The 110,418-nt window shown below is 45.7% G+C and overlaps 1 protein-coding gene across 2 annotated transcripts; it reads right to left on the bottom strand.

Annotated features, from left to right (window-relative positions):
* Positions 1 to 3,111: 3,111 nt before the first annotated feature.
* On the bottom strand, positions 3,112 to 64,530 carry LOC141165894 (solute carrier family 46 member 2-like). Of its 2 annotated transcripts, XR_012251219.1 has the most exons (6): positions 64,417 to 64,530; positions 14,205 to 15,267; positions 13,343 to 13,426; positions 12,392 to 12,548; positions 9,413 to 9,744; positions 3,112 to 3,486 (listed from the first exon to the last, which is right to left on the bottom strand). XR_012251219.1 is itself a non-coding variant. In XM_073651936.1 (5 exons), the coding sequence occupies exons 2-5, from the start codon at positions 15,229 to 15,231 to the stop codon at positions 9,675 to 9,677; spliced, it is 1,338 nt and encodes a 445-aa protein (XP_073508037.1). In that variant the 5' UTR covers positions 15,232 to 15,267; positions 64,417 to 64,530; the 3' UTR covers positions 8,183 to 9,674. The 2 variants fall into 2 exon arrangements, 1 of the variants encoding a protein (XP_073508037.1); XM_073651936.1 differs by lacking the exon at positions 3,112 to 3,486 and having other exon boundaries at positions 8,183 to 9,744.
* Between the last annotated feature and the right edge of the window lie 45,888 nt (positions 64,531 to 110,418).

The raw sequence follows: 110,418 nt of genomic DNA, 5'->3' as shown, positions 1-110,418 counted from the left end.
TTCGATCGCAGCATCGCGGGGGTTAATGTGCTGGGAGCGGTGCGTGACCGCTCCCTGCACATAGTACCGGGTGTCAGCTGTGACAATCAGCTGACACCCGGCGGCGATCGCGCCCGCACAGCCTGTGTGCGCGCGCGATCGCCATGACGTACTAATACGGGTCTGGCTCTTAAGTCCCAGGGCACAGACGCGTATTAGTACGTCAGATGTTATTAAGGGGTTAATCACCTCAATAATAAATAAGCATAGAGGTCAGTGTCAAATATAATAAGAGATGCTTTTTGGACAGGAGAAATGCACAGGTAACATGATTATTTACCAAACACGCAGCAAATCATAGTGTTGGGGTCTTCCCAATGTTAGCCCTCCTTCACGGTTTGATACTCAATTTGCATAAACAAACCAATAGGCAGGGAATTAACCCATATCCTTAATAACCCTACAACAATTATCCCGTTAATTAGACATGGGTAAAATAGTAGGGAAACAGTTTATCTAAGTAAACGGAACGATCTCACCCATATTTCTGGAAATGTCTATCGTCAAATCTCCATTGTGGTGAGCATCACCTTATACGAACCACCCCGGCGCGTTTCTTCATATTGATTCTTCAGGGGGGGATAGGGTTCATAAATTTCCATCCATGCAGGGGTGAAAAAAATTCTTCCCCTAATCTGCACTGCTACAGCACATGTGAGGATCCCTCCTTAAATGTTGAGCGCTGCACTTGGATTGGTTACAGCGTGTCCCATGCTGCCATCCTCATCCTGAGTACAAACCACTTCCTCCAGTGTGGAACGCTGCCTGGCACGCACGCGTCATTTCCGGGGGTGTGGCTATGACGCACTTCCGGATTTCCGTGGAGCGCATACTAATTGCCAGATAAGATGCTCAGATCCTTTTACATCGCGCTCCCCCTATTGCCAGGGAGACGACCAGCTCATTAACAAGCGTCTGTGCTCTCTCATTATTAAGAAGGATATGGGTCAATTCCCTGCCTATTGGTTTGTTTATACAAATTGAGAAGACCCCAACACTATGAATTGGGAAGACCCCAACACTATGGTTTGCTGCGTGTTTGGTAAATAATCATGTTACCTGTGTATTTCTCCTGTCCAAAAAGCATCTCTTATTATATTTGACACTGACCTCTATGCTTATTTATTGTTGAGGTGATTAAGGTTCCGTATGATCATTGCTATGTATCATCAGGTGCTTTTTGTTGAGTGACTATTGACTCTTGTATGCAGGACTATCCTACTTAATACATACACAAATTTCCGTATTTACAGGAGAGTATTTTGGATGACCAGTAACACATGAGAGGTCACTTGAACATTTGATGTCTCTATATCAGGTGTGGCATTTGAGAAAAGGAGTGTATGAGTGGACCATTCTCCTATTTTTTGCATTCATGTTAGTTTGTGAGCACTTGCACTTTAATAATTTTATAAATAATTAATAAAAGTTTTATATTTTAATTGATACACGGCTATTTCAATTCTTCTGGATCAACAGATTAAGGTATAGGGATTTTAGTAATACCATAACAGTAATACAAAAATAAAACTAACTAAAAAATTATAAACTGGTTTATTCGTAATTGTAATAGTGCAGTAATGATAAAAATAAAAAGGGTAATTCATTTGTGAGGCCTAGTTCCAGTAAGTTAGTGTACTGTTGGTATGGGGAGTACAATTGGGGGAGAAAGGTTGAACTTGATGGACCTAGGTCTTTACCCAACCTACGTTACTGTGTTACTATTTTACTCACTTATATAGTGCCATTAATACCACAGCACTTCACAGACAATATCGGCACTGTCTCCATTGCGGCTCACAATCTAAATATCTATCAGTATGTCTATGGAGTATGCATAACTCCGCCAGTCCTGGCTCATCTGTCCCCAAAACAACCCGAAAACATCATTGAACCGCCACCATATTTGACTGTATGTACTGTGTTCTTTTCTTTGTAGGCCTCTTTCCATTTCCAGTAAACAGTAGAATGATGTGCTTAACCAAAAACCTCTATCTTGGTCTCATCTGTCCACAAGATGCTTTCCCAGAAGGATTTTGGCAAACTGCTTTCTAGCTTTTTTTGATGTCTGTGTCAGCAGTGGGGTCCTTCTGGGTCTCCTGCCATAGTGTTTCGTTCAAATGTTGAAGGATAGTTCCCGTTGACACTGATGCACCCTGAGCCTGCAGGACAGCATTAATTTCTTTGGAACTTGATTGGGGCTGCTTATCCACCATTTGGACTCTCCTGCATTGTAATATTTCATCAATTTCTCTGTCTTCCACATCCAGGGAGATTAGTTACATTGCCATGGGTTGTAAACTTCTAGATTTATGTGGGCACCATGGACAAAGGAACATCAAGATCTCTGGAGATGGGCTTGTAACCTTCAGATTGTTGATGTTTTTTCAACATTTTTGGTTCTCAAGTCCTCAGACAGTTCTCTACTCTTCTGTTCTCCATGCTTAGTGTGGCACACACAATGGAAAGTTTGAGACAACTTCTCCCCTTTTATCTGGTTTCAGGTGTGATTTTCGTTTTGCCTATGCCTGTTACTTGCCACAGGTCAGTTTGAACGAGCATCACATGCTTGAAACAAAGTTGTTTTCCCACAATTTTGGAAAGGTGCCAACAATTTTGTCCGGCCCATTTTGGGGGTTTTGTGTGAAATGATGTCCAATTTGCCTTTTTTCTGTGTATTGAAACAAAACAAAATAAACAAAGGAAATAAACGTGTATAACAAAACGTGTAATTGAAATACTTTTCTGGGAGAAATACTTCATTTTCTGGAACGATTTCAAGGGTGCCAACACTTTTGGCCATGATTTTCTCTTATTACTGAGGAAAAGCTCGAGGAATAACCTAGAACACTGTAGACTTGTAAGCCTGAATTCACATACAAGATTATGTGGTAATGTTTGCTTTTTAAATAAAGTGAGTGAAGAGAAACATTTTAATGATTCTTCACTTGAACTTGACACTGAAGTGTAGAAACTTAAAATTCCTTATTGTGAATTCTGAGTATGTGAAGTGTCTCTGTGCATGCAATGTATACTTGAATGGCAAAGTATTCAGACAACATTTCTTTCATAACAGCTTTATTCTGAGTTTTGTTTCTAGCAATTGTATACACAGTATGATGAAGCGAAATAAATTATTCCAAATGTATTTAGACTAGAAAGGGGAAATCATAACATTTACATAGGTAAACAGTGCCTTTAGCTTGGTAGCATTTTCATTGATTACAGCCTTGACTGTTCTTGGTATTATGATGCGAGCTCGGCATACTTGTAATTAAGGACTTTCTCTCATTCTTTTGCCTATGCTCATCTCTTCTTGGTATTGCAGATGTTCTATCAGGTTTAGATCCAGAGTATATCGGAGCTACTCATGTGCATTGTCTTGGTTGTTTGCCTTGGGTCATTCTGTTGGAAGGAGAATCTTGTCCCAGTGTGATGTCCAGAGCACTGTGGAGCAAATTTTCATAAAATACTCAATCCTTTATCTTGACTGCTTTTCCAGTTCCTATAGTTAAAAATGACCAACCGTAACAGACTGCTTCTGTCATACTGGCAAGATGATTTTCGCCTGAAATTACGCTTGGTCAACAGTACAATCTTTGTACAATCTTGATTTCCTTTGACAGTTCTTCAAGTCAAACTCTGTGTCATGTACTGGATACGTAGGCTTCTGTCTGGTCATTCTAGTAAAGGTCTAATTGATTAAATGCTGCAGTGTTGATGTTTCTGAGAAGGTTTTCTCTTCATTGTGGAACTTGGGAACTTGGTCTTGATTGTGAACCCAGTGACCACTGTGACAGAGGCCTTTGTATTCAGAGGTTTTGGAGGAGTCTTAATTATGTACTTCTTTAAAGGGGTATTTCCATCTCCAAGATCCTATCCCAATATGTAGTAGGTGTAGTAGTAATAATAATATTAGCAAATACCTCCAATTAGAAATGTAGTTAGTTTTTCTGATTCACTTTTTCTTTCCTCATGTGCAGGTACTGCAGGACCTTAGATATCCATTGTTGAGACCACTAGGAACTAGCTAACTAACGGTCACTATATCAGTGGACATAACCATGGATACCTAAGGTCCTGCAGTGCCTGCACATGAGGAAAGAGACATAGTCAATCAGAAAAACTATACTACATTTCTAATTGGAGGTATTTGCTAATAATATTATTATTATTATTATTATTAATATTATTATTATTATTACACCTACTACATATTGGGATAAGATCTTGGAGATGGAAATACCCCTTTAATTTAAAATTGATTTTTGTTATGATCTTTTAAGACTTTTCAATGCTACAAATTTTCAATGTACACTGTAACATCAACATAGGTGACCATTACCTAGACGGGGGCGGAAAGTGTGTCCTTTCGGCTTCTCGCGCTGGCCGGTATGCAACAGCATACCTTTTTTTATTTTTAAACTGTATCGGAAAGCACAGCAGACTACACTTTCTTATTCAGAGGGCCACTGCACACATTTTATTTTATTTTGTGGTGATTAGAATACATCACTCGCATATCACAAAGAAGAAATCATTGGTAAAGTGCTACCACGAAAACTAGAACTTTCCAATAGACTTAAATTATTCAATCTACTGTAGTACATTATTTCCAGGATCACTGCAAGAAAACCAAATATGTTTATCGGTCGTCCATGACAGCACCCAACGAGAGAGGGATCCGCCCTCCAAGGACAGGGAACAATCAGGCTTCAAAGGGGCAGTTCCTCTCCCCACGTCAGTTGGTTCTCTGTCCTTGAATGTGGAGCCTCAGGAACGGCGGTTCCAGAAGATTGTTTTTTTTTGTTTGTTTGTTTTTTCCCCTTTGAATGTACCTGCTTGGCGCAAGGTAGGCCGGATCGGCCACATGACTCCAGACACCAGGGTTGTGGCTCCCGGCCAGAGGAGGCTGTCGGTCCCTCTTGGTGAAGTTACCTGGCGGCGCCATGCTGTGGTGGGCGTCCGCTGGGTGTCCCGGGCTGCGCACGCGCCTGGCCAGCCGGAAGAGGCTGGTCAGGTGACATGTGCGCCGGACTTTCAGGGGCGGACCCACGACATCACGCGTGGCGGCGGCCATAATTGGGGCCGCCGTGTCCCGGGCATGCGCACGTCAGGGGGCGGTCCTGATGACGAGTGCTCCGGTCAGGTGACTCACCCGGACTTCCGGGTTCAATCTGGGAGGCTGGCTGCAGGGAGCACTTCCTGATAAAAGTTTGGAAGAGAGAATGGAGCGTTGCCTTAGTGCTCCATCCAACTGCTGCTGTATTATTGCTCCAGACAACGGCGCTCCTTTTCCTCAGCAATGAGCGGCACGGAGGCCCCAGTAGAGACTGGGTCCCAGAAGAAGACACACCGCAGTGGCAGTCATTCTTCCCGCGAGACCTTCAGAGGGGATTTGTCCCAGGACAAGAGTCCTCCTCCAGCTCCGGTACCTCTTCTTCACATCTGATGGGTGAGAGAACTCCGAGAATGTAATTTTATTAATTGTTTTTTTCCCTGCTTTTTTCTTTCGTCCTTAGACTCAGAAAAAATCTGGGAAATCATCGGCTAAATCTCTCCGCTGGTGGTTTGATGTTGTAGTACTGTTCACGGGAGTTTCCTGCTGGTCCCCAGCTACAAGGATAGTTACAACCGATGCCAGTCCTTCGGGATGGGGGGCTCACTTAGATTGGCACATACTTCAGGGGAGTTGGTCTGGTCCTTTAAAAACCAGTTCCTCCAATGTGAAGGAGTTAGTAGCTGTGGAGAAAGCTATAGAGGGGTTTCTGCCGGCATTACAGGGCCAACACGTCAAAATTCTGTCCTACAACCAAGTATCGGTAGCATATATAAATCACCAAGGAGGTACTCGGTCTAGGACACTGATGAGGGTAACAGAACATATTTTTCTCCTGGCAGAGACACATTTAGTCTCTATCTCCGCAGTACAAATAAGAGGGGAAGACAATAGAAAAGCGGATTTCCTCAGCCCAGTACACCTTCACCAGGGCGAATGGGTCTTGAATCAGGCAGTGTTCCTCCAAATTACGCTCATGTGGGGAGTCCCCTCCATAGATCTCTTTGCAACCAGATCCAACCGGAAGGTGGATCACTTTTGCTCCCTGAATCCCAGAGATTATCCTCTTGCTATAGATTCCCTTCTGATCAACTGGAGATTCAGACTGGGTTATGCCTTTCCCCCTCTAATTCTGATACCGACAGTTCTTCGCAAAATTTGAGAAGACAGGGCTCGGGTAATATTGATAGCCCCATTTTGGCCAAGAAGACCGTGTTTTTTTTGGCTCCAGCAGATGTCAGTCTCCGATACCTAGGTTCTCCTGGATCTTCCAGACCTCCTCTCTCAGGGACCAGTCCATCACCCGCAGGAAGGCAGATTGCATCTGACTGCCTGGAATTTGAAAGGAAGCTGCTGAGGAGTAGGGGGTTCTCAGCTGAGGTATCTTCTACTCTCCTTAAATCCAGAAAGCCTGTAACTTCCCGGATTTATCACAGGACTTGGAAAAAATTCCTGTCAGTATCCTGGGCAGATCTGAAGAGGGAGGTCCCAATTAATTTAGTTTTGGAGTTTCTACAGAAGGGGGTGGAGATGGGACTCTCAGTTAGTACCCACAAAGTCCAGATATCTGCCCTTGGAGCTCTCTATAACTTTAACCTAGCAAGGGACACTTCAGTTTCACGGTTCATAAAGGCATACACCAGATCCAAACCTGTTCGGTCCATTAGCTCAGCCCCTTGTGATCTTAACCTAGTACTCTCGGCCTTAAAAGCCCCTCTCTTTGAACCTTTACAGGGGGTTCCTATTAAAGTCCTTTCCCTTAAAATGGTTCTCTAGGTAGCCTTGACCTCCGCTCGGTGGATAGGAGACATTCAGGCCCTCTCAGCAGACCCTCCTTTTACCCTGTTTCGGGATGATGGAGTAATCTTAAAACCTGACCCGGCATACCTCCCGAAAGTAGTCTCTACGTTTCACCGATCACAAGAAGTTGTCCTACCCACTTTTTGTAGTAACCCCACTAACGATAAAGAGCAAAAATTACATTCCTCACATGTCAAACTCTGTTTAGAGAGGTACCTAGAATCCACTAGTTCCTGGAGGAAGGATAGGTCCCTTTTTGTCTGCTTTCAGGGACAGATGAAGGGATATAAGGCCTCTAAAGCCACGCTAGCCCGGTGGGTCAGGGAGGCTATTAGTATGGCCTATTCTGCAAGCGGCAGAGAGGTGGAGAAGAATATCAGAGCTCATTCCACGAGGGCCGTTGCTACTACCTGGGCAGAAAGGTCACGTGTGTCTATCGACCAAATATGTAGAGCGGCAACGTGGTCTTCGCCTACTACTTTTTATAAGCACTATAGATTGGATCTTTCTGGTGCTGATATCACCTTTTGGGAGTAGGGTTCTGCAGGCTGTGGTCCCTCCCTAATTCTACGCTTCTATGTAATTCTCTCATTGGGTGCTATCATGGACGACCGATAAACACGTAATTACTTACCGGTAATGTGTTTTTTCGGAGCCCATGACAGCACCCTCATATTCCCTCCCATCGTTGAGGGTTTGTCCCTTTTTGTGCTTCTCCTCTTGATGTTTTACACGGGGTGCTCGGGGTTGTGGTGATCTAACGATATCCAGAGATCCAGTTTTTCAGACTCTGTAACCATCTGACATGGGGAGAGGAACCGCCCCTTTTAAGCCTGATGGTTCCCTGTCCTTGGAGGGCGGATCCCTCTCTCGTTGGGTGCTGTCATGGACTCCGAAAAAACACATTACCGGTAAATAATTATGTGTTTTATAAACATTTTAAGGGAACCTTTCACTGGATTCCTGCTTTCCAAACCATGGATATTAAATCAGAGACAGGCTCCCTCATTATAAACTTAAAGGGGTTTTCCCTCAAACAAAAGTTCATCTTAAAAATTGTCTGTGTCTGACCGTGTACGGAACATACCACATCTCCTGGGCAGGGGAGGACGCAAAAGATAATACAGACATTACAGCAGGGGATCGCAGAGGATTCATTTTGTGAGGTAAAATATAGTGAAATGTTTTACCTCAAAATGAATCCTCTGCGATCCCGATCTGTAATGTCTGTATACTCTTTTGCTTCCTCCCCCGCCCAGGAGATGTGGTATGTTCCATACATGGCCAGACACAGACAATTATTAAAATGAACTTTTGTTTGTGGGAAAACCCCTTTAAGTTTAACTTTGAAATACTGGGGGCATTTGAGAAAAAATATAGTTAAAAACACGGCCAGGGACAAGGTGACTAGTCTCACAGATACGTCCCTGCCAGCTTCTACACGCCTTTTCATCAAGACTGACAGGTCTATTCCTGTGTGTGTATAGGGGGAAGCCGGTCATTCTAGCTGAGTGAGTGGGAGTAGCTGATGGGGAAATACCTTTTTGAAACTAGTCACCTTGTCTTTGGCCCTGTTTTTGACTTTCTCTTTGAATGGCTGTAGCGTTTCAGGCATAAATGTTTGCAATGAAGGAGCCAGTCTCTTCCTCATGCTGTCTGTGGTTAGGACAGCTGGAGTCATGTGACAGTCACCCTTTAATATTCTTCCAATAACCAACAGGCAGACAGTCTAAACAGAAAAAAAAATCTGAGCCAATTACTTCTTGCCACATTCCTCATGATTATGTCCTGTCTGAAGCCGTAAAGGGGTTGTCAGGTCTGAAACTACTTGTCTGTAGTTACTCAATGTGACTGCAGACTTGTGAATCCTCACATTGTACACAGAGCGTGCTGTGAGGATTCTCCAATTCCAGAAGTAGGCGATCATGTGACTGCAAGTATGTAATGTTCATACTCTGGGCCACATTCCTACTAGACTGTTTTTGGCCTCACTCAATACACTTGCATTGTGCCAGGCAGCACCTATCTATTCGGAATGTGGCCAGGAGTTTACATATTCCATAATTGTGGTCACATGACCGCCTCTGCTAGCACCAAAGAATCCACAAAGTGAGTGCAATGTGAAGAATCACAAGTCTGCAGTTACATTGCAGACTTGTAGTTTTTGACCGGACAACCCATTTAATAGGGAACCTATAACAGTCTATGGGCCTTGTTGTACTAATGAAATCCAAGACATAAAGAGGCATGATGAGGTTATTTACTGCCTTTTTGGGAACTGCTAAAACGCTCATTAACATTTGTAATTCAGTGTGAAATATGGAACTGCATTGTGTGCCATATTTCAGTCAATCCTGTTCTGTATAATACACTGTATTACATCCCAGAGGCACTGGCCCTGGGAGAAGGGGCATCTCCTTGGAGAATTGGTTGCATTGTTTTGTATTTAATAGAATATGATTCATACTATAAAATATGCAATGCGTTCAGAAAGAAGTCATTGCATAATATTACCTCCATACTCTTCTGTATCCTGCACCTTACTCCATCCAAACAGAATACAGCGGCATCGCAGAAATGTCAATGAGGTGTACGACCATCTGTGATAGAGTTAGAAATTAAATCGCTGTGCATTTCTCATTGCTTCCATGGTGATGGCACATTTGGTGTGTGTTTAATAACTAATTTATAGTTGGGAACAATCTGTAGTTGTGCATAGTGTTTAGACTGCTGGTTTCAATGATGATGGAAGAGGTTTCCTCATTCTTCAGGAACTTCATTGTGGGTCTGTAACCACTACATTATTCTGTTGATTTCTTCTGGACCAATTATGGCAGGCTACAATACTGGGAAAAAAAAACAAGAAAGACTATTGTCAATTAAAGAAAAATTCTATAAACATTCCTGATGATTTAAAAAAATCTGTTTAAATCAAATTGATAAAAACCTGTCAAATCGCATACTTGCGGTCACATGACCGCCTGCTCCCGGTACCGGGGAATCCTAACAGTGCGTGTGATGTGAGGATTCACAACTCTGCAGTTATAAAGTCACTGCAGACTTGCACTCTAAGGCCGGATAACCCCTTTAATAGACATGTCTGGAATCTATGGTCTGCTTGAAAGATTGCTACGTTTAAATTGACCGAGAAAAAGCTGAATCCTCATAATAGCATTTATTTCCATATACACATGGGCACTGGGAGCTGCACATTCAACTCCAAATGAAAATATGAACAAAGCATAAATTTTTAAACTGAAAATGAAAAAGGAATAATAGTCTGATCAAATAAGTGTCTGCATTTTCATTTACAAACTCTGATATTTACAGTATAAATTGAAATTTGTTTCCAGACTTAGATTTTCTCTTAATCACTGAACTAATACTTAGTTGTATAACTTTTATTTCTGACAACTGCTTTACATCTGTGTGGCATGGAGACAACTAATAAGATATTCCAGCCCAAGCTGATTGGACTACATTCCACAGTTCTTTTGCATTCTTTGGTTTTATACCAAAACAGCATTTTTGATGTCCCTCCACAAATGCTCAATCTGATTGAGGTCAGGGGATTGGGCTGGCGACTTCATTACATCAATCTTGTTGGGCTGGAACCATGATGTTGACCCCGCTTACTGTTTGGGGTCATTGTTTCAGCAGGACACAATTTCGCAAGGGGATTTCTTCTTCAGCATAAGCAACATGACCTATTCCAGTATTTTGATATATTCAAACTAGTTCATGGTGGCTGATATGCGATAAATGGGCCAAACTCCATAATATGAGAAACCTCCCCAAACCATTATGCTTGCTCCTCCATGTTTACAGTCTTCACATTGTACTGTGGCTTTAATTCAGTGTTTATGGGTCATCTCTCAAACTGTCTGTGGCCTTTAGATCCAATAAGAACAATCTTGCTCTCATCTGTCTATAGAATGTTGTGCCACTTCTCTTCAGGTTACTCAGTGTTCTTTGGCAAACAATAACCTTTTCAACACGTCTTTTTTTTCAGCAGTGGTACTTTACGAGGGTTTCTTGCAAATTAGTTTGGTTTCAAGTAGATGTCTTCTGATGGTTGCAGGACTCACAGGTAACTGAACAACTCCCTGGAGCTGATCATTGGATGCTTCTATGCCGTTCTTGTGATTCCATGAGGAGGGTAGTATTTGTTTTCCTACCACGTGTTTCGGGTTTTGTTTGCCAATTTAAAGCATTGGAAATCTTTTTAACTGAGCATACAATTATTTTTTTGCACTTTTTTTTTCAACCTCTTGATCAAAGTTCTTTCTCTTTCGGTACAATGTCTGGAACGACCCATTTTACTCACTGAGCAAGGGCTAAAACCAGCAGGTGCAACATTTGCTCTCCTTCTTTAAATAAGGGCAATAATTGACTCCTGTTTCTTCACAGAATGAGAAAGAAAAGGGGTTTGGTACCGTGTTAGCCAGTAGAAAAAAGATTGCTCTCAGTGGGAAAAACAAGATAATCTTGTAGCTATGATACCTTTTAATGGCTAACAAAAATAAAATAAATGATGTTACAAGGCAAGCTTTTGAGACAACTTAGGTCTCTCCATCAGGCATATTATGACAAGGTATATGAAGAAACACAAATATATGCACACAAATAAAGAAAAAAAAAAGCAGATGCATGGCATAATTGACATTTAAATAAGCAAACAAAGTGAGCTCAGAGAGGGAATCCTTAATTGGATTAGATTAGTGGTGTGAAAGTTTTATGGTCCCAATATCCATGTAAGATCAGAGGCCTGGTGCCTTCACTGTTTCTGGAGCAGATTCCTCAGATTTTGTAGTGAGTCATAAATCCTCCTGACAGATTTATTCCTGTGTGGAGGGTGTGAAAGACCCTAGTCAGTTTGCATTCCCAAACTCGTCCGTGTTTTTGTGATTTAAAGTTGCCTTTTAATATGACAACTTTCATATTTATTATGCCATGCATCTGCTTTCTCTCTTTTTTTTTTTCTTTCTTTGTGTGCATATATTTGTGTTTCTTCATATACCTTACCATAATGTGCCTGATGGAGAGACCTAAGTTGTCTCGAAAGCTTGCCTTGTAACATCATTTATTTTATTTTTGTTAGCCATTAAAAGGTATCATAACTACAAGATTATCTCGTTTTTCTCACTGAGAGCAATCTTCACAGAATGAATGACCTCACTAATTAAAAACCACACTGCTGTTAATTAGAACATCTGCCTTTCATTAAATGAGTAAATTACACCCAATTAGCATATCATGACTGTTAATTCTGTTGGTTGCCCATTACTCGCATACACCTAGTCATGATTTTTTTCCCATGTTGTATGATCTTTTCAGCCAAAAACAAAATGAAACACATTTGTGATGTTATTTTGCACATAGCGGTCTGTCTGTTTCTATACTTTTCATAAATGTTACCCTTAAATATTTAAAAATGTTTTAAATAAACAGATATCATGACTATATGGAGAATTATATGTGTCATATACATACCCAATGGGAATAACACTGGTGAATGCCAAGGCACCAAACACAATAAAACAGAATCCACTGTACCAGTCTAATGTGGCTTGATAGAGCTTGTTGAATCCTGCAGAAGAGCTCACTGCCACAAGTTCTATCGCTAGCTGTAGTGCAACAAACACTTTGCCTGAAAAAAAAAGTTTTGAGATCTTAGGTGTACAGGAATCCATGATAGCAATTTTAAAGAAAATTTATCTTCATCCTCTGTCATGTAGTCACACTCCTACTCTGCCGTGACTAAAGCATAGAATGAGAAGGAGGTTGGCTTAGATATTTAAATAAGCAGTCAGTCAGCCCACTACACACACAGTACCGATGTGGTGCAGAGACGGCAGAACCAGGACTGAAGACCAGGGGACATGATAATTGAAGTGTATTACTGAATTTTGTAAACTCATTTAATATATAATTTTATTTAACTGAACACTCCCTTTAATGACCTTTAGGCCACAGCCCCACTATCAGTATTTGGTCAGTGATTCCTCTCAGGAGTGAGAGCCAAAACCAGGAGTGGGTGATAAATGCAGAATTGGTGACTTGTTTCTATTCTACCTTTTCTCTGATTGTTCCTCACCTGGTTTTGGCTCCCACTCCTGAGAAAAAATACTGACCAAATACTGATAGTGGGGATGTGGCCTTACAAAGACACCTAGTACTAGACAATTAAGAGTAATTAGTATTTATTTGTGAAATAACATATCACCTATAGCTACTAACCGCTTTCTAGATTTTATGCCTAACCTCTATTCTCTATGAACAACTCTGCATAATAAAAGTGTAGGTGCTAAATAAAAATAATGAACGTACCCACAAAAAAAACAACACATAGTGTATTTTGCAATGTGTACTGCCTGCATATAGTGTAAATATATGGTAGATTTACAATCATTTTTATTCATGTTTAGCACTGTAACATCTTACCATATGAGGAACCCTGAATTTGCTTCGATATCATTGATCTGATGGTTGGTGTAGGGATTAATGAAAATATCATCACAACTCGAGCTGAAAAGTGTATTAATAAATATATCAATGCAAAAATATTTCATAAGGATAGTGCAGCATGTAATTTCCTAACTTTCAGCAGAGCAAAAATGTAATTATTCAAGTTCTTATTAAATATTAAAGGAAAATACAGTAAACACTTGTCAATGAATAATTTGGGATATAAAGTCAATTGTTGTGCATGGAAAGTAACATCTTGCTAACTAGAAAAAAAAATGCAAAAGTCCAGGTAAGGCTATGTTCACACATTGAGTTTTTGCTTCATTTTCTTGCAGCTTGTTATGCAAATTAAGAGCAGCTTTTTACAGTACCAGCAAAAGCTATGAGATTTCAGAAATGTTATGTTTGTGGGTTTTTTTCTTGACCGAATTGGAAATTACAGCGTTTATGAAATCTGCAGCATGTCAAGTCTTTCATCGTTTTTGCAGCTTATTTTCATCCACCGAAAGTAATAAGTGCAAAAAACTTATTTAAGCTTTTTTGCTGCGTTTTTTGTGAATAAAACTAATGTTATTAAACATGTACTGAAGACAAACACACAAATATTCCACACCAAAAAGACACAGCAAAAAATGTTGCAAAAATACTATGAAAACGCAGAAAAACAGGCGTTTTCAATGTTTTTACTGCCAAGGGAACCGTTTTTAGAGGCTGCAAAAATGCAACATGCAACTAAAATTTCAAAAACTTCTATGCAGGTCCTCTTATTACTATAGTTTACATCTGAACACTAGTGTATGTGAATTGTTACACTACTTGTTCAACGATATGTACTTACCAATATAATACATATATGTTGAGCGCACAAAGGCCATTATCAGAAGTCCAGAACCAAATGAAATGATTCCAATAGTAATCAATCCCAAATCACCTGTAAATCTAGAAAAAATAAAAACTCCTAGAAAGCTGGTGATGCAGGTCATGTAAGCAGCGGCATTGCCATAGCCAACATCTACAGGACCCCAATTCAGAGGCTTCTTTAGTACAAACACATTGAGTACATCATCACTTGCCGTAAAAGCAACATTAAAAAGTATAGCACTGACAAACAATGAAATAAGAATGAGCTTCGATGGTGCTTCAAGAACAGAATTTTCAGTCTTGTCCTCTTGTATAGTTGTATTTCTAGAGTCTTTTAAAAGTCTGGTTGTCTCTGAATTATCATCTTCTTCTGGTGTCCTCAGAACAAAAATGCAATATAGGACACAAAATGCGTAGCCACCAATGCTGCAAAACATAAGGATAGTTCCTTGATGGCTCGTTATATGTAAAAACACAAATAAATGTCCTGATACCAAACTGCCTACAAATCCTGCTAATCCATACACCATTTCAATAATAATAAGTTGAAGAGATCGTCTTCTTTCAGAAGAACGTAAGGAAGCCCAAGCCATAACACCGGCCCAGTAGGTTGTGAACCAGCCAGTTAAACCATTCAGTGCTGCAGAGCCAAACATTACTTCCACTGGCCATTCCCACGTGATGACAAACAACAAAATCATTCTTGATAGGAGGTATCCGAGCAATGGCACACATATAGTGACTTTCCTGCTGGTCCTGTCTCCAATTTTTGCTAAGGCGTAGGCAGAAAGAAGAGGTGTTAATCCCATGATGACATTATAAATGATGTAGAAGTTCGAGATGGCTTTCTGTAACATGTCATCTCTACTACAGTTGGATGGAACCTCTAGGCTGTTGATGGATGTGTTGTAATGATTCCTTACCACCATAAGGAGTGCCGTGTCATAGAAGGAGCTCGCAATCTGAGCCCCTGCAACTACTGGCTCAATCCACTTCCTAGACATCTCTGTAGTATTGCAGAGAATTAGCCTAAAGAGGACCTATCAGTTGTGAGGAAAACAAAAAAATGGCAACATAAATGATAAGAAGTATTCCAAATACATATCATTAACATAACTGAGGAATTCCCTCGGTATGGCAGGGATGGAGGTATTTCTTTTTACTTTAACAGGATTTTTAGCAGATCAATTTACCTGCTTTGCCATTATATCAAGTCACAGTTCTATTGAATATAATGGCAAAATCAATTAACCAATTTTTTTCCCATAAATTTGTCTAAAACCAATCACAAACCTAGTGACTTAATTTGCCAGTGCATACTCATCAAATCCAAAAAATATCACAGAAAAAGCAGCCTTACTTACCGATACTTGCTCACAATACCAATATACTGCAGGGTGCAGCAGATCCTCATGATAAAAGATGGAGGCACCACAGGAGCAAAATACTAATGGACAACCATATGCCTACCATCCATGGGGGGTTGCTTATATTATAGATGCACATACATAAGGTTGTATAAGGTGCCATTAACATAGATACCGTGGGGAAAAAAGTATTTAGTCAGCCACCAATTGTTCTCCCACTTAAAAAGATGAGAGAGGCCTGTAATTCACATCATAGGTAGACCTCAACTATGAGAGACAAAATGAGAAAACAAATCCTGAAAATCACATTGTCTGATTTGGAAAGAAATTTTTTTCAAATTTTGGTGGAAAATAAGTATTTGGTCACCTACAAACAAGCAAGATTTCTGGCTCTCACAGACCTGTAACTTCTCCTTTAAGAGGCTCCTCTGTCCTTCACTCATTACCTGTAGTACTGGCACCTGTTTGAACTTGCTATCAGTATAAAAGACACCTGTCCACAAACTCAAACAGTCACACTCCAAACTCCACTATGGTGAAGACCAAAGAGCTGTCGAAGGACACCAGAAACAAAATTGTAGCCCTGCACCAGGCTGGGAAGACTGAATCTGCAATAGGCAAGAAGCTTGGTGTGAAGAAATCAACTGTGGGAGCAATAATTAGAAAATGGAAGACATACAAGACCACTGATAATCTCCCTCGATCTGGGGCTCCACACAAGATCTCACCCCGTGGGGTCAAAATGATCTCAAGAACAGTGAGAAAAAATCCCAGAACCACAAGGGGGGACCTAGTGAATGACCTGCAGAGAGCTTGGATCAACGTTACAGAGGCTACCATCAGTAACACACTACGCCACCAGGGACTCAGATCCTGCAGTGCCAGACGTGTCCCCCTGCTTAAGCCATTACATGTTAGGGCCTGTCTGAAGTTTGCTAGAGAGCTTTTGGATGCTCGTCGTGTTTGGAGGAGAAAGAATGCTGAGTTGCATCCAAAGAACACCATGCCTACTGTGAAGCATGGAGGTGGCAACATCATGCTTTGGGGCTGTTTCTCTGCCAAGGGACTAGAACGACTGATCCGTGTACATGAAAGAATGAATGGGGCCATTGAAGATGAAACGTGGCTGGGTCTTTCAGCATGACAATGATCCCAAGCACACCGCTAGGGCAATGAAGGAGTGGCTTCTTTAGAAGCATTTCAAGGTCCTGGAGTGGCCTAGCCAGTCTCCAGATCTAAACCCTATAGAAAACCTTTGGAGGGAGTTGAAAGTCCATGTTGCCCAGCGACAGCCCCAAAACATCACTGCTCTAGAGGAGATCTGCATGGAGGAATGGACCAACATACCAGCAACAGTATGTGCCAACCTTGTGAAGAAATAAAGAAAACGTTTGACTTCTGTCATTGTCAACAAATTATATATAACAAAGTATTGAGATGAACTTTTGTAGGTGACCAAAATTTGAAAAATTTTTCCTTCCAAATCAGACCATGTGATTTTCAGGATTTGTTTTCTCTTTTTGTCTCTCATAGTTGAGGTCTACCTATGATGTAAATTACAGGCCTCTCTCATCTTTTTAAGTGGGAGAACTTGCACAATTGGTGGCTGACTAAATACTTTTTTCCCCCAGTGTATGTATTGGGCACCATACCGGCATACAACTTTTTGTAAACCCCCTGAAGGAGGTCACTTCTTTTAATTGATTTACAGCTTTCCAAGCCTGAAGTGGTTAAAAGAAGCTCAAAAGACATATGCAAGCAAGTTGTTTTTACATTACAGTGAATATGTTCATTCTTTTAAAGGGAAGATGCTGTAATTTTAATTTTTGTATTAATAGATATTGATTAATTTCATGTGATGCACCACTTCTGGGGCGGCTGTGGGCTGGTATTTTTAGGCTGGGAAGGGCCCAATTACCAGGTACCTTCCCAGCCTGATAATATCAGTATCCTGCTGTCTGCTTTACCTTGGCTGGTTACCAACAATAGGGGGGACTCCATGTTGTTTTTTCATTTATTAGGGTAAACACCCTTAAGTGCCAAATGTAAGGCACTAAAGGGTGCAAGTTTATTATATGTAGGGGGCTTGTGAAATTATATATTTACAGAACATTTATCCATTCTTTTACACCACTGCTCCCATAAAAGTGGACAGATCAAAGCTACACATTTCTAAGGGAGCAGTAGTGTGATGTGTGACCCTGATCCGTCCACTATATTACTGCTCCCATAGAAGTAGACAGAGCGGGGTCACACTTTACACCACTGCTCCTATAGAAGTGGACGGAGAGGGATAACACATTCTACCACTGTTCACATGGACGGAGTTGGGTCACATATTACACCACTGCTCCTATAGAAGTGGATGGAGTGGGGTTGCACATTACACCACTTCTCCTATAGAAGTGGACGGAGTGGGATCACACATTACACCACTGCTCATATAGAAGTGGACGGAGTGGGGTCACACATTTCTAAGGGAGCAGTGGTGTAATGCGTGACCCTGCTCAGTCCACTTCTATGGGAGCAGGGTCATATATCTAATCCCAGTTTATAATACATCAAGCAGCACCAACTAACACAATCGGTGCTGCCGGCCATCCTCGGTGATACTGTCTACTTGTCAGTATCACTGGCAGTCACCAACAAAATGTGTCATACGCCCCAGACTGGTGTATATAATCGCATCATGCACGATGTGCCCGAGACCAGTGTATCTAATTCCATTATGCGCGACACACCCCAGATTGGTGTATCTAATCCCATCATGCGCGATACGTCCCAGACCGGTGTATCTGATCCCATCATGCGCGTTACGTGCCAGAGCAGTGTATCTAATCCCATCATACGCGATATTCCCCAGAGCGGTGTATCCAATCCCATCATGCTCAATACGCCCAAAGCGGTGAGTCTAATCCCATCATGCGCGATACGCCCCAGACCGGTGTATCTAATCCCATCATGCGGGATATGCGCCATAGAGGTGTATCTAATCCCATCATGAGCAATATGCCCCAGACGGGTGTATCTAATACCATCATGAGCAATATGCCCCAGACGGGTGTATCTTATCCCATCATGTGATACACTACACTAAGCGCTATATCTAGATACGCATAGTGTATCACATGCTGTGAATAATCTCAGTGTGTGATACACTCCACAACATATTTAACCCCAGTTTATGATACAGCGAACAGCACCAATGCTCGGTGACGCTGTCTACTTGACAGTATCACTGGCAGTCACCAACAAAATGGCTCCGCACTGTGATCCTAAACTTCATCCTTTCTTATCTTTTTACAAACACCCAGAAGGGGAGGAGAGGAGCGATGTCACACACATGTGAGCAGATCCAGCCCACATTTACTGCAGTCATAATGTGAGATAATTGTACACTAGGTTTTCATGGCAAATTTCAGCAGCTGCTCCCTCTAGTGTTTAAAAGAGGAAATACGAAACATTTTTAAATTATTTTTCATATTTTACTTCTTTAAAACAAATGATAATATTTAAAAAAAAAAATCAAAACATTAATACTTTACATTTTTTTAATTGTTGAAAAAAGTTATTTTTGATGGCACCTTTTGTTTATTTAGCACTTTTTCAGTGTAGTTACAGAGCGGACCCTTCTGCTAAAAAATGGTGTATGCACTTTGGCTTAGAGGTCCAGAGCAAACCAAATTATAATATTTTTTAATAAAACCTAAAAAGTTTTCAATTGGTAAATATAAAGAGAGATATTAAAGAGGTATTCCAGTTCCTGAACATACAGTTGCGCTTGCAAGTTTGTGAACCGTTCAAAACTTTCCATATTTCTGCATTTATTTGACCTAAAACTATATCCGACTTTCACACAAAATATTAGACTTTGTCATTTTTTATTGAGGAAAATTATTCAATTTCACATGTCTGTTAGTGGCAAAAGTATGTGAACCATTAGGATTAGCAGATTATTTAAAGGTCCAATTAGAGTTTGGTGTTTTCAATCAATGGGATGACAATCAGGTGTGAGTAAGAAACCTTTTTATATGATAAGAACAGGGAAAGTTTGATTTTTACAACACATATTTATGGAAGTGTATTAAAACTATCTTTAAAGAATTTGGACTCCACTAATCCATGGTCAGACAGAATGTGTACAAACGGAAGAAACCCAAGATAATTATTACCCTGTCCAGGTATCGTCAACCAACAAAGATTACTCCATGTCAGGATTCCTGCTATCCTTCTACAGTTTGACCACTAGTGGCTGCTATTGTTCACCTTGCAATAATTGTGCTGCAATCCCACTCCTTACCACTGGAGGCTTCTGCTATGTTCTGCAATTGCCCTTTACTAAGATGTTTCCTACAACTCCTTTGCTAACTCCAAGAACTTCTATTACCGCTTGTGCTCTTTCGGCCACTGGATTTTAGCAGTACTACTCTAGTATTGTAACACTCCAAGAGCAAGGCATAAATAGTCTGGTTGGTCAGAAAGGAACTCAAAGTGACCTTTAAGCAACTAAAGGCCCCTCTCACGTTAGGTCATGTTAATATTTATGAGTCCACCATCAGAAGGACACTGAACAACACTGGTGTGCATGGCAGGATTGTAAGGAGAAAGATACTTCTCTCCAAAAAGAATGTTGCCACAACTGCAGTTTGCTAAAAATCCCCTGGATAAGCCAAAAGGCTAATGGAACAATGTTTTGTGGACAGATGAGCCAAATATAATTTTTTTTATTTAAATGAGATGTGTTATGTTTGGAGAAAGAAAACCACTACATTACAGCAAAAAAACAAAACTCATACATATGTGAAACTTGGTAGTGGTAGTAACATGGATTGGGCCTGTTTTACTGTATCCGCACTAGGACAGCTTGCCGTCATTGATGAAATAATGAATTCTGACAGAAAATTCTAAAGAAAAATGTCAGCACATATGTTCATGAGCTGAATTTCAATGGAAATTAGGTCATTAACAATGACCCAAAACACACGTCATTCTACAAAAGAAGGGTTAAACAAGAATAATGTTAATGTTTCGGAATGGCCAAGTAAAAGTCCTAACCGTCGTCTGATAAAAGTTATGGATGAACCTGAAGCGAGCAGCGTTTTCTTTATTAACTTTCAGTTCTCTTAAATCTGATGTAGCTTTAGGCGAAATTTATCCAAAAACATGGAAAATTCTGAAGGGTTCACAAACTTTCCAGCACCACTGTAAATGGGTTTAATTGTATAATTGAAACTTTCCAATTCTCTGATTTACTTTCTGTATTCTCAGTCTTCAAAATGTTTGTACAGATTTATTAGAAACTGTCACTGGATAATGGGTTGGACGCACAGGGTTACAACCTATTAAACCCTCACCCACCAAGCCGGGTTTCACCTTCATGACCAGGCCAAATGTTACAATTCTGACCACTGTCACTTTATGAGGTAATAACTCTGGAACGCTTGAACGGCTCCCACTGATTCTAGGATTGCTATTTCGTGACATATTGTACTTCATTTTTCCAACAAAATTTACAAAACCATTTTTTAGGGACCACATCATATTTGAAGTAACTTTGAGGGGTCTGTATAACAGAAAATACTCAAAATTGACAACATTCTAAAAACTGCACCCCTACAAGGTGCTCAAAAATCCACATTCAAAAAGTTTATTAACCCTTCAGGTGCTTCACAGGAACTGAAGCAATGTGGAAAGAAAAAAAAATTCACAAAAATTTTACTTGAGATCCAATTTTTTTTATTTTCACAAGGGCAACTGGAGAAAATGGACCCCAAAATTTGTTGTGCAATTTCTCCTGAGCACGCCGATAACCCATATGTGGAGTAAAACTACTGTTTAGGCGCACAGTAGGACTCGGAAGCAAAGGAGCTCCGCTTGCCTTTTTGAACACAAAATTGGTTGGAATCGAGAGCGGACATCATGTCGTGTTTGGAGAGCCCCTGAGGTGCCTAAACAGTGGAAACGCCTCACAAGTGACCCCATTTTGCAAACTAGACCAGTCAAGGAACTTATCTAGATGTGTCGTGAGCACCTTGAACCCCCAAGTGCTTCACAGAAATTTATAATGTTGAGCTGTAAAAATAAAAAAATCACATTTCTCCCACAAAAATGTTCTTTTAGCCCAAATTTTGCATTTTCACAAAGGTAACAGGAGAAAATGCAGGGTCCAATTTGTTGTGCAATTTCTCCTGAGTACGCCGATGCCCAATATGTGGAGGACAACTACTGTTTGGGTGCACGGCAGGACTCGGAAGGGAAGGAGCACCATTTGACTTTTTGAACGCAAAATTTGCTGGAATCATTAGCGGACGCCATGTCCCGTTTGGAGAGCCCCTGATGTGCCTAAACAGTGGAAACCACCCACAAGCGACCCTATTTTGAAAACTAGTCCCCTCAAGGAATGTATCTAGATGTGTGGTGAGCACCTTGAACCCCCAGGTGCTTCACAGACGTTTTATAACGTTGAGCTGTAAAAATAAAATATCACATTTTTTCCACAAAAATTTTCTTTTTGCCCCATTTTTTTCATTTTCACAAGGGTAACAGGAGAAATTGCACCATACAATTTGTTGTGCAGTTTCTCCTGAGTACACCGATACCCCATATGTGGTCAAACTACAATGCAAAGTTCAGAAGGGACGAAACGCCATATTGGTGTTCAGATTTTGATGCAATGGTTTGAGGGTGCTATTGGCAGAGCCCCTGAGGTGCCAGAACAGCAGAAACCCCCAATAAGTGACGTAATCTTACAAACTACACGTCTCAATGAATTCATTTAGGGGAGCAATGAGCATATTGACATCACATATGCCTCACAGAAATTTATACCATTGGGCGGTGAAAAAAATAATAATTACATTTTCATTGCTAAAATGTTGTTTTAACCCTAAAATTTTTATTTTCATAAAAGCTAATAGGCAGGAAAAAATGGACCTCTGTTTGCTGTGCGACTTCTCCTGAGTACGCCAACACCCTACATGTAAGCGAGAACTACTATTGAGGCACAGTGCAAAACTCAGAAGGGAAGGAACTCCATAATTTGCTGCAGATTTTACTGTTATCGTTTGCGGGTACAGCAGAGCCCCCCCCATAAGTGACCCCATTTTAGAAACTACACATCTTAATGAATTCATCTAAGGGTGCAGTGATCATATTGACACCACAGGTGTGTCACAGAATTTTATACCATTGGGCAGTGAAGAAAAAGTTATTACATTTTTACCACAAAAATGTTGTTTTAGCCCCAGATTTTACATTTTCACAAGGAAAATGGGTAAACATGGCAGCAAAATTTTTCATACAATTTCTGCTGAACGTGGAAATACCTCATATGTGGCTGTACAGTACTGCTTAGCCAAATGGTGAAATTCGAGAGGGACGGAGCACTATTTGCCTCCTGGAGCACAGATTTTCCTAGAATAGTTTGCAGACTCCATATACAGAGCCCCTAAGTGCTAAAAGAGCAGAATACCCCCTCAAGTGACCCCATTTTTAGAAATTATACCCCTTTTGGAATTTATCTACAAATGTAGTGATGATTTTGACTTCATGGGTGTTTTCCAGAAACAAGCAGCTGTGGATGTTGCAGAGTCAAAATTGCAAATCTGCTATTGTGCTGCTCGTACATTGTAGTGCCCGGTACATTGTAGTGCCGATGGCACTTTTAAGCACGTGTAAAAAGACAGACACCACCGAATCATAGACCCGATGGTGGCCACAGTGCCTCCATCTGCCCCATTATAGGGAATATTCTGCCAGGGGTTCCGTCTGAATCATATATTTCAGAAATTTACACGGAAATCCCGGTGTAAGCGCTCAGCGCAGAGCTCAAGGTAAATGTGCGTCAAGCCTTACTGCGATCTTTGTGAGGTAGAGTGAACAAATCAACAGCAGGTGAAGAATTGGTTTTATTTACTTTTTATGCCATAACTCGTGCAGTATAAGTGATTAGATGACTTTATTCTTCAGGTTGGTGCAATTTCAGCGATACCAGATTTATATAGTTTTTTTCTGTTTGGCTGCTGTCACACACTAAAAGATGCTTTTTTTTGCAAAAACAAATTTTTGCATCGCCATATTTTGACAGCTATATTTTTTTGCCGCTTTTACATAATAAAAACTATTTCATAGAAAAAAGAATTATTTTAACGCTTTACTCTGAGAGCTATAACTTTTTCTGCTGATGGAGCTCTTTGGTGGCTTTTTTTTTGCGGGACAAGATTACGTTTTCAGCGATAGCATTTTTATTTACATTCGTCTTTTTTATCACGTTTTTTACGGTGTTCACTGAAGGCATTAACTAGTGGGACAGTTTTATAGGTTGGGTTGTTCTGGACGTGGCAATATCAAATACGTGTATTTTTTTTATTTTTTTTTTTCATAAAAATATTTATTTATGGGTACAATATATATTTTTTCTTTTTAATATTATTTAGTGATTTTTTAAAAATATTTTTACCCTCTTTTTTTTACTTATTTCACTTAGTCCCACTAAGAGGAGCACTGCTATGCTTTATAACTGTCAGTGCTGCACTGACGCAAGTTAGTTAGATCATACACTGGGCATGATCTAACTAACTTGCTAGCCCTGATGACCTGAATGTCACCATGATGACATCGGGTCACCATGACAACGATTGGCCCCTTGCGATGACGTTGCAGGGGTGCCAATTGGAGGTCAGAGAGAGCCCCCTCCCTCTGCCTGCCTTCTAAATGCTGCGATCGATATATCGATGAGTGTCAGGTGTCATGTCAACTGAACACCCAGCGGTGATCGAGCGCGCACAGCTCCTGAGCGCAAAATCACCTGGTTGTATTCCATATGTCCAAGGTCGGGAAGGGGTTAAAAGATACAGCTCTGATAACTGCATTGTATTAAGATGTGTTATCCTTGGAAGTAGACTGAGAGTTGCAATTGACTTACTGCAAAGAGAGATCTTGAAAATGTGAAAACATTGATATCATATAATAAATGAGCTTTTTCCCCCCATGACTAAGGACTGATATAAGGTCAGAAAGGCTTCAGTTGGATTACATGGGAGTCGGTATGTGGAATATAAAATGCAGAGGAAAGAAAAAAAGGATCTGAAAAGACAGCGCTTCTGCATAGCAATATATCTGGAGGTAGAAATGACTAAGTAGAAATGTGGAACTTACACTCTGTGAGTGGCTTGAAAACCACTCAAACGCAACCAAGCCTTCAATAAATTGTAATCAGCCTGCAGCTTTCACCCGGACGGATACCTTGATGCCGCAAAGAGAGCACTGAAACAGGCATGAAAAAAAGAAGCGCCAGCCAACAATTCATAAAGCATGGAAGGTAATGGTGCAGGTAAGGAAACTCACATGGCAGGGGGGAGGCAGGTAGCCCCTAACCCCTGTATCCTGGTGCAAAGGAATCCCGTCAGTAGTGTCTTCAGTTGTGGTGCTCATGTGAGAGTGTGAACTGTGATAGCAGCAGGAGAGCATTAGGACCCTGTGAGTTTTGCCTGGCTGAATTCAGAGCAGGGTCAGTTTGGGAGACCCTGTGTGTTCTGAGTGTGTCTGTTGTGTGAGATGCTGGACGGGGCATCTGAGGAGAACTGCGAGGACTGAACTGCAACAAGACTCTCTTCTACAAGCTTTCTTGTGGGGGTTGATAACCCTTGGCCCTGGTGAAGCTGTGTCCCTGCTTAAGAACAAGTTCTGATCTGGGGAAAGCTGTGTGGCTCTTTGGAGTTTTGTGGAAGTCCATGCTGAGTGGACTAGAGACTTTGTGCTGAAGGAGCCAAGTGTCGAGTGAGAGGGAAAGAAACGGAGGATATCATCTCTGTGACGGAGCGCGTGGTCTGGAAAACAGTGAGTGACTGCGAGAGGAGAGACTGGGTCCAGTGCCATTCACATAGAGAGGATACTGACAAGCCTTGTGAAGAGTTCTTCCCAGACCTTAGCCTGAGGCTACAGGACTAAAGTCCCCGGGGTGTGGGCTCGGCATCAGCCGACAAGACAAGGAACCTTTGCTGTTTTTGTGAATGTTGCTTTTTATTTGGCGGCAAAGTTTTCCCGGGACTAGCTGCAGCCACCGCGATTCCCAGGCCTGTGATAGACCACATCTGAGGTTAATGGTACCGTAACTTTAAGATACCTGAGTATCCCTATACTAGGGGAATAAGAGCAATTGGTATAGTTTCATGCATTGTTATTGTTAATAGTGGTAGGATTGTACTCAGTGTGCCATCTCAGGGGTCCCTATAGAACACCCTCACTAGATTGACACAGTGTTTAGGTAAAATTGTTCCAGATCTTTAGAAAAATTAACATAAACTGGAAACCTTGAGATTGGCACATTGATTTCAGCTTTTGCTGATTGTGTGTATTTAGTAGAGACAGTGTCCCAGGTAGAACCTGAGACTGATTCATGCCATACTGAATTTTAGTCTAATCCCTTCATTAGTAAAGAAAGTGTTGTTTATTTCTGTCTCTGTCTCAGTTTGTGACTCACTGGATCCCTCTCGGACCTCTGGTCATTAAATTTTTGGCGTAGTCGGCAGGATCCAGTGCTTGTCATGGACGGAGGCGAGGGAAGAAATGACTCTGCCGCACCAGCAGCCCCCACGCTGGTAGCGGAACCCCTGGCAGCCGCGGCGACTTTGGGAGGATATGTGCCGGTAGGAGCTTTACTCCAGCACATGATGAAATACGACGGGCGTAACATGCCGTTGCAGAATTGGGCTGAGAGGGTCCAGAGTGTTCTGCGGATGTGTAATCTGGCCCCCGCGTTACAAGCAGAGTTGGCATTAAATGTACTAGAGGGCGACGCTAGGAGTATGGTGATGGTACATCCAGAGTCAGAGAGGAGCACGTTAGAGAAAATCTTGGAGCTGTTAGAGGGGAGTTCGGGAGGCCGGGCTCGCGTGGCCCAGCTTCGTTCTTTGTTTTTCAATCGGCCCCAAAGGGAATGTGAGACCTTGATGCAGTACTCGAATACCTTACAGGAAACGTTGAATCAGGTGCAGCGACTAGACCCAGGGGCCATGGGGGCATTCCGAGAGGTAGACCGCTTGCTCCGGGATCAGTTCATAACAGGGTTAGCCAATAAACTCCTTCGAGACAAACTGATGGAGATGACCCGAGCAACCCCAGAATTATCCTTCTGGCAGATTTATCGCGCCGCAGTGGAAAGGGAGGAGGAGTCTACTCTGGTGGTCGAGGGGGCAGTGGACAGTGCACAGCTGGAGGGAGGTCGGGAGCCAGTTTCAGGAGGGGGAGGACTGGTAAATGTTGGAGGTGTCTAAGCTGGAGGTGTCTAAACTCAGAGCTGGGCCGGTCCCTACTCCCACGGAAGGGCCACCTGCCGCGTCCTCTGGAATGGTGGTTCCGCAGTCTGCCAGGTCGTCCTCCTTGAATGATTCAAGTTCTCGTCCACGAGGAGCAGTCACCTGCTGGAGGTGTGGGCGTCGGGGACACATATGCCGATTGTAACATCCCTGGCGGCGTGCTTGCATAGTGCACCACCTCCCACCATGCAAGACTGCAATCTTACCTGTCAGTCCATGCTGCACTCTTTGCTCCAGTACCTGCTCTGTCCATGTCTCTTGTCTGATTGCTTAGGGCGTCGGCGTGGCTTTCTGCTTGTTTCTTATAGCTACTGTGTGCACAGTCCTAATCCATCCCCATCCTATTGCTGTGAGTCACTGGATACTTAAACCCCCTCCACCCAGTGGGAGGGGCCTGAGCAACACTTTCTTACAGTCTGTGTTCTGTGCAACTGTTAGTTGCCAGGTCCTGTCCTGACTCTGTTTCCGCCACCCTGGGGGCCGAGTACCCAGGGCCACTACCTGTATCTCTGACTTCTAGTCTGTTTCCGCCACCCTGGGGGCTGAGTTCCCAGGCTCGTTCCTGTATATTATTCCCGGCTCAGTTCCTGTCTGAACAGTGTCCTAGCCCGTTACTTGTTTGTCTCGATGTCCGAATCTTCCCTTTTCCTGCAGTGTCTGAACCTGCACCTAACTCCAACGCGTTGTCTCTGTACTTCTGTTTGTGAGTTTTGTGTCCACTCGCTACTTCATTGTAAGTACCTTGTGTGTATCTGGTTCTGCTTGTCCCCTTTCCCTTCCTCCGTATCTACCTCCTGTGTTCTAACCATCTTCCTGTATTTTCCAGTCTGTTCCATGTGAACAGAGCCCTGTCCTGTCTGCCTTCACTTTCTGCTCTGTTCTGTTCTGCTTGTTTATCGCTCCGGCGGTTCTGCTCTGCTCCGCTTGGTTACCGCACCTGCGGTTCTATTCTGCTCTGCTTGTTCACCGCTCTGGCGGTTCCTCTCTGCTCCGCTTATTTACCGCACCTGCGGTTTTGCTCCGCTCTGCTTGTTCACCGTGCCTGCGGTTTTGCTCCGCTCTGCTTGTTCACTGCGCTTGCGGTTTTGCTCCGCTCTGCTTGTTCTCCGCACCTGTGCTTTTGCTCTGCTCTGCTTGTTCACCGCACTTTCGGTTTTGCGCCGCTCTGCTTGTTCTCCGCACCTTCGGTTTTGCTCTGCTCTGCTTGTCTACCGCATCTGCGGGTTTTGCTCTGCTCAGCTTGTCTACCGCATCTGCGGGTTTTGCTCTGCTCTGCTCGTCTACCGCACCTGCGGCTCCGTTCCTGTGTCCCAGTCTGTACAGGTCCCTATCCTGCCTGTGTTTCTACCTGCCAGTACCCTCCTCTCTGCATGTCAGTTGTGCCTGCCTGTGCCCACCTGTCTGCACGCCAGCCGTGCCTGCCAGTGCCCACCTGTCTGCATACCAGCTGTGCCTGTCAATATCCACCTGTCTGCATACCAGCCGTGTTTACCAGTACCCACCTGTCTACATGCCATTCTAACCTGTCTGTTCCTGCATTCCCCGGTGTGGGTCAACAGCTGTGACCGGGGTCTGACCTGGAGTAGCACCTGGTCCCTCTGCTCGGTTCCTCCTTGGTTCACGTGCGACCTTGGTCGGATCGGGTTGATACTTAGTTACGCCCCTCCAGGCACTCCTCGGTTCATGGTACAGTAGGATCACTAATCACGCTCACTCCAGTCAGTCCGGGCGCGAGCGTAACACTGATACTGCCGGATGTCTGCAGCCCCGGAGCCTCCTTCACCGGCGTTAAACTCCCAGCCGCTGCTATGAGAGGGCGAGCAGCAGCGGCCCACCCCCCACAAAGCCCTCGACGGGAAGAACAAAATTTGTTCGCATGCAGTCCAGTGCTGGAAGCAGAGTTTGAAGGGCGGAAGATGAGATGCTTGGTTAACACAGGATCCGAATGTACCATAATGCCCTTAGAGGTGTACAAAAGGCACTTCAGTCAACTAGTGGTTCCCGAGGATGGCCGAGTGATACGATTTACCGCCGCTAGCAATGGCTAACTGACGGTGAAGGGGATCATGTGGATGCAACTGAAAATGTTTGGTCAAGAGCTGGGTCAGAAAGGGATAGTGCTGGTGGACCACCCTCCTTGAAGAGGGATGGAGGTGATGCTCGGAATGAACGTTCTGCGAGATTTAAATCATCAGATGGTATGCCAGTGAAGGCCACCGAAACTGGGCTTGTGCTACCCACCATTGACCCACACAGAGAATGTTACACCGTCTAGTGCTGAGCTGCGATCTCCTGAAGAGTGCGGTCCCTGGGGGTCGGGTGGGCCTGGTCCAAGTGCCCTCGCGGACCACGATCTCACTAGCGCCACGACAAGAAGAACTCTTAATGCTACCGGTGGGGGCTGCGCAGAGACTGAATGGGCTTGAAGTTCTACTCGAGCCAACCCCAGAGAAGTCCTCGTTCGCCAAGGCGCATGTGGCCCGGTCTCTGGCGATTGTTCTAGATGAGGCTGTTACAATTCCTGCTGGGACCATTCTGGCTGAACTGTTCGTGCCAGCAGGGAAGGTGCCTGACAAGGCAGTGTTCGAACTGCGCCCAGATGAACAGTCTCCCTGGACATACGCGGTCGAAGTAGGCCGGACCGAACCTCCTACCCAAGAATGGAATGGTCGTGTGATCATGGACCAGATGGGATTGGATCGGGAGAAACTGACCCCCGTGCAATTGGAACAGCTGGAGAGGGTCTTGTGGGAACATCAAGAGACTTTTTCGTGACATGCGGAGGATTTCTGTTGTTCCCAGATGATTGAGCATGAGATTCCCACGGGGGATACCCCTCCTATTAGGGAACGTTATCGGCAAATTCCCCCAACGCTCTATCAAGAGGTGAAGCGCATGGTGGCCAGTATGCTTGACAACCAAGTGATTCAAGAGAGCCAGAGCCCCTGGGCGGCCCCTGTGGTCTTGGTGCGGAACAAGGATGGGACCCTTCGGTTTTGTGTGGACAATCGCAAATTGAATGCTCACACGGTGCGGGACGCATATCCATTACCTCGCATAGAAGAGTCTCCGTCGGCATTGGGTCGGGCCAAATATTTCTCGACGTTGGATTTAGCAAGTGGCTATTGGCAGGTACCAATGGCCGAAAAAGATCGGGCCAAGATGGCGTTTGTCCTACCAGTGGGGCTCTATGAATTCAACCGGATGTCCTCCGGGCTCACTAACGCCCCGGGAACCTTCCAACGCCTGATGGAACATTGCTTAGGCGATCTGAATTTTGAATCAGTCCTGATATATCTAGATGACATTGTGGTGTTCGGAACCTCATTTGAAGACCATCTTGAGAAGTTACGTCAATTTCTCCGGCGGCTCAGTTGCTACGGCCTAAAAATAAAACCAAAGAAGTGCCAACTGTTATAGAGTCAGATTGAGTATTTAGGCCACGTGTTGACTCCGGACGGGGTGCTGCCCGCGACCAGTAAGGTCATGGTCGTGCAGGAGTGGCCACCTCCCCATACCCTTCGAGGGGTTCGGGCCTTCTTTGGTTTAGCGGGGTACTATCGGCGATTTGTACCTAAGTTTTCACAAGTAGTGAGTCCCCTGAATGAGCTTTTAAGAGGGATGGCACAAGGCCCCCAAAATCACCCCAGCAGCAAAAGGCATTTGAGAAGGTGAAGGCCGCCCTAACTAGTGCTCCGTTGTTGGCGTATGCCCAGTTTGATTCCCCTTTCCTGTTATACACCGATGGCAATCTGCATGGGCTGGGGGCAGTACTAGCACAAGTGCAGGATGGTCAGGAGCGAGTAATCGCCTATGGCAGCAGGTCTTTAAGAGACACTGAACGCAACCCAGCTAACTACAGCTCGTTTCGCCTAGAGCTACTGGCCCTGGTGTGGGCGATGACAGAATGCTTTGCCGAGTATTTAACAGGAGCTGAGGTGCTAGTCATGACTGATAATAACCCTCTGGCTCACCTAGAAAATGCAAAACTGGGAGCGTTGGAGCAGCGGTGGGTCGCTCGTCTTGCTAAGTTTAACTATCAAATTAAGTTTCGCTCTGGGCGGGAAAACGGAAATGCGGATGCACTCTCAAGGGTGCCCCTTGGGTCCTCGGGGGAAAATGTTGATGACCAGCTTGAGGACACTGAAACCCCTGACTTGGGGCAGGTACCTATCTTCCGAAGTGTGATACATTCAAGTGGGGTGGCGTCAGGGATGCCGTATGTTCTGGGCAAAAGACCAGAATGAGTGCCCTGACATTGCACTAGTGCGCAAGTGGGTACAAAAACGGGTCTGGCCGTGTGCAGAGGAAAAGGCCCAGTTGTCCGCGGAAGGAATGAAACTTCTGCGACAGTGGGATAAGTTGTGTGTGGAACAGGGCCTCTTGTACCATAAGGTGTACCTGCCATCTGAGCTGCAGCACCGGTACAAGCTAGTAATCCATATGGGGATGGGTCCGATGGTCGCTCGCACCATCGAGAACGACACCTTACCATCCCCAAGGTAACGGAGCTTGTGAGCGCTTTAATCGGACTCTGTTGCAGATGTTCAGGACGTTAGAGGGTAAACAGCAGGTACGCTGGCCTGAGTATTTCCCCGCATTGATGTGGGCCTACAATAATAGAGTGCACAGCACTACTGGCTACTCACCACACTTGTTGATGTTCGGGAGGCCAGGGCGGGACATTGAGGATTTGAGCATGCCAGGTCCCTCCTCCAATCCCCCTCGGACCGCATCGGAATGGGTTTGAGAACACCAGCGGCGATTAAGGGTGGTGCATCAGGTGGTGGGTGATCGACTCAGTCAGGTGACCCATAGGGACGCGCGTCCCGTGCAAGCCGACCCTTTCTCCCCGGGGGATAGAGTGTTGGTGTGAATCAAACGACGGTCCGGAAAGCTGAGTGAACGATGGGAGGCGACTCTGTACCTGGTAAAAAAACGGGTGAGCCCTGAGATTCCAGTCTACAAGGTCGAGCCGGTGGGGACAGGGGGAACAACCCGTAATCTTCATTGTAACATGCTACAACGGTGCTGGTTTGAAGATGCGGTCCCCGTTTCCACGGAACCATAGGCCGTGTCCCGAGGGGTGGGCATTCCTAATGCTCTTGAATTTGATGGTGAGTCTGCCTCTACGCCTTACTTGCCCCCTGTGATCAATCTGTCCCCTTGTGGAGAGAGTGTTGAGAATGTGGTATGTCCTTCAGAGAACAGGGAATCAGGTCAGTTACCTGACCCGGATGATGTGGCACAGGGAGCCACACCTCAGGAGGGAGCAGCCTCATTGGCTCCCTCTGATGATACCGCTGAAAAGACTTCTGCCCCCTCGGGGACCGAGCCTGTTGGGGTGGGTCTCAGGAGAACTACTCGAGCTACGGCGGGTATACCCCCACAGCGCTATGCACAAGGCTTTGAGTGGGGAGGTGTGTCGAGGATGCCAACCTCCAGTGGGGTGGCATGTGAGAGTGTGAACTGTGATAGCAGCAGGAGAGCATTAGGACCCTGTGAGTTTTGCCTGGCTGAGCTCAGAGCAGGGGCAGATCAGGAGACACTGTGTGTTCTGAGGGTGTCTGGTGTGTGAGACGCTGGATGGGGCGTCTGAGGAGAACTGCGAGGACTGAACTGCAACAAGACTCTCTTCTACAAGCTTTCCTGTGGGGGTTGATAACCCCTGGCCCTGGTGAAGCTGTATCCCTGCTTAAGAACAAGTGCTGAGCTGGGGAAAGCTGTGTGGCTCTTTGGAGTTTTGTGGAAGTCCATGCTGAGTGACTAGAGATTTTGTGCTGAAGGAGCCAAGTGTCAAGTGAGAGGGAAAGAGACTGAGGATATCATCTCTGTGACGGAGCGCATGGTCAGTGGTCTGGAAAACAGTGAGTTACTGCGAGAGGAGAGAAGGGGTCCAGTGCCATTCACATTCACAAGCCTTGTGAAGAGTTCTTCCCAGACCTTAACATGAGGCTACAGGACTAAAGTCCCCGGCGTGTGGGCTCGGCATCGGCCGACAAGACAAGGAACCTTTGCTGTTTTTGTGAACGTTGCTTTTTATTTGGCGCCAAAGTTTTCCCAGGACTAGCTGCAGCCACCTCGATTCCCAGGCCTGTGATAGACCACATCTGAGGTTAATGGTACCGTAACTTTAAGATACCCAGGTATCCCTATATTAGGGAAATAAGAGCAATTGGTATAGTTTCATGCATTGTTATTGTTAATAGTGGTAGGATTGTACTCAGTGTGCCATCTCAGGGGTCCCTATAGAACACCCTCACTAGATCGACACAGTGTTTAGGTAAAATTGTTCCAGATCTTTAGAATAATTCACATAAACTGGATACCTTGAGATTGGCACATTGATTTCAGCTTTTGCTGATTGTATGTATTTAGTAGTGTCCCAGGTAGAACCTGAGACTGATTCATGCAATACTGAATTTTAGTCTAATCCCTGTATTAGTAAAGAAAGTGTTGTTTATTTCTGCCTCTGTCTCAGTTTGTGACTCACTGGATCCCTCTCGGACCTCCGGTCATTACACTCACACTCCTGAGATCACAATGGTTTCCCCTTCTTTTTAGAGCTCCCCAACACTCTCTCAGAAAGAGAGGCTGACAAATTCCCACTTGGAGTCCAATTTAAAAAGTTCTAGGGGCCTAGAGAAAAATCCATGGACCATAATATCAAAAAATTAGAAAGTGAGACATCTGATAAAGAGTCCGGTGAACGTCACACAGTTTCCCATAAGTGTGGAGAGAAAAAACACCAGGAAAAGAAGGGAAAAACACACCAGTTATAAAAAAAACAAACTAAAGGAATAATGAAGGATTATAGCCTCCCCCTGATGATCATACACTGATCATACACTGAAATGAATAGGAATTTTTAATCTTTCGAAGCACGTTTTATCATAGGAGGAAATGGAAGTACTAGAAAAGTGTTTGTCTTTTTGCCCATAGGCTAAAATGGATCTTTTTGATGTTATTTTTGATCTGAATGAATTGGTAAGAAAAATTACAGTAAGCAGACATTTTGAAATCCAGAAGTGGAAAGGAAAGAATAGATAATTTTTGTCCTAATGAGGACGACTATCAACTCTTGGCGGAGTTTATAGCAAATGGAGCAGATCACACTATGTTAAAGAAAAAGTCCAGTTATTACCCTTTAGAGAGTAAGGGCCTATACATTAGCAATTTTTTTGACAGTGTTTTAAAAGATCTTAGGCGTCTAGATGAAAGAAATGTCCTACCCGAAGAGGGGATGGTTTTCTAGGTTACAACTAGAAAAAAAGCCCTTAGTCTGAAAAGCAATGGTAACATAGTTATAAAAAGTGCAGATAAGGGAGGAGGTATGGTCCTGATGGATGTTGAATATTATATCATGAGGCCAGGAGGATCCTGGACAATGATTCTACGGTACACAAGATTGGACCATGACCCCTTACCATCATTCAAGCCGCAGCTCTTTTCCCTAATAGAAAATGCATACGAGAGAGAGATACTAAATAAACGCCCGAGTTTCTCCCAAAATTGTTAACCATCCCCCTGGTTGACCTATCATTGCTGTGTGCAATAGCCTTACTAGTGGACTAATCATGACTAAGGGCAGTTATGCCAGAAACGCTTAAGAATCACTTTGTCTTTTTTAATCATGGACATCCCTGTTTAAAATGGATGAAATAAACTGTTTTTATGAATTACAAACATATGTTCTTAATTTGCTAGCATACCTGAGGGATTCTGGTCACCTATTGTCCCTATTAGAAGGGCAGGTGTGGGAAGATGATATGTTCTGGGTAACAATGGATGCCAATGCCCTCTATACCAGTATTTGCCTTTTTGAAGGCAGAAATGGCTGGAATCGAGAGGGGATGCCATGTCTGGTTTGGAGAGCCCCTGATGTGCTTAAATAGTGGAAACCCCCCACAAGTGACCCCATTTTGGAATCTAGACCCCTCAAGGTATCTATCTAGATTTGTGGTGAGCACCTTGAACCACTAGGTGCTTCACAGAAGTTTATAACGTAAAGCCATGAAAATAAAAAAATCAATTTTTTTTTTCACAAAAATGTACTTTTAGCCCCAGTTTTTTTATTTTCACAAGGGTAACAGGAGAAAATGGACCCAAAATTTGTTGTGCAATTGCTCCTGAGTTCAGAGATACCCCATAAGTAGGGGAAAACTATTGTTTGGGCGCACGGCAGGGCTTGGAAAGGAAGGAGTGACTTCTGGAACGCAGACTTTGATGCAATGGTCTGCGGGCATCATGTCGCGTTTGGAGAGCCCCTGATGTGCCTAAACAGTGGAAAACCCCAACAAGTTACTCCATTTTGGAAACTGCACCCCTCAAGGATCTTTTCCAGTGGTATAGTGAGCATTTTGAACCCACAGGTATTACACAGAATTTGATAACATTAGATCATCATATTGAAAATTTTCTTATTTTTCACGAAAATGTAGTTTTAGCCCCAAATTTGTAATTTTTACAATGGATAATAGAAGAGAACGGACCCCATAATTTGTTATACTATTTATCCCAAACGTGATAATGCCCCATATGTTATAAGAAATTACTCTTAGATCACCTTTCAGGGCTGAGAAGGAAGGAGCACTATTTGGCCTTTGGAGCATAGATTTTGGTAGAATAGTTTGTGGGCGACATTTGCAAAGCCCTATAGGTGCCTGAACAGCAGAAAATCCCCCAAATTAACCCCATTGTAGAAATTACACATCTCAATGAATTCATCTACTGCTGCAGTGACTATTATGTAACATCCACGTCAGGCTTTATTCTGGAGAATTTCAAATATGCCAGTTTAGTGCCCATACATTGTGCCCCCATAAAATGTAGTACCCCCATATATTGTAGCGCCCCCATACATTACTCCTGGTGACACACACCCTGTAAATTTTACAATAATGCCAAACATGTGCCCGCTTACTGCAGTTTAGGCACAGTAGGGCTCAGAAGCATGGGGGGCATTTGGATTTAGGAGAACAGAATTCACTGGACTTTATTTGAGGGAGTGGGAGCTGTTGCTTTTCCAGAGTCTTTATTCTACCAGTAATGTGGGACCACCTATAGTTCCAGTGACAGATGATGGACCTGAGTGGGGGCTGGTTTTGTGTGGGATAAATTAGAGGTTTTATTTGTAACATTTTGGGGTACATAATTTTCGGTTGCTTCCAGAATAAGACTGGATCGCCAGTCTACGCTAAGCACTTATGTCTGGGTTTCTGTGTAAATCCCACAAAAATGCAATTCAGACGAAATCCCGGACGGAACCACCCACCATAATGAGGCAGATGGAGACACTTTGGAGTCCTTTTGACGTCTGCTCCGGTGGTCTCCATCTTTTAAGGCATACACAGATCTGTGGTTGCCAACATTTGTGCGCTAAAAAAAAGGCTAAAATGATTGGACGCCGCCGGAACACAGACCAGTCCAAAGGGACTCCATTGGCCTCATAAGTGAGTGGTTTTGTCTGAATTGCTGTTTTGGGGAATTTACATGGAAACCCCGATGTAAGCGCTCAGCGGAGAGTGCAGGATATACGTGAGCTGAGCCTTATTCCGTTTTATTGGTGGCAGAATGAACAAATAGACAGCAGTACCAGAATAGTCTTTATTTTTATTTTTGCTCCTTTCACCGTCGTGCAGTACAAGTGATAAGGTGGATTTTTTCTTCGGGTCGGTGTGATTACAGCAATATCAGATTTATATTTTTTTTTACGTTTTGCTGCTATCACATAGTAAAAATACTTTTTTTATAAAAAGTATTTTTTTTTGTCGCCATATTCTGCGAGCTGTATTTTTTTTATTTTTTGGTGAACAGACCTGTATGAGGGCTTATTTGTTGCGGGATGAGTTGCAGATTTTTTTGGTACCATTTTGGGGACATAGTAATTTTTGATCGCTTTTTATTCAGATTTTTCAGACACAGAATGAACAAAAACCAGCAATTCAGTTATTGTTTTTATTTTTTGCGCCGTTCACCATGCGGTAAAAGTGATAAGACCAATTTGTTCGTCGGGTCGATAAGATTACAGTGATAACAGATATATATATATTTTTTATGCTTTGCTATTTTTACACACTAAAACCAGTATTTTACAAAAAAGAATTTGATTTTGCATCGTCATATTCTGAGAACTCTAACTTTCTTATTTTTTTGCTGAATGAGCTTGTTTTTTGAGGGACGGTTTGGCTTTTTTATTTCTAGATTTTTTTTTACATCCGACTTTTTGATCTCTTTTTATTCACTTTTTTGTGAGTCAGTATGATGAAAAAGCGTCATTTTTGGCGTGTTTTTTTTTTACGGAGTTTGCCAAACGGAAAAAATAATAATGTGACAGTTTTATAGAGCCGGTTGTTCCGAACGTGGCAATACCAATTATGCGTACTTTTTTTGTTTATTTTTGTTTTATCACAACCGCTGCATTTTGAGCGGCAAAATGGATTTTAGTAATTTGTGTGCGCTTTTTTTTATGTTTTTTTTTTTTTACTTCTTTACAGATTTTATTACACTTTTTTTTTTATTTTTACTATGTCCCACTGTAAAACGTGTAATTTTCACTTTGATCGCTGGTCTCATACTCCTGTACTACAGTGCATGAGAGCTGTTAGTGAGTCACTGAGTGAGTGAGCCATCACATGATCACAGGGTACCATGGTAACCATCGGGACCAGTGATTCTCATCGCAAGGGTCCAATGGTTACTAATGTCACGATTGACTGCGGTATTTAAGAGGTTAATCGGCCCGAACAGCATCGAAACCGGCCGGTTCTGATACTGCAGGGTGTCAGCTGTGACAGACAGCTGACACCCGTGAAAGAGCGGCGCTGAGGCATAAGTACCCTTAACTGCTGCCGTAAAAATGCGTTACAGCGGTCATTAAGGGGTTAAATACCTTTTTTCACCATACCCGTTGATATCCGTGTGAGTGAATCCATCATTACCCACAGCAAGAGGAGTTAACGGTATGCAGCTGTGTCACAACCCTGCTAACCCGGCATTCTGTTGGCGCAAGCAGAGCTGCACACCACATCCAGCAGAGCGACAGGAGTGTGAGCACCACAACTGAAGACATGACTGACAGGGTTCTTTTGCACCAGGGTACAGGGGTTGGGGGTTACCTGCCTAACCCACGTCATGTGAGTTTCCTCATCTGCACTATTACCTTCCACGCTTTATGAATTGTCCGCTGCCGTTTCTTCTTTTTTCCTGCTTGTTTCAGTGCTTTAAAGGTAATCTGTTAGTAGGATCAACCTTCCTAACCTGTCTATATATGCTGGTAGTTCATAGAAAGTTGAAAAACATGATATCTTGATACAGTGGGAAAAAAAAGTATTTAGTCAGCCATAGTGATGGGCGAGCACTAAAATGCTTTGGTGCTCGATGCTCGGGTCGAGCACATTGGAATACTCGGGTGCTCGATCCTAGCAACGAGCTCAATGTAAGTCTATGGGAAACTCGAGCATTTTTCAGGCGGCTCCCCCTGGCGGTCTGCAGAGGGCCTAAAAATTGCCCAAATAGATGGGAACAGTGCTCAAATGACATGGGAACAGCATGGGGAAGACCCCTGGAAGCATTTCTGACTCCCAGGTCACTTCTGTCAACAACATTGTCAGAGGTGTTACGCCACTTTTACGGACTCACAATAAAACATACAAAAACAAAACCAAAATGGATTTTCCTGGGAAATACTGTATGGTAAGGAACATCCTTTCCAGGGTAATGACTTGTATATAAAGCAAAATAAATAACCAAAAACAAAAATGCTCCTCCACACCTTGGGCTATGTTCACACGTAGCATTTTTGATGCGTTTTTGCACTTTTGCATTGCTTTCAACCGTGACAAATGCATTCACCAGGAAATGTCATTTTACCATTTTACAACCATATCTGGCCATGTGGTGTGTGACATATCATCAGACACATCATGTTTCATTTATGTAGGAGGGACTCTGAAAGTCACAAAGCCTATTTTTATAGGGCCATCAGGTGGCCTTTACTATTCTTAAAGGGTCAGCAATCGGCCCTCACTATTCTTAGAGAGCCATCTGCCGCCTATGTTTTATTGTTCCCATTACTAAAGAGTAGGTCTCCTATACGGTTATTGTGTATGCAGTGAGTGGCAGGGCTGCCCAAAATTTGGACGCACCCCAATACCACTTTGAAAGTTTGGACGTACCCCAAAACCACTTTGAAGAGACTTAGGCTCATAAATCCGCAGCATGTTCATTAATTTTGCGGAAGCGCAGCGGAAGCGCCGCCATTGACTTGCATTGAGACGCATAGAATCCGTGTCTGTACATTTGTACAAGCGGATAACATGCGTCTCAATGTGCGGATGGTACCCAGTTCTGGAGGAGAGAAGACTCTCATCCAGACCTGGGTACCATTGTACCTGTAAAAAAAAGAATAAAATGAAAAATAAAGTTTATATTCACCTGTCCGGCGGCCCCTGCAGCGCTTCTCCTTCCAGGACCTGAGATGACGTCGCGGTCATGTGACCGCAGGCTGTCTCGCGATGTGCCAGCAACCCGGAAGAAGCCAGGACGAGCGCTGCAGCACACGCCGGGGCATCGGGGGTGAGTATAGCTTTATTTTTTTTATTTTTACGGTCACACTGTATAAATCCATGCCGTTTGCATGGATTTATACAGTGTGACCTAGTTGTCAAGCACTTTCCAAGTGATGCTATCGCCTGGAAAGTGCTTGTCAGTCCGCATGCTGAAATACATGCGTTAACACATGTGGATACGCATGTGAATCCGCATGTATTCCGCATGTATTCTGCAGGAAAAACGCATGCACAATCTGCATGCGTTTTTTCTGCCAGGGAGATGCAGAAATGCTGCAGAAATTTTCTGCTTCATTTCTGCATCGTGGGCACATAGCCTTAGAGGAGGGCCTCCTGAAAACAATGTTCCTATTATTATTAAGTGGGTCTCCCATTATGTTTTCCTATGCAGTGAATGCAAGGGTTGCCAAAAATTTGGAGGCACTCCAATGCCCCTTGGAAGAGACGTGGAGGTCAGAGGGCCTCCTGAAAACAATGTTCCCATTATTAGGAAGTGGGTCTCCCATTGCGTTTGCCTATGCAGTGAATGCAAGGGTTGCCAAAAATTTGGAGGCACTCCAATGCCCCTTGGAAGAGACGTAGAGGAGGGCCTCCTGAAAAAAAATGTTCCCATTATTAGGAAGTGGGTCTCCCATTGTGTTTGCCTATGCAGTGAATGCAAGGGCTGCCAAAAATTGGGAGGCACTCCAATGCCCCTTGGAAGAGACGTGGAGGAGGGCCTCATAAAAAAATGTTCCCATTAGAAAGGAGCAGGTCTCCTACACTTGTAATGCCCATGCACTAAGTGTATGGGCTGACAAACATTTACCCCTGGGGGGTATACATGAAGATACTGTATAAAAATTTTTTTTAACAGGCATCATAAACACCCTTTAAAAAAATTATATGGGTGTTGCATCACGGACCACGGTCACCCTGGTGATATGGTGGTGGAGGATGAGGAGAAGGAGGAGGACCAAAGCAAATAGCCAAACTCAGGAACCGAACACCCATGTGTGGGTGTGAAGAGGTGCATGGGAATACACCTCCCAAAAAAAGACACTGGATTTGAGTTTGTTACGCTGCTATCATTCGGTGGTGTTGAGAAGTCTGGCCCAATCCAGCCCTTGTTCATTTTTATAAGAGTCAGCCTGTCAGCATTTTCAGTTGACAGACGGATGCACTTATCAGTTATAATTCCACCAGCGGCACTAAAAACCCGCTCTGATAAAATGCTGGTGGCAGGGCAGGCCAGGACCTCCAAGGCGTAGAGAGCCAGTTCATTCCACATATCCAGCTTGGATACCCAATAATTATAAGGCACAGAGGAATCACGAAGGACGTTGGTACGGTTGGCAAGGTACTCCCTCAGCATCTTCCCAAACTTTGCACTCCTTGTGAGAGTACCCTGCACCTCAGGGCTTGTGCAATGGGAGGGGCTGAGAAAATTCTCCCAGAACTTTGACAGTGTTCTCCTGCCTCTGCTGGATTGAAGTTGTGTCTCTCTCGCCTGTACTCCTTGGTTGTCCAACGAACTGTGACCTCTGCCGTCAGCGTTTTCAGATGGGAATTTTTTTAATAGTTCCGCAACAAGGTGTTAGAACCCTCCTGTTAGTTTTTTCTATCTTGTGTTTTGCGGTCACGTGACCATCTGCCTATATATTCCAGCTCCACCCTTCTGGCTTTGCTGGACTTCAGTGTTGTTTGACTGTCTTGCTAGCCTGGTGCTTCGGTGCCTATCTCTGTCAGTTCGCTTGGTCCTCTGGGACCTCTAGTACTTTTTGTCAGTTTGTCTTTTGTTTTCTACAACAACTTCTGTTTAGGAGGTGTCCCATTTTTGTCCCAGTCCTTAGTTCTTTTAGGGACCCCTCCCTTAATTCTATAGGTCTTCGTTCAGACTAGCCGAGGACGAAGGCGAGTCTGTTCACTAGGAACAGGCAGCCCGCTACATCGTAGGGATTCAGCTTAGTCTTACTGTAGGGACAGCTTTCCCCTATCTTTCCTTAGTTCTTGTTGCAGATCATAACAGTAAGTCCAGCCCAAAAAAAAACTTAAAGGAAAGAAATTAGGGGATCAGTATGGTTTCCGTCCAGGAGCTGGCTCAATGCTTGCAGGGATTGTCTCTGGAGGTGGCCGAGCTCCAGCAACACGTGAGTAGCTGTTCTGGAGTGCATTTTGTCGAACCCAAGGTAGGACTGCCTGATGTTTTTTGTGGTAAACAGCAAGATTTTTTTCCTTTAAAAATGCTTGTTTGTTATATTTTCGTTTGAGACCAAGATCCTCTGGGAATGAATCACAGCGCATTGGTTTTATTATGTCACTTTTGCGCAAGGAACCACAGGGGTGGGCCTTTTCTCTCCAACCTAATGATCCGTGTTTGGGGTCTGTTGAGGAATTTTTTTCTGCTATGGGGCTATTATATGACGATCCTGATCGAATCTCATCTGCTGAATCAGAACTTAGACGTTTGAATCAGGGGTCAGATGATGTTGAAAATTATTGCACACACTTCAGGAGATGGGCCTCAGAAGTTAAATGGAATGATTCTGCGCTGAGATGTTTATTTCTTGCTGGTCTGAGTGAAAAGGTTAAGGATTTGCTAATTGCATTCCCTGCACCTGAGACACTGCAGGAGGCTATGCAGTTAGCTGTGGACAGGAGACTGAGGTCCAGGGTGAATGATATAAAAACTCCTGTAACATCAGGTCCTAGTTCCCAGAAAATCTGCTCTGACAGCGGAGAACCAATGGAGGTGGGGGCAATGTCACTCCGCTCTCAGGAAAGAGACCGGAGATTCGCCGAAGGATTGTGTCTTTATTGTGGTAAAGCTGACCATTTGATTAAGTATTGTGAGCGTCATTTAAGTAAAGAAAAAAAAAAAAGTCAGTTACGCCCGTACAGCTTGTTTACGCTCTGCAGGAGTATTTCTTTCTGGGAGTACTTCTCTGCAGGGAGATTTGATTGAATTTCAGGTATTTGTGGATTGTGGTTCAACACTTAATGTGATTGATAAAGGGTTTTTGGAAAACCTTAAATTGAAATTCAAACCTTTGTCATCACCTATTTCTGTGGTTGCAATTGATAACACTCCTTTGAAATGTATTACTCACAAGACTGCTGCATTTTCCCTCACTATCAATGGAGTTCACCAAGAAATTTTGGACTTGGTTGTTTTGGATAATTTGCCCTCTCCAGTTGTTCTAGGACTGCCTTGGTTAAAACTGCACAATCCTTTATTGGACTGGTCTACTAATGTGATTAACTCTTGGAGTCCGAAATGCTATGATAAATATTGTAATGGTCGCATTGCGGCTGTGGTAAAAGGGGAATTACCTGTACCTATTCAAGATTTTTGGAGGGTTTTTTCGGAGGAGGAGTCGCAAGTTTTACCTCCTCATAGGGATTATGATTACGCCATTGAGCTTGTTCCGGGTGCTACTCTTCCCAAAAGTCGCTTGTTTAATTTGACTATCCCTGAAAGAAAGGCTTTGGAGGAGTACATAGAGACTAGCCTGGCTGCTGGTCACATTAGACCTTCTAAGTCGCCGGTGGCAGTTGGATTCTTCTTTGATAAAAAAAAGGACGGCAGTTTAAGTCCATGTCTGGATTTTCGTGAAATTAATAAGATTACCGTACGCAATTCCTACCCATTGCTGTTAATTCCTGACTTGTTTAACCAGTTAGTGGGAGCCAAGTGGTTCTCCAAAATTGATCTCCGGGGGGCATACAATTTGTTACGAGTGAAGGAGGGTAATGAATGGAAAACTGCTTTTAACACTCCGGTAGGTCATTTTGATAATCTGGTGATGCCTTTTGGTCTTACCAATGCACCTGCATTTTTTCAGAACCTTATAAACGGCGTCCTGAGACCTATGATTGGTAAGAATGTTGTTGTGTATTGGGATGACATTTTGATTTATTCGCCAGATCTGGAGTCCCATTGGCAGAGTGTACGTGAAGTTTTACAGTTATTGAGTGATAGTTCACTCTTTGCTAAGCTGGAAAAATGTGAGTTCGCTGTGCAGAAAATTAGTTTTTTGGGCTACATTGGCTCCACCGAGGGCTTTGAGATGGACCCTGTGAAGGTTCAGGCTGTGCAGGAATGGCCTAGGCCTATTGGCTTGAAATCTATACAGAGATTTATGGGTTTTGCCAATTATTACAGGAAATTCATTAAGAATTTTTCTGTAATTGTTAAGCCTCTAACCGATCTCAGCAAGAAAGGTGCGAATACGGCCCAGTGGACTACTGAGGCCATTGAAGCGTTTGAGTATCTCAAGGAGAGGTTCAGTTCTGCCCCTATCCTTATGCAGCCTGATGAGACCAAGCCTTTTTTGGTCGAGGTCGATGCTTCATCGGTGGGGTTCGGAGCAGTTTTGTCTCAGGAGAACAAGGGTGGAGTACATCCTTGTGCCTTATTTTCGAGGAAATTTTCAGAAACCGAACTGAATTATGATGTTGGAAATCGGGAGTTGCAGGCTATTAAACTTGCGTTTGAACATTGGCATCATTTTTTGGAAGGCGCTAGATTTCCTAGTCAGGTTTTCACAGATCATAAGAATTTGATCTATCTGGATGCTGCCAAGCGCTTGAATGCCCGTCAAGCTAGGTGGGCACTTTTTTTTTCTCGGTTTCATTTTTCTGTTACCTATATCCCTGGTACTAAGAATATTAAAGCCGATGCTTTACCTCGCAGTTTCTCTCCTACGGTCGGTGCCGAGGAGGAGGAGAGCATTTTACAGAAAGTAGTTGTGGTGGCGGTTTTGGACTCCTTTTGGAGAATGGGATTCTGAAAGCTCAAGATGATGCACCATCTAACACTCCCCATGGGAGGTTGTTCGTGTCTAGAGCCTTTAGGAGAGATTTGTTTGTGGAGTGTCATGAGTCTCGGTTGGCAGGTCATCCAGGAATTTCGGAGACTAAGAGACTTATTAGTCGCAGTTTTTGGTGGCCTGGATGGCAGAAGGAAGTCATCAAGTGGGTGCGTCAGTGTACTGTGTGTGCTAGGTCAAAGGCTTCACATACTTCTGCTGTGGGGTTGCTTTGCCCTCTGGAAGTTCCTAGTGCACCTTGGACGCATCTCACAATGGATTTTATTACTGATCTTCCTGTGTCCGAGGGTTTTACTGTCATCTGGGTGGTCGTGGACCGTTTTAGTAAGATGTGTCACTTGGTTCCATTCATTAAGTTGCCCTGCGCCAAGACACCCGCTAAGGCGTTTGTTAAGGAGATTGTCAAACTCCATGGCGTTCCCACAGATATTGTTTCTGAGAGAGGACCTCAGTTTGTGGCTCGCTTTTGGCGTGCTTTTTGTGACAGGTTGGGAGTCCATTTGTCATTTTCATCTGGTTATCATCCTGAGTCTAATGGACAGACTGAAAGAAAGAACCAGGATGTTGAACAGTTTTTACGTTGTTTTGTGGCAGACAATCAAGAGGTGTGGTCTGAGTTTCTGCCTCTCGCAGAATTTGCTCTTAACAATTATACATCCTCCTCTGCTGGGTGTTCTCCTTTTTTTTGTTGTACTGGGAGACATCCGTCTTTTGGTTCGTTCTCCAAATTAGGGTCGGCGGTGCCGCAGGAGGAGAATTTTTCCTGTGATTTGGAGAGAGTTTGGACTAATGTACTTTGCAACCTTCAAGAGGCTAACAAGAAATCCAAGAAGTATTTTGACAGGAAACGTAAAGAGGTTTTGTTTACTGTCGGTGACATGGTTTGTTTGTCCTCGAAGAACCTGCGGTTGAGGACTCCCTCTTAAAAACTGGGTCCTAAGTTTGTGGCTCCATTTAAAGTGCTTCAGGATGTTAACCCGTCTGCTGTTAGGTTGGATGTCCCTACTTCCTGGAAGATTAATCCTGTGTTTCATGTTTCCTTGATGAAAAAGGCTGACGTTTCTGATAGGGATGCCACTGTCACAGTTCCTCCTGTGGTGGAAGACGGCGAATTTAAGATTTTGCGTATCTTGAATTCTAGATGGCATAGAGAGAGATTACAGTATCTTGTCTCCTGGAAGGGTTTCGGTCCCGAAGACAACTCCTGGGTAAGGACGGATGATGTCTCTGCTCCTAGGCTTGTTAAAGATTTCCACAGGAGGCTCCCATATAGGCCTGGGCCTGGAGGATCTGGAGGATCCTCATAAAAGAGGGGGTACTGTTAGAACCCTCCTGTTAGTTTTCTCTTGTGTTTTGCGGTCACGTGACCATCTGCCTATATATTCCAGCTCCGCCCTTCTGGCTTTGCTGGACTTCAGTATTGTTTGACTGTCTTGCTAGCCTGGTGCTTCGGTGCCTATCTCTGTCAGTTCGCTTGGTCCTCTGGGACCTCTAGTACTTTTTGTCAGTTTGTCTTTTGTGTTCTACAACAACTTCTGTTTAGGAGGTGTCCCATTTTTGTCTCAGTCCTTAGTTCTTTTAGGGACCCCTCCCTTAATTCTATAGGTCTCCGTTCAGACTAGCCAAGGACGAAGGCGGGTCTGTTCACTAGGAACAGGCAGCCCACTACATCATAGGGATTCAGCTTAGTCTTACTGTAGGGACAGCTTTCCCCTATCTTTCTGACGTGCCCAGGGGATGGGGACGACTCGGCGCCCGGGCCTTGTTGTTGCCTGACCTCGGGGGATGTCGCGGTGTTCGACTCCCGGGCCCGTACCCTGGGGTCACTCTTTAAAGAAAGGGGGGAAGTTGTATGGGATAGGGAATGTTCGTGACGCCACCTGTGATGTCTGGTGAGGATCACCAGCGCTGCGACAGTCCTCTGAGGCCGGTGTTCAGGCAGCTTAGTTGGTGCGGCTCCCCACAGGTGGAGCGGGGCCTCAGGGCAGCGTAAGTGTAGGAGAAGGGATGCAGGACAGAGGGGACCCAGCCGGGTCAGAGGAAGGATAGAAGAATAGGCACGCACACCGGAGTTCACTTCAGTACCTTTACTGGTGGTGTTTCAGGCACGATCCAGGGTACTTCAGGGTGAAGGGTGCATATCAAGACTCTCCCCAGTGAGCGGGTGTGGGGCCTCCTGTTCCTTGCCTTTCTTTGATAAGTTTCTGACCTGCCTGGAGCTAGGCCTAACTTGGTCTCTGTCTTGCACCTGCTGACCTGGTGGTAGGGCCTTCTGTTGGAGATCACACTCTCCGGTCTCTTGGGCCTCCGTGACTCCTGAGCTTGGTACGTAATCAGCTTTTGGTGTTCCTGGGACATATAGTTTGCCAGGGGTTCCGGTTGTTTCTGCTGGATGTAAGGAATCCCTGCAGACGCGGACCCGGTGTCTGGTATAAGTTCTTGGGTGAGCTGGTTAAGCTCCTTTGCCCCCTATGTAGCTTGCTTACTCCACTCGCCTTCGGCCACGCTCGGGGCCCTCAATAGGCTTCACACGGGCAGTAGGCCTTGCTACTCTTCACCGCTCTTTTGGCGTCGGCACGCCCTAGGCTCACTAACTCGAGCTCTCTGAGTCTGGACTGAACTGACTGAGCTCCACTGCAGGCTAGTTTCTGCAGGAGCTCCTCTCAACAGACTGACCTTCTCACAGACTGTAGACTCCAGACTGCCTGCCTAACTCCACCCTCCAGTTTATATATCCCTATCCGGGCTCCCTCTGGTGGTCTGAGGTGGTAGGGTGGAGGTGTGTGAATGCTATGAGGGCCTCTTGTGGAGAAGTCTATCCATGCACCCCTCTGGGATCTGTGGTACCAATGCGCAGCAGGGCGCCACATTCCCCCCTAGCGAAGCTCAGTACTCCCGGACTGAAGTAATTTTTATAACAGGTAACAACAATAACTCTTCCCTTTATGGGAGGCACTTTGCTTGAACGTTGCATAATAGAACATTATAAATAATAAATATATATACATATATACATACAATAAGCAACTTCAGAATTTAAGTCTGTTCCGGTGAGGTCCCCTGACAGGGTGTGCATCTCACGGGTAAAGTACAAGGTAGCTTGAGGGACCTGTCCAAAGCAAACCCTCAACGTAGGCCCTGGGGTGGCTGCAGGGCATGGCGATCCTGAGTTGGACCTCCACTTCTGCCACGCCAGACAGGTTTTTGTTCTGAGGTCACCTAAAGGGGCACTCCAGGGAGTGCAACTATTTACAGCAAACAGTTTTTGGGCTGCACACAGTCCTCAGCCACAAAGTTCTGTATGTACCCTTACGGGTAACTAGAGATAACAAGGGAAGTGTCCATATCACTTAAATTGTCCATTAGTAAGGCAAAGCACATATCAAGATACACATACATAAAAATACACAAGACAATACCCCAGGGGCAACTATCAACACTGTCAGAGTTTCCTTCTCTATTCTCTGTATCTGACAGGGGTCTGACCTCGTGTGCTACGTGTCGACCTACGTGGTACTGGGATGCGTGAGGCACTAGTGTTTGCACTACCTCCTATTCTGTCAGTTCTAAGTGTTGGGGGATTGCAGGGTTGCCTTAACCTCTCTACGGGACAGGCAAGTAAACCATTGGCTGGGCCTTCTTGCTCTGTTCCAACCGGGGATCCTTCTTCCGGGGATTCTTCTTGAGCAGGCTCTTCTGAAGCACTTACAGATTCTACTTGCTGTGGAGGGTCTTCTGGCTGTTGAAAGAAGTGGATCACAGGTATTATTACTGCTCCTCCTAGTTAAGGCCAATCTGCCGGGAAATCTCCTAAGTCAGTATGGAGTACTGCTTCTTTAGGCTCCTCCGGTATGGTGAGAGGCACTTCTTCTTGGGGCTTTAGCAGGTCTGGACACAACTTCAGATGGTCTCTAGATACAGCTGCAGTCGTTAATCCTCCGTCTTTGCTAATCAAACAGGTCTTCTTGTTATCAAATCTTGAATTTAACACAGTGTAGGGTTCTCTCTCCCACTGGTCATCAAGTTTGTGGTTTCTCCTTTTCCTCTTTAACACCACTTCTCCTGGTGTGAAGGGTTCTGCGGGCGCACTTTTATTGTAGTGGGCTTCCTGCTTGTCCCTTACCCGAGTGAGACTGTCTTCGACACAGGCCTGTACTCTTCTGTACTGCTCCTGTCTGGTCGTGTCCCAGACCTCAGTGGACATATTTGCTTATGGTTCTACTACACCAAGCTCCAGGTCCATGGGCAACTTCCCGGGTCTTGCTCGCATGAGATATGCTGGAGTACAATTGGTGGAACTCACAGGTATGTGGTTGTACAGATCTACCAGGTCAGGTAGTAGGTCTGCCCACTGATTTCTCTCCTCTAGTGGTAACGTCTTCAGCAGGTCGATGACGATGTTATTCATCTTTTCAGAGACCGTTGGTTTGGGGGTGGTACGGTGTAGTCCGGATCTTTTTACACCCATACAGATGACAGAACTCCTTGAACAGTTCAGCTTCAAAGGCTGGGCCTTGATCCATTAGCATCTGCTCCGGGTATCAATGGGGCCTGCAGAAGTACGCCTGAAACGTCCTCGCTGCTGTCTCTGCCGTCAGGTCCTTGACGGGGGCGACCACCAGGAACCGGGAGTAGTGATCCACCATGGTCAGAGCATAGGAATATCCTGACCTGCTGGCTGACAGCTTGACATGATCCAGGACCACGATCTCCAAGGGACGAGTCGTCTTGATGGGTTGCAGGGGTGCCTTCTGGCTGCTGTAGTCTTTTCTTCTGAGGCTACAGGGTCCACAATTCCAGCACCACCTCTCAATGGAACTGAGCATTCCTACCCAATAAAACCGACACTTCAGCAGGGTTTCCAGCTTCTTCCAGCCAAAGTGCCCTGCTTGATCGTGGTAGGCCTCCAACACCATCTGGATGTCCGTCTTGGGCACCACTATCTGCCATACCATCTCATGGGTTTTGGGGTTGACGTACTTCCGGCACAGCTTCTCTCTATAGATGAACAGCTGGCTCTTCTCATCCCACAGCTGCTTGGCTTGTAGAGACGCGTCCTTCTCCAGGGAGGAACCTTCTTGGGTTATCAGCTCTTTGATACGGCTGACAACCGGGTCGCTGTCCTGGGTCTCCTTCCAGCTGTGGTAAGGCAGGGGGTTTAACGTCTTACCGCGATGCCTCCTGGAGGCTCGTTGCTCGTGGACCATTCCATTCCGATGAAAGGCAGGTAGTTCAATCTCCTCCAGGTCATCCACTTCTTCTTCCGTGTCCGACTGGTGAGGCATCCTGGACAGGGCATCGGCGTTGGCGTTCTTGCGGCCTGCCAGGTACTTAATGGTGAACTGGTAGTTTGACAGCCGAACCATCCATCATTGTTCCATGGCTCCTAACTTGGCTGTTTCCAGATGAGTCAAGGGGTTATTATCAGTGAAGGCAGTGAACTTACTGGAGGCTAGGTAGTGATTGAACCGCTCGGTGATGGCCCAGACCAGGGCCAGGAACTCCAACTTGAAGCTGCAATAGTTCTCTGGGTTCCTCTCGGTCGGGTGGAGCTTCCAGCTTGCATAGGCGATCACCTTCTCTCGGCCATCCTGCTTCTGACTCATTACAGCTCCTAATCCTTCATTGCTGGCATCAGTGTACAGCAGGAACGGTTGGCTGTAGTCAGGGTAGGCTAGGATCTCTTCGCCGGTCAGGATCTCCTTTATCACCTTAAAGGATTCAGCTTGCTCCTTACCCCACTGGAAAGGGGGATTTCTGCCTCTGGGGGACTGTCCTACCAGGAGGTCTTGCAGAGGTGCAGCTTTCTTGGTATAGTCCTTCACAAACCTCCGGTAATACCCAACTAGTCCCAGGAACTGACGTACCTCCTAGAGGCTCTTCGGCTCTGGCCATTTCTGGATGGCAGTGACCTTCTCCGGGTTTGGTGCTACTCCCTCTGGACTAACGATGTGCCCCAGGTACTGTACCTTTCGCTTGAGCAGGTGGCACTTTGAGGGCTTCAGCTTCATCCTATACCGGGACAGCGACTCAAATACCTCCGCCAGGTGCTTCAAGTGGTCCTTATACGTTTTGGAGTACACTATCACGTCGTCCAGGTATAGTAGTACAGTGTCGAAGTTGCGGTGTCCCAGGCAGCACTCCATCAATCTCTGGAACGTTCCGGGGGCGTTGCAGAGTCCAAACGGCATACTGTTGAACTCGCAGAGTCCCATCGGGGTAGTGAAGGCCGTCTTCTCCCGATCCTCCTCAGCAACAGCTACTTGCCAGTACCCACTAGTGAGGTCAAGGGTGGAGAAGTAATTTGCAGACTTTAAGGCAGCCAGGGATTCCTCTATACTTGGTATAGGGTATGCATCTTTATGTGTAATGCGATTTACTTGTCTGTAATCTACACACATTCTCATGCTTCCGTCCTTTTTCCTGACTAGAACTAGGGGAGCTGCCCAGGGACTACAACTATCCCTTACTACCCCTGCCTTCTTCATGTCGTGCAACATCTCCTTCGCCTTCTGGTAGTGTGCTAGTGGTATAGGCCTGTCACGTTCTTTGATGGGTGGATGGTCAACTGTGGGGATATGGTGTTGTACCCCTTTAATCCTCCCAAAGTCAAGGGGGTGCTTACTGAATACCTGCTCGTATTCCTGAACCACCCGGTGTACACCCTGTTTCTGATGGACAGGAGTGGTGTCTGTCCCAACATGGAGCTGTTGACACCAATCCTCCACCTGGGTTGCCGTGTCATAATCCTCTACTTCGTCTGGGGAGGTTAAGGACTCCGCCGTGTGTATGGAGTTGTTATTTACTGTGTACAATTTGGCAACAGTGGCATAGCGTGGTAATCTAACCTCGTCCTCCCCACAGTTCAGAAGACGGACGGGCACCCTCCCATTGTGTACATCCACTACCCCTCTGGCAGTTAAGAGTGTAGGTCTATGCTCTGAGCTAAGGGGCTCTACTACCGCCTGGTAGCTCCGTCCTTTGAGACCTATTGCTGCTCTACACCAAATCAGCATTTCACTCATCGGGGGAATCACAATGGGTACCGGGTCTGTAACCCGTACATTACCAATTTCACCGCCTGTTAGCTTTACCTGTTGCTGGTACATAAGGGCTCGGATCTCTTTCTGGAGCGCCCTTCTCTGCCCTGGTCTGGCAGTGTCAGCTATCTGTTGGAGCAAAAACAACACTTCTCCCAAACAGTTACTAACAATATTTGTGCCAAGTACCATATACAAGTCATCAGGATTAGTATCATCAGGATTAGTCTCTACTACAACTAGTCCCTGGTCCTTCAGTTCCACTCTTCCCACCTTTACTGCCACATCCTTAACCCCGACTAGGTTAAGGGGGAGGCCGTTTAAGGCATAGACGGAAAGATTTGGATCTGGTGGGTGAAGTTCGTCTATGGACCAGAACCTTTTGTAGAGGACATCAGGCATGATGGTTACCTGAGATCCTGTGTCCAGCAGAGCAGGTGTCACGATGCCGTCCAGCACAATGGACAGGAAAGGTCTTCCTCCCACGAACCTGCGGTACCAGTTTGATGGGCCTGAAGGGTCTACTCCTGGGTGTCGGCCCTCGGCCCCAGGGTTTGCTCGTTTAAAGGACAGCTCCAGACGGCGTGACCTGTTTTGTGGCAGCAGTGGCAGACAGGGTCCTTCGGTGGGCGGCGTTGGTCGCTGGTCCTCCCAGGGGGTGGCGTTGTCCTCCTCCTCCTTCTCATCCAGGGGACATCCTCAGGGCTGTCGGCTAACAGGATCCTTCCTTCTGCCTTGGGCTCCGTCCGCAGCTGCAGGGCACTCAGTCCAGTGGTCAGGGTTTTGCTCAACTGACGCACTTCAGAGCGCAGGCTGTCCAGCTCACTAGGGGACGTTGCTTGCACCTTGGCTTCAGCAGCCACCGGGGAAAAGGTGGACGCTGCGGGCGCTGGGGTGGCCCCACCCTGGTAACATTGGGTAGCAGTTGTTTCCAGGGGCTGCAGCCCTTTTATAGCCATGTCCTTAAGGGTGTCAAAGGTGGCATCTGGATGATCCAGGGACCACCAACGCACAGTCCTGCTCTTCTCTTGAGACCTCAGTCCCGGATAAACTGTTCCTTCAGCATTCTATTTTCATCATTGATGCTGGTTGGACTAACCTGTTTCAGAGCTCGCAGGGCCCCTTGTAAGCGCCAGGCATAGTCCCGAACAAAAAAATTTAAAAAAATTTTTTTCATTTATTTCTATTTTCTACAGCAGTTAAGCTATTCATATTTCATATTTCATATCTATATACTCAGTGTTACAGTGTGCTACTTTATTTGTTCATTATATATGGAGGTAGCTGCTCTTAGTAAGCACCTGTTCACACCTAGTTTTTGTAGTGGAAGTGCCGTCATTTTCTTTGTTACTAGATTTAGCGTTGACTGAGCACTCCACCCCCACCCCCATGCCGCAGGTGGTTTTAAATGCATCAGGATCTGTCTTTCCCACACATAAGCAGACGGAGGTCTCTTAGAGAGGTATTCACATTATAGGTCCTGACATCGAGAAACGCCTTACCGCGGCTGTCAGGTACACATGAATTGGCCAATTTATGCGCTAAGATTTCTCATTTATTTACAGCAGTAATGCTATTCATTTTCCATACTTCATATTTACATGCGCAAAAAAATTTTTTAAAAAAATTTTTTTCATTTATTTCTATTTTCTACAGCAGTTAAGCTATTCATATTTCATATTTCATATCTATATACTCAGTGTTACAGTGTGCTACTTTATTTGTTCATTAGTCCCGAACACTGTCCTCCGGTTGCTGAGAGCAGTTGTAGAACCTCATCCGGAGGTCCGTCTCAGTACGATTCTCAAAGACAGTCTGTAACTTTTTAAAGATTGCGGACACTGACTCCTGGTCTGCGGCCGACCAGGTTTCTACTTCTCGCTCCGCAGCACCAGTCAATTGTCCCAATACAACAGCGGCTCTTTGTTTGCCTGTCATAGAGTACATGTCCAGTATACCGCATATTTTCCTTTTGAATCCAGACAGGGTATCTGGTTTGCCACTTCGCTCCAGGGATGTACGGTAGGGCCATGGGTATGACAGGGGTTACAAGCCCTGCTGGTGGAGCGGCTGCTCCGGCCTGCTCGGCGCCGAGCGCGGGTTAATCATCAGGGCCGTTAACCGGTACTCCGGCGTTGTGCTGTTCTTCGGACATTCTGGCACCCCCCTAGCGAACCGTGGCCTACCTTCTTTTCTTTTCTTCCGGTAGGCCGCAGCTCCGCAGGTGACGGTCTTCCTTCAGGACCTTGCGTCGCTTGTGTCCTAAGTCAGAGCGCTCACTGGGGCTCCTTCCAGGATCTGGCGCTTCCTGGTTTGACGTCGAGGCGTGGGGCGTGTCCGGGGCTTTGCGCACTTGAGCAGGTATGCCTCTCAGTTTCCCGCGGTTACGCCCTTCTTCCCGCTCGGCGGCACAACAATGGCGGCAATCTTCGCCACAGTTAAATACACAGTTCTTATTAAAGGCGTACAGTACCCGGTGGCAACGGGCACAACACTCCATCGTTGCAGCGGGCACGGAATCCTGTTCGTGACGCCAGGAAAAGATGACGCGCCCAGGGGATGGGGACGACTCGGCGCCCGGGCGTTGTTGTTGCCTGACCTCGGGGGATGTCGCGGTGGTCGGCTCCCGGGCCCGTACCCTGGGGTCACTCTTTAAAGAAAGGGGGGAAGTTGTATGGGATAGGGAATGTTCGTGATGCCAACTGTGGTGTCTGGTGAGGATGACCAGCGCTGCGACAGTCCTCTGAGGCCGGTGTTCAGGCAGCTTAGTTGGTGCGGCTCCCCACAGGTGGAGCGGGGCCTCAGGGCAGCGTAAGTGTAGGAGAAGGGATGCAGGACAGAGGGGACCCAGCCGGGTCAGAGGAAGGATAGAAGAATAGGCACGCACACCGGAGTTCACTTCAGTACCTTTACTGGTGGTGTTTCAGACACAATCCAGGGTACTTCAGGGTGAAGGGTGCATATCAGGACTCTCCCTAGTGAGCGGGTGTGGGGCCTCCTGTTCCTTGCCTTTCTTTGATAAGTTTCTGACCTGCCTGGAGCTAGGCCTAACTTGGTCTCTGTCTTGCACCTGCTGACCTGGTGGTAGGGCCTTCTGTTGGAGATCACACTCTCCAGTCTCTTGGGCCTCCGTGACTCCTGACCCTGGTAAGTAATCAGCTTTTGGTGTTCCTGGGACATATAGTTCGCCAGGGGTTCCGGTTGTTTCTGCTGGATGTAAGGAATCCCTGCAGACGCAGACCCGGTGTCCGGTATAAGTTCTTGGGGTGAGCTGGTTAAGATCCTCTGCCCTCTATGTTGCTTGCTTACTCCACTCGCCTTCGGCCACGCTCGGGGCCCTCAATAGGCTTCACACAGGCAGTAGGCCTCGCTACTCTTCACCGCTCTTTAGGCGTCGGCATGCCCTAGGCTCACTAACTCGAGCTCTCTGAGTCTGGACTGAACTGACTGAGCTCCACTGCAGGCTAGTTTCTGCAGGAGCTCCTTTCAACAGACTGACCTTCTCACAGACTGTAGACTCCAGACTGCCTGCCTAACTCCACCCTCCAGTTTATATATCCCTATCCGGGCTCCCTCTGGTGGTCTGAGGTGGTAGGGTGGAGGTGTGTGAATGCTATGAGGGCCTCTTGTGGAGAAGTCTATCCATGCACCCCTCTGGGATCTGTGGTACCAATGCGCAGCAAGGCGCCACATTTCCTTAGTTCTTGTTGTAGATCATAACACAAGGGCCTTCTGGTACTGCCCCATTTTTGTAGACCTGTCCACCTCAGGAATAAGAGATATAAAGTTCTCCTTGTAGCGTGGGTCTAGAAGTGTCACCAACCAGTAATGACAGTCACCCAAAATTTTGAGAATGCGAGGGTCATGGGAAAGGCAGCGTAATATAAACTCAGCCATGCGTGCCAGACTGCTAACAGGCAAGACTTCCTTGTCCTCACCAGGAGGATGACTGACCATGCTCTCCTCCTCCTCTCTGTCCTCTGGCCATCCATGTTGAACAGACGGTATAACAGTTGTGCAGGTAGCGCATGAAACTAGCTCCTGTTCTTCCTCCTCTTCCTCCTCTTCCTCATTGTCACCCAATCCACATTGGGATGAGATGAGGTTGGGCTGTGTGTAATAACCCTGTATGGTTCCTTGCTCCATCTCATTGTGCTCCACCTGCAATGCATCCTCTTTGATTGAGAGCAGAGAGCATTTCAGAAGACAGAGAAGCGGGATGGTGACGCTAATTATGGCGTCATCGCTGCTCACCATCTCGGTGGAGTCCTCAAAGTTTTGGAGGATGGTACATACAGTACAGACCAAAAGTTTGGACACACCTTCTCATTTAAAGATTTTTCTGTATTTTCATGACTTTGAAAATTGTACATTCACACTGAAGGCATCAAAACTACGAATTAACACATGTGGAATTATATACTTAACAAAAAAGTGTGAAACAACTGAAAATATGTCTTATATTCTAGGTTCTTCAAAGTAGCCACCTTTTGCTTTGATGAATTCTTTGCACACTCTTGACATTCTCTTGATGAGCTTCAAGAGGTAGTCACCGGAAATGGTTTTCACTTCACAGGTGTGCCCTGTCAGGTTTAATAAGTGGGATTTCTTGCCTTATAAATGGGGTTGGGACCATCAGTTGTGTTGTGCAGAAGTCTGGTGGATACACAGCTGATAGTCCTACTGAATAGACTGTTAGAATTTGTATTACGGCAAGAAAAAAGCAGCTAAGTAAAGAAAAACGAGTGGCCATCATTACTTTCAGAAATTAAGGTCAGTCAGTCCGAAAAATTGGGCAAACTTTGAAAGTGTCCCCAAGTGCAGTTGCGAAAACCATCAAGCGCTACAAAGAAACTGGCTCACATGAGGACCGCCCCAGGAAAGGAAGACCAAGAGTCACCTCTGCTTCTGAGGATAAGTTTATCTGAGTCACCAGCCTCAGAAATCGCAGGTTAACAGCAGCTCAGATTAGAGACCTTGTCAATGCCACACAGATTCTAGCAGCAGACACATCTCTACAACAACTGTTAAGAGGAGACTTTGTGCAGCAGGCCTTCATGGTAAAATTGCTGCTAGGAAACCACTGCTAAGGACAGGCAACAAGCAGAAGAGACTTGTTTCGGCTAAAGAACACAAGGAATGGACATTAGACCAGTGGAAATCTGTGCTTTGGTCTGATGAGTCCAAATTTGAGATCTTTGGTTCCAACCACCGTGTCTTTGTGCGATGCAGAAAAGGGGAATGGATGGACTCTACATGCCTGGTTCCCACCATGAAGCATAGAGGAGGAGGTGTGATGGTGTGGGGGTGCTTTGCTGGTGACACTGTTGGGGATTTATTCAAAATTGAAGGCATACTGAACCAGCATGGCTACCACAGCATCTCGCAGCGGCATGCTATTCCATCCGGTTTGCGTTTAGTTGGACCATCATTTATTTTTCAACAGGACAATGACCCCAAACACACCTCCAGGCTGTGTAAGGGCTATTTCACCAAAAAGGAGAGTGATGGGGTGCTACGCCAGATGATCTGGCCTGCACAGTCACCAGACCTGAACCCAATCGAGATGGTTTGGGGTGAGCTGGACCGCAGAGTGAAGGCAAAAGGGCCAGCAAGTGCTAAACATCTCTGGGAACTCCTTCAAGATTGTTGGAAGACCATTTCCGGTGACTACCTCTTGAAGCTCATCAAGAGAATGCCAAGAGTGTGCAAAGCAGTCTTCAAAGCAAAAGGTGGCTACTTTGAAGAACCTAGAATATAATTCCACATGTGTTAATTCATAGTTTTGATGCCTTCAGTGTGAATGTACAATTTTCATAGTCATGAAAATACAGAAAAATCTTTAAATGAGAAGGTATGTCCAAACTTTTGGTCTGTACTGTATGTCTGACATCCATGTCCACTCCTGAGGTCTTATGTGTAGAGTCTGAACTGAATACCAACGGCCTTGTTGATGCTGGTACTCAACAACTGCCCTCTTCTGCTCACAAATCCTTCCCAACATCTGCAGTGTAGAGTTCCAACGCATGGGAACATCACACACCAGTCTGTGAGCTGCAAACACTGCTGAAACACGGCAAGGGCGGCGGAAGCTGTAGCTGACTTTCTAAAATGGGCACACAGGCGGCGTACTTTAACAAGCAAATCCGGCAGCTCCGGGTAATATTTGAGAAACCGCTGAACCACGAGGTTAAGCACATGGGACAGGCATGGTACATGTGTGAGCTTGCCTCGCCTCAGAGCCGCCACCAGGTTCCGACCATTGTCACACACTACCATGCCTGGCTGTAGGTTCAGCGGTGTGAGCCACAGATCTGCCTGCTCTTTCAGAGCTGTCCACAACTCTTCAGCATTGTGCGGTTTGTCACCTAAGCATATTTGCTTCAGCACAGCCTGTTGCCGCTTGGCTGAGGCAGTGCTGAAGTGCTTACAGCTTGTGACTGATGTGGTCGTTTCGAAGATGGAGGCTGAAGAGGAGGAGGAGGCTGAGGAGGGTGAGGTGCAGGAGCTGTAGACTGAGGGGGCAACCTTAATTGACCCAGGGCCTGCAATCCTTGGCGTCGGGAGGACGTTTTCCGTCCCAAGGTCCGACGGGGTCCCGGCTTCCACTATGTTAACCCAGTGTGCCGTCAGTGAGATGTACTGTCCCTGCCTACTTGTCCACGTGTCCGTGGTTAGGTGGACTTTCCCGGTAACTGCATTGTTGAGGGCACGGCTAATGTTTTGGGACTCGTGCTTGTGTAATGCGGGGACGGCACACCGGGAGAAATAGTGGCGGCTGGGGACCGAGTACCGAGGGATGGCCGCCACCATCAGGTTGCTTAATGCTTCCGTCTCCATGAGCCTAAAAGGCAACATTTCGAGAGCAAGTAGTCGTGAAATGTGCGAATTTAGTAGTGTGGCCTGTGGGGTGTTGGCTGAAAAATTTGCGCTTGCGTTCCAAGGACTGGGGTATGGACAACTGAACGCTGCGCTGGGCAAGGTCGTGGACGTGCTTCCTGATGCTGCTACTTGAGAGTGTGCAACGACAGGTGCAGGGCAGGAGGCATCTTCGCATGCACCATGGACGGGATTGGCTTGCATGCACAACAGCGGAAGAAGCAATGGTGCCACCCACAGACACTGTTCCTGGACTCTGGGGTTCGGCCCACAAAGTCGGGTGCTTTGCTGCCATGTGCCTGATCATACTGGTGTTGGTCAGGCTGCTAGTTTTGCCACCCCTGCTGATGCTGGCCTGGCAGGTGGTGCAAATGGCCTTTTTGGGGTTATCGGCAGTCTTTAAAAAACAACCAGATTCGGGAAGACCTAACAGCTGTACTAGCAACTTCCTTCATGTTGGTGTTACGGGGAACAGTTGCCTGCCTTCTGTCTGCTGCCACCACACTGTTTCTTCCTGCCTGTTGGGGTGCTCTGCCTCCCTCCCCCTGTGTGCCGCTGTCCTCGCTCTGCATGTCCTCCTGCCAGGTTGGGTCAGTTACTATATCGTCCACCACCTCGTCTTCCTCTTCTGCACCCTGGTCCTCCTCCTGACTTTCTGGCAATTGTGTCTCATCATTGTCCACCTCTTGTGACACTTTCCCATCGTCGCCTTCGTGTGATCGTGGCTGCTCAAATATTTGGGCATTGCTACATGTGATCTCCTCTTGCCCCGCTTCAAGTGGACCGGGCGAGAGGCCCGAATCTATAATTGGAAAAGTGAACAGCTCTTCAGAGTGTCCAAGTGTGGGATCAGTTGTCTCCGGGCACTCGGCATGGTGGGAGGAAGGAGGATCAGGGTGAAGAATATGCAGTCCAGACTCGGCCTCTGCATGCACAATCACCATTACCATTACGTCCAGTTCCCCATCCCTTGCCACGCACCTTGCCCATTTTAAATGGAGGACAATATCTTCCACGCTCACTACAAATAGCTGAATTTGGAGCGAAGCTGTATGTAATCCGTGTGATGGAGAAACCACAGTTTTAAATGCTTAGCCCGTAGGTAACTATTTTGAACAGCAAACCGGTGTTGAAAACTTTGCTGACACACTGAAAAAAAATTAGAATGGAGGCCAGAAATGGCAGAATTTTCAGAAAACGTATATGTGATCCGTGTGACTGACAAACCACAGTTTTAAATACCTGGCCTGTAGGTAACTGTTTTGAACAGCAAACCGGTGCCAAAAACTTTGCTGACACACTGAAAAAAAATTAGAATGGAGGCCAGAAATGGCAGAATTTTCAGAAAACGTATATGTGATCCGTGTGACGGACAAACCACAGTTTTAAATATCTGGCATGTATTTAACTATTTTGAACAGCAAACTGGTGCCAAAAACTTTGCTGACACACTGAAAAAAAATTTGAATGGAGGCCAAAAATGGCAGTATTTTCAACGCAATTATATGTGATCCGTGTGACGGAGAACCCACACTTTTAAATACCTGGCCTGTAGGTAACTATTTTGAACAGCAAACCGTTGTCAAAAACTTTGCTGACACACAGAAAAAAAATTTGAATGGAGGCCAAAAATGGCAGTATTTTCAGCGCAATTATATGTGATCCGTGTGAGGGACAAACCACAGTTTTAAATAGCTGGATTTTTAGCGCTGTAATACGGAAAGGACCTGGCTGTATTCTGCAGTGCCAACAAGCAAATGGCGCCTAAAAACGGTGTTCTCTGGATTGCCTTTTAATCAAATAATGAGGATTAAGATCCCAAAAAAATTATTCCTGGCCCCTGAGACCTGGACCTTTGTCTAGAAATATCTAACAGCAGCAGAAGGCAGAACTGAAATGGAGCCTCTTGTGCTTTATGCACTGCAGTCTGCTATATACACTGCCTGCCTGCCTATATACACTGCCTGCCTGATATCTCTGCAGATCGATTAGTCCTCAGAAGGACTGTTTGTTGAGATGGATATGTGTAATGTACTTGTTTTCTCCCTACACTACCTAATACACAACCAAATCTCTCCCTAGCTCATCAGCACATCTCCCTACACTGCCTGATTGCGGAGTAGACTGACGAGCACAGCGGTGCCAGGTCTGATATAGCCCTGATGACGCTTTGCTGCCAGCCAATCACTGTAATGCCACAACCAACATGGCTGCGGCATTACAGTGAGTGTCAGGCAATCCCTGCATGTTGATTGGCGCTCTAAAGAGCGCCAAACATGCAGGGAGGGGACCCTAGCATCCGCCCGAGCATCTCACAAGTACTCGGCGAGCTCCGAGCATCTCGAGTACTGAGATGCTCGGGCGAGTACCGAGTACTTGCGAGTATGCTCGCTCATCACTAGTCAGCCACCAATTGTGCAAGTTTTCCCACTTAAAAAGATGAGAGAGGCCTGTAATTGACATCATAGGTAGACCTCAACAATGAGAGACAAAATGAGAAAACAAATCCTGAAAATCACATTGTCTGATTTGGAAGGAAATATTTTTCAAATTTTGGTGTAAAATAAGTATTTGGTCAATTACAAAAGTTCATCTCAATACTTTGTTATATATCCTTTGCTGGCAATGATAGAGGTCAAATGTTTTCTGTAAATCTTTACAAGGTTGGCACACACTGTTGCTGGTATGTTGGCCCATTCCTCCATGCAGATCTCCTCTAGAGCAGTGATGTTTTGGCGCTGTCGCTGGGAAACACAGACTTTCAACTCCCTCCAAAGGTTTTCTATAGGGTTTAGATCTGGAGACTGGCTAGGCCACTCCAGGACCTTGAAATGCTTCTTACGAAGCCACTCCTTCCTTGCCCTGGTGGTGTGCTTGGGATCATTGTCATGCTGTAAGACCAAGCCACGTTTCATCTTCAATGCCCTTGCTGATGGAAGGAGGTTTGCACTCAAAATTTCAGGATACATGACCCCATTCATTCTTTCATGTACACGGATCAGTCATCCTGGTCCCTTGGCAGAGAAACAGCTCCAAAGCATGATGTTGCCACCCCCATGCTTCACAGTAGGTATGGTGTTCTTTTGATGCAACTCAGCATTCTTTCTCCTCCAAACACGACGAGTTGTGTTTCCACCAAACAGTTCTACTTTGGTTTCACCTGACCATATGACATTCTCCCAATACTCTTCTGGATCATCCAAATGCTCTGTAGCAAACTTCAGACTGGCCCGGACATGTAATGACTTAAGCAGGGGGACACGTCTGGCACTGCAGGATCTGAGTCCCTGGCGGCGGAGTGTGTTACTGATGGTATTGGTAGCCTGTGTAACGTTGGTCCCAGCTCTCTGCAGGTCATTCACTAGGTCCCCCTGTGTAGTTCTGGGATTTTTGCTCACCGTTCTTGAGATCATTTTGACCCCACGGGGTGAGATCTTGTGTGGAGCCCTAGATCGAGGGAGATTATCAGTGGTCTTGGATGTCTTCCATTTTCTAATTATTGCTCCCACAGTAGATTTCTTCACACCAAGCTGCTTGCCTATTGCAGATTCAGTTTTCCCAGCCTGGTGCAGGGCTACAGTTTTGTTTCTGGTGTCCTTTGACAGCTCTTTGGTCTTCACCATAGTGGAGTTTGGAGTGTGACTGTTTGAGGTTGCGGACAGGTGTCTTTTATAATGATAACAAGTTCAAACAGGTGCGAGTACTACAGGTAATGAGTGGAGGACAGAAGAGCCTCTTAAAGGAGAAGTTACAGGTCTGTGAGAGCCAGAAATCTTGCTTGTTTGTAGGTGACCAAATACTTCTTATTTTTCGCTAAAATGTGAAAAATATTTCTTTCCAAATCAGACAATGTGATTTTCAGGATTTGTTTTCTCATTTTGTCTCGCATAGTTGAGGGCTACCTATGATGTCAATTACAGGCCTCTCTCATCTTTTTAAGTGAGAGACCTTGCACAATTGGTGGCTGACTAAATACTTTTTTCCCCACTGTATACGTGATTCAATGTTTTATTCCAGAGTAATCAAAAATTTTCTTAATATGTAAATGGAATGGACCGAGTTCACCCTGAGAATCTGACTTCAGAGCTTATTTTAAATGAAAGGAGTTGTTACCAGTGCGAGACCTGTAATAACTGATAGTCTGCTCTTCTGCTCTACATGTCTCACACTGGTATCCCCCTCTTTCATTTAAAATAAGACCTGGAGGCAGATTTTCAGTGAGGTCAATGTACGGCCCATACTTCTCAACAGTTCATTTACATATTAAGAAAAACATGAATTTCTTGGGAATAAGATATTGGATCACAAATATCAAGGTATCATTTTATTCAGCTTCCTATGACACTCATGCACATATAGACGGCTTAGGAGGGTTGATCCTACTGACAGATTCCCTTTAAGGCTGTGTGCACACGTAGCGTTTTTCAAGCGTTTATGCTGCGGAATTTCCGCAGCGGAAACGCTTGTAAAACGCTAGGTAATCCGCACCCCATGGTCCCCAAGGGGATTCCGCATGTTCTATGCACATGCTGCGGATTTTTCCGCAGCGTTTATGCTACGTACAAAAATCCGCAGCATGTCATTTAATTTTGCGGAAGCGCAGCGGAACTCCCGCCATTGACTTGCATTGAGACGCATAGAAACCGCGACTGTACATTTGTACAAGCGGCTTCTATGCGTCTCTATGTGCGGATGGTACCCAGTTCTGGAGGAGAGGAGACTCTCATCCAGACCTGGGTACCATTGTACCTGTAAAAAAAGAATAAAATAACAAATAAAGTTTATACTCACCTGTCCGGCGTCTTCTCTCTGAATGCCAGCAGCGCTGAAGGACCTGCGGTGACGTCACAGTCATGTGACCGCAGGCCCTTCACCGCTCTGTCTCGCGATATGCCGGCAGCCGGGAACCAGCCAGGAAGCAGCGCTGCAGCCACGCCGGGGCCTCGGGGGTGAGTATAGCTTTATTTGTTTTAATTTTTACGGTTCACACTGTATAAATCCATGCTGTTTGCATGGATTTATACAGTGTGACCTAGTTGTCAAGCACTTTCCAAGTGATGCTATCGCCTGGAAAGTGCTTGTCAATCTGCATGCGGAAACGCATGTGAACCCGCATGTGGATCCGCATGTATTCTGCAGGAAAAACGCATGCACAATCTGCATGCGTTTTTTTCTGCCAGGGAGATGCAGAAATGCTGCAGAAATTTTCTGCTTCATTTCTGCATCGTGGGCACATAGCCTAATAAATCTAGAATAAAGCAAAATAATTATCGTCCACTCTCTGGATGTTAGATGTTTATGTATCTATATTCTAAAACAGTAATACAGGTTTTAGAAGGTTGTACAAAAACAGGGCAGAATTTAGGGCTTTGTCTATATTAAAAATGTAATCAAGGTAGGGACTATACTAAAATCAGTAAAAAAAAACAAACAGACCCTACTTATAGTCACCTGCTAAATTTCCTTCTCTGCACCATCGCCATCATTGACGTGGTTCCCTACTGTCTTTAATTGTCCTGCAGTGATGATGTTCTGACCATACGCACATACCCGCTGCAGTGAATCACTGTAGCGATACCTGCATGTATGGCACGACTGAAGCCGATATTGCTACAGTGCTCATGTATCCGTGGTCAGCTCACTGTAGCCATCTGGAATTCACTGGAGCTCTTAGAGGATTTACCAGGTGAGTAAAAGTTACTGCTTTATTTTAGCATACTCTCTGATTTTAGTACAGTTTTTAAACCCTAGATAACCCTTTTATTTACTGAGCTAAAAAAAATTAAAACTACAGAAATTTCACACAACGGTATAACTGGTTATAAAGTCATGAAACGGTATGAGAATAACAACTGGAAAGGAATGCAGTGCTCATCAGTAAGTTCTCGAGGTAGTTTTATACACATTGCAATGACTGGCCAAGCAGAGATGAATGAAGTTACTACTGTTTGTGTCTACTATAAGTAACATATTGAGGCGGCCATGTACTGTAAGTCTACAAAGGTTGTAGGGAAAAACTTTCCTGCTTCTATCCACAAGCTACAACTTGTTAGTGAAATTCACCATATTGTGTCTATTATATCAGGAATGTGTATATATATATATATATATATATATATATATATATATATATATATATATATATATATTATATATATATATGTATGCACCAGACATTTCATTATGAGCAATGAGTGAAAGTACTTACAATTGCAAATAGAGAAGAGAGCTGTTCTGTGCGGCTGCAAGATGATTTTCTGATGTTTGGAAATGCTGTTTGGAACAGACGGGAACTTCACTTTTCCACTTCTGGTTTAGTGAAAAAAAAAAAAAGAAAAGAGAAGAGCTACAGAAAATCCCTCCCCCTCCTGGTATGTACGCAGAAATAAAGTTAGAAGTGAAGCCAACCATATAAAGAGAAGTAGCGAATTAAAGTGAATTTGATCAAATAATCAAATATTGAAAGAAAAGAGACATCAGCTAATCTTTTTGCATTTCAATAAACAATTTATCCTTAGTTCTGTCAACTTTCAGGCAGATTACAGCTAGTTTCACAAGTGGCAAAAATATGTGCCACATTTTCAAAAATCAACTGCAAATCTGCTCACTGCAAATTCACATGTGAGGCTTCATTCAGATGTCAGCTTTATATATACCCATTATAGCATTATCACAGCGTAGCCCCCAGTCAGGGCTATCTATCTGTCTAGTTCTAGTTAGGAAATATCATCGCTGGGGAAAATTTTAGGGTATAAAATATTTGTGCAGATTTAGATCTTGGCTCGTCATTAAGCTGAGATCTAAATCTGCACATGCGCCTCCTCCGGCAGCCATTTTCCTGAAGCTCACCACCGGGAAATTAATGTAAATGGGGATTCCGCTCCTGCCTCACCACCAACATTTTCTTGAAGCCCAGAGCCGGCAGCCTTGCAGCGCCGGGACACCCCCTCCTCCCAGCCCAGGGCCTGCAGCATCGCCCCACTCCCCCACAAAGGCTTCCTGCAGCAGCGACGATGCCTCTTATGACCCTGCTCCACCGACTCCAACCCCCCTTGTAATATACATTCGGGTTATAAGATGTATCCCTATATTTTGGGGAAAAAAGTTTGTCTTATAATCTGAAAAATACGATATTCCTTTCTATTGTAATACTGCTGTTACTTGCATTCAATAAAGGGAAAGTTCAGGATTAGAGGCATCTATGCAGGGTTGGACTGGCTCACCAGAGAACCGGAGAATCCTCCGGTGGGTCCTGGCTTCTCCTTTAGGAGAGTTCATAGTACAAACCTTGCAGCTGCTATGGGGCTCTTGAGTGGGGGAGAAAGGTGGGACCTCAGAATCAAATCCTCTGGTGGGCCCTATGTTCTTCAGTCTGACACTGCATCTATGCAGGGTTTAATATTACTATTGCAGTACTAGTATACCACCTCTATAGCTGCACCATTAAAACAACAGACCTTGTCAGTGCAAATTTTTTTTTCCCTATTAATACTGTAAAGTTTGCAGGCATATATACTTAATTTAAAATGCGCAAGTTGTGCGATAAGGAACGGGGAAGTGGACATGCTGCTGATGGTGCACGCAGAGGCCAAGGCCGTGGGTCTAGTGAAACTGTGTCTGCTGCGGGAGCACAACAAACATGCTCATCCACGAGACCTAGCTTCCTGTCCCACTTTGCAGGTGGCCGCGGGACACCACTCTTGAAGCCAGAACAGTGTGAACAGGTGGTCGGTTGGATAACAGATAATGCTTCCAGAATGTTTCCCAGCACCACCCTGTCTTCCACACTGTCCAGTCTAGCCAAGAGTCTGGACCACATAATCCTCACCCCGATCCTCCTTCCTCCCACCATGGCGACTTCAAGGAGACAAGTGATCCCACACTCAGACACTCTGAGGAGCTCTTTACAATTCCATTTATTAATTCTGGCATCTCATCCTGCAAATTTGAAGAGGGACATGAGGAGCTCATTTGTAGTGATGCCAAAATATTTGAGCACCCATGGTGAGCAGAAGACGACGATGGGGAACAAAAATTAGTTTATCAAGAGGTAGATGATGATGAGACACAGTTGCCAACAAGTGATATTGTTAAGTTTCCAAGTCAGGAGGACCAGAGTGTGGAAGTGTAAGACGAGGTGGTGGACGATGAAGGCACTGACCCAACCTGAGAAGGTGCTATGCAGAGCGAGGGTCGCATCCCAGAGGGGGAGGGATCCATAGCACCGCAACAGGAAGGAAAAGGCAGTGTGGTGGCCAGAGGGAGAAGGTGGGCAACTGTTCCCCAGAGCATCTACACTTGTCAAATTCCCAGGCCAAGGGTTAAGTGTTCCCCAGTCTAGCGCTTTTTTAACCCCTTACTGACTAGGCCAAATTTTTGAAATCTGACCAGTGCCACTTTATGTGGTAATAACTCTGGAATGCTTCAACATACCCCAGTGATTTTGAGATTGCTTTTTTCATGACACATTGTACTTTATGTTAGTGGTAAATTTAGGTCAATGTGTTTTGTGTTTATTTATAAAAAAATCTGACATTTGACAGAAATTTCAAAAAGTATCCAATTTTCAAATTTTGAATGATTATCCCTTTAATCCAGATACTGTAGTTATACCACACAAAAACATTAAGAACTGTACACAACATTTCCTTTATGTCTGATTTACATCCGCACTATTTGTAAAATGTTCTTTTACTTTGTTAGCATTTTAAAGGTTTAACCGCTTCCCGACCGCCCACTGTACATAAACGTCGGCGCTACCTGGGCTCTGTGCAGCGCCAACGTTTATGAACGGTCGGTGGTCCCGCAGCCCTCGGGACCCCCAGGGTCCTGCAAGCGCTGCGGGTGCGGTGCAGAGCGACAGCTCTGACAGGGGACATCATCGGGACCTGATTGGATGTTTATTGTTTTATTGTGTAAAAGCACCAAAACATAAAAAAAATATACAGTAAGTGTAGTATCGCTGTAAACGTACTGACCCGAAGAATAATGCTGCCTTATCACTTTTACCACATGCAGAACAGCATAAAAAAAAAACTCAAAAAACAATTCCTGAATTGTTGGTTTTTGTTTATTTTACCTCCCAAAAAATGGAATAGAAAGCGATCAAAAAATGTCACATACCCAAAAATGGTACCAATAAAAATGTCAACTCGTCCCGCAAACAACAAGCCCTAACATGACTCTGTCGGCCGAAATATGGAAAAATTATAGCTCTCAAAATATGGCGATGCAAAAACTAGATTTTGCAAAAAAAGCGTCTTTTAGTGTGTGACAGCTGTCAGTCATAAAAACCCGATATAAATCTGGTATCTCTGTAATTGCACCGACCCGAAGAATAAAGTAATCTCATCACTTATACCGCACGAGGAACGGCGTAAAAAATAAATAAAACCAATTCTTCACCTGCTACTGATTTGTTTATTATGTCTCCCAAAGATCGCAGTAAGGCTCTGCTCACATTTATCCTGCGCTCTGCGCTGAGCACTTACACCAGAGTTTCCATGTAAATCTCTGAAATACGTGATTCAGACGGAACCCATGATGGAAGATTCCCTGTAATGAGGCAGATATAGGCCACTGTGGATGCTGTCTGGCCTGTGATCCCACGGTGTCAGTTTTTTTAGGCGTGCATAAAAGTGCGGTTGGCCACAGTTTTGTGCACTTCTGAAAAAAAGGACACCGCTAAACAGAGGCCCGACGGAGTCCAGAGTAAATCTGCTGCCTCATTATAGTGAATGGATCCCACAGGGGTTTCATCTGAATTACATCACTTGGAAATTTAGATGGAAACCCCGATGTAAGTGCTCAACCTAGAGCGCCGGATAAATGTTATGTAAAATGTTCCCAATAAAAGCTTCAACTCAGTCCTCAAAAAAAGATAGTCCCCACTCAGGTCCGTCATCTGTTAAAAATATAAGGGACTTCCAAGTTACTGGTAGCAAAAAGGCTCTGGAAAAGCGAAATGGCCCTTGCCCCCAAAAAGAAATTCAGAAAATTTTGTGCTCCAAATCCAAATGCCTATTCTACAATAATTTGTTCTCCAATTGTCAAATAGCGCTCCGTCCCTCCCAGATCTCGCCGTATGGCTAAGTGGTACGATACAGCCACATATGGGGTATTGCCACTTTTAGAAGAAATTGTGTGACACATTTCGGCACCATTTTTACCCATTGCCCTGTGTGAAAATGTAAAATCTGAGGGTAAAACATTTTTTCGTGGTAAAAATATAATTATGTTTTCTTCACTGCCCAATGGTATAAATTTAAAAATTAAAAAATACTCACTACTTCCCTAGATAAATTCCTTGAGAGGTGTAGCTTACAAAATGGGGTCACTTGTGGGGGTTTCTGCTGTTTTGGCATGTCAGCGACTCTTCAAATGTGACATGGTGTCTGCAACCTATCCCAGCCAACATAGTGCTCCTTTCTCTTCCGAACCCTGTCGTACACCAAAGCAGTGTTTTTCCCCCACATATGGGGTATCGGCATACTCAGGAGAAACAACTACTCACAACAAATTTCATGGTGCAATTTCTCTTGTTATCCTTATGATAATGCAAAATTAGAGGATGAAAAATATTTTTTGTGGGAAAAATGTGAAAATGTTATTTTTACGGCTCAATATTATAAACTTCTGTGAAGCACCTGGGGGTGCAAGGTGCTCACCACACATCTAGATAAAGGGTCTAGTTTCCAAAATGGTGTCACTTGTGGGGGGTTTCCACTGTTTAGGCACATTAGGGGCTCCCCAAATGCAACATGGCGTCCGCTAATTATTCAAACAAATTTTACATTCAAAAAGTCAAATGGCGCTCCTTCCCTTCCGAACCCTGCAGTGTACCCAAATAGTGGTTTTCCCCCACATATGGGGTATCGTCATACTCAGGAGAAATTGCACAGCAAATTTCATGGTGCAATTTATCCTATTACCCTTATGTTAATGCAAAATTAAGGGATGAAAAACGTTTTTGTGGGAAAAATGTGAAAATTTTATTTTTACAGCTCAATATTATAAACTTCTGTGACGCACCGTGGGGTTCAAGGTGCTCACCACACATCTAGATAAGTTCCCTAAGGGGTTTAGTTTCCAAAATGGTGTCACTTGTGGGCGGTTTCCACTGTTTAGGCACATCAGGAACTCTCCAAACGCAACATGGCGTCCGCTAATTATTCAAACAAATTTTACTTTCAAAAAGTCTAATGGCGCTCCTTCCCTTCCGAACCCTGCAGTGCGCCCAAACAGTGGTTTTCCCTCACATATGGGGTATCAGCGCACTCATGAGAAATTGCACTACAAATTGTGTAGTCCATTTTTTCCTGTTACCCTTGTGAAAATAAAAAAATTGGGTCTAAAGTAACAATTTTGTGAAAAAAAGTTAAATGTTCATTGTTTTCTTCCACATTCCAAAAATTCCCGTGAAACACCTGAAGGGTTAATAAACTTCTTGAATGTGGTTTTGAGCACCTTGAGGGGTGCAGTTTTTAGAATGGTGTCACTTTTGGGTATTTTCTGTCATAAAGGCCCCTCAAAGTCACTTCAAATAAGATGTGGTCCTTAAAAAAATGTTTTTGTAAATTTTGTTGGAAAAATGAGAAATCGCTGGTCAATTTTAACCCTTATAGCTTCCTAACAAAAAAAAATGTTGGTTCCAAAATTGTGCTGATGTAAAGTAGACATGTGGGAAATCTTATTTATTAACTATTTTGTGTGACATATCTCTCTGATTTAAGGACATGAAAATTCAAAGTTTGAAAATTGCAAAATTTTCTAAATTTTTGCCAAATTTCCGATTTTTTCACAAATAAACGATATCAAAGAAATTTTACTATCATGAAGTACAATATGTCACAAAAAAACAATCTCAGAATCAGGGGAATCGGTTGAAGCGTTCCAGAGTAATTGCTTCATAAAGTGACAGTGGTCAGAATTGAAAAAATTGGCCTGGTCAGAAAGGCAAAAACAGGCTCTGGCACAAAGTGGTTAAAAATGTAGCAGCAATTTTTCATTTTTTCAAGGAAGTTTATTTTTTTAGGGACCTATTCAGTTTTGAAGTGACCTTGAGTTTCCTATATATTGGAAAAACCCCAAAAGTGATATCATTTTAAAAACAGCATCAGTCAACATATTCAAAATTGCTGTAAGGTAGTTTATTAACCCTTCAGGTGCATTTCAGGAATTAATGCAATGTGACATGACAGGAATGAAAAAAATTATTTTTACCACCTAAATGTTGCTAATGTCTGAGCAGTATAACAGTTACTAACTTCTGAGCAGAAACACTATAGCTGGCAGACTCTAAGGCCATTATTTGTCCGTGAATTGCCATGGCAAACATTAGGACCACACAATTATAATCTCAATGTGCCAATGGGGTTAAAGAGGGAGTCTCCACACTCTGTTAACCATTTGGATGCTGTAGTTACTATTGACAGCAGCATCTAAAGGGTTAAACTTCCATGGCCGGTGCCAACAATGGTGTGGCTGATGCAGGAAGTTGTCAGCTATTGTGTCCAGCTGACAGCTTCTGCATTTTCACCTGTCTGGGGATGCTTTTTTCTTATATCTCAGATCAGTGAAAAGACGTATTGGTGGTTATTAAGGGGTTAAACAAAGTGCGGACCAGGGCCGGCTCCAGGTTTTTGTGGGCCCCGGGCGAAAGTCTCAGTGGGCCCCTTTAGCACATACTACGATTCATGATGCACAGATACGGCAGAGAAATGTAGGTATACAACACAGGGCCCAGCCTGTCCCCTCATCCTTCACATATGCAAACATGCACGCACACACACAGTACGCAGACATGCACGCACACACACACAGTACGCAGACATGCACGCACGCGCACACACACACACACAGTACGCACGCACACACACAATACGCAGACACGCACACACAAATATGCAGACACGCACACACACACAGTACGCACACACACACACATAATACGCAGACACGTACACACACACAATACGCAGACACGCACACAATACGCAGACACGCACACACACACAATACGCAGACAGGAACACACACACAATACGCAGACACGCACACAATACGCAGACACGCGCACACAGTGCACAGACATGCGCATGCACACGGTACGCAGGCATGCATACACACATGAACATGGTACACAGATATACACACACAATACACAGACACGCACAGATACATACACATACATATTTGAACACATTCTTAAAAACACATATAAAACAGACATAAATATATATACACAGTCATACACACTGACATACACAGACATTCACATCATACATGCACACACACATAAGAAATATTTTTTATATGGGGATTGGGGAAGCTCGTTCACCAGCCCCATGGCCTGTGTCCCGTCCAGCTCCATAGTCATGTGGCAGTGCAGGGCCTCAGGCGTGGTACATGGCTCTGGACCATCAGGGGGGCCCACTCGCCGTCAGGGCCCAGGCCGCTTCCCCGGCATCTGTGCAGGGCCGCCGGTGCTGTTCAAGCCCTGCTCTGCTACATGCAGCAGCAGCAGCAGTGTGCGGTCAGTGTGTTGCTGCTCCACCAATCAGGCCCAGTGCTGTCACTTTCCAGACAGGGCCGCGCGCTGTGCGCTGTGCGGCTGTGTCTGGTAGTAATGACGCGGCAGGTGCGACACACAAGCACAATTAAAGGCGCCGTGTCGCACCTGCGTGTCATTACTACCAGACACAGCCGCATTGCGCACAGCGCACGGCCATGTTTGGAAAGTGACAGCACCGGGCCTGATTGGTGGAGCGGCAGCACACTGACCGCACACTGCTGCTGCTGCATGTAGCAGAGCAGGGCTTGAACAGCACCGGCGGCCCTGCACAGATGCCGGGTAAGCGGCCCGGGCCCCGATAACAAGAGTGGGCCCCCAGAATGGTCCAGGGCCCCGGCACTTGCCCGGGTACGCTGGGTGCTGACGCCGGCCATGGTGCGGACGATAAGCAAATGGTCATTTGCAATCTGTGCCGTACCAAAATATGACCACTGTCAGCCTGACCACCACCAGCATGCTCAGGCACATGTCATCAAAGCACCCGACTAGGTGGGCAGAACGCCTGGGTCCACAATAAGTGTCTGCGGGTGACAACACTGCTTCTTCCCCTGTGCTATGTGCTTGCCAATCCCCTGTCCATGATTCAGGCGCAGATGCTTCCTGCCCTGCACCTGTTATTGCACATTCGCAAGCACTATAACATCACTTTGACGAATGCAGTTACTGGCAAGGTCAATTTAACGACCGACACGTAGACAAGTGCTTGTAGCCATTTCCCTGACGGCACACTGGGTGAACCTAGTGTAGGCCGAGACTGGGTCAGACCCAGGGATGGAATACGTGCTACCGATGCTGAGGATTGCGGTCCCTAGTTCCATCAGGGTTTCTTCCACCTCTTACACCAGTTCCTGCACCCCCTCCTCATCTTGATCCTCCATCTGCGAATTCTCATCCATATCAGTTGAAATTTGGAAGCACTGCAGCACTGCCTCGGTGAAGCGGAAACAGGCTTTGCTAAAACTAATTTGTTTAGGTGACAAACAGAGTTGTTGAAAGGTATAACAGACCAAACAGATCTGTGGCTCTTACTGAACCTACAACCAGGCATTGTGTGTGATAATTGCTGTAACCTGGTGGCGGCTCTGAAGCTTGGCATGCTCACACACATACCATGCCTGGTCTATATGCACAACTTAGTGGTTCTGTGGTTTCTGAAAACCTACCCAGATTAGCTTGAGCTAGTTGTGAAGGTACGCTGTATGTGTGCCCATTTCCACATGTTAGCTACAGCTGCAGCCGATCTGGCAGTGCTGCAGCAGCGAATGCAAATGCCAGCTCACCGACTAGTGTGCGATATGACCACGCGCTGGAACTCCACATTCCATATATTGGCAAGGCTTTGTGAGCAGCAGAGGGCAGCAGTTGAATACCAGCTACAACATGATCGTCGGTATTCCAGTCAGCCATGGATGTCTGACATCTCTGAGATTCAAGAAAACTTTGAGGAATCAACCAAGATGGTGAGCGGTGATGACGCCATAATCAGCATAACCATCCCGCTCCTGTGTCTACTGAAACACTCGATGCTCACAATTAAAGTAGAAGCTTTGCATGTGGACTAGGAGGAGATAGAGGAAGAAACTTCACACGGTGATACTACGCAGCCTCATCTCATCTTCTCAGAGTGGATTAGGTAATAATTTGGAGGATGAGGCTGAGGAGGATGAACAAGAGCTACCTTGTCCAGCTTCATCTGTTCAGCGTTGATGGACTGAAGAGGAGGAGGAAGGAGGAAGAGGTGGAGTTGGAGAATTGTCATCCTGGTGGAGACAGGCACATCTTTACTGTTGGGAGTCTGGCACACATGCCTGACTTTATTTCCCGTTGTCTTTCCCATGTCCCTCGCATTATACGCATTTTAGCCAACATTGATTACTGGTTGTTCACTTTTCTCGACTCACACTACAAGGAGAAATTTCCATCTCTCATACCTGCAGCGGAGAGGGCTAGTAAAATACACTGTGTTCCAAATTATTATGCAAAAAGTGTTTAGGAGTGATAAGGTAAGAATTTTTTTGTTTGTCAGTTAAACTCATTGATGGTGATGTGTGTCAGGGCTATTTATATCACTGTAAGCAATTGCAGACACCTGTGCTAGATAGTTTGGCAGGTGTGTCCAATGAAAGGCAAGACTACTTAAGAAGGCTGTCCCACATTATTAAGCAGCCTACATTTTCTGCCAAAATGGGAAAGAAAAAGGATGTGTCGGTTGCTGAGAAGCAACAAATTGTGGAGTGTTTAGGTCAAGGCATGACTACAATCAACATTGCCAAGACACTTCATCGTGATCATCGCACAATCAAGAAGTATGTAGCTGATTCACAGTACACACGTGTGCGTGCTGATAAGGGAAAATTGAGGACTCTTTCCTACAGGCAATTACATCAGGTTAAAAGAGCAGCAGCAAAAAAGCCTTGTCATAGCATCAGACAAGTTTTTGAAGCTGCTGGTGCCTCCAACGTCCCCCGAACAAGATGCAGGGTCCTTCAGAGGTTTGCAGCTGTGCGTAAGCCATCCTGTTGACCTCCTCTATCCACTGCACACAAGGAGAAATGGCTCCAGTGGGCCAAACAATACATGAAGACTGACTTCAAAACTGTTTTGTTCACCGATGAGTGCCGTGCAACGCTCGATGGTCCAGATGGATGGAGTGGAGGATGGCTGGTTGATGGACACCCCACGCAAACACGGCTACGGTGCCAACAAGGAGGAGGTGGAGTAATGTTTTGGGCTGGAATCATGGGGAGAGAGATTGTCGGCCCCTTTAGGATCCCTGAAGGGGTAAAGATGAACTCCATAATGTATGTTGAGTTTCTCAAACAGCACTTCCTGCCATGGTTCAAGAAGAAGAACAGTGTATTCCACAGCAAGATCGTTTTCATGCATGATAATGCACCGTCTCATGCTGCACATAACACATCTGCATCTCTGGCTGATATGGGCATAAAAGGGGACAAACTTATGGTGTGACCCCCATGCTCCCCTGACCTCAACCCCATTGAGAACCTCTGGAGCATCATCAAAAGGAGTGTCTATGATGGCGGGAGGCAGTTCACATCTAAGCAACAGCTCTGGGAGGGTATTCTGTCCTCATGCAAAACAATTGAAGCAGAAACCATCCAAAACCTGACAAATTCAATGGACGAGAGAGTTCAGAAGCTCCTTTCGAACAAGGGGTTCTATGTGCAAATGTAACATCACCTAGAATAAAGTTTTGAGTTGAAAACTGTTTGATTTCAGTTTGTAATAACCTGCTAATGCTTATAATTTCAAAAATGACCATTTTTTTGTTCTTTATTAAAATGAAAAGGTTGAAAACTCTGCTGTGCATAATAATTTGGAACATGCATTTTGAGTGCAGTTTGAGTGTTTTATTTTTTTAAAAATATACTGTTATCATAGGCAGTTTGTGCAAAAAACATTCAATTGTACTAATAGTTATTTGACTGGAAAATTACAATGACTGCAATTCATATAGGTAATTTGGGAAAATCTGAGAAAATATTATTAGCATAATAATTTGGAACACAGTGTAGTGCAATACCAGAAGGCCCTAGTCGAACAATTGGTAAAAATTTCCCATCTGACACCGCTGGCCTCAGAGTTCATAGATCCTTGGGCAACCAAGGAGGAGAGACGAGGGAGACATATGTAGCGCCCCGAGGGCTCGGTTGCTACAGGGGTATTGCACCTCAACCAGAGGTGTGATATTCCACTCCCAGGTAAGGATGGAGTGTGGACCAGGGCTCAGTTAGCTGCATGCACACACACACACTCACCCCATTTCCGGAGGACAGCTCGACGGTGCTCCCAGCTGCGGGCACAACTGACCATGTCCCTGGCTGGAGTGGGGAGGGGGGGAAGAGAACCCAGTGGTGTAGGAGCAGAAAGGGGGCGGTTTCTGGAGCATAGGAAGGAGCTCATTGGGTGCAGGTCACCTGAGCTCAGACACAGAGAAGCAGAAAAAAGGTGGGAGCCATCTTAAGTCAGAGCAGAGCAGAGTAGCAGTTCAGTCAGAGCTGACAGGGAGCCGCGGCTCAGCCTGAGCTCAGCTCCACGAGGCAGGCCTAGAGAGAAGGCCAGGGCCAGAGAGGAGAAGAGAAGAAGGAGAAGGAAGGCAGGAGAAGAGACAGAGGAGTGGAAGGGCTCCAGAAACAAGAAGGCGGAAGGGACCCTAAGAGTGCAGAACGGACAGCAACCGTTGCATACCCCATTATATCGGGTGGAAGGGTCAGGCTGTGGAAAGGTACCGGATCCCTAAGTTGGTGGAGGCGAATCTACCCTCAGCCAAGAACCGGAGGTTGTGACCATTTATTGGTGCGACCCCCCGCTAAACCTGCTAGGAAGGCACCATATAGGATAGCGGGAAGTGAAGGCCAACGCTTACCCGACACGGTCCGCGGTAGCCGGACAGAAGTCAGGACACTGGTGGGGCACGAGAGGCCAGAGAAAGGACAGAAGGGGGTCCTGTGCCATACTCCTGAATTGCCTGAGGGTTGACCGAGCTCCTCACCTGGTGGACGCAGCACGGCTCGGGCAGTCCTTGCTGACAGAAGTGACTTGTATAACAACTGTGAGTAAAAGACCCTGGACTGCATCATTGGACTCTGTGTGATTTCTGCTGCGCCTGCACCATCACCCCCAGTATCCACTTACACTGCCCTGAGGCTACACTCTTCCCGTGGGGAGTTATCCTACCCCTGTGCTGCACACCAATACCAGCCTCAGCGGTCTGCCTCGCAGCGGTGGTTATCTCTGACCGCAATCCACGGGTGGCGTAGTCGGACATTCACAAATCTATAAATAGACTGCCACAACATTGGTCTGATCGCCCTGAGCCACGGGACCGGGTTGCCACTACTACCCCCATCAGCACCGTACACCAGAAGGCCCGGTTCTGGGTACCCCACGGCCCAGGGGGCTAGTCACATACACCAGGTCCAATAAAGGCAGGAAAACACTATCAAAGATCTGGGATAGTTTCATTAGACCCTCCCATCGCCCAAGCCCTTATGCGCGGGGTAGTCTGACAAGGAGGGAAAGGTTTTGGAAGATGATGAAGGAGTACCTAGCCGATCGTACCGACATCCTCTGTGATTCCTCTGTGCTGTACAACTATTGGGTAACCAAGCTGGACTCGTGGCATGAACTCTCCCTCTACACCTTGGAGGTGATGGTTTGCCCTTACGCTAGAATTTTGTCATAGCGAGTTTTTAATGCCGCCGGGGGCATAATAACTGTTAGGCGCATCTGCCTGTCAACTAAAAATGCTGACAGGCTAACTCTTATCAAAATGAACAAGGCCTGGATTGGCCCAGACTTCTTAACCCAACTGGATTACAGCTGCGGGACATAAAGCCAATTCAAATGTTCCTTTTTTTTCTGGTGAATTCCCACGCACCCCTTCCCACTCAAAAAAGGGTATACTGTTCATGATTTCTTCTTTTTCTTGTCCTCCATCTCCATATCAACAGGCCGCCCTCCCTCAAAATCTTTATAGGGTCATTATGCGGCCCACACTCAAAGTCGTTATAAGGTCATCATGTGGCCCTCACTCAAAATGAACAAGGCCTGGATTGGCCCAGACTTTTCAACCCCACCGGATGACAGAACATAAAGCCAATTCAAATTGTTGTGCTAAATATTTATACTTTGCTTTGATTATAAATTTTAGACAATTAAATCTACCTATATATTTGATAATTTATGTGTTATTCATAAAAGCGATAACACAGGGTGTAGAGCTGTGTTTCGGTTACATTTTCCTCTGTTTTTTTAAAGTATAGTTAATTGAACAGAGCTTGTTTTAGTTCAAGGACATTTGCAGATGTTTCCATAATTTACGATTTTGTTATTTCCAATTAAAATGCTTTCTTTCCCCAATTAAAATATCTGCAGCATGAGGTAATGTAAAGCCTGTAAATACATTCCCCTTTTCATACCTCTGTTTTTGTAATAAAGATATGTGACTGGGCATCTGAGATTCAGACAAGCCTTGTACACCGAGAAGACTGGACGTGTACTCTTGTCTCCCATCGATCAACTCCCTGGTTTGATCAAAACTGGCAAACGTGTGAAAACTTTTGAGTTTCTTCTAAAACCTTTCCACACAGGTTTCCACATCAGTTCATGGTGCCGAAAACCCAGATTGTCAGAACTGGACCTCCTTTGGACCCGACAGCAAGGATCTCTCTTGGAATCACTGAATGAGCCGTGGTGAGTAACCCATTGTGTTACTAATAATTCAGTCCTACCTAGAGGGCTCCAAGACGGGTAATTGGTGGTCCAAACAAGACAATCTTTGTTGAACCTTTGCCGGTATTTGAATTTTGTTTGTATATTTTTGTGGTCTGTCATATGTTTCAATGTGTCTTTAGTTGTATAACTGTAATACTATTGTAGGAACTCGAGGATTCTGATAGCGTGGGGCAATGAACAAGCAGAGACGGGTTTCTTTAATGCAAATAATGTATTTGTGCAACAGCAATAACACCCAAAAACAATATACAGATAACCCATAGTGACATACAATGAAATAAGTCCAGCGATATTAAGTCTTTGGAACCTATATAGCAAAGTCTGCAATGTTCTTACGACGGAGTCCTCACATAAATGTGAACAAAAGGAAAGTCTGACACACTGGTGACGTGGCCACAGGGAAGTCCAAGAACAAGTTCACAAGTTAATCCTAGATGAGGCGTAGATTCAGGGAAGTCCAGAAACAAGTTCACATTTAAGTAATATTCCAGTAAATAGTTCCAGCAGCCCTCACCGGAGGGAGTGAACAAAGGGTTAAACAACAACACAGTTCAGAAACACAGTTCTTACCGGGTGGAGTGAGCCAAGGGTTAAATTCCAAAGTCAACAGGTTAATGATAACACAGTGAGTGTAGCTTACATATGCAGAGAATGTCCAGAGCCAGGGGTAGAAGCTCCCTGCTGCTGCTGCTGAGAAACACGTGAAGATTAAACTGGTAAATACACAAGAGATCTGGGAGATAATAGTAGGACAAGGCAGCTGGACTGAAGGGAAACGAAGCAGAATACTCCAGCAAGGAAGCCAGCACCTGAGCCGGGTTTTAAACAAATGAACAGGAAGTAGGGCATACAAACACAGAAAACTCCATCTTAACAAAGGGCAAAATCATTCACAAGGTTACCTAGAAAACCCGGAATACTGACAATAACTGATGATTGAATGATGCTTGAATTAACATTGAATGAAGTGACAAGTAGCCAACCTTGCCCAACGATTCTGGCCAGGCGCCTTCGCAGTTCTTCCTGTATATTTCAGGAGTCGGAGGATTGGTATATGTTGTCCTCATTGTCTATTTGATTGTAAAGTCTGGAGTGACATTATTGTAAACTATGAGGATCCTTGAATGTGGGACTGAATGATTTTTGAGTGACCAATAAGGGACTATGGTCTCTGATTGATAAGGGATCCCGCTAGATGTGTTCCTTCACATGTGGTGAAAAGAAAATTTGGTCCTTAACAGGATCAGGGAAGTGTGACTGTTCATAACAGAGGAATCCTTCATGGTAAGGTAGTACTCTGAGGGTATTAAATGTCCCCTGTAAATTGATAAGGGCACTCTCTTGAAAGAGGCACTGAATGCAGCCTTAGCCCGAATACAGCAGGAGGATTTTATACCAGCGATTTTGGAGTGTGGGTTGAGTTACTGACGTATTGTAAAACTGTGTTGATGAGTCAGAATTGTTGTCCTCATTGCCTGTGCTCTGTTTTTTTTGTGTGAACTTAAGAGAGGAAAGATCATAGTAGTTGAAGTTCTTGGTCACCCAGTACATCTAGACCGAGAAACAGTAGCTAGATAGGGGTGACGTAACACAGATTTCTTTGTCAAGCTGTGCCCCCTGCAGGATGTTGAAGGGAACTCATTGTTCGAAGTAGTTAAAACCTGCCATTATGCTCTGAACTAGGTAACCCCTCCTCTTTTGTGCTAGTTGTAATCTGTTTGAATCAGAGGAGGTGGACAAAGGTTTTGTAGAAAAATCCTTATCTCCATGCTGAAGGAGGGGCTGCTGGTGCTGCGTGCAGGAGTGAAGCTGCAGTTGTGTGCAAGTTTTTCTGTGCTGAGAAGTGTGTGGGTGTTTAAAGAGACAGTACTGTACAAAAGTTGAAAGTAAAATTGTAAGTTGAAGTTGGATGCTGAAAATAAATTATTGTGCCTATTTTAGGAAGATTTGAAAGTGATTATTTGGTCATCTGTGTGTGTTGTACCTGCTTCCAGTTGTGTGTTGTGTGGTTGCTGTACAGCTGGTTAAGGATCAGCAGAGGGGGGTACCCAACTGCACAGCTTGTTTAGTAGGTCAGAGGACTATCACACCTGGGCCTTCCTACTTTAGTCAGCAGTTCTTTTTTAGTGGGTCAGAGAGCCACGTGAGTCTTCCCACTGTCCATGGAGCTGGTCTGGTAGGTGAGAGGTCTATCACATCTGGGACTTCCTATTACAGTCAGCTGGTCTAACAAGTGATAGAGCTCTCAGAGCCTTTCCATTACACCCTGTAGGTCTAATGGGTGAGAGAGCTATGAGAGACTTCCCGCTACACCTTGACAGCTCATTATGACTTGCTAGAGTGTGGCCTGTAGACAAGGTCCAGGCACACTGAGCGGGCATTTCCAGAAAGGTGAGCTGTGTGAACAATAAGTTGAAGCCATGGGCAACTTGTTCGGTGTGCAGTCAGGGCCCCCAGTGGGATCCAAAACAGCTATACAGATAGTAAAAATAACTTATTCTCCCATGACATGTTATTTTGACTAGTGGAAGTAATTGCAATAACTATTGGTAGCATAGTTTTTGGATTGTTATTTGTTTGGTAGGTATCAAAGTTGTATGGGTACATAGGGCTGGTTACCTGATGTTGATATTTCCTAAAATTCTTCTTTTTCGAGAACATTTTGGTTCTGGGAGTTGAATTCCTTCTCTTGCGAGCTAATGGAAGCTGGGAGAAGAGTAGAGTCTTCTACGGTTAAGACTCTGTGGGCCCATTCAGTTCTTCGGTTAACTGCGGGAATTAAAGTTGCAGTCATGAGGACTGGCAACTGAAAGGAAGTAAGCAATCTGGGAGGTACCACCTTTGTCCATGCATGTGATATAGTGAAAAGACTAAGAAGGAATGAGAGAAGTGTATTTGCAATTGGGAAGGATTACTGGAAGATAGATAGGAGCAGACTTGAGCTGGCTAGGATTTGGTTAGAAGTATTCAAAGCCTCTCTCAATGAGTGAACATAAATCAGAGAAAATAGACATAGAACTGGGTATGTAATCTATAATACATGAAAACACAGAGATCCCTGTAGTCTCTGTACTTGATGTAAAACTTGCATCTTTTGTGACACCCCTGCCTTATGCAGGAATTGCAGATATTGTGTACAGAATCCCCATGGGATTAATTGCTGTGTCCTGTAGGTCCCCAGGTCCATGGATGCCCAAGGTGCCTCTGCCCCCATGAGAACCACGAGTCATGTACACTTTCTACCTCCTAGGATAGAGAATAACTTGCTGGTACATGATCCACCATAGGTATAGCCAATAGCATAATACATTGGCCCTGGTCTCCTAGTGAGCTCATCGCTCGTTACCCAGCTCCCGGCCCCCCTAACATTTAGAATGTGTCTCCATGGTGTTGAGGAGGCATATCAGGCCACATATCTAGTCACAGTCATTTTACAGTGACCCCTTATTATTGCTGCAGTGTTTCATTAACAGCCTTAGATCTATAGTCCTGACCGCACTAAGCACTAATTGCCCGGAGTGGCGCAATATGCAATGGGTGGATCTGAATGAAACAGCCCAGGGTGCTGAAGTAGAAAGCATGTCAAAGAAAAAGTTAATTACTAATTAGAACCTGTGCAGCAAAAAAGGGAAGAGGGAGGGGTAGATATTTCACTGGGAGGGACAGACTGTTACTTTCATGATAGATACTGGAGCAGCCAGTACATTATTAATGCAAAAACACAGATTAGAATGTATACTGTCCCCCGAATATGTAGCTTGTGAAGGGGTAGAGGGACGAGCTACTAAATTACAAATGTCTCAGCCCCGATGGCTGAATTTGCAATTTCAATTGTGACCCAGGTTTTAGTTTCCCCTGATGTATCTTTGAATTTGTTAGGGACAGAAGAGTTGCAGAAAATTGGAGCCTGCATAGCCTGCAAATGGCCCCAAGATGACTGCCCCCTTATACGAAGGCATCCAGTGTAGTATCTTGTCCCTGACACTTTCTACAGCCCTGGACAGTACACGCTCTGAACCCCATTCCCTAAATACTTGATTCGAGAACATAACCAGCCAGCTGTGGGCACGTTACAAACTTGATTTGGGAAAACTACCCATTCCCCAGTGACAGTAAAACTTAAACCAGGTGTCCATCCCTCTGTATAAAGTAGCACCCTATAAGTGCTGTCCAGAATGTGATGATACGTGATAACGTCTGGGAGCTCCAGAGAGAAGGTCTTATTATCCCTATAATCACCCCGTTTAATTTTCCCCCATATAATTATCAAACGCTGTAATGTTCTAAATCCAGCTACATGATAACTTATTACCAGTGTATTTAGAAAAGGGAGGAGAATATTAGAATGAGATAGAGGGAGGGACGATGAGTCAAAATCTGCCCCTGTTTTTCAAACTATCAGATGAGGAAGCTTAGTGTGACATTGACACATGAACATGACTCTCAGGCATTGATGGATGCAGACGCATAGAGCTTGTTAGATATCACTGATGTACCCCTCACTAACCCCTCTGCTGAGTATTTTGTAGATGCTTCCAGAGTTCGGGACAACAATCAAGGATGGTTCATCACCGGGTATGCAGCAGTCTACAATGGTAAGGCATGATACATGAACCACTCTCCTCCAGCGGCTCTACTCCAGAGGCTGAGCTGAAGGCAATCGCTGCAGCATGCAATCTGGGAAAAGGTAAAGAGATTCATGTATTTTCGGACTCGAGATATGTTTTAAAGGGTCGCACATGACTTTGGCGCCATTTGGCGGAGCAGTAATTTTCTGGCCTCTGCTGGCAAATCTATGAGGCGGTAAAGCAGCTGCTCACAGCACTCACCCTTCTCCGAAGGGCAGCTATCGGCGCACACGGGAACATATCCCCTTGTAGAAGGGATTGCCTTGGCCGACCAGGTGGCTAAAGAAGCAGCATGACTACCTCTGACTGGTATACTGGCCATAGCAGACATGGCCCCGCTAGGGGACTCAGTGACCGAGAGTGCGGGAAGCTACCTTTTCACAGAGGAGACTGTCACCACACCGGCCCCAGTGGCCGTTGATCGTGAACTACTTCAGGTCTTCCAGACCCAGGCCCCCCCCACATGAACAGAACGCATGGGCCAAAGCGGGTGCTGTACGGTCAGAGTCAGGGGTATGGCAGGTAAACACCAGGATTTTCCTCCCATGCAGCCTGTTCCCCATGATGGCTGCCCTAGCATATTCCCCCAGTGCACACCACAAAGGGTGTTATGTGTGCAGTGGTGCTACAAAACGGGTGTGCCCCAGGGTTCCCAAATGTGGCTACAAAGTATGTCTAGTTTATGTAAATCATAAACCCGGTAGACCTATTCGAGTCCCACAAAATGCACACCAAAACCAGATTACCCGTTTCAGAGACTGCAGGAGGACTACATACAGCTACCTAAGGTGGGTACTTATGAATACGTCCTGGTATGCATTGATCTCCTCCCTTGGTTGCCTGAAGCTTGGGCCGTGACCAAAGTTAACATACACAAAAATTTTTTTGATAAGTGAGGTGGTGTGTAGATATGGGGTACCCAAAACCATAGAGAGTGACAGAGACACACACTTCACTGGAGAGCTCATGAAACAGATCATGGCCACTCTGGGAATAGAACACGTTTTCCATGTTCCGTATCACTTACAAAGTAGTGGGAAGGTGGAACGCCTTAATGGTACTCTGAAATACAAAATGCAGAAGTGTATGGCGGAAACACACTTGTCCTGGGTAGACTGCTTGCCCATTGCATCATATTCAGTGAGGACCTCCCCAAGAGATAGAGAGAAGCTGTCCCCGATGAAATACTGTTTGGTAGGGTCCTTAGGACAGGGTTGTATTTCCCGCAGCAGCTGCAGCCTCCTACAGTTCCTTCACTGAATATGTCTTGCAGTTGCACAAATATCTGACTGTTACTCATAACCATGTTCTTTCCTCCATCCCAGACTCCACCTGTATAAGCGGCAAACACACACATTGGTACCAGGAGACTGGGTCGTGGTCAAGAGACATATGTGGTTAGTACTTAAAACACAGTGAGCCATTTTAAGAACTAACCACTGCCATTTCGGTCAACCTCCAAGGCAACAATACTTGGATCAACGTCAGCCACTGGAAAAAGGTCCTGATTACCGGCAGCAGCAAAGATGATGACCCTGCCCCTTTGGACCATGTTGATGGCAATTGCATCCCTTTCCCTAACTCTAAATGAGGTACTAAAGGAGGAGAGGACTGGGACAACAAACTGATAAGTATTACCAAGTCCTGCTGCGAGACATAGTTTCTAAAGACTGTCCTAAGAATTGCTGGATATGCACTCATAGCCCAATATCCTCTTATACTATGCCATATCTCGCAGTGCCCCTAACCCCATATGAGGCTTTCAACTATAGCTGTTTCCACAAAGAGACTTTTGATACTGCCTGTTACGATGGAGGAAAACTCTGATGTAAGGACTTTTGACTTATATATGTTGTCATGAGAGACTCACTGACATCATGCCCATGGTCGCCAGGCCTATAAATGGCTTCTACAGGGTGCAGAGGGAACCTGCACCTTAGCACACCTTACGCCTGCAATCTTCATACTTCCGCATGGTGTCCCCAAACATTCCCTATATACATGAGCTGCAGACAATCCAACCGAATGGTAGACCTCATCTAGTGGAAATGGGGATAGGGAATACTAGTATATTCAGTTACCCTTTCATTAAATAAATGTTGGTACTACTAGTGTATGTAACTGCTAGAACTGATGTATTTGTTATGATGAGATTTGCGCACAAGGTATCTGTCAGTGAACGGGATCAGTCCCCTTCAGGCTCCCATAGCATGGGAAAGTAGCTGATGGATAAATTGTCTGTAAATAATAAAAAGGGAGGAATTGTTGTGGTAAATATTTATACTTTGCTTTGATTATTATTTTAGACAATTAAATCTACCTATATATTTGATCAGGCCCGCCGTCAGCACCCGGTGCAGACGGGCAAGTGCCGGGGCCCTGAGCAGGCGGGGGTGGCCCACTCGCCGTCGGGCACCGCAGCGCGCTATTGAACCTGTGAGTGGAGGAGTGCGGTGTCGGTGCCAGTGTTCCCCCCTCCGCTTGCTCAGAGCGGCATGCCTCCGCGGCAGCTCCAGTGTCTTCTGCGGCTGCTGCACTGTGGCGTCTCAGGTCAGAGGGTGTGGTGACGTCTATCCACGGCGCCCTGTCCTGAGCAGTCACAGCGCAGAGCGGGAAGATGCAGGCGACGCGGCTGAGGAGTCCGGAGCAGCGGCAGCAGGTGAGGAGAAGTGAGGGGAGTATTTGATTTTTTTTTAATGTATGGAGGCATAGGGCATTATTGGGGGGGGGGGGGCGGAACAGGCTGCCTGGGGCATTATGGGGGGGAGAACAGGCTGTATGAGGCATTATAGGGGGGAGAACAGGCTGCATGGGGCATTATAGGGGGGGAGAACAGGCTGCATGGGGCATTATAAGGGGGAGAACAGGCTGCATGGGGCATTATAGGGGGAGAACAGGCGGCATGGGGCATTATAGGGTGGGAAACAGGCTGCATGGGGCATTATAAGGGGGAGAACAGGCAGCATGGGGCATTATAGTGGGGAGAACAGGCTGCATGGGGCATTATAGTGGAGGGGGGGGCAGGCTGCATGGGGCATTATAGGGGGGGAGAACAGGCTGCACGGGGCATTATATGGGGGCACAGCCTGCATGGAGAGTTATATGGGGGCCAGTATCCTGTATGGAGCGTTATATTGGGGCCAGTATCCTGTATGGAGAGTTATATGGGGACCAGTATTCTGTATGGAGCCTTATATGGGGACCAGTATTCTGCACAGAGCATTTTATGGGGTCCATTATTCTGTATGGAGCAATATATGGGGTCCATTATTCTGTATGGAGCAATATATGGGGCCCATAATACTGTATGAAGGACTATGTGGTGCCCATAATACTGTATGGAGGACTTAGTGGTGCCCATAATACTGTATGGAGGACTTAGTGGTGCCCATAATACTGAATGGAGAACTATACTGTCCGGTCTGCACTGTGCGCAGTGAGGATTCGCCAGTTTCTGAGCTATTGTAGAATTTACAATAGATATCGCTCATGTAAAGTAAGAAGTGAAATCTTTGGCCTTGTACTATACACTGTGTGCAGAATTATTAGGCAAATGAGTATTTTGATCACATGATACTTTTTATACATGTTGTCCTACTCCAAGCTGCATAGGCTTGAGAGCCAACTACCAATTAAGTAAATCTGGTGATGTGCATCTCTGTAATGAGGAGGGGTGTTGACTAATGACATCAACACCCTATATAAGGTGTGCTTAATTATTAGGCAACTTCATTTCCTTTGGCAAAATGGGTCAGAACAGAGATTTGACGGGCTCTGAAAAGTCCAAAATTGTGAGATGTCTTGCAGAGGGATGCAGCAGTCTTGAAATTTCCAAACTTTTGAAGCATGATCACCGAACAATCAAGCGTTTCATGGCAAATAGCCAACAGGGTCGTAAGAAGCGTGTTGGCCAAAAAAGGCGCAAAATAACTGACCATGAATTGAGGAAAATCAAGCGTGAAGCTGCCAAGATGCCATTCGCCACCAGTTTTGCCATATTTCAGAGCTACAATGTTACTGGAGTATCAAAAAGCACATGGTGTGCGATGCTCAGGGACATGGCCAAGGTAAGGAAGGCTGAAAAACGACCACCTTTGAACAAGAAACATAAGATAAAACGTCAAGATTAGGCCAAGAAATATCTTAAGACTGATTTTTCAAAGGTTTTATGGACTGATGAAATGAGAGTGACTCTTGATGGGCCAGATGGATGGGCCAGAGGCTGGATCAGTAAAGGGCAGAGAGCTCCACTCCGACTCAGACGCCAGCAAGGTGGAGGTGGGGTACTGGTATGGGCTGGCATCATCAAAGATGAACTTGTGGGACCTTTTTGGGTTGAGGATGGAGTGAAGCTCAACTCCCAGACCTACTGCCAGTTTCTGGAAGACAACTTCTTCAAGCAGTGGTACAGGAAGAAGTCGGTATCGTTCAAGAAAAACATGATTTTCATGCAGGACAATGCTCCATCACATGCATCCAACTACTCCACAGCGTGGCTGGCCAGTAAAGGTCAAAAAGAATAAAAAATAATGACATGGCCCACTTGTTCACCTGATCTGAACCCCATAGAGAACCTGTGGTCCATCATAAATTGTGAGATCTACAGGGAGGGAAAACAGTACACCTCTCGGAACAGTGTCTGGGAGACTGTGGTGGCTGCTGCACACAATGTTGATCGAAAACAGATCAAGCAACTGACAGAATCTATGGATGGAAGGCTGTTGAGTGTCATCATAAAGAAAGGTGGCTATATTGATCACTAATTTTTTGGGATTTTGTTTTTGCATGTCAGAAATGTTTGTTTCTAAATTTTGTGCACTGATATTGGTTTACCTGGCGAAAATAAACAAGTGAGATGGGATTATATTTGGTTTTTATTAAGTTGCCTAATAATTCTGCACAGTAATAGTTACCTGCACAAACAGATATCCTCTTAAGATAGCCAAATCTAAAAAAAAACACACTCCAATTTCCAAAAATATTAAGCTTGGATATTTATGAGTCTTTTGGGTTGATTGAGAACATAGTTGTTGATCAATAATAAAAATAATCCTCTAAAATACAACTTGCCTAATAATTGTGCGCATCATGAATCGTGGTATGTGTCAAAGGGGCCCACTGAGATTCTTTCGCCCAGGGCCCACAAAAACCTGGTGCCAGCCCTGTATTTGATAATTTAATATTAGTTTTATAAGTATTATTTATAAAAGTGATAACACAGGGTGTATAGCTGTGTTTCTGTTACACTTTCCTCTTTTTTTAAAGTATAGTTAGTTGGACAGAGCTGGTTTTAGTTCAAGGACATTTGCAGATGTTTCCATAATTTACGATTTTGTTATTTCCAATTTAAATGCTTTCTTTCCCTAATTAAAATATCTGCATCATGAGGTAATGTAAAGCCTGTAAATACATTCCCCTTTTCAGATCTCTGTTGTAATAAAGATTAGTGATGAGCGAGCACTAAAATGCTCGGGTACTCGTTGCTCGGGTCGAGCAAATTGGAATACTCGGGTGCTCGACCCGAACAACAAGCCCAATGTAAGTCTATGGGAAACTAGAGCATTTTTCAGGCGGCTCCCCCCGGCGGTCTGCAGAGGGCCTAAAAATTGCCCAAATCGATGGGAACAGTGCTCAAATGACATGAGGACAGCATGGGGAAGACCCCTGGAAGCATTTCTGACTCCCAGGTCACTTCTGTCAACAACATTGTCAGAGGTATTACGCCACTTTTACGAACTCACAATAAAACATACCAAAACGAAACCAAAATGGATTTTCCTGGGAAATATGTTAAGGAACATCCTTTCCATGACATGTACAATGTATATAAAGCAAAATAAATAACCAAAAACAAAAATACTCCTCCACACCTTGGGCTATGTTCACACGTAGCGTTTTTGATGCGTTTTTGCACTTTTGCATTGCTTTCAACCAAGACAAATGCATTCACCAGGAAATTTCATTTTAACATTTTACAACCTTATCTGGCCATGTGGTGTGTGACACATCATCAGACACATGCATACAGTGCTGAAAAGTCATGGGAACAGCATGGGGAAGACTTTTGGAAGCATCTCTGACTCCCAGGTCACTGTCTAAAAGTGTGCCCATCATAAGTGATCCTTGGCACATGCAAAGATGCCTCCCGCCATGAACCTGTCTTTGCAGACTTGCAACAATCACCGTCCACGTCCTTGTCCCACTGCAGCGTTCAGTTGTCCCTACCCCATTCCTTGGAATGCAAGCGCAAGTATGCAGGCAGCCACCCACCCACCCACAGGCTGTAATACTATACTGCCAAATTTTTGACAGCTGTTTGCACTTGAAATGTGGCCTTTTAGGCTCGTGGAGGCGGAAGCTTTTCATTACCTCATGCCGGCGGCAGCCGGGTGTCCATACTCGGTCCCCAGCCGCCACTATATTTCCCGGTATCGCCTCCGTCTTCCAGAAGCACGGGTCCCACAACATTACTCGTGCCCTCCCCAGTGCACTTACTGGGAAGGACCGTCTAACCACAAACACGTGGACAGGTGAATGTGGCCAGGGACGGTACAGAGCCAGTCCACAACTTTTTTTGCTGACAGTTGTATTTAGCTCGGTGAAAGGACTGGCATAGAGGGAAACCCTATCTACCCTGCATGTCATTTCTCACAGGAAGTCCTGTAATGCAGCTTGTTGCAGAAGCAATGGCAGCCCGTCCAACATCAACTCGCCCTTGTCGGTGGTGCTTTGACACACACACATCTTTCTTTGCGCATTTAATTTCTTGAATACGGAGTTGGACAATGGCTTGATCTGTAATGCAGGTTGAGAAATAACATGCATAAGCATGGCCGATCCACATTAAAAAAGCAGCCATAGAGTGTCTGGCAACCTTTCCCCACACTTTTCTTAGCCAGGGCTGCTTTTCGGCAGGGTTAAACGGGCCCGCCAGAGAATCGGAGACTCCTCCGGCGGGCCCTGGCTTCTCCTTCAGGAGAGTTCATAGTGCCGAGGTGAGGCCTTGATGATGATAGAGGCCACCATCTGCTTAGTTTTCTGTTACTTGGAATGCAAGTGCAAGTATGCAGCCAGCCACCCACCCACCCACAGGCCGCAACACTAAACTGCCAGATTTCTGGGCAGCTTTTTGCACTTGAAATATGGCCTTTTAAGCTCGTGGAGGCGGAAGCTTTTCACAACCTCATGCCGGCGACGGCCGGGTGTCCATACTCGGTCCCCAGCCGCCACTATATTTCCCGGTATCGCCTCCACCTTCCACAAGCACGGGTCCCACAACATTACCCGTGCCCTCCCCAGTGCACTTACTGGGAAGGACCGCCTAACCACAAACACGTGGACAGGTGAATGTGGCCAGGGACAGTATGGAGCCAGTCCACAACTTTTTTTGCTGACAGTTGAATTTAGCTCGGTGAAAGGACTGGCATAGAGAGAAACCCTATCTACCCTGTGTGTCATTTCTCACAGGAAGTCCTGTAAAGCTGCTTTCACTTGAAATGTGGCCTTTTAGGCTTGTGGAGGCGGAAGCTTTTCACAACCACATGCCTCATGCCTCGTGTCCATACTCGGGCCCCAGCCGTCATTATTTCTCCCGGTGTTGTCTCCGTCTTCTACAAGCGCGGGTCCCTGAACATTACTGCTGGTACTTTTCTGTGGGAATTTGCTTGCCTCCTACCAGCCTGGAATATTTCCAGCAAACTATGGTACGACGCCAAGGTATTAGCACAGCCCCCAGTACCAGTAGCGAAGCCGTCCCCAATTTCCTTCTCAGGAATTTTATTTGGTAGACTGAGTGGCTGCCCAAATACATTTTCTCACAAAGGAGCTGAAGATAGAGTGGCAGTAGGTGCAAGTTTCTCCAGCCTGTTAGATATTAGAGGGTGAACGTCAGCACATTGGATCAGTGGTTAGCACTGAAGACTTGCAGCACTGGAATCCTGGGTTCAAATCCCAGCAAGGACAACATCTGCAAGGACTTTGTATGTTCTCCCCGTGTTTGCGTGTGTTTGCTCCTCAGTAAAATAGCAGCCATAGAGTGTCCGGGAACCTTTCCACACACTTTTCTTAGCCAGGAGTGCTTCTTGGCAGGGTTGGACGGTCCCACCAGAGAATCCTCTGGTGTGCCTTGGCTTCTACCTCAGGAGAGTTCATGATAGCGCTAACTTTGCAGCTGCTATGGGGCTCTTGAGCGGGGGAGAAAGGTTAGCTCTCAGAATCAAATCCTCTGGTGGGCACAATGTTTTTCAATCTGAAACAGCTTTTCAGTGGGAGTTGTATTTCACAACAGCCATATTCTTTAGCTCGGTGAAAGGACTGGCATAGAGGGAAACCGTATCTACCCCGGCTGTCATTTCTCCGTCACCAGGTTCCACCCATTGTCATACACGACCATGCCTGGCTGTATGTTCAGCGGTGAGAGCCACAGATCAGGCAGCTGTGTTACAGCTTTCAATAACTCTGCAGTGCTGGGCGGTTTGTCAATTAAGCATTAAGCATGTTATCTTCAGCACAGCCTGTTGCCGCTTGGCCAAGGCAGTGCTGCAGTGCTGTCAACTTGTGACTGATGTGGTCATTTCGGAGATGGAGGAGGAGGTGCATGAGCTGAACAATGTGATTACATTGTTGTTAAATTGCTGACGCTGTTTTTTATACTAAAGAAAGATCCTATTGTTTTGTTTTTTTTTACGTTTATTTTTAAGACAAATGCATTCACCGGGAAATGTCATTTTAACATTTTACAACCTTATCTGGCAATGTGGTGTGTGACACATCATCAGACACATCCTGTTTTATCTATGATGGAGGGACTCTGAAAGTCATAAAGCCTATTTTTATAGGGACATCAGACGGCCCTTACTATTCTTAAAAGGCCAGCAGTCGGCCCTAGCTATTGTTAGAGAGCCATCAGCCGGCTATGCTTTGTTGTTCCCGTGATTAACAAGTGGGTCTCCTGTACTGTTATTGCGTATCCAGTGACTACAAGGGCTGCTAAAAATTTGGACGCAACCCAATACCCCTTTGAAGAGACATAGAGGAGGGTCTCAGTAAAAAAAATGTTCCCATTATAAAGGAGCGGGTCTCCTATAGTGGTAATGCCCATGCTGTGACTGCAAGGGCTGTCAAAATTTGGGAAAAACACCATTAAGAATTTAAAGACACATAGAGCAGGGCCACAGTAACAAGGTACGACATGTTCCCATTAGAAAGGAGAGGGTCTGCTATACACTTATAGGGTATGCAGTGAGTCCAACGGCTGACAATTTTAGGGAAAACCCCACTAAGAATTTAAAGACACACAGAGCAGGGCCACAGTAACAAGGTACGACATGTTCCCATTAGAAAGGAGAGAGTCTGCTATACAGTTATAGGGTATGCAGTGAGTCCAGCGGCTGACCACTTTTAGGAAAAACCCCATTAAGAATTTAAAGACACACAGAGCAGAGCCACAGTAACGACAAATTCCCATTAGAAAGGAGAGAGTCTCCCATAGTGTTGGCCTATGCAGTGAATGCAAGGGCTGCCAAAAATTTGGAGGCACTTCAATGCCCCTTGGAAGAGATGTGGAGGAGGGCCTCATAAAAAAAAATTCCCATTAGAAAGGAGCGGGCCTCCTATACTTGTAATGCCTGTGCACTAAGTGTATGGACTGACAAACATTTACCCCTGGGGGGTATACATGAACATACTGTATAAAATTTTTTTTTTACGGGCATCATAAACACCCTTTAAAAAAATTAGGTGGGTGTTGCATCACGGACCACGGTCACCCTGGTGATATGGTGGTGGAGGATGAGGAGAAGGAGGAGGATACCCATGTGTGGGTGTGAAAAGGTGCATGGGAATACACCTCCCAAGAATAGACACTGGATTGGAGTTTATGTTATGCTGCTATCATTCGGTGGTGTTGAGAAGTCTGGCCCAATCCAGCCCTTGTTCATTTTTATAAGAGTCAGCCTGTCAGCATTTTCAGTTGACAGGCGGATGCGCTTGTCAGTTATAATTCCACCAGCGGCACTAAAAACCCGCTCTGATAATATGCTGGCGGCAGGGCAGGCCAGGACCTCCAAGGCATAGAGAGCCAGTTCATTCCACTTATGCTTGAATAAACAATAATTATAAGGCACAGCGGAATCACGGAGGACGTTGGTACGGTTGGCAAGGTACTCCCTCAGCATCTTCCCAAACTTTGAACTCCTTGTGAGAGTACCGCGCGCCTCAGGGCCTGTCCGATGGGAGGGTCTGAGAAAACTCTCCCAGAACTTTGACAGTGTTCCCCTGCCTCTGCTGGATTGAAGTTGTGTCTCTCTCGCCTGTACTCCTTCGTTGTTCAACGAAGTGTGCCCTCTGCCGCCAGCATTTTCAGATGGGAATTTTTTTAATAGTTCCGCAACAAGAGCCTTCTGGTACAGCCCCATGTTTGTAGACCTGTCCGCCTCAGGAATAAGAGATATAAAGTTCTCCTTGTAGCGTGGGCCTAGAAGTGTCACCAACCAGTAATGACTGTCACCCAAAATTTTGAGAACGCGAGGGTCATGGGAAAGGCAGCGTGACATAAACTCAGCCATTCGTGCCAGACTACTAACAGGCAAGACTTCTGTGTCCTCACCAAGAGGATGACTGATCATGCTCTCCTCCCCCTTCTCCTCCTCTCTGTCCTCTGGCCATCCACGCTGAACAGACGGTATGACAGTTGTGCAGGTAGTACCGTCTATAGCGCATGAAACTAGCTCCTGTCCTTCCTCCTCCTCCTCCTCTTCCTCATTGTCACCCAATCCACGTTGGGATGAGATGAGACTGGGCTGTGTGTAATCACCCTGTATGGTTCCTTGCTCCATCTCATCGTGCTCCGCCTGCAATGCATCCTCTTAGATTGTGAGCAGAGAGCATTTCAGAGGACAGAGAAGCGGGATGGTGACGCTAATTATGGCGTCATCGCCGCTAACCATCTTGGTGGAGTCCTCAAAGTTTTGGAGGATGGTACATATGTCTGACATTCATGTCCACTCCTGAGGTCTTATGTGTGGAGTCTGAACTGAATACCGACGGCCTTGTTGATGCTGGTACTCAACAACTGCCCTCTTCTGCTCACAAATCCTTCCCAACATCTGCAGTGTAGAGTTCCAATGTGTGGGGACATCACACACCAGTCTGTGAGCCGGAAGTTGCAAACGCTGCTGAAACACTGCAAGGGCGGCGGAAGCCGTAGCTTACTTTCTAAAATGGGCACACAGGCAGCGTACTTTAACAAGCGGATTCGGCAGCTCCAGGTAGGATTTGAGAAACCGCTGAACCACGAGGTTAAGCACATGGGCCAGGCATGGTACGTTTGTGAGCTCGCCTCGCCTCAGAGCCGCCATCAGGTTCCTGCCATTGTCACACACGACCATGCCTGGCTGTAGATTCAGCGGTAGATTCAGCGGTGTGAGCCACAGATCTGCCTGCTCTTTCAGAGCTGTCCACAACTCTTCACCATTGTGCGTTTTTTCACCTAAGCATATTAGCTTCAGCACAGCCTGTTGCCGCTTGGCCGAGGCAGTGCTGCAGTGCTTCCAGCTTGTGACTGATGTGGTCATTTCGGAGATGGAGGCTGAAGAGGAGGAGGAGGCTGAGGAGGATGAGGTGCAGGAGCTGTAGACCGTGGGGGCAACCCTGATTGACCTAGGGCCCGCAATCCTTGGCGTCGGGAGGACGTGTTCCGTCCCAAGGTTCGACTGGGTCCCAGCTTCCACTATGTTAACCCAGTGTGCCGTCAGTGAGATGTACCGTCCCTGCCCACAAGAACTTGTCCACGTGTCTGTGGTTAGGTAGACTTTACCGGTAGCTGCGTTGTTGAGAGCACAGCTAATGTTTTGGGACACGTGCTTGTGTAATGCGGGGATGGCACACCAGGAGAAATAGTGGCGGCTCGGGACCGAGTACCGAGGGACGGCCGCCGCCATCAGGTTGCGGAATGCTTCTGTCTCCACGAGCCTAAAAGGCAACATTTCGAGCGCAAGCAGTTGTGAAATGTGAGAATTTAGTAGTGTGGCCTGTGGGGCTGCATATTTGCACTTGCGATCCAAGGAATGGGGTATGGACAACTGAATGCTACGCTGGGACAAGGACATAGACGTGCTTCCTGATGCTGCTACTTGAGAGTGTGCAACGACAGGTGCAGGGCAGGAGGCATCTTCGCATGCACCATGGACAGGGGATTGGCTTGCATGCACAACAGCGGAAGAAGCAATGGTGCCACCCGCAGACACTGTTCCTGGACCCTGGGGTTCGGCCCACAAAGTGCTTTGCTGCCATGTGCCTGATCATGCTGGTGGTGGTCAGGCTGGTTGTTTTGCCACCCCTGCTGATGCTGGCCTGGCAGGTGTTGCAAATGGACTTTTTGGGGTTATTGGCAGAGTCTTTAAAAAACGACCAGACTCGGGAAGACCTAACAGTTTTACTGGCAACTTCCTTCGTGTTGGTGTTATGGGGAACGGTTGCCTGCCTTCTGTCTGTGGCCACCACACTGCTTCTTCCTGCCTGTTGGGGTGCTCTGCCTCCCTCCCCCTGTGTGCTGCTGTCCTCGCTCTGCATGTCCTCCTGCCAGGTTGAGTCAGTTACTATATCATCCACCACCTCGCCTTCCACTTCCGCACCCTGGTCTTCCTTCTGGCAATTATGTCTCATCATCGTCCACCTCTTGTGACACTTACCCACCGTCGCCTTCGTGTGACCGTGGCTGCTCAAATATTTGGGCATCGCTACACGCGATCTCCTCTTGCCCCGCTTCAAGTGGACCGGGCGGGAGGCCCGAATCTATAAATGGAAAAGTGAACAGCTCTTCAGAGTGTCCAAGTGTGGGATCAGTTGTCTCTGGGTACTTGGCATGGTGGGAGGAAGGAGGATCAGGGTGAGGAATATGCGGTCCAGACTCACGGCTACTGAGACTTGACCGTGTGGAAGACAGGGTGGTGGTGGTGGTGGCTAAGTGACTGGAAGCATTATCCGCTATTCAACCAACAACCTTTTGACACTGCTCTGGGTTCACTAGGGGTGTGCTGCGGTCCCTTAGAAATTGGGACAGGAAGGTCAGGCGAGAAGATGTGGGTGTTTGTTGTGGCACAATTTCGGCTTGCCCACGGCCTTGTCCTCGGCCTCTGCATGCACCATTACCATCACGTCCAGCTCCCCGTCCCTTGCCCATTTTAAATGAAGGACAGTATCTTCCACGCTCACTACAAATGACTGAGTTTGGAGCGAATTTATATGTGATCCGTGTGACGGAGAAAACACAGTTTTAAATACCTGGCCTGTAGGTAAGTAATTTGACCAGCAAACTGCTGTGAATTGCTTCGCTGACACACTGAAAGAAAATTTTTAATGGAAGCCAGAAATGGCAGTATTTTCTGACAACGTGTATGTGATCCGTGTGACGGAGAAAACACAGTTTTAAATACCTGGCCTGTAGGTATCTATTTTTAACAGCAATCTGGTGTCAATTGCTTCACTGACACACTGAAATTTTTTTTTAATGGAGGCCAGAAATGGCAGTATTTTCTGAAGACGTATATGTAATCCATGTGATGTAGAAAACACAGTTTTAAATAGCTGGCCTGTTTTTCCAGCATTCCTCATATGTATTAAATCTGTCAAACAGTTGCAAATCATGTTCACGGAGACAGGACTGCACATGTACTCTTGTCTCCGATCGATCGACTCCCTGATTTGATCAAAACTGGCAAACGTGTGAAACCTTTTGAGTTTCCACTAAAACCTTTCCACACAGGTTTCCACATCAAAATGTAGGGTCATTAGGCAGCCCTCACTCAAAATCTTTATAGGGTCATCAGGCGATCCTCTCTCATAATTTTTACAGGGTCATTAGGCGGTCCTCACACTTTTCCCTGTTACATTAAGTGGAGGGATAGTTTTGAATTGGAGGCATCTAGGCAGGGGTTAATATTGCTATTGCAGTACTTGTATACCGCTGCTGCACCGTTAATACAACAGTACTTGTCAGGGTTAAATATTTTCCTTTCAGTAGTAAAACCGCTGCTACCTGCATTCAACGACCACGGTCACCATAGTAGGCACAGAAAGTACCATCAAAAGTTGAAAGGGCAGACACCCGAATGGATCGTCACCATACGGGGATGTGCGATCAGCACATGAGCGTCGCACTCCAAATTTTTGGAGGGTCATTATAGTCACTCTCTCCAAATCTTTAGAGGGACATTATTTGTCACTTTCTGCAAATCTTTAGAGGGTCATTATGCGTCACTCTGTCCAAATTTTTAGAATGTTATTATAGCCACTCTCCAAATCTTAAGAGGGCCATTATGCGTCACTCTCTCCAAATTTATCATGTGGCACTCGTTCAAAATTTTTGTCTTCCAGGGTGTATTGCAGTCCTTCTTTCTAATTTTTGGCAGCCCTTGCACTTAGTGCTTGGGTTTTATAAATCTAGGATTCCCACTATCTAACAATTTTAACAGAATGTGTATGATGCCAGGACTGGTTCTAGGTTTTCGTGGGCCCCGGGTGAAAAAGTCTCAGTGGGCCCCTTTAACACATACCACGGTTCATGATGCACAGATACGGCAGAGAAATATAGGTATAATACAATGCCGAAGATTTCATTTCCTTCTTGTATTACATGAGTGAGATCTATTGTAAATTCTACAAGAGGATAAAGCATAGGGATAGTCCAAGCTGAACGTAAGCAAAGGCTTGTACTGTGTTGATTGAACTGGAACTGGAGGGTGCTGTGCCTGAAACTGTTTAAGACCGATGTAATTCAACTGTCCAGTAAAGTTGAACTTGTTAAAGCGAACCAAGTGTCCCCTGATGTGGGTGCGGCTGATCCAGGAACTAAGGACGTGGATACAGCAGAGGCCTCCGGCCTACGAGTGAGTGCAAAGTAAACTTCACAGAACAACACATACAGTATAGACTGAAAGAGTGTTTGTTTGTAAAGTGCCAGGGTGTGGAGAAGCAGCAGCTCATCCACGGTTATCGCCCTGGGCACTTTACAAAGTCACACAGAGTGACTGCAGATTTTTCATTTTAGACCGAACAACCTCTTTAATATTCTGAAAGTTATACGAGGGTCAGTCAATAAGTAATGCCTCCTATTTTTTTCGAATTTGGCACAATTCCTCAAGCCTTCTTCTCCAATCCACAGCAATTGCAACTTCCAGCACCAACAGGTGGCAGGACTGTATCCGTTTGCAAAATGGCTGACATCGATGTTCGTATTAGACAACGTTCGGTGATTGAATTCTTGCATGCAGAAGGTGAAACGCCCATTCGAATTCATGAGAGACTGAAAAATGTGTACGGTGATGCAACAGTGGATGTCAGTACTGTTAGACGATGGGTTCGTCGCTGTAACACAGCTGAAGGGCCATCACCGTTGGCTGACAAAATGCGGAGTGGCAGGCCAGTAACCGCAGTGAGTCCAAGCAACATTCAGCGAGTCGATGACATCATTCGTGGTGACCGCCGGGTGACTGCAGATGAATTGTGTGGCATTATCTGCTTCAGTAAAGGCAGTGTGATGAAAATTATTGGACAACTGGGATACAGAAAAGTTTGTGCACGGTGGGTCCCAAGAATGCTTTTTACCATGCTGGAATACATGCCCTTGTTAAACGGTGGACCAAGACTGTGGAAATGGATGGAGATTATATTGAAAAGTGACAAATTAATCGTTAATGTTGTGGTTTTCAACCTATGTAATTGCATTTGAATTTCTTGCCAATTAAAAGGAGAAAAAAAAATAGGAGGCATTACTTATTGACTGACCCTCGTATGTTTTACAGCTTTTTTTTACCACTGAACACTGAAAAAACTCCTTTCAACTTAAATGAATTGTCTCATCTGACTAAATGGGTAACATTGAAAAGTGTTTCTATAAACAAGCAACTTTGCAATTTACTTTTAAATTAAAAGGATATTTAGTTCTACTGTGTGTTGTTTGCCGTTCCTGGCCAGAAATACAATCTATCGGCTGGGAGGCAGGGAAGTGGTGCGCTCCTGAAGAAAAAAGATGATCAGTCCTATGTAAGAAGCACCTATCACCCCCAGAGAAACTTAAAGATGTAAAAGGAAACTAAAATATAAAATCTCCTAAATAAATAGTTGGAAGACAAAAAAAAGTGTTTTCTAATTCAATAATGAAAGTTTTTGCCCCTTAAAAATGGATTTCTGGATCTAAGAAGAAAAGTCTGCAGTCATTCTATGTTACTGTAGAATCATGACAGTTGCAATGTGCACACCATCACAATTCCCCTGTATCTCCATGCGAGTGGGTCGTCACAGGACAGCATGCATGCGCTATGCATAGTTGTGGTGGCTTTTCTCAATGGACGAGACCCCAGAAAAGCCAGATGAGTATGTGACTGCCCACTCGCATGGTGAATCGTGATAGTGTACACATTGCACTCACGATTCAGCAGTTTGCAGTCACACTAAGTGATTGCAGACTTTTCTTATTAGGCCACGGCTCCACTATCAGTATTTGGTCAGTATTTTTTCTCAGGAGTGGGTGATAAATGCAGAATTGGTGACTTGTTTCTATTATACATTTTCTCTGATTGTTCCTCACCTGGTTTTGGCTCCCACTCCTGAGAAAAAATACTGACCAAATACTGATAATGGGGCCAAAAACAGGTGAGGAACAATCAGAGAAAATGTATAATGGAAACAAGTCACCAATTCTGCATTTATCACCCACTCCTGGTTTTGGCTCCCACTCCTGAGAAAAAATACTGACCAAATACTGATAGTGGGGCCGTGGCTTTAGACAAAAACACCCACGTCTGCATTGGGGGGCGAGAGGGGCCGACGACGTCATGTCTCCACAAGTCTGTTGGTTTGCTTGTGTGTGTGGCATCTGGTATCGTGCACCAGTCCTATATGTGATCCTATAGGGACAATACAAGGCACAATCTGGGGCACTGATCCGTCACTTGTGGAATATTGTTTTTGGCCGGTTCTATTGCAGCACCAAGTTTTGAACTTTCTGACCCCGGGATCTGCGGAAATCGTTCCATAACGTATTCCGTATTATTTACTCTGCCACAAAAACCCAGCAAAGCGCCAATGTTTTTCAAAAATCACATTAGCAGCCCATCCTATAGCACCTGAACCAGTGCTCACAGCTAATCTAGTAAATCACATACAAAATCACCAAGGACGGTGGGGACCACAATGACCAGAAGACATCTCCTGGCCTGTAACAGCAAACACAAAGTGCAGGTAACCCGGCTCTAATCACTGGCTCTGCTACATGTGCATGGAGAATCCTGCCTCCCGGGCCTGAGACTACAAGTGTCAGAACTAGTGATGGGTGAGCACTAAAATGCTCGGGTGCTCGATTCTCGGGTCGAGCACATTGGAATATTTGGGTGCTCGACCTGAGCAACGAGCCCAGTGTAAGTCTATGGGAAACTCGAGCATTTTTCAGGCGGCTCCCCCCGGTGGTCTGCAGAGGGCCTAAAAATTGCCCAAATCCATGGGAACAGAGCTCAAATGACATGGGAACGGCCTGAGACTACAAGTGTCAGAACTAGTGATGGGTGAGCACTAAAATGCTCGGGTGCTCGATTCTCGGGTCGAGCACATTGGAATATTTGGGTGCTCGACCTGAGCAACGAGCCCAGTGTAAGTCTATGGGAAACTCGAGCATTTTTCAGGCGGCTCCCCCCGGTGGTCTGCAGAGGGCCTAAAAATTGCCCAAATCCATGGGAACAGAGCTCAAATGACATGGGAACAGCATGGGGAAGACCCCTGGAAGAATTTCTGACTCAGGTCACTTCTGTCAAGAACGTTGTCAGAGGTATTACGCCACTTTTATGGACTCACAATAAAACATACAAAAAGGAAACCAAAATGAATTTTCCTGGGAAATATGTTAAGGAACATACTTTCCAGGGTAATGACTTGTATATAAAGCAAAATAAATAACCAAAAACAAAAATACTCCTACACACCTTGGGCTATGTTCACACTTTTTTGAAAAAAAAACAACGCGTTTTTGATGCGTTTTAGCACTTTTGCATTGCTTCCAACCATGACAAATGCATTCATCAGGAAATGTAATTTTAACATTTTATAACCTTATCTGGCCAAGTGGTGTGTGAGATATCATCAGACACATCGTGTTTCATTTATGAAGGAGGGACTCTGAAAGTCACAAAGCCTATTTTTATAGGGCTATCAGGCGGCCTTTACTATTCTTAAAGGGCCAGCAGTCTGCCCTTACTATTCTTAGAGAGCCATCAGCCGGCTATGTTTTATTGTTCCCATTACTAAAGAGTGGGTCTCCTATACTGTTATTGCGTATGCAGTGAGTGGCAGGGCTGCCCAAGATTTGGATGCACCCCAATACCCCTTTGAAGAGACTTAGAGGAGGGCCTCCTGAAAAAAAATGTTCCCATTATTAGGAAGTGGGTCTCCCATTGTGTTTGCCTATGCAGTGAATGCAAGGGCTGCCAAAAATTTGGAGGCACTCCAATGCCCCTTGGAAGAGACGTGGAGGAGGGCCTCATAAAAAATGTTCTCATTAGAAAGGAGTGGGTCTCCTATACTTGTTTACCCCTGGGGGTATACATGAACATACTGTATAAAATTTTTGCATCTCGGACCACGGTCACACTGGTGATATGGTGGTGGAGGATGAGGATGAGGAGAAGGAGGAGGACAAAAGCAAATAGCCAAAATCAGGAATCGTATACCCATGTGTGGGTGTGAAGAGGTTCATGGGAATACACCTCCCAAAAAAAGACACTGGATTTGAGTTTATGTTACGCTGCTATCATTCGGTAGTGTTGAGAAGTCTGGCCCAATCCAGCCCTTGTTCATTTTTATAAGAGTCAGCCTGTCAGCATTTTCAGTTGACAGGCGGATGCACTTATCAGTTATAATTCCACCAGCGGCACTAAAAACCCGCTCTGATAAAATGCTGGTGGCAGGGCAGGCCAGGACCTCTAAGGCGTAGAGAGCCAGTTCATTCCACGTATCCAGTTTGGATACCCAATAATTATAAGGCACAGAGGAATCACGGAGGACGTTGGTACGGTCGGCAAGGTACTCCTTCAGCATCTTCCCAAACTTTGCACTCCTTGTGGGCTGAGAAAATTCTCCCAGAACTTTGACAGTGTTCCCCTGCCTCTGCTGGATTGAAGTTGTGTCTCTCTCGCCTGTACTCCTTGGTTGTCCAACGAAGTGTGACCTCTGCCGCCAATCTTTTCAGATGGGATTATTTTTAATAGTTCCGCAACAAGGGACTTCTGGTACTGCCCCATTTTTGTAGACCTGTCCGCCTCAGGAATAAGAGATATAAAGTTCTCCTTGTAGCGTGGGTCTAGAAGTGTCACCAACCAGTAATGACTGTCACCCAAAATTTTGAGAACGCGAGGGTCATGGGAAAGGCAGCGTAACATAAACTCAGCCATGCGTGACAGACTACTAACAGGCAAGACTTCTGTGTCCTCACCAAGAGGATGACTGATCATGCTCTCCTCCCCCTCCTCCTCCTCTCTGTCCTCTGGCCATCCACGCTGAACAGACAGTATGACAGTTGTGCAGGTAGTACCGTCTATAGCGCATGAAACTAGCTCCTGTCCTTCCTCCTCCTCTTCCTCATTGTTACCCAATCCACGTTGGGATGAGATGAGGCTGGGCTGTGTGTAATCACGCTGTATGGTTCCTTGCTCCATCTCATCGTGCTCCGCCTGCAATGCATCCTCTTAGATTGTGAGCAGAGAGCATTTCAGAAGACAGAGAAGCGGGATGGTGACGCTAATTATGGCGTCATCGCTGCTAACCATCTTGGTGGAGTCCTCAAAGTTTTGGAGGATGGTACATATGTCTGACATCCATGTCCACTCCTGATGTCTTATGTGTGGAGTCTGAACTGAATACCGACGGCCTTGTTGATGCTGGTACTCAACAACTGCCCTCTTCTGCTCACAAATCCTTCCCAACATCTGCAGTGTAGAGTTCCAACGCGTAAGGACATCACACCCCAGTCTGTGAGCTGGAAGCTGCAAACGCTGCTAAAACATGGCAAGAGCGGCGAAAGCTGTAGGTTACTCTATAAAATGGGCACACAGGCGGCGTACTTTAACAAGCAGATCCGGCAGCTCTGGGTAGGATTTTAGAAACTGCTGAACCACGAGGTTAAGCACATGGGCCAGGCATGGTACGTGTGTGAGCTCGCCTCGCCTCAGAGCCGCCACCAGGTTCCGGCCATTGTCACACACGACCATGCCTGGCTGTAGGTTCAGCGGTGTGAGCCACAGATCTGCCTGCTCTTTCAGAGCTGTCCACAACTCTTCAGCATTGTGCGGTTTGTCACCTAAGCATATTAGCTTTAGCACAGCCTGTTGCCGCTTGGCCGAGGCAGTGCTTCCAACTTGTGACTGATGTGGTCATTTCGGAGATGGAGGCTGAAGAGGAGGAGGAGGCTGAGGAGGATGAGGTGCAGGAGCTGTAGACTGTGGGGGCAACCCTGATTGACCTAGGGCCCGCTATCCTTGGCATCGGGAGGACCTGTTCCGTCCCAAGGTCCAATTGGGTCCCGGCTTCCACTATGTTAACCCAGTGTGCTGTCAGTGAGATCTACCGTCCCTGCCCACAAGCACTTGTCCACGTGTCCGTGGTTAGGTGGACTTTACCGCTAACTGCGTTGTTGTGGGCACGGCTAATGTTTTGGGACACGTGCTTGTGTAATGCGGGGACGGCACACCGGGAGAAATAGTGGCGGCTGGGGACCGAGTACAGAGGGACGGCCGCCGCCATCAGGTTGCGGAATGCTTCCATCTCCACTAGCCTAAAAGGCAACATTTCGAGTGCAAGCAGTCGTGAAATGTGGAATTCAGTAGTGTGGCCTGTGGAGCGCTGACTGCGTATTTGCGCTTGCATTCCTAGGACTGGGGTATGGACAACTGAACACTGCGCTGAGACAAGGATGTGGATGTGCTTCCTGATGCTGCTACTTGAGAGTGTGCAACGACAGGTGCAGGGCAGGAGGCATCTTTGCATGCACCATGGACAGGGGATTGGCTTGCATGCACAACAGCGGAAGAAGCAGTGGTGCCACCCGCAGACACTGTTCCTGGACCCTGGGGTTCGGCCCACAAAGTCGGGTGCTTTGCTGCCATGTGCCTGATCATGCTGGTGGTGGTCAGGCTGCTAGTTTTGCCACCCCTGCTGATGCTGGCCTGGCAGGTGGTGCAAATGGCCTTTTTGGGGTTATCGGCAGAGTCTTTAAAAAACAACCAGACTCGGGAAGACCAAACAGTTGTTTTGGCAACTTCCTTCGTGTTGGTGTTACAGGGAACTGTTGCCTGCCTTCTGTCTGCGGCCTGTGGTGGCTTCTTCCTGCCTGTTTGGGTGCTCTGCCTCCTCCCCTTGTGTGCTGCTGTCCTCTCTCTGCATGTCCTCCTGCCAGGTTGGGTCAGTTACTATATCATCCACCACCTCGTCTTCCACTTCCGCACCCTGGTCCTCCTCCTGATTTTCTGGCAATTGTGTCTCATCATCGTCCACCTCTTGTGACACGTTTCCACTTCACTTCATGTGACCGTGGCTGCTCAAATATTTGGGCATTGCTACATGCGATCTCCTCTTTCCCCGCTTCAAGTGGACTGGGCAAAAGGCCCGAATCTATAAATGGAAAAGTGAACAGCTCTTCAGAGTGTCCAAGTGTGGGATCAGTTGTCTCCGGGCACTCGGCATGGTGGGAGGAAGGAGGATCAGAGTGAAGAATATGCAGTCCAGACTCACGGCTACTGAGACTTGACCGTGTGGAAGACAGGGTGGTGGTGGTGGTGGCAAAGTGACTGGAAGCATTATCCGCTATCCAACCAACAACCATTTGACACTGCTCTGAGTTCAATAGTGGTGTGCTGCAGTCCCCTAGGAATTGGGACAGGAAGGTCAGGCGAGAAGATGTGGGCGTTTGTTGTGGCACAGTTTCCGCTTGCCCACGGCCTCGGCCTCTGCATGCACCATCACCATCATGTCCAGTTCCCCGTCCCTTGCCACGCGCCTTGCCCATTTTAAATGGAGGACAATATCTTCCACGCTCACTACAAATGGCTGAATTTGGAGCGAAGTTATATGTGATCCGTGTGACGGAGAAACCACAGTTTTAAATACCTGGCCTGTAGGTAACTATTTTGAACAGCAAACTGGTGTCAATTGCTTCAGTGACACACTGAAACAAATTTTTAATGGAGGCCAGAAATGGCAGTATTTTCTGAAAACGTATATGTGATTCGTGTGACGGAGAAAACACAGTTTTTAATATCTGGCCTGTAGGTAACTATTTTGAAAAGCAAACTGGTGTCAATTGCTTCTCTGACACACTGAAACGAATTTTTAATGGATGCTAGAAATGGCAGCATTTTAAGCGCAATTATATGTGATGCGTGTGATGGACAAACCACAGTTTTAAATAGCTGGATTTTTAGCGCTGTAATATGGAAAGGACCTGGCTGTATTCTTCAGTGCCAACAAGCAAATGGTGCAGAACACGGTGTTCTCTGGATTGCTTTTCAAGCAAATAATGAGGATTAAGATCCAAAAAAAAAGTATTCCTGGCCCCTGAGACCTGGGCCTATTTCTAGAAATACAGTATCTAACAGCAGCAGCAGACAAAACTGGAATGGAGCCTCTTGTGCTATGTGCACTACAGTCTGTTATATAGCCTGCCTGCCTATACACCCTGCCTGCCTGATATCTCTGTAGATGGATTAGTCCTCAGAAGGACTGTTTGTTGAGATGGATATGTGTCTCTAATATAGTTTGCTACACCTACACTAACTATAAACAAGCAATCTCTCCCTGATGCAGCAGCACCTCTCCCTACACTGTCTGATTCCGGAGTGACTGTGACGAGCATGGCGGCGCCAGGTCTGATGACGCTGTGCGGCCAGCCAATCACTGTAATGCCACAATCAGCATGGCTATGGCATTACAGTGAGTGGCAGGCAATCCCTGCATGTTCATTGGCTCTGTAAAGAGTGCCAAACATGCAGGGAGGAGACCCGAGCTCCCGCCGAGCAACCCCGGGAATACTCGGCGAGCGCCGAGCATCTCGAGCAGTGAGATGCTCGGGCGAGCACCGAGCAGTAGCGAGCATGCTCGCTCATCACTAGCCAGAACCCTACACAGCAGCACTCTGCCCCATCGCATTTACTTAGCAGATGCCGCCCAGGTCAGTGCGAGTGTGTGCCCCATAAAGAGCAGATCGTGTTTATATAGTGCCAGGGAGTGATGTTGCCCCTGTGGCACCTCTCCCTCTGCAGGCCTCAGCAGCATCATCTGCTCACTTTTCAGCTCAGCTGCACCTACAGGACGCCACAACAGCCCAAAAACTGCTTATCCTCCAACCCGTGCCTCTGGCAGCACTGCTGTACCTGCTGCTCGATATCCCGGCACTGTCCAGAGCCTCCAACACCACTGCCTATGTGAGGGGTGTGTGGAGAATGTCTACTCCACTCCCCTACAGAACTGTACTGTTTTAGTAATGTTATGAATGTTTTAGTCATCTGAAAGTGTGCTATGTTCAGACATGGCCATTAGATGGCAGCAGAGTTTTACACTTGTATTATCTTACCCTTATGGTAGTTGGGGCACATAGAGGGTTAACCTAGGATGGGCCGCCCTCGGTGACAAGGGGGTACTGAGGGATTTCTGGGACTTAGTTTTCGGCCATCTTAGAAGTTAGAGGGAGTTCAGTGAGTTTTAGTGAGGACAGGAAGTCCAGTGAGAGAGTCTCTGGTTCTAGATGAACTAGACAAGAACAACAAGAGAAGGGTGTGTGTGCATCAAATACTGGAGTATAGGAACAGTGGGGACAGACAGAGCAGATTTTCCTGAAGAGGGCAATTTGGGAGCTTCACCTTACGTGCCGTGACAGGACAACCACATCAGGAAGGTGGATCCAAGCAGGTCAGGCAGTGGGATCAGAAAATTGGGTTTCCCCTAGGGCTAGCGCACTCTGCGTTATTCTTCATCTCAGAATCTGTATCCATGTCCATCAACACTGGTAAAGTGCCGCTGTATGTGAGAAGAACAGAAGGAATCTGTATCACTTGATATTCTCTGTATTTGACTGTTGCTGTAAGTAAAGAAGTTTTTACATTTTTAAGCTGGTCTGGTTTTCTCCTTCTGGAGGCTAAAAGAGTCGACACCCGGGGCGGCAGGTCAGAAGTGAGTATGGAGGTCTCCTCCACAGAAGCACCACAACACACACACACCCAGGGATTCTCAGAGTCCCCTTTTTCTGTAGCGGGCCAGGGTGAAGACTTAATCACTGAAACTGACATGCTACTCGCCACTAACTACCACCCTGCCCCCCCCGTTACACCTACACGGCTCTGTCCCTCAGATTTCACGGTGTCACTGGACAAACATGTCAAGACCAGGGGCTTACATAGAAATCATGGGGCCCCATAGCAGGGTCTGCGTTTTCTGACCCTCTGCACTACTCGGCACAGAGGGCATGCTGTAGTGTCGTCATCGCGCCCTCTAGGCTGAGATGTCAAAGAGCTCAGACGCACAGAGGAAATGATGGGAGAGGGAGTGTGAGTTGACTTCACTAGTGCCGACAGAGCAAATGTTTGCTTTTCCATGCATAGTTTTTGAGCGTGTACGCCTACTGGAGACGGACACTCAGACATAGTAGACTGCTTCTCGGTGTCCGTCTCCAGTAGGCGTTGTGACAAAGTCACTGGTAGTGTGTCGGAAGGGAGATATGTTTCACTAGGGCTGTTAGCCTCAGTGATGTGAAAACATGGAAGTTTCTCCTGCACAATTAGGCGCAGAGAGGGTTAACGGCCAGGTTTACAATGGCCATGTTTTTAGTGGATGACGAAGTGCAGGGCGGCACGTCATTCACCATATCTCCAATCCAGGGAGTGGTCTGGGCTTTAAATAGCCAGCCTTTATACTCAGGTGTTTGTCAGTGTCTGGAGAAAACTTGCTCCAGAGAGGAGCTCGCATGTGCTATGCTGAACCGTGAGTGACTAACCCTGAGTGGCAGGACCTCGAATGATATATTGACTGCTGCAACTTTGTATTTTGTTTTGCCTTTATGCTGAATGGGCTGTGCTTTCTTTATGGACTTCAGATTAGTTTATGACACTTAATAAACTAACCCAAAATTTAAAGAGACAGTGTTATTTGTCTACCTCCGCTTACAGCAGATCAAGTCGCTTTACCACAAGTGGTGTTAGAAGTGCAGGCAAAACTCCCAGTCAACACATGACTGTTATAAGAGGTGCTGCATGCCCTGGGTGAAGTCGGCCATAAACCATCAAGTGACACTGGACAAAATGGAGAACCTGCTTAAGCATCTGTTGCCGGCACAGCAGCAGCTACAGCAACAGCAGGCGCAGTACCAGCAGCAGCACCGGGAGCAGCTACAGCTGCAACGAGAGCAACAGCAGGAGGCAAATAAACTCCTAATGCAGCAGATCCAACAGCAGCAAAGACAAATGGAACTCCTAGCACAACAGATCCATGGCAGGACAACCGCCCCACCCCCAAATCCAGGTGATGACTCACACATCAGGAAGACGGTAAGAAGAGCTGATGAGGGAGGGGAGGCTGCTGAGGGGATGATAGTGTGCTGATGAGGGAGGGGAGGCTGCTGAGGGGATGCTGGGTGTGCTTATGAGGGAGGGGAGGCTGCTAAGGGGATGCTGGGTGTGCTTATGAGTAAGGGGAGGCTGCTAAGGGGATGCTGATAAGAGAGGGGAGGCTGCTGAGGGGATGCTGATGAGGGAGGGGAGGTTGCTGAGGGGATGATGAGGGAGGGGAGGCTGCTGAGGGGATGCTGATGAGGGAGGGGAGGCAGCTGAGGGGATGCTGGTGTGTTGATGAGGGAGGGGAGGTTGCTGAGTATGGAATATACTCAGATTGGGTAAGCGTCACTAGTGGGGTACCACAGGGGTCTGTACTAGGCCCAATGTTATTTAATATCTTTATTAACGACATAGTCAACGGGATAAATAGTAAAATATCAATATTTGCAGATGACACAAAGTTATGTAAAACAATTAATACAAAAGAGGACCGTGCAGACCTACAGAGGGATTTGGATAAGCTGGGTAGGTGGAGCATTAAATGGCAAATGAGGTTTAACGAGGAGAAATGTAAGGTCATACATATGGGAAGGAAAAATGGAAGTCACCAGTACTCACTGAATGGGAAATCATTGGGGAATTCAGAGATGGAGAAGGACTTGGGCATCTTGATTGATAGCAAACTAAATTGGAGTGCCCAAAGTCAGGCGGCTGCTGTAAGGGCAAACAGGGTAATGGGATGTATCAGAAGAGGTATAGCTGCAAAGGATGAGAACATTGTTCTTCCACTGTACAAAGCACTGGTCAGACCACACTTGGAATACTGTGCTCAGTTATGGGCCCCAATATATAGAAAGGATATAAATGAGCTTGAAAAGGTACAAAGGAGGGCAACAAAATTAATAAAGGGAATGGAGGGACTGCAATACCCAGAGAGGTTGGCAAAACTAGGACTATTCAGCCTGGAAAAGAGAAGGTTGAGGGGGGACATAATAAATGTGTACAAATATGTTAGGGGACAGTATAGAGACCTTGCCCGGGATTTGTTCAAAAGGAGGAATATTACGGTAACAAGAGGGCATTCACTAAGACTGGAAGAGAAAAGGTTTCAGCACCAGCATAGGAAGGGGTTCTTTACGGTAAGAGCAGTGAGAATATGGAATTCACTGAGTGAGGAGACGGTAATGTCGGATTCACTAAACCAGTTCAAGCGGGGACTGGATGCTTTTCTAGATACCAGGCAGATTTCAGCATATACTTAAAAATAAAATAAAATAGTAGGTTGATACAGGGATTTATTCTGACTGCTGGTTTCAGAGTCAGGAGGGAATTTTTCCTCAGGTGAAGATTGGCCAAATCATTTGGGGTTTTTGCCCTCCTCTGGATCAACTTTAGTAATTACAGAACTAACAGGTCGAACTTGATGGACGCAAGTCTTTATTCGGCTTTACTTACTAACTAACTAACTATAGCTGATGAGGGAGGGGAGGCTGCTGAGGGGATGCTGGTGTGCTGATGAGGGAGGAGAGGCTGTTGAGGGGATGTTGATGAGGGAGGGGAGGCTGCAGAGGGGATGCTGATGAGAGGGGAGGCTGCTGAGGGGATGCTGGGTGTGCTGATGAGGGAGGGGAAGCAGCTGAGGGGATGCTGATGAGAGGGGAGGCAGCTGAGGAGATGCTGATGAGGCAGGGGAGGTTGCTGAGGGGATGCTGATGAGGGAGAGGAGGCTGCTGAGAAGATGCTGATGAGGGAAGGCAGGCTGCTGAGGGGATGCTCGTGTGCTGATGAGGGAGGGGAGGCTGCTGAGAGGATGCTGGGTGTGCTGATGAGGGAGGGGCGGCTGCTGAGGGGATGCTGGTGTGCTGATGAGGGAGGGGAGGCTGCTGAGGGGATGCTCATGAGGGAGGGGAGGCTGCTGAGGGGATGCTGGTGAGGGAGGGGAGGCTGGTGAGGGGATGCTGCTGAGTGGAGGCTGAACAACAGCTTGAAAAATGTTTTTAAAATCCGAAATGTTGGCCTACTGAAATGTATGTTCAGTAAATGCATTCAATACTTGGTCGAGGCTCATTTTGCATCAAATACTGTATCAATGCGGCCTGGAGGCGATCAGCCTGTGGCACTGCTGAGGTGTTATGGAAGCCCAGGTTGCTTTGATAGCAGCCTTTAGCTCG

The sequence above is a fragment of the Phyllobates terribilis genome, unplaced genomic scaffold, assembly GCF_046119375.1.
Source record: "Phyllobates terribilis strain yellow unplaced genomic scaffold, ASM4611937v1 Scaffold_1__5_contigs__length_1240528914, whole genome shotgun sequence".
Classification (NCBI taxonomy): Eukaryota; Metazoa; Chordata; class Amphibia; order Anura; family Dendrobatidae; genus Phyllobates; species Phyllobates terribilis.
This window is presented reverse-complemented; position numbering and strand designations above follow the sequence as displayed.

What these genes read in the sequence shown, in the direction of transcription:
- LOC141165894 (XM_073651936.1), bottom strand. Translation starts at nt 15,231, where the DNA reads ATGTCTAGGAAGTGGATTGAGCCAGTAGTTGCAGGGGCTCAGATTGCG. An exon ending in AATTCAGGGTTCCTCATATG is followed by an intron (nt 12,549 to 13,342) that starts GTAAGATGTTAC and finishes TTTTTTTTTCAG; the next exon opens with GCAAAGTGTTTGTTGCACTA. An exon ending in ACCAGTGTTATTCCCATTGG is followed by an intron (nt 9,745 to 12,391) that starts GTATGTATATGA and finishes TTTTTTTCCCAG; the next exon opens with TATTGTAGCCTGCCATAATT.